Consider the following 126,804-nt stretch of genomic DNA (forward strand, 5'->3'; position numbering starts at 1 on the left):
TTTTCTAAAACCAAAGTTGCGCCCCCCTCCCTTTTCTAAAACCAAAGTTACGCCCCCCTCCCTTTTCTAAAACCAAAGTTACGCCCCCCTCCCTTTTCTAAAACCAAAGTTGCGCCCCTGACAGAAAGACCAAAACATGTGTTATGTGCTGAACCCAATAGTATGCCTGTGGAAAGGAGGGCAAGGGGTAGGTGACCCAACTGTGGGTTGTGACTACTAGGATCTCCCATTGTAGCCAATTATTTTGCGTTACCAATTTGCTAACAGAATTACATGTTTTAATCACTTAGTAATTCAGAAACAAACTTGAAATCAGTAAAAACACTAACTAATTGGTAGTTCTACATTGTTACTTCTGTGAACTTTCATTATCCTCCCTCCTCATGAGGGAGAGACGTTTGAAAATATCTTAAAGATATGTGGGGTTTTTGTTAACGAAATTACAAGGCACAAGGCAATATTTCTTAAACTTACTAAAGGCAAATACGCAGTGGTGTAAACTAAGTAAAATTACTTTAAAGTACTACTTAAGTAATGTTTTGTGTATCTGTACTTTACTATTTATATTTTTTACAACTTTTACTTTTACTTCACTACATTCTTATAGAAAAGAATGTACTTTTTACTGCATACATTTTCCCTGACACCCAAAAGTACTCTACATTTCTACATTTCAAATGCTCAGCGAGGACAACAATATGGTCCAATTCACACACCCATAATGTGTTGTCATCCCTTCTTTTGATCTGGCGGAATCAATAAACACAAATACCCCATTTTTAAATTGGCCCCTGGCTGTCCCCAAAAATAATAAAACATAATAAAAAGACAGAATTGTGCCGTCTGGTAAAATAAGGAATTTGATTCCTAAAATGTTTCTTGACTTTTACTCAAGTATGACAATTTTTCCACCACTATACTTAAGTACATTGAAAACCAGATACTTTTTCTCAAGTAGTATTTTACTGAGTTACATTCTCTTTTACTTGAGTCCTTTTCTATTCAAATCAAATCCAATTTTATTGGCCAAATACACATATTTAGCAGATGTTATTGTGGGTGTAGTGAAATGCTTGTGTTCGTAGCCCCAACAGTGCAGTAGTACCTAACAATTCACAACAATACATACAAATATAAAAGTAAAAAGTGGCATTGACTAAAATACTGTATAGAATACAGTATATACATATGAAATTAGTAAAGTAGTATGTAAACATTATTAAAGTGACTAGTGTTCGGATCACGAATAATTTCATATTCAAACATTTAAATTGAACAACAATTCCATGTGAATCCGATAACTCTGATGTATAAACTTTCCACTGTAGAGTTTATGTCATCTTATCATTGATGAGAATGTCTCAGATGACCACCGAACTGACATCCTATTCATTAAGTACCACTGCGTATGTTCAATTGGTCGGATTACCAGAATATAGTTCATTTCCCCCCACCTTCTGATGTTCCTAGAATCTCTATGTTAACCAAGGGTTTTGCAAATGTAACATCAGTAGGATAGAAAGAGGAAAACTGGGGAAAGAGGTATTTATGACTGTCATAAACCTACGTCATGACAGTGGGAACAACATCCTCTATACACTTCCTGATGATCTTGAGGCATGGATTCCGATTGGTCAGATCAACGTTGAATAGACCTTAGCACGGGTACTTCCTGTTTGACTTTCTGCCTATAGGAAGGGAGGAGCAAGTGTTTTACCAAAGTGTTTTACCTAGAGCGAGTGTCATGACTTCTGCCGAAGTCAATGACTCTCCATGTTCGGGCGGTGCTCGGCGGTCGAAGTCACCAGTCTTCTAGCCATCATTGATCATGTTTCATTTTCCATTGGTTTTGTCTTGTCTTCCTACACACCTGTTTCCAATCCCATTCATTAATTGTTGTGTATTTAACCCTCTGTTTCCCCTCATGTCCTTGTCAGAGATTGTTTATTGTTACGCTCGTGTTTTATGGATTGGTGCGTGACGGGTTCTTGTACCCACGTTTATTTTATGATGTACTTTGGTTTTGGAGTTTATGTGTTACGTTATTAAACTACTCCATTATACCAAGTTTGATACTCCTGCGCCTGACTTCCCTGCCACCTACACACACGACATGACAGCGAGTACTTCAGTCAATGTGTTGATTGAACTTCGGTTGCGTTTTCCTTAAATTTGCTTTGTTAAAATCCCCAGCTACTGTTAGGATTGTTTATTGGAGGTGAAGTCAGGTGCAGGAGAGCAGAGCATAGTGAACAGGCGCACTTTTTATTCCGGTCAAAATGACAGCACAAAGTAACATAAAATATGCCCAAAACACAGAACATAGACAAAAAGTAATGCGAGTAACAATATCCATAACATCAAAATACACGTAACACAAACAATCCTACACAAAGACATGATGGGGAACAGAGGAATAAATACAGTGCCTTGCGAAAGTATTCGGCCCCCTTGAACTTTGCGACCTTTTGTCACATTTCAGGCTTCAAACATAAAGATATAAAACTGTATTTTTTTGTGAAGAATCAACAACAAGTGGGACACAATCATGAAGTGGAACGACATTTATTGGATATTTCAAACTTTTTTAACAAATCAAAAACTGAAAAATTGGGCGTGCAAAATTATTCAGCCCCTTTACTTTCAGTACAGCAAACTCTCTCCAGAAGTTCAGTGAGGATCTCTGAATGATCCAATGTTGACCTAAATGACTAATGATGATAAATACAATCCACCTGTGTGTAATCAAGTCTCCGTATAAATGCACCTGCACTGTGATAGTCTCAGAGGTCCGTTAAAAGCGCAGAGAGCATCATAAAGAACAAGGAACACACCAGGCAGGTCCAAGATAGTGTTGTGAAGAAGTTTAAAGCCGGATTTGGATACAAAAAGATTTCCCAAGCTTTAAACATTCCAAGGAGCACTGTGCAAGCGATAATATTGAAATGGAAGGAGTATCAGACCACTGCAAATCTACCAAGACCTGGCCGTCCCTCTAAACTTTCAGCTCATACAAGGAGAAGACTGATCAGAGATGCAGCCAAGAGGCCCATGATCACTCTGGATGAACTGCAGAGATCTACAGCTGAGGTGGGAGACTCTGTCCATAGGACAACAATCAGTCGTATATTGCACAAATCTGGCCTTTATGGAAGAGTGGCAAGAAGAAAGCCATTTCTTAAAGATATCCATAAAAAGTGTCGTTTAAAGTTTGCCACAAGCCACCTGGGAGACACACCAAACATGTGGAAGAAGGTGCTCTGGTCAGATGAAACCAAAATTGGCAACAATGCAAAACGTTATGTTTGGCGTAAAAGCAACACAGCTGAACACACCATCCCTACTGTCAAACGTGGTGGTGGCAGCATCATGGTTTGGGCCTGCTTTTCTTCAGCAGGGACAGGGAAGATGGTTAAAATTGATGGGAAGATGGATGGAGCCAAATACAGGACCATTCTGGAAGAAAACCTGATGGAGTCTGCAAAAGACCTGAGACTGGGATAGAGATTTGTCTTCCAACAAGACAATGATCCAAAACACAAAGCAAAATCTACAATGGAATGGTTCAAAAACAAACATATCCAGGTGTTAGAATGGCCAAGTCAAAGTCCAGACCTGAATCCAATCGAGAATCTGTGGAAAGAACTGAAAACTGCTGTTCACAAATGCTCTCCATCCAACCTCACTGAGCTCGAGTTGTTTTGCAAGGAGGAATGGGAAAAAATGTCAGTCTCTCGATGTGCAAAACTGATAGAGACATACCCCAAGCGACTTACAGCTGTAATCGCAGCAAAAGGAGGTGCTACAAAGTATTAACTTAAGGGGGCTGAATAATTTTGCACGCCCAATTTTTCAGTTTTTGATTTGTTAAAAAAGTTTGAAATATCCAATAAATGTCGTTCCACTTCATGATTGTGTCCCACTTGTTGTTGATTCTTCACAAAAAATACAGTTTATATCTTTATGTTTGAAGCCTGAAATGTGGCAAAAGGTCGCAAAGTTCAAGGGGGCCAAATACTTTCGCAAGGCACTGTACATATGAATTGATTGGGGAATGAAAACCAGGTGTGCAGGGAACAAGACAAAACAAATGGATTAATGAAAAATGGAGCGGCGAATGCTAGAAAGCCGGTGACGCCGAACGCTGCCCGAACAAGGAGAGGAACCGACTTCGGCGGAAGTCGTGACAGCTACTATTATTTTATTTTATTTTTATTGAACCTTTATTTAACTGGTCAAGTCAGTTAAGAACAAAATCTTATTTGCAATGAAAGCCTGCACCGGCCAAACCCAGACGATGCTGGGCCAATTGTGCGCCGCCCTATGGGACTCCCAATTACGGCCAGTTGTGACTCCCAATCATGGCCAGTTGTTATACAGCTTGGATACAGCCCATACAAAATAATTGCAGCCTCTGGATATGTCGTTTCCAGTTTGCATAATGTCCAGTGTAGTCGTCGTGGTATCGGCTTGAGGGAGAATATACACAGCTGTGACTATAACCGAAGATAATTATCTTGGGAGGTACAGTAATACGGTCGGCATTTGATTGTGAGGTATTCTTGGTCGGATGAACAAAAGGACTTGAGTTACTGTATGTTATCACAATCACACCATGAGTAGTTAATCATGAAGTATTTTTATTCCTGTCTGTGCGATATACTGAGAACCCAGCTGGCTGTATGGACAGGGACAGTATATCCGAGAGAGCCATAATTCTGCAAAACATGTATGTTATATTCCCTGATGTCTCTCTGGAAGGAGATCTTCACCCTGAGCTCGTCTACTCCAGAGACTGAACATTAGATAGTAATATACTTGGAAGCGGTGGATGGTGTGCATGCCTCCTGAGTCGGACTAGAAGTATACTCCGAATACTTCTTCTCCGCCGATGTTGTCTAAAAACCATTTTCTATCTGTTTGACCAGAAATCTAAGCCTTTGCTTATTCACATTTTTGGGGATGGAAAATGGTTGAAAAATATTGACTCTTAGCTATTCATTTGACGCCCAATTTGATATGCTCCTATGAACTTCTCATGTTGGTGCTCATGGATCCTTCTAGATGGAAATGGCGCTCTCTGCAATCAAAGACAATTTCAATTACATAACAGATCGGCTGTCATGTCGGTTTTGGACTGCGGTCTATGAGCGCTGATCAGTTACTGTATGATCAAGATGTTGAATGGGTAGGTACAGGCTAGGAATCACCAATTGTTGGACATCTGTATATTTTACCTCAGAGAGTGCCATAACAACACATGACATCATATATAATACTTCTACGTGCGCCCCTCCCCTTTTTTTCATTAGTATAAAGTTAAGGATAAACACATGGCCTAGGCCGAGGCCAAAAATGTATTTCTCCCTGTGACATGAATACTTGACATGAATCCATCCAGTTGTGTCCTGCCTCTGGCCCCTGGGCCACAGTGAACTGCATCACTGGGTTCTCTTTCAACGACACAGAGACCACAACGCACACCATTAATTCCCAGGATGCTTTGGGGGCCACTCCACATGAGGCAACCCGGCTGATCTTTCTGTAGGCCTTAATTCATTGCTAGCCTACATGTAAAGGTCAGGTGAGTATGCACCATGGTCATCGCCACAGTAATGATCATGGATGGTTTGAGACTGAAAACAAAAAAAATGCCAGTGTGTGGGAAGTAGCCTAAACCATCAGCTGCCTTCCGCCGTACAAAAAATACTGTACCAGCTAGCATGGTTGTCACACTAGGTTCCAAAATTCAGAATCATCAACCACACTCTTAAGCCATAAAATAAACGCCATAAACGCGATAAAATAAACACTGTTGGTACACTAGTACCCTTACAATAGTCAGCAAGCACACCGAAATGCCTTCTATGTAGCTATGTGACAGACTTGAGAATGTCTACCAATCAACAGATAAGGAGTCTTTCCCAGTGAGGCAGTACATCATCATACAGTAAGAGAGAGGGGAGTGATTTTCTCATCAGTAGCTGTCAGAGTTTTATGAAGCAGAACGAGCAGCGGGTGCAGTGATTTGCATAAAATGATGAGAGTAGCACCATGCAGAAATTATATTAATATTAATATAACAACTGTATCTCTGGAAGAAACCAAACGCTGTACTAAAAGGATATAAATGTATTAGCAAAATCTGTCAAGTTTATAGCGGGATTTATTACACAATATGAAAAGTGAATAAGTTTCCCAATCAGAGTGAAATCTTCAAAAATGTAAGATTATTACTCATTAACATATAAATATATTGGAATCTATAATATAATATAACATATATAATAAATAATACTCAATAATATATGAATATACAGGAATATATCATATAATATAACATATTTAATAAATATTACTCATTAATATATTGGAATATATCATATAATTTAACTTATATAATACATATTACTCATTAATATATTGGAATATATCATATAATTTAACTTATATAATACATATTACTCATTAATATTTTGGAATATATCATATAATTTAACTTATATAATAAATGTTACTCATTAATATATTGGAATATATAATTTAACATACAATAAATATTCTCATTAATATATGAATGTGTTGGAATGTAATATAACATATATAATAAATATTACTAATTAATATATTAATGTGTTGGAATATATAATATAACATGTATAATAAATATTACTAATTAATATATGAATATGTTGGAATATAATATAACATATATAATAAATATTACTAATTAATATATTAATGTGTTGGAATATATAATATAACATGTATAATAAATAGTACTAATTAATATATGAATATGTTGGAATATAATATAACAAATATAATAAATATTACTAATTAATATATTAATGTGTTGGAATATATAATATAACATGTATAATAAATAGTACTCATTAATATATTAATGTGTTGGAATATATAATATAACATGTATAATAAGTATTACTAATTAATATATTAATGTGTTGGAATATTTAATATAACATGTACAATAAATAGTACTCATTAATATATGAATATATTGGAATATATAATAAAATAAAATATAATATAACCACATAACATGGACATAACCATTACCACTGTAGGGGGACATAACCATTACCACTGTAGGTGGACATAACCATTACCACTGTAGGGGGACATAAGCATTACCACTGTAGGGGGACATAACCATTACCACTGTAGGGGGACATAACCATTACCACTGTAGGGGGACATAACCATTACCACTGTAGGGGGACATAACCATTACCACTGTAGGGGGACATAACCATTACCACTGTAGGGGGACATAACCATTGCCACTGTAGGGGGACATAACCATTACCACTGTAGGGGGACATAACCATTACCACTGTAGGGGGAAATAACCATTGCCACTGTAGGGGGACATAACCATTACCACTGTAGGGGGACATAACCATTACCACTGTAGGTGGACATAACCATTACCACTGTAGGGGGAAATAACCATTGCCACTGTAGGGGGACATAACCATTACCACTGTAGGGGGACATAACCATTGCCACTGTAGGGGGACATAACCATTGCCACCGTAGGGGGACATAACCATTGCCTCTGTAGGGGGACATAACCATTACCACTGTAGGGGGACATAACCATTGCCACTGTAGGGGGACATAACCATTACCACTGTAGGGGGACATAACCATTACCACTGTAGGTGGACAAAACCATTACCACTGTAGGGGGACATAACCATTGCCACTGTAGGGGGACATAACCATTACCACTGTAGGGGGACATAACCATTGCCTCTGTAGGGGGACACAACCATTACCACTGTAAGGGGGACATAACAAATACCACTGTAGGGGCACATAACCATTACCACTGTAGGGGGACATAACCATTACCACTGTAGGGGGACATAACCATTACATACGCTTATAGATGATTTGTTAAGCATTTGTGTAGTTCTTATGAAGCCTTTATGTATGCTACATAAAGCATTTATAAGTTGGACTTTGATTAAAGTGGGTGCGTATTTTCTCTAAGAAAACAAGGTGAATAATTAATTCAATAACATTTCAACTGCATAATAAACTATGTACAACATCTCCATTCTAATGTATTACTACTGAATGAAGAAACAGTTGAGAGCTGCTGCTCTCTACGCCAAGCAGTGAAACCCATAAGTCTGTCACAGTCAATAAGATTAAGGCGCTATCATCTTCCCAATATCAGGTAGCCTCTCAACACCTCACTGCTACATCTCTGGGAGGATAGGATTCGCAGCGCCTAGCAATTATCTGTAACGTGGGAGCAAAATCAATGTGGCCATGGAAAGCCAGTAAGATAACAAAGCTCAGGGTGCCACTTAGGTTGCAGCAGAGACTGGCTGCTGGGCTGGGTGACCCTATTTTCAAAGCATGACTGTCTCAGTTGTCAAAGGTAGAAATCACATGGTATGTCCTTGTTAAGTCTACATGACAAATATACTGTAAACAGTCATGTGTTTTTCCACACTCAAAGGTGTTTCACTATCCTGTTTGAATATTGCAACAGCTGTGAAGACTTATGAATTGAAAGCAACAAAAAAACATCTGGGGTGGCAGGTAGTCTAGTGGTTAGGGCCAGTAACCAAAAGGTTGCTAGATAGAATCCCGAGCTGACAAGGTCTGTTGTTCTGCCCCTGAACAGGCAGTTAACCCACTGTTCCCCGGTAGGCCGTCATTGAAAATAAGAATTTGTTCTTAACTGTCTTGCCTAGTTAAATAAAGGACATAAAGGTAACATTTAAAAATAGAAATAGCTGTGAAATCTTGATAAATTACAAAGTCTTTGGAAATGCTAACACAAGAAATGTGCTTTTAATAAAATAACCTACAGTATAGACCCAGAGCAATAACACAGAAATAACACATGCACATTATTCCATGTGTAGTACACTTCATACCCTGTAATGCAGTTTTAAATCATTGTACTGTACAGTATTTTCTGTCATATCAGCATGTTGGAGTAGAATATATCAACATAAAATAAACTACAGTGTTAGCAGTTCACTCACCTCTGTTGATATTATTATATCAACAAGCAATATATATTATTGCTCGTTCGATACCAGAAATACTGACATCACAAATGTCTTCTACTGCAGGTACACCACTGTCACTATGGTCTGTCTCCATGTTTTCCCTCTAAGGTAGGCTCCCAACAATGGGACAAATAGAGAAAAAATCTGAAATGTACCATATGCCTCCTCTATCCTGGAACTAAGGTGGAAGGGGAGATGGGGAGTGGGTAGAGGGCTTCTCGTCCAGCCTTCCCTGACTGTCTTCCTTCCTGGAGATTGTGAGTCTGATGTACACTACCAGTCAAAAGTTTTAGAATACCTACTCATTCAAGTTTTTTTTAAAGTTTTTTTTACTATTATCTACATGTCATTAAAACTATGAAATAACACATATGGAATCATGTAGTAAGCAAAAAAGTGTTAAACAAATCCAAATATATTTTATATTTGAGATTCTTCAAATAGCCACCCTTTGCCTTGAGGACAGCTTTGCACATTCTTGGCATTTTCTCAACCAGCTTCACCTGGAATGCTTTTCCAACAGTCTTGAAGATGTTCCCACGTATGCTGAACACATGTTGGCTGATTTTCCTCCACTCTGCAGTTCAACTCATCCCAAACCATCTCAATTTGATTAAGGTCAGGGGATTGGGGAGGCCAGGTCATCTGATGCAGCACTCCATCACTCTCCTTGTTGGTCAAATAGCCCTTAAACAGGTTGGCGGTGTGTTGGGACGGCGTACCAGATGGGACGGCGTACCAGATGGGACGGCGTATCGTAGCAGAATGCTGTGGTAGCCATGCTGGTTAAGTGTGCCTTAAATTCAAATTAAATCACTGACAGTGTCACTAGCAAAGCACCCTCACACCACAACACCTCCTCCTCTATGCTTTGCGGTGGGAAATACGCATGTGGAGATCTCCAGACCAAAGGACACATTTCCACCGGTCTAATGTCCATTGCTTGTGTTTCTTGGCCAAAGCAAGTCTCTTCTTCTTATTGGTGTCCTTTGGTAGTGGTTTCTTTTCACAATTCGACCATAAAGGCCTTATTCACACAGTCTCCTCTGAACAGTTGATGTTGAGATGTGTCTGTTACTTGAACTCTGTGAAACATTTATTTGGGCTGCAATTTCTGAGGCTGGTAACTATAATGAACTTATCCTCTGCAGCAGAGGTAACTCTGGGTCTTCCATTCCTGTGGCGGTCCTCATGAGAGCCAGTTTCATCATAGTGCTTGGTGGTTTTTGCGACTGCACTTGAAAAAATGTTTAACGTTCTTAAAATGTTCCGTATTGACTGGCCTTCATGGCTTAAAGTAATGATGGACTGTCATTTCTCTTTTCGCTTATTTGAGCTGTTCTTGCCATAATATGGACTTGGTCTTTTACTAAATAGGGCTTTCTTCTGTATACCCCCCTACCTTGTCACTACACAACTGATTGACTCAAACACATTAAGAAGGAAAGAAATTCCACAAATTAACTTTTAAGAAGGCACACCTGTAAATTAAAATGCATTCCAGGTTACTACCTCATAAAGCTAGTTAAGAGAATGCCAAGAATGTCAAATCTGTCATCAATGCAAAGGGTGGCTATTTGAAGAATCTCAAATCTCAAATATATTTGGATTTGTTTAACACTTTTTTGGTTACTACATGATTCCATATGTGTTATTTCATAGTTTTGATGTCTTCACTATTATTCTACAATGTAGAGAATAGTAAAACTATAGCAAAACCCTTGAATGAGTAGGTGTTCTAAAATATTGGACCGGTAATGTAAATCTTATCAGCAGCCAGAACGAGGAAATCCATAAAGGTGGGCCAGTTATGTTTCAACGTTCAAGGCCTTGCCCCTGATGCTGGGGTAGCTGTTGTAAGTGGTTAACCAAGAGCTTTATCCGACATCTAAATTTCATTTTGTTCACACCATTACTCCCATTCTCCTCTTCTTTGTAGAGGAGATGGACTATCAAGTGACTGGTAATTAGACCTGATAGCTCCCACACATTACCAGTCATTTAAATATATTAAAATGCCTCCCAGAGGTTTAGCAAATATCTCATACTTGGAAAACCATGGAACAGATACAGAAGATTTAGGCTACAATATAACTATAATTACAAAGTCATAATGCTGATAGCACTTGTATTTCAATAGTGGCATATTGTTCAGCACCGAGTAGGGCACCTGAACACTGTTTCCAGAGTCATCCACAATAGTGTGCAGACTATTGATGGTACTTTGGAAATGTTTAGGATCTAATCCAATGATATTTTTGGCATTGATTTCCCATATACAAATATGTCTGAAACCATCTGAATGACAGTAAAATATGATGCATTTCACGAGAGAATGATATCAACCTGTTATTGAAGGTCAATGTTCCAGAGTCCTCTACTTAGAAATATCGTTCAGTACTTCCGTATAACTGCAGATTACTCAATTTAAGAACATGGGTGAGATGGCATGGAAAATTCATCACTTGTGTCACTGTGACACCATTTTAGCATTTTGGCAGCTGTAAATAAAACTATTGCCCACACCCAGTCATTGCAATCATTCATGGGGAGACGGACACCAATATTGTCAAGAGAAGCAATCAAATAAAATAAAATGTTATTTTGTCACATGCGCCAAATACAACAAATTCTTACTTACAAGCCCTTAACCAACAATGCAGTTTTAAGAAAATATCAAAAAAAGTAAGAGATAAGAATAACAAGTAATTAAAGAGCAGCAGTAAATAACAATGGCGGGGCAATACACAGGGGGTTGTCACACCCTGATTCTGTTCCACCTGTCCTCGTTATTGTCTCCACCCCCTCCAGGTGTCGCTTGTTTTCCCCAGTGTATTTATCCCTGTGTTTCCTGTCTCTCTGTACCAGTGTATTTATCCCTGTGTTTCCTGTCTCTCTGTACCAGTGTATTTATCCCTGTGTTTCCTGTCTCTCTGTACCAGTGTATTTATCCCTGTGTTTCCTGTCTCTCTGTGCCAGTTTGTCTTCTATGTCCAAGCCCACCAGCTGTTTTTACTGTTTTCCTGCTTTGCCTTTTCTCTTTTTTCCTAGTCCTCTGGTTTTGACCCTTGCCTGTCCTGGACTCTGTACCCGCCTGCCTGACCATTCTGCCTGCCCTGACCTTGAGCCTGTCTGTCACTCTGTACCTCCTGGACTCTGATCTGGTTTTGACCTTTTTGCCTGTCCACGACCATTCTCTTGCCTATTCCCTTTGAATCTATTAAACATCTTAAACTCCAACCATCTGCCTCTTGTGTCTGTATTTGGGTCTCGGCTAGTGTCATGATAGGGTACCGGTACAGTGTCAATGTGCAGGGGGCACTGGTGTCGAGGTAATTGAGGTAATTATGTACATGTAGGTAGAGTTTTAAAGTGGCTATGCATAGATAATAACAGAGAGTAGCAGCGGCAAGGGGGGGGGGGGGGGGGTGGCAATGCAAATAGTCTGGGAAGCCATTTGATTAGCTGTTCAGGAGTCTTATGGCTTTGGGGTAGTAGCTGTTTAGAAGCCTCTTGGACCTAGACTTGGTGTTCCTGTACTGCTTGACGAGCGGTAGCAGAGAGAACAATCTATGACTAGGGTGGCTGGAGTCTTTGTCAATTTTTAGGGCCTTCCTCTGACACTGCCTGGTATAGAGGTCCTGGATGGTAGGAACCTTGGCCCCGGTGATGTACTGTGCCGTATGCACTACCCTCTGTAGTGCCTTGCAGTCGGAGACCGAGCAGTTGTCATACCAGGCAGTGATGCAACCCTTTCAGGATGCTCTCGAAGATGCAATCAAATAGCAAAACACATCAATGTGATATGCTAGTCTCCCAAGACTACATTTGCAGCCTATACCAGAACACAGATGACTGTATACTGATGCAAGATGTTTGTAAATATTAGGTAAGCTACATGGAAACCTGAGTGATAAAAGAGGAAACCATTCAATAATAAAACAATAGCAAGAATCCAGTTTACTAATCAGTTTCCAAAGTGCAAAGTAGTTGACTCATACGAAGGAGAATATTACAATTCTCTACAATTACAAGGGAATGTCCTGTGTGGCTAAGTTGGTGGAGCATGGTGCTTGCAAAGGCAGGGTTGTGGGTTGGAATCCCATGGGGGACCAGAATGAATCAAGTTTAAAAAACTTTTTTTTTTACATATACTACTGCAAGTAGCTCTGGAGAAGAGTGTCTGCTAAATGACTGAAATGTAAAAATGGGAGAAGCAATTAAGGTGTATTACATAATAAAACAGCACAAACTGAACTCATGTGGAAAATGTCTGTCCTTTCTTCCACTGGGATTTAGGCTAATTAGGGAAAGGATCTGAAATGATTCAGTTCAGTCTGTGAAGGTTGTTTATTGAGAAACACAGGGAGTCTTGAAAGGTGTGTTGTTTGGGCCTCCCGGGTGGCGCTGTACTGCAGCGCCAGCTGTGCCATCAGAGACTCTGGGTTCGCGCCCAGACTCTGTCGTAACCGGCTGCGCCGTGGGGCGATGTACAATTGGCCTAGCATCGGGAGGGCTTGGTCGGTAAGGATGTCCTTGTCTCATTGCGCACCAGTGACTCCTGTGGCGGGCCGGGCGCAGTGCGCGCTAACCAAGGTTGCACGGTGTTTCCTCCGACACATTGGTGTGGCTGGCTTCCGGGTTGGATGCGCGCTGTGTTAAGAAGCAGTGCGGGTTGTGTATCGGAGGACACATGACTTTCAACCTTTGTCTCTCCCGAGCCCGTACGGGAGTTGTAGCGATGAGACAAGATAGTAGCTACTAAAACAATTGGATACCACGAAATTGGGGAGAAAAAGGGGTAAAACTCAACAACAAAAAAGTGTGTTGTTTATTGAGAAACACAGGGAGTCGTGAAAGGTGGCCTTCCAAAGTAACCTACTTTCATTTATAAAAAAGACGTTGAGCAAAAGATGAGCAAAAGTTTGCAATTATAGCCCAGCGAATCTCACAATTCAAGAGAAATGTTGACACTGAATGTACCAAACAACAGCACTGACAAGTGTCCAATGGGAGAACTGCATTTTGAAGACAGGCAAATGAACACCTTCGGAATTAATCTTGTTTGCTACAGTTTAACAATATTAATATGGAAATACCATCTGAAGGCAATCATTCGTTAAATGAATAATCTATACCTCAAAATGTCACATCCATGTCACATCCATGACACTTACAGTCATACAAAGAACCTCATGATGTGAAATGATGTGTTGGCCTATTATGCTGCGTTAACACAGGCAGCCCAGTTCTGATATTTTTTTCACTAATTGGGCTTTTGACAAATCACATCAGATTTCTTTCAAAAGACCAAGTAAGAATTGGGCTGCCTGTGTAAACGCAGCCTTCCTGATATGAATATACATTCTCTCAAAGACAGGAGTCAGTGCAGGAGAGTTGGGATTAATGAAGTTCAGACCTCCTCTCATCTTTTCAATCTGCACCCCACTTGAAATCCCATGGCAATGGTGTAAAAGGTAACCTAATAAATAATGCAAATAAATTCCTCCCACATTCAGCAGCCCCAGAAGCCTTCCGGGCTCCAGGCTCTAGGCTCCATGCAGCAGGCAGTATGATCCAGGCAGCAGGCTCCATGCAGCAGGCAATATGATCCAGGCAGCAGGCAGTATGATCCAGGCAGCAGGCAGTATGACCCAGACAGCAGGCAGTATGATCCAGGCAGCAGGCTCTAGGAAGCAGGCTCCAGGCAGCAGGCTCCATGCAGCAGGCAGTATGATCCAGGCAGCAGGCAGTATGATCCAGGCAGCAGGCTCTAGGAAGCAGGCTCCAGGCTCTAGGCTCCAGGCAGCAGGCTCCATGCAGCAGGCAGTAGGCTCCAGGCAGCAGGCAGTAGGCTCCATGCAGCAGGCAGTAGGCTCCAGGCAGCAGGCAGTAGGCTCCAGGCAGCAGGCTCCATGCAGTAGGCAGCAGGCTCCATGCAGCAGGCTCCATGCAGGAGGCAGTAGACTCCAGGCAGTAGGCTCCATGCAGCAGGCAGTAGGCTCCAGGCAGCAGGCAGTAGGCTCCATGCAGCAGGCTCCAGTGAGACAACCACCTTCCTGGCAGCATTATGAACCCTCTGCTAGTCACACACAGCACTGTATGTTCCAGTCCCAGCTCCCTGGTAGCCTACAATGCCAGGATCCTCTGGTAAATAGTTTTTTTTTTCTGGAGGAAAAACCTTACCAGTTAGACTGTGGGGATTTCGAATCAAACAATAAGCAAAAGGGTTGGCTATGTTAATGACTAGAAGTGCAACAGCTGCAAAACTCATGGGTCATTGTCTTCAACCATTTTACTTTGAGAAAAAAACAACTGCTATAGCAATTGGTGAAATAGTAGGCCTATTCAGAGTTTGTAAGAAGGGGATAAACCAACAGGGTAATCAATGGATAGCATTATACTAGGCCTTCATCGTGACTCTTAGTTCCATTATATTACACACAAGAGTCATTGGGTGAAGGCGTCTTCTGTAGGTGGGAGTTCTGTTAAGAGTCCCGGTGCTCAGTCTGAACATGTGCTCAGTCTGAACATGTGCTCAGTCTGAACATGTGCTCAGTCTGAACATGTGCTCAGTCTGAACATGCACACGCACCGCTTGCTGTACGGTTTTGGAAGCATAAGGACCTTATCCTTCAATATCATTTTCCAGAAACAAAATGTTAAATTGATGCACACCTTTATAGGGTTAGGGTTCCCACACGACCATATTTCCACGTTACAGCGCTCGTTAATGGAAAACAGATGGAAGACAGAGTGGAATACCTGTGCTAATTAGCTATCTGCGTCTCTGAACACCTGTGCGTCAATGGGAAGGTGAACACTACGAACGCGAAGGTGAACACTACGAACGCGTTGTCACTGAAAAGTACTGTCGACTGAAAGTGTGATAAAACAGTGTACAGTAAGTGTGTATTTTGAATTTGGGAAATTATTTTGATGTGGTAAAAAAAGTAAAGGGTGTTATGTTTCTAGCACAGTACCACAATTGATAATCGATTAACGTTTAGATGGAGAATTTGGCTGTTTTGACTTCCAGAGCCAATTAAACTTTAAACAGACATGTAAAGGTCCTCGGACTATAAGGAGTAACGTTAGGCTTCTATAGTCCAAAATCGGGCTAGCAGAACACCAGCTGCAACACCCATGGTTGGTTCAAATACTAACCTCAGAAGTTTTACCATGAGAGGTTGTGGCGATTCACATTCTCCAAACTCCCGCCATTTTAGTTTTCCCAATATATATTTTTTTATAGCATTACACCATTCCTTTCCATGGCTGCAATATTGTTAACATCAGTAGATGTATACTGAACAAACATATAAACGCAACATGCAACAATATCGAAGATTTTGCTGAGTTACAGTTCATAGAAGGAAATCAGTCCATTGAAATAAATTCATTTGGCCCTAATCTATGGATCAAGGTTGCAGCCATGGGTGGGCCTGGGAGGGCTTAGGCCCACCCACTTGAGAGCCAGGCCCAGCCAATCAGAATGAGTTTTTCCCCACATTACATTACAGAGATAAATACTGCTCAGCCCCCCCACCTCCCCCTCAGATGATCCCGCAGGTGAAGAAGCCAGATGTGGAGGTCCTGAGCTGTCGTGGTCTGTTGGTCTGGTTGGACGTACTGCCAAATTCTTTTTAAAAAATGTTGCCGGCGGCTTATGGTAGAGAAATTAACATTCAATTATCTGGCAACAGCTCTGGTGGACATTCCTGCAGTCAGCATGCCAATTGCACGCTCCCTCAAAACTTCAGACATCTGTGGCATTGTGTTGTGTGACAAAACTGCACATTTTAGAGTGGCCTTTTATTGTTCCCAGCACAAGGTGATCATGCTGTTTAAACAGCTGCTTGATATACCACACCTGTCGGGTGGATGAATTATCTGGGCAAAGGAGAAACGCTCACTAACAGGTATGTAAGCAAATTTGTGCACAAACATTTAGCGATATAAGCTTTTTGTGCGTGTGGGATCTTGTATTGGGACCAACACTTTGCATGTTGCGTTTACATTTTTGTACAGTATAGAATACAATCCCTGTGCAGGCTCAGGGGTCTGGGAAGGGGGAACATCTTCATTCAGTATTCGGCTGTTAACTCTTGTAGACCCAAAAACCTTTCAGCCCCCACCTACAATTCTGTCCAGTTTATCAGACTTCTTGTTAATTTGGGCAGTACAATTAATCAACTGCACAATAAACGCCAATAAATGCATCTTCTTTACAATCAGTGTGTCAGTATCTGTCAACATTTTGAATCGGCTGCAGGTCATACACTGCATCCACTTGCTCCTTCAACTATTTCCCCGCACCTCTCTGTAGGAGACCTGTTGTACAGTTCGGATCCTTGCAACTTCTAACTCCTTTACCCTTGCAGTGACCTCCGGGAATTCGGCAATTCCGGCACTGTAACTGTTTACTTAAGAAGTATCCCATCTTAATAACATGTGTGGGAAGATACTCTTCATCAAACATCAGTAAAACCGACTGGCTTTCGTCCTTCTGTCCATCCACTACACGTACAGGCATCGTGCTCCCCCCCCTGGAATCTTCTTCTCAAGACATGAAGCCTCAATTTCCAGCAATACAAAACACCTTTAATTGAATCGGTTCCCTGCTCCAAAAATCAAAGCTCTCCACTTCAGATGTTGCAAACTTATGGAGCCACAAAGCTTCTCCTTCTGCTCTTCCGAGATGCATGAAATCAGAACAAAACCCTTCCTGGTAACTCTGACTGATTCTACCTTTACTAATGCATCCTGAAATCATCTTTGTGACCTCAACTAGATCTCTCAAGTATACATCATTATTAACAAATCACACTTTTTAAGAAAGTGATGTTCATTTACATCTTTTGCTCTTTTGGCTCTATTTTCCGTTGTCTTCCAGTCGCTCTAGCCCAGCTTGCTCAACAACGCATCATCAGAATCAATCAGCGCTTCTGCTTTCAGCTGTTGCTTCTCCAACCTTTTCTCCATGGCCCCCATCGCCGCATCCTCAATACTCACCATCACTGTTCTCTACAGCACTTTTAGCACTGGGAGTAACTCTTTGTCAAATATCTGGTCAAAGTTATCAACTTGAGTGCAAGCACGTTTCGATTGGTACAGGAGGATGACTACAGGCCTTCCAAGGTGTAATGAATACGATGGGAGACAGAGAGCTGGTTTCAAGCGCAGGGAGCAGCAGGTGTTTATTGTAAAGGACCACAGGAGGAGGCAGGTAGCTGGGTCCAGGGGCAGGCAGAAGGTCATACACAGGGGTTCCAAAGGCAACAGTACAGGCAGGGAAAAGGCTAGTAACGTAGTTCGGGAGATCAGGCAATGGGTAGATAACAGGAAATCCGAAGTACAAGCAAAAAAGGCATCGTTAGTGAGGCAGGCCAAAAAACTATCATACACGGAAGGTGTAAATTACTGGCAACACAGTGCTCTGAAAGACGTGTCACAAAACAAACGACACCTCACAGCGATGGGGTGCAAAGAACTGAAATAAATAGTGCATGATAATGACATCTAGGCGTTTTGAGAGTGTGAGTTGAAAGCAGATGTTATACAAGGAGGGCGACAACATTCGGAATGTTGCTGCGAATTTGCATGTGTGAATATGTTTTCCAAACAAGTTCATTTTTATATGAATATTATTATACAACGGAATGAAGGATTTCGGAATATGCCTTTTACATTATGTGTAGTTAATTATAATTTTGACAGTGGTATGTCCCAGGAAAAGGGCTTACCGACAGATTTATTTTGGTAAATACGAGGGTAGGCTGACATGAGCCTGGTACAGTACACTCCAATCTTAGTCTTTAAGGAATAGACAGTTTGCTTGCTCCAAGGCATTATCTTTCATTTGTATTTGGTATTTTATTAGGATCCCCAATTAGCTGCTGCCAAGGCACCGGCTAGTTTTTCTGGGGTCCAAACAGGAAACAAAACAACTAAAATACATGAACTACATACTATACATAATACTATACATTATACAATACATAATACAATACAAAATACAATACATCACACAATACATCATACTGTGAAAAAGACGTAGGGAGTCAGGAAGCAGGTGCAGTCGGTGAGTTTAATATGAACGAACATAGAGAGAGTACAAGAACAAGAGTAGCATCTGAACATAACACAGAAACCATACTGCCTGATGTGTGATAACAATATAGTGGTAGATAAAGGGGGAGTAATCAGGAAGTAGAGTGATGATGAGGTGCAGAACTGCGTAATGAGGGTTGCCAGGACCGGTGGATGGTAGACCGGCGACGTTGAGCACCGGAGCGGGAGTGGACGTGACGATACAAAATACGATACCCAATTCAATACACTACATAATACACTACATAATACACTACATAATACAATACATAATACACTACATAATACACTACATAATACACTACATAATACAATACATAATACACTACATAATACACTACATAATACAATACATAGTACACTACATAATACAATACATAATACACTACATAATACACTACATAATAAACTACATAATACAATACATAGTACACTACATAATACACTACATAATACAATACATAGTACACTACATAATACACTACATAATACAATACATAATACACTACATAATACACTACCTAATACACTACATAATACACTACATAATACACTACATAATACGATACCTAATACAATACATAATACACTACATAATACAATACATAATACACTACATAACACAATACATAATACGATACCTAATTCAATACAATACATAATACACTACATAATACACTACATAATACAATACATAATACAATACATAATACAATACATAATACACTACATAATACAATACATAATACACTACATAATACAATACATAATACAATACATAATACAATACATAATACAATACATAATACAATACATAATACACTACATAATACGATACCTAATTCAATACAATACATAATACTCTACATAATACACTACATAATACACTACATAATACGATACCTAATTCAATACAATACATAATACAATACATAATACAATACATAATACACTACATAATACACTACATAATACACTACAAAATACAATACATAGTACAATACAAAATACAATACATAGTACAATACACAATACAATACATAGTACAATACAAAATACAATACATAGTACAATACAAAATACAATACATAGTACAATACAAAATACAATACATAGTACAATACAAAATACACTACATAATACAATACATAGTACAATACAAAATACAATACATAGTACAATACAAAATACACTACATAATACACTACATAATACAATACAAAATACAATACATAGTACAATACAAAATACAATACATAGTACAATACAAAATACAATACATAGTACAATACAAAATACAATACATAGTACAATACAAAATTCACTACATAATACAATACATAGTACAATACAAAATACAATACATAGTACAATACAAAATACAATACATAGTACAATACAAAATACAATACATAGTACAATACAAAATAAAATACATAGTACAATACAATACATAATACCCTACATAATACGATAAAAAATGCAACACATAATACAATACAAAATACAATACCTAGTACAATACAAAATACACTACATAATAAACTACATAATACGATAAAAAATGCAACACATAATACAATACAAAATACAATACCTAGTACAATACAAAATACACTACATAATAAACTACATAATACGATAAAAAATGCAACACATAATACAATATAAAATACAATACCTAGTACAATACAAAATACACTACATAATAATACACGACAAAATACAATACATAATACCATACAAAATACAATACATAATACAATAGATAATATATAGAAATGTCTGTGTCTCTTCACAGTCCCCGTTGTGCCGTGTTATTTTAGGTTTCTTAATCTGTTTTTATTTCTGTCTTGTGTTACCTGGGGTGGCAGAGAGTCATACTTTAGTCATACTGAGAATTATTTAGTAAATACTTCCCCAACGCGTCCCTAGACCACGATCTTCAACTGTAGTCTAAATAAGAGCATAACTTCTGCTCTAAGGTCCCCATCTACCAAGGGCACATCAAATAGGCTATTCAGAGTTTGTATTCAAGGTGTGGGTGCAGCATTTAATGTCGTTGTAATGCCACAAGGTGGCTCTGTTCTATAGAGAATGAATGACAGTGACGAACCCTAACGTCACACCAAACAGAATGACCAACCAGGGCCAGAGTTGAGTGCAATGTAAAAAATCCCCTTCAACATGACTTAATAAACAGCGTCCAACCCTGAGGCAAAAAGCGGATGAATAAAGTGGTGCTTGAGTAGCAGAGATGGGTGATAGATATGTCCACGTCAAAACAGTTTGTCCTTACATGTGCTGGATGTTTATGTTGAACCTGTGGCTCCCAAACTGCTTCGGATATAGCAAATACAGGACATTGAAATGCACCATTTACAACTGTCCTTGCTCCCTTGGACAGGGAAGTGCATACTTTCATATCCAGTAGAGTATACATTTGCCCCATACACTGTCCAGCTCCACCCATAGCCTTTAGGTCAGTAGGTTTAAGAAAGTCAATGGATGTAAGCTCCCCAGGGAGTAGTTATCCTGTAGAGGGAATGACCTAATGGGAAGTCTGATTTGAACTTTCGGGGGTCTTACTCAACCTTGTGAGCAAATAAGTGGATCAAACGTGAAGCCAATCTTAACATCCCTTCCTGTGTCTGCTTAGTGGTTTCCAGTATCTGATGAATGTTTATCAGAGCTACACAGTCCTGGTTAACAAGCTATGTTATCAGACATGTCCATTCCATGGGGTTCCCACAGGAAGAGCCTGTTCCCATGCCACATGTCTCAGCAGCATCAGCAGCTTTCCTGAAGGGGGAAAGGGCTATGGCAAAGTTTATTTGCTGGTGAGCTAAGTGGTGAGTTTTAATCCAGACAGAGACAAATGATAACATTTGAAAGTTATTAGTGTGCTGCTTTTGGAAATGTGTCAAAAATAATTAGCATTGAGGAACATTGTACACTATTCATTTTATGACTATGCATGGAGAAAATTAAGATCACTCAGCACATAAACACGTCTCACTAAACATTTCAGGCAGCCTATTTTCTTGGTACTTTCCAGACAGGCAGTCTTTTTTAGGTATTGTTTTGGTACTGTCTAGACCGGCAGTCTTTTATAGGTATTTTTTTGGTCCGGTCCAGAACTGCCCTGATTTCAACCCCCACAGACATCCGGTCTGGAACCGGCCTATATTTGGGCCAAACATAGATGTGTATAATTGGTTCAAATTAGGCCCAGTCCAGGCCTTGATTTGGGTCAAACATAGACGTCTATGTTTGGTTCAGATTTGGCCCAGGCCGACCTTAATGTCAACTTCCACAGACATCCGGTATCGACCGGCCTATATTTGGCCCAAGCATAGACGTTCAGATTTGGTCCGGAGTGACCTTTATTTAGACCTCTATAATTGGTTCAGATTTTGGTCCGGACCTACAGTACCGATTTTTTTATAGAATATCTACAGTACATAGGCATACAGAGGACCATTATCAGCAACCATCACTCCTGTGTTCCAGTGGCACGTTGTGTTAGCTAATCCAAGTTTATCATTTTAAAGGGCTAATTGATCATTAGAAACCCTTTCACAATTATGCTAGCACAGCTGAAAACTCTTGTCCTGATTAAAGAAGCAATAAAACTGGCCTTTAGACTAGTTGAGTATCTGGAGCATCAGCATTTGTGGGTTCGATTACAGGCTCAAAATGGCCAGAAACAAAGGACTTTCTTCTGAAACTCGTCATTCTATTCTTGTTCTGAGAAATGAAGGCTATTCCATGCGAGAAATTGGCAAGAAACTGAAGATCTCGTACAGCGCTGTGTACTACTCCCTTCACAGAACAGCGCAAACTGTAACCAGAATAGAAAGAGGAGTGGGAGGCCCCGGTGCACAACTGAGCAAGAAGACAAGTACATTAGAGTGTCTAGTTTGAAAAACTGATGCCTCGCAAGCCCTCAACTTGCAGCTTCATTGAATAGTACCTGCAAAACACCAGTCTCAACGTCAAGAGGCGACTCCAGGATGCTGGCCTTCTAGGCAGAGCTGCAAAGGAAAAGCCATATCTCAGACTGGCCAATAAAATATAAATATGGGCAAAATAATACAGACACTGGACAGAGGAACTCTGCCTAGAAGGCCAGCATCCCGGAGACGCCTCTTCACTGTTCAGATTTGGATCTGGTCCCGCAAAGACCAAATTAGTACTTGTTTGGAGGCGGAGCTCATTGCAAATGTTTACTCTACATTTACATTTTGGTCATTCAGCAGACGTTCTTATCCAGATTGACTTACAGTCAGTACATTCAACTAAGGTAGATAAACAACACCATATCACAGTCATAGCAAGAAAAATAAATCTCTAACTGTTACTGAGAATGTTATTGTAGTTGAAGGGGTCTTTGGGTTTATTCTATATGATTGATTGCCTAAAACGTCAGTTGTCACTTTTAAAGTTTTTCAAAAACCTAACATATGTGCATGTCATAGATAGGAGCAATAATACATGCTTTATTGCGATCTTCTCTTTTGCTCCTCTTTCATATTAAGAGGCATCTGTGTTTTGACGTCTTGTAACTTTTTCTTCAGCACCTGAAGTGCACGTGGTGTCAATGTCTGGCAAAGACGTCTATAAAGCCTTGTTCACATTGACAGTATGAAGTGCTTCAAACCAGAATTTTTGGCATATCTGAATAGAATCTGTTCTTTTTACAGGAGTCTGAACAGCGAAAAGGCACATGGAATCTTACATTTCAGGTCACATTTCAAACCACCTTGAAGTCAGATACTAACATGATTCCAGGCCATGCAACTTGTGTCTGAATGGTCAAATATTTTCTTTTTTTTAGACGGTTATTTGGAATATCTTGTTGCTTGCCATCTACTCTGTTGAAAGTTTGACAAGAATATGTGGTTGCTAACTAACTAAATGTTTACAAAGAAATGAATGAGTGTGCTAGAAAACTAAACAGCTACGTAGCTAGCCAGTTGACTGTTGTGGCTAGTCAAAAAAAAGTTATTTTGAAAGTTGGATCATCTTATTCTTTGAGGAAAAGTGTTCTTACACTATGATTTTGAACATTCAAAGCAACTGGGAAACGTCCATGACAGGTATTGTTGTCACCTTATAACTTGCTATATAATTCTGAGTGATAGGAAGCATGAGCACCACCACCAATCAGCCTACATCACTGCACACACACCAGTTAGTACTATGACAACTAGTGTAGCCATGTCAGCAAAAGACTGCTGTCTGAGCACGCAATTCCGATTTGATCACTTGAAACTTGCTGTTTGGATAGAAAGTATTCCAAAACGGATTTGAAAGAAAAAAAACTGATTTGATCAATAAGGCCTGCAGTGTGTGAACAAGGCATTAAAGACGTCCTTAAAGACGTCCTTTCAATGTCATTACATTGTTTAGATGTGAAATCACCACTGATTAGGACCATCCTGGGGTGCCTTGATGTATGATGGTGGCGGAACCGGGAGCAGAGCGGCTCTCAAGCGAGGAGGCAGACGCATTCATTTCATATTACTCAGAGGGGCGAAGCTTTGTGACGCGCAAGGGGCCAGAATTGTGAAACTGTCCCGGGAGAGGCTATGTACCCCCCATCCTTGTTCCTGTAAATTCCGAGAAGGAAGAACTAACGAAGAACTAACAGGGTCAATGACTTCAGTCTGTGTGGTTTCTTGGTTGAACTTCGGGTTCCTTATGGCGCGCAACAGGTAGCCAGGAACTGTGAGGACGGAATACATTGCATGATGTTTATTCAAGGTAACAATCTAATCTCTGATCGCTTTAATGAACTCGATATTTACAAGTAGGATCATCTGTGGAACGTTGAGAATAGCCTACTGATATATGATATGTCCGCGCAAGGGTTGCTGAGCAGCGTTTTCTCATGCTCCTCGCCAACATCCAAAACAATGTCCAAACGGAGACTGAGACAGACTAGAAGTTTGGATTCAACTTTGATAAGACACTATGGGACCGAAACGGATGGGACATCGGGTCAAACAGATCAAAAGTCGCTTTACCTAAGTGTAAATCATGGTCGTTACCTCCGAGCCTCAAACGAAAGCCTCTCCAAACTGGATGCGCCACTTACAGCTGGGGCAAAACAATGTCAGTCAGCATCCTCAAGCCTGTCAATATATTTGGATACTTCTGGCCAATTCGACTACGATTCCAAGGCTACTAAAAGAAGCACGGCATGGGATTTACCTTTTCTTGTCAGAAGCCCCGTTACTCCAACCGGAAGCTCGAGCACTTTATTTTCACCTAGAAAGTGGCTTCAAAAGAAGCCATCTCCACCATCCATCCCTCAATCATACGCTGTATGGAAATCCGAGGTAAGTAAGTGTTAAAATTCCACTTTTGTTGTTGTTGATGATGATGCTGGTGGTGATCATGATCATATTACTGTTGTTCAAACTGTCCAATTCCGGTAAATTTACGAAAATTCCCAGTTTTTCCAGAAATACTGGTGGAAATATTCCCAAAATATTGCAGAAATAAGGAACCCTCCAACCGGGATTTATGGAAAACCTGGGTATTTTGGGAAAATTACCAGATTTTTGCAACCCTATGTAGACTTCATGTTGTACAGCCTGGTCTCATAGACTAGACGTAACAGTAAAGGTAAATCGAAAACACTCAAATTAGTTTGATATGTTATGTTTGTTGTGGTTACATAAGCCAGAAAGTTAATTAAAGGCATTAAAGACAAACACGAATAGAGGAAGGTTATTGGGGTGGATGGGTCACCATATAACGTGAAGGTCTGCGAGGTTGAATTTCAGCACGGACAACTTTAGCATTTTAGCTAATTGTCAACTTTTCAACTACTTACAACTTTTTGGCTATTTTGCAACTAATTAGCATGTGAGTTAACCCTTCCCCTAACCATGACCCTTTTAGCTAACCCTTACCCTTACCCTAACCTTAACCCTTTAACCTGACTCTTAACCTTAACCCCTAACCCCTAGCATAGCTAATGTTAGCCACAGCAAATTAGAATTCGTAACATATCATAGGTTTTGCAAATTGTAACATATCATACGAAATGGATCATGGACATCCACAAATTAATACATACCAAACGTAACATATCATATCATACTAAATGGAGTGTCCCAGATTTACATACAGTACTATACGAAATGCTCTGAGACCAGGTTGGGCTGTATTACACAATAATACTTAAATTAAAGAAGCTTGGTTAATTAGTAAAGCTGATGAGGATGATTGAAGGTGGTGGTGAAAGTAGTAGCATTTGTAGTAGTATGGTGGCAAGACCACAGTTTATTAAGAGTGTGACAGTGTCAGTTGTCAACATGCAAAAACATGTATTTAGAGTCATGACTCGTGAATAATAGTTACACCTGTTGACCTCGAATTTCATATCAAACTTTCAAATGCATATTTTTTAGTCTCTGAAATATGGAACAATGTCACACATGAGCAATAGGATATACATTAGGCGTACATACAGCATGATGTCACTGGCAAATTTCGGTCTATCTTCCTCAGAAGGATAGGCAATATCAAAAACCTTCAGCCTATAGAAGCATATAGTAACTATAGCTATAGAAGCATTTAGTAACTATAGCCTATATAAGCATATAGTAACTATAGCCTTCAGAAGCATATAGTAACTATAGCCTATAGAAGCATATAGTAACTATAGCCTTTAGAAGCATATAGTAACTATAGCCTATAGCCTATAGCCTATAGAAGCATATATACGCAAATAGTAGCTATAGCCTATAGAAACATATAGTAACTATAGCCTAAAGAAGCATAGAGTAAATATAGCATTTAGAGGCTGTATCTATAGCCTATAGAAACTTATAGAAATGTGTAGCATCTATAGCTTAGCCTGGGTGCCAGTCTGTTTTAGCCCTCTTGTCAACTCCTTATTGAATTGTCTTGACAATGACAATGGATTAGGCCTAGGGATAAGCAGAAACAGTTCTGGGACCGGGCTAGCTGTAGCTACCCTTTGAATAAATCTGGCGGGAAACTTGTTTTATAAAACAAACAAACAAACAAGTAAAGCTCTTAATCTCCTTTTAGATACAGTATCAGTCAAAAGTTTGGACAAATCAAATCAAATCACATTTTATTGGTCACATACACATGGTTAGCAGATGTTAATGCGAGTGTAGCGAAATGCTTGTGCTTTTAGTTCCGACCATGCAGTAATATCTAACAAGTAATCAAACAATTTCACAGCAACTACCTTTTGCACACAAGTGTAAAGGAATGAATAAGCATATGTACATGTAATTATATGGATGAGCGATGGCCGAACGGCATAGGCAAGATGCAGTAGATGGTATAGAGTACAGTATATACATATGAGATGAGTAATGTAGGGTATGTAATAATTATATAAAGTGGCATTGTTTAAAGTGACTAGTGATACATTTATTGCATCCAATTTATTATTATTAAAGTGGCTAGAGAGTTGAGTCAGTACGTTGGCAGCAGCCACTCAATGTTAGTGATGGCTGTTTAACAGTCTGATGGTCTTGAGATAGAAGCTGTTTTTCAGTCTCTCGGTCCCAGCTTTGATGCACCTGTACTGACCTCGCCTTCTGGAGGATAGCGGGGTGAACAGCGCACCGGTTTGTGAACAGGCAGTAGCTTGGCTGGTTGTTGTCATTGATTATCTTTTTGGCCTTCCTGTGACATCGGGTGGTGTAGGTGTCCTGGAGGGCAGGTAGTTTGCCCCCGGTGATGCGTTGTGCAGACCTCAATACCCTCTGGAGAGCCTTACGATTGTGGGTGGAGCAGTTGCGGTACCAGGCGGTGGGTGATACAGCATGACAGGATGCTCTCGATTGTGCATCTGTAAAAGTTTGTGAGTGTTTTTGGTGACAGGCCAAATTTCTTCAGCCTCCTGAGGTTATCATGCTATCATGAAGGCAAAGGGTGGCTACTTTGAAGAATCTAAAATCTAAAATATATTTTGTTTTGTTTGACACTTTTTTGGTTACTACATTATTCCATTTGTGTTATTTCATAGTTTTGATGAGTTGACTATTATTCTGCAATGTAGAAAATAGTACAAATAAACAAAAACCCTTGTATGAGTAGGTGTGTCCAAATGTTTGACTTGTACTGTATATCAGAGATCAAAATAATCTTTCTTCAGGATTTGGCGGTGTGATTACAGCTCTGTCTGAGTAGTTTTGCAGAAGAGACTAAGAGAGGGACTCTTGTCCCTGTGGACTGTATGTCCTGTTTTTAGATAAACAGAACCATGTGTTTATAGAAAACCTTTCATCTAAGGCAGCAGGGCCATTTCCTCTTCAATGCATTCAAACAATGTGGTCAGTTAGAATGACCAGTCAGAATCAACATAACTTTTTGAGTGGTGGATTACCCAAATACATCAATTTATAGGAACACCTGTGTTAAATGTAAAGGCATATTATTATTGGCAGCTCAAAGTGCCTGAGTCTACTATTATGGAAGGTGTTAGACTATACTAGGGCTCCTCAACTGACAGGTGAATTTATTTGGCCCACCAAGTTTTTTTTTGTTGCTTTAAATTGTTTGACCTGAAAGACTATAAAAACATCAACACGTCAACTCCAAGTGATTTTAATTTAGGGATTCGGTTCCAAAGTATTTCTTTGCATAATAGAGAGCAGCTACTCCAGCTACTCTGGACGGTTCTGACTTAGAATATGTGGACAATTCCTAATTTGGCCACCTTTCCTTCCAGTTCTCTGCTGCCAATGACTGGAATGAATTTGCAAAAATCACTGAAGCTGGAGACTCATACCTCCCTCACTAGCTTTAAGCACCAGCTGTTAGAGCAGCTCACAGATCACTGCACCTGTACGTAGCCCATCTGTAAAATCCCATCCAACTACCTCATCCCCATACTGTATTTATGTATTTATTTATCTTGCTCCTTTGAACCCCTGTATCTCTACTTGCACATTCATCTTCTGCACGTCAATCACTCTAGTGTCTAATTGGTATATTGTAATTACTTCACCACCATGGCCTAATTATTGCCTTACCTCCCTTTTCTTACCTCATTTGTACACACTGTATATAGACTTTCTTCAACTGTATTATTGACTGTATGTTTTGTTTATTCCATGTGTAACTATGTGTTGTTATATGTGTCAAATTGCTTTGCTTTATTCTTGGCCAGGTTGCAGTTGCAAATGAGAACTTGTTCTCAACTTGCCTGCCTGGCTAAATAAAGGTGAAATAAAATTGAATTAAAAAAAATATACGCTGAGTATACAAATCATTAAGGACACCTGCTCCTTCCATGACATAGACTGACCAGGTGAATCCAGATGAAAGCTATTGTCCCTTATTGATGTCACTTGTTAAATCAGTGTAGATGAAGGGGAGGAGACAGGTTAAATAAGGATTTTTAAGCCTTGAAACAATTGAGACATGGATTGTGTATGTGTGTCATTCAGACGGGTGGAAAAGGCAAAAGATTGAAGTGCCTTTAAACGGGGTATGGTATTAGGTGCCAGGCGCACCGGTTTGTGTCAAGAACTGCAACGCTGTTAGGTTCACACTCAACAGTTAAATGTGTGCATCAAGAATGGTCCACCACCCAAAGGACATCCAGCCAATTTGACACAACTGTGGGAAGCATTGCAGTCAACATGGGCCAGCATCACTGTGGGACACTTTCGACACCTTGTAGAGTCCATGCTCCGATGAATTGAGGCTGTTCTGAGGGCCAAAGGTGGGTTGCAACTCAATATTATGAAGGTGTTCCTAATGTTTTATACACTCAGTGTATTTGATCAAATACAAATGTAAGCAAGGTTTGAAATGATTATGTTTTAGTAAAAAATTATATATGTTTGGGCTTCTTGCAGTCAATTTTCAGTCTAAAAATTATTTCTAATTATCGTCTCATGGCTGAATCTAGTTGATAATCCCTGAACTCAGTTAGGTAGGCTGTCTCTGACATTGGACTTGTTCATGGTGACAATGGACTTCAGGTCCGTAAGAATTAATTGGTGTCATGGGAACTGAACTTTCTTTTTTCCCCCTTTTTTTATTTCACCTTTATTTAACCAGGTAGGCTAGTTGAGAACAAGTTCTCATTTGCAACTGCGACCTGGCCAAGATAAAGCAAAGCAGTTCGACAAATACAACAACACAGAGTTACACATGGAATAAACAAACATACAGTCAAATAATACAATAGAAAAAGTCTACATACAGTGAGTACAAATGAGGTAGGATAAGAGAGGTAAGGCAATAAATAGACCATGGTGGTAAAGTAATTGCAATACAGCAATTAAACACTGGAATGGTATATGTGCAAAATATATATATATATATATATATATATATATATATATATATATATATATATATATATATATATATATCCATGAATGTGCGAGTAGAGATACTGGGGTGCAAAGGAGCAAGATAAATAAATAAATACAGTATGGGGATGAGGTAGTTGGATGGGCTATTTACAGATGGGCTATGTACAGGTGCAGTGATCTGTGAGCTGCTCTGACAACTGGTGCTTAAAGCTAATGAGGGAGATATGAGTCTCCTGCTTCAGTGATTTTTGCAGTTCGTTCTAGTCATTGGCAGCAGAGACCTGGAAGGAAAGGCGGCCAAAGGATGAATTGGCTTTGGGGGTGACCAGTGAGATATACCTGCTGGAGCACATGCTACGGGTAGGTGCTGGTATGGTGACCAGTGAGCTGAGATAAGGCAGGGCTTTTACCTAGCAGAGACTTGTAGATGACCTGAAGCCAGTGGGTTTGGCGACAAGTATGAAGCGAGGGCCAGCCAATGAGAGCATACAGGTTGCAGTGGTGGGTAGTATATGGGGATTTGGTGACAAAACGGATGGCACTGTGATAGACTGCATTCAATTTGTTGAGTAGTGTTGGAGGCTATTTTGTAAATGACATCGCTGAAGTCGAGGATCGGTAGGATGGTACAGTTTTACGAGGGTATGTTTGGCAGCATGAGTAAAGGATGCTTTGTTGCAAAATAGGAAGCCGATTGTAGATTTAATTTTGGATTTGAGATGCTTAATATGAGTCTGGAAGGAGAGTTTACAGTCTAACCAGAAACCTAGGTATTTGTAGTTGTCCACATATTCTAAGTCAGAACCGTCCAGAGTAGTGATGCTGGATGGGCGGGCAGGTGCGGGCAGCGATCGGTTGAAGAGCATGCATTTAGTTTTACTTGCATTTAAGAACAGTTGGAGGCCACGGAAGGAGAGTTGTATGCCATTGAAGCTCGTCTGGAGGTTAGTGAACACAGTGTCCAAAGAAGGGCCAGAGGTATACAGAATGGTGTCATCTGCATAGAGATGGATCAGATAATCACCAGCAGCAAGAGCGACATCATAAATGTATACAGAGAAGAGAGTCGGCCCGAGAATTAAACCCTGTGGCACCCCCATAGAGACTGCCAGAGGTCCGGACAACAGGCCCTCCTATTTGACATACTGAACTCTATCAGAGAAGTAGTTGGTGAACCAGGCGAGGCAATCATTTGAGAAACCAAGGCTGTTGAGTCTGCCGATAAGAATGTGGTGATTGACAGAGTCGAAATAAGTTTTTATCGCAGGATTTGCTCAAATTGAGCTGTAATTTGAAAATGTTTATATAAAAAGCATTACAAGAATATTAGCATAATCTGTTAAATTGACAAACACACTTTCTTTAACCTCAAAGTCAGTAAAATTACAAAAAGTTAACTTGAGTTAACTGATTAACTCTGACAGAGCTAATTTGAACATGTTAAAAAGGATAAGGAGACACGGAGCACTAGCTTCTCTGTTCTTTTCACTGGGCTTCTTCCAACGGTCACTGACCAACATATGAAGAAGAGAGGTGCCTTCAGCAAGTACCACCCCCTGAATGGATGGCCCAGAAGTAAGAAATAATTATTTTTAACACACTTGAATTATTACACTGATAAGTTAACTTTTTACAGAATGGCATTACAGAATGTTCAAGTCCGTATTTGAAAACATTGCTACTGCAACATGTTAACACCACCTTTTGACATGTGAGGAGAATAACACTATTTCACCAGTACCTGTTAAATTGCAATTCGACATGAGAATGTGAGATTTCTGTTGTCTTGCATGTGAAACAGCAAATTTGATTTTCACATGTGAACTTGGAATTCCAAATGTGAACAGGAGATTTTCACATGAGAAAGTTTTGAAAAGGTTGTGTTAACATGTGAACTCTAAATGTAATATGTCTGAAATGTGTTTTTGTGTTTTTGTGTTGTTGTTGTTGTTGTAAGGGTTACTGTTGCCATATTTTTTTTTTCTTCAGGACCCGTTTTTAGAATGTAGAGTGTTGTAACATGGTTGTAATAATTCTTAAGTGAATGTTGTACTATTTTTTTAATGGCAACTTTTATAGCCAGGAATGTGTCTTGAAACACAGAGCAGGGTTGGTGTCAGTTACTGCATGATGTTTCCATTTCAGTACGGTTACTGTGTTTGCATATTGCTGCACTTTAAATATTTAATGTAATCGGGGTGTCTCCGTTATCATTATATAAAGTTATATAAGGGGGGGGGGGGGGGGGGGGGGGGGTTGTTCTGGACCATTGGTGTGTTTGTTTCTGTCTGGAGCTTGCTGCCAAGCGCACTGCATCGCCTCTTGAGTCCAATCCCATTACAAGGATATAGACACTCGGCAAACACCTGACTCTATGGATTCACACACACACGTACACGCACACACGCACACACACACACACACACACACACACACACACACACACACACACACACACACCCACACACACACACACACACACACACACACACCTCATATTGTTTCTCATCTCTATAAAAAAAAAAATGCTAGTAAGGAGATGACTAGGAGGTCTAATGTTGCAGTAGAGGTGGGTCTGAAGCCCCCAATCCGTTTTCTCTCCCATTGCTCTCCCTAAATTCTGAAGTTTCAAGCAGATGTAGTCCTCGTTGGCATAATCAGGACAAGCTGCATTCCTGGGGCCAGGGCAGTGTGGGATCATTCACCCCTCCCCATGCCGGTTCACTTCTTCCTAATAAGTAAACTTGTTGAGCAGTATCAAAAGTCCAGCTATGCATACAGCTTTTTTTGTTTTTTATCCATCTCAACATACCTCAGTAGCAACATCTAAAGTATAATTTTGCTACTGTAGTAATTGCAGTGTTACTACACACGTTTAAGAGTAATTGTATGTAGTGTTACAGCATTACATTGTTTCTATGTGTTTCAGTAAGGAGGCCCCTTACAGAAAAAAATATTATCCACATGAACAAAAACTATGTTAAAAAAACATGGTTTTCGGGACACGTGTGAAACACACACATCACGTGACATTTTCTTTATATCTGAAAGTGTGAATTTCACATGTGAACTTGCAATTCACACATGTGAAATTGCATATCTGATTTTCACATGTGAACACTTTTAACATGTGAAACTGCAAATGTTTTTCTCCTCACGTGTGATAGGTGGTGTTAATATGTGAACTCTAAATGTAATGCCTGTGAAAATAGGGTGTCAACATATGAAAACAGCTATTTCACATGTGAAACTGCACATTTGGCATGTGTTTTTTTTTTGGGGGGGGACGACATGCAGCTCACAGATGCATGCAGTAGGTATCCTTTGCTCCATAGTGTCGTGGAGCCAATGCACTCAAACGATATGGTGCTGTAGATAGCCCACCCTCTCTCACCCATTCTTGCACATCTGTGTGTCTGTTTGCATTGTCTCGTTCAATCTGGCAGTACTTAAAACTGGGCCTAGTAACTGTTAGCAGATACAGAGTAAGAGTTATATATATCTTATTGCAGATGAGTCAGAAAACCCAAATCCCTGTGACTACTCTGCCTGGAGTAATGTGTTGTTTCTTCTTCGTGGACTTTCTTACTGCAGCTCAAGCATTTCATTTCCTGTCATTTCTGCAAAGAAACTATTTTAATTGGTTAACTTTGGTTTGGCACAAACTTTGGTAAGCGACAGGATAGCGAGCTCATTCCCCTCACGTCTTGATAGCTTTTGGAAATCCTAAGATCTGTCGTGATTTAACTTTATTAACTTGGAAGTCACAAAGCGAGGAATTGCTGTGATGGTGTAAATTAGCAATATCATCTACACACTTATTTACCTCCAAAAAAAAATATCCAGAGGCAATACCATGTCTATAGTTGTAGCAACGGTCATCAAAAGGATTTAAAAACAATTCTAATAACTGCAACAGTTGGATAAAAGATGAAGATACTCCAAACTTTTATACTTTTTTAAATTCATCAGATATTGACTGAATTATAGCACAAATAATGGAGTTCAGGAATTTTTGTGGTTATTCAGGTATTCAATGTATTGTCATTGTCAGCCTCCATTGGTCAGGGCATGGACACACGTTCCACAGGGATTCTGGCCCATGTTGACTCCAATGCTTCCCACAGTTATCAAGTTGGCTCAGTAAGGGACCATAGCTTTAACCTGGATTCACCTGGTCAGTCTAGTCTATGTCATGGAAAGAGCAGGTGTTCTTAATGTTTTGTATACTCAGTGTATTTTGTGTTAAAATAAAGAAAATTCTATCTGCCTTATTTGCTGCAACCACCAAAAACGTTCTCTGTCTAGACCTACCTGCACTCACCTGCGTTGTCGAGACTGCCTCATTAGTTACTGTTGTTGTCACTTTCTGTTGCATCATTCAACAATCGTGTCAATAGCAGCATACCCCCAGATAAAAAATCAACACATACTTGACATTGTTTGCGAGATCAGACATAATATCACTATAATGCAAGTGTTCATTTTCGAAAGTTGCTTTCATCTAATTTGTAAACACTTCGACTATATTAAATTAACTTTTTACAATTCCACAAACAAATGAACACCCATCAGAATAAAGTGACTAAAAAATAGTCTATTATTTAACCTTGGCTAGTCAGTTAAGAACAAACTCTTAATTACAATGACGGCATACACTGGACGATGTTTGGCTGCCCTGTGGGACTCCCAATCACAGCCGGTTGTGATACAGCCTGGATTTGAACCAGGATGACTGCAGTGACGCCTCAAGCACGGAGATGCAGTGCCTTAGACCACTCGGGCCACTCCTCTTTCTTGGGATGTAAGTGTCGAGATGATACGTCACATCCCAGACGAAGCGTTCTCATAGATGCAACGGACAGACAGTGTATTCCATTGAGACTATTTCAGTCATTACACGGGGTGTGTTTGACAGGTCATTACAAACATTTCCACGGTCATAATGTTAAGGGGGCAAAAAATGACTGGCACAAGCAAGAGTATGAAAGAGTTGCAGGAGTAAAATGATAGCTATCAATACAGTAAGATTTAAGTGACAAATGGATTTTGCTCCACTCAAACACAGGAAATAGATGGCTGAAAAAGTCAGATCCTCAGGTTGGCGTAGCATTCGTGTTCGCTTATAGCGGCACGTCCTGTTTAGAGATGGTCCCCTTTTGACCCTGGATTTAAATAGCCGACGTTGTAAGATTGTGGTGTCGGGACGTGAATGTGAAGAAGGTCCTTTACCTGAGCTTGCCTAGTTTACCATTGAGTTTTGTTCGACAGGCCGGTGAAACACAGGAACTTTGTCTGTGAGTGTGGGTACTTACTGCCTCTACCTACGCTGCAGACAGTCTTCTGTTTCAGCTGTGACGAAGGGAAGGTGAAAATGAGGAAGAAGGTGTTAAAGAGACAGAGGTTGAATTTGATGAAGTTGGCGATAGAAAGGGAGATGGTGGGGGGGGGGGCAAGTACAAACAGAGTGAGCAGTACGCCAGGTTGAGTTCTCGGTGGTGAAAGGGAAGTGATTGACGGCGAGTGAAGTGGAAGGTGTGGTGAAGAGCTCGGAATCCGAGCATGGCGTCAATGGACATGATAAAGAAGAATCTGGTCCAGTAGGTGTGACATTTTTGGAGAAAGTGGATCCTTGCCTTTTTAGCAGATTCATTTGAAGTTTCAGGGTGTGAAAGGATTTGGAGACAGTTGAGTCAGTAAAGGTACCCTCTAGTGGGCATGGGATATTTGTGTGCGTTTCTTCCGCCCAGAGGGAGCGGGAGCTCCGTGTCACGCAACTCGGGACCAAGCTCGGTTTCTTGATTTGCTCTTCGGAACAGGACACAATTGAAAGGAGTGATTACTGGGGTAGCGGTGAGACAGAAGAGTTCATCTTTGCCCGACAAAGTTAGGATTTTTCAGTTATCCAGTATGAGCTTTTGTGCCGATTACATTACATTGTTACAGGTGTCAAGCTTATGGGCATGTGGCAAGAGTGTTTAGGAGGGAGGTTCCTAAGTGTGAGAAGTGTGCAGAAGGGCATGGGACAAAGGAATGTGTAGTATTGGGGAAAGAAGCGGTATGTGTTAATTGTAGGGGTGCCTATGGGGCTGGGGATCAGAAGTGTCCTGTGTGAGAGAGGCAGGTTGAGGTTGCCAGGGTAAGAGTAGAGCAGGGGGTATTGTGTGCTGAGGCAGTGAAGAAAGTAGAGGAAGATGGGTCAAGGGGGAAGGATCCTGAGAGGATCCCAGTGAGTAGTAAATCTGTGCCAGCACAGAAGGATTAGGGTTTATAGCTATGTTTATCAACTTTACAGCAGAGATGAGTCACAGAAAATAGATGTTATGGTGGCTGCAGCAGAGAAGTATTTGGGGGTATTTGGGGGACTTCAGAAGAGTTACAGGGCGTGTTGAGTGGTGGTGTCCTATAATTCGCTGTTGGACTGAGGTAGGGCCAGATAGGGTTGAATAGGGTGGTGGGTTTTAACAAGTGTAGAGTTAGATGGTATAATGGTGGGTTTTAATGAGTTTAGGGTTAGATGGTAGGATGGTGAGTTTTAATGAGTTTAGGGTTAGATGGTAGGGTGGTGGGTTTTAATGAGTGTAGGGTTAGATGGTAGGATGGTGGGTTTTAATGAGTGTAGAGTTAGATCGTGGGTTTTAATGAGTTTAGGGTTAGAATGTAGGGTGGTGGGTTTTAATGAGTGTAGGGTTAGAATGTAGGATGGTGGGTTTTAATGAGTGTAGGGTTAGCATGTAGGGTGGTGGGTTTTAATGAGTGTAGGTTTAGATGGTGGGGTGGTGGGTTTTAATGAGTGTAAGGTTAGATGGTAGGATGGTGGGTTTTAATGAGTGTAGAGTTAGATGGTAGGATGGTGGGTTTTAATGAGTGTAGGGCTAGATGATAGGATGGTGGGTTTTAATGAGTGTAGGGTTAGATGGTAGTTCGTGGTGGTAATGCAACATACGTTGGATGCCAACCGCCATTAAACCTCACTGAAGAAGAAGAAGAAGAAGAGGAAGGTGGTGGTGTTTAAGCGTTTAGTAGTAAGTCTGGCTTCTACTCACCTGTTCCTAAGGCACTCCCCACAGCAGTGCTTTGGGATGATTGGAGTGCCTGAAAAACTTGTTTTTTGTTTGTTTTTGTTGCAGGTAAGCTACATTTACCAGATGAATGGGTCTTCCGTGTGTGGTATGGACTGGAGGAAGCAGAGCTAATTTAATGATGGTCTTAGCCAGGGATAGAGGCTCTTCTGATGGGGGTAGCAGGTAGCCTAGGCTTTTCGGATGGGGTTGGCAGGTAGCCTCTTCTGACGGGGGTAGCAGGTAGCCTAGGCTCTTCAGATGGGGTTAGCAGGTAGTCTCATCTGATGGGGTTGGCAGGTAGCCTCTTCTGATGGGGTTGGCAAGTAGCCTCTTCTAATGGGGGTAGCAGGTAACCTAGGCTCTTCTGATGGGATGGCAGGTAGCCTAGGTTCTTCTGATGGGGTAGCAGGTAGCCTAGGCTCTTCTGAAGGTGGTAGCAGGTAGCCTCGTGCTTAGAGCGTTGGGCCAGTAACCAGCAGGTAGCCTAGGCTCTTATGATTGGGGTAGCAGGTAGCCTCTTCTGATGGGGTTGGCAGGTAGCCTCTTCTGATGGGGGTAGCAGGTAGCCGAGGCTCTTCTGATGGGGTTGGCAGGTAGCCTCTTTTGATGGGGGTAGCAAGTAGCCTAGGCTCTTCTGATGGGGGTGGCAAGTAGCCTAGGCTCTTCTGATGGGGGTGGCAAGTAACCTAGGCTCTTCTGATGGGGGTGGCAAGTAACCTAGGCTCTTCTGATTGGGGTAGCAGGTAGCCTAGGCTCTTCTGATTGGGTTGGCAGGTAGCCTCTTCTGATGGGGGTAGCAGGTAGTCTAGGCTCTTCTGATGGGGTTGGCAGGTAGTCTAGGCTCTGCTGATGGAGTTTGCAGGTAGCCTCATCTGATGGGGTTGGCAGGTAGCCTAGGCTCTTCTGATGGGGTTGGCAGGTAGCCTAGGCTCTTCTGATGGGGGTAGCAGGTAGCCTCTTCTGATGGGGGTAGCAGTTGGCCTAGTGGTTAGAGCGTTTGGGTCAGTAACCAGCAGGCAGCCAAGTGGTTAGAGCGTTTTGCAAGTAACCAGCAGGTAGCCTAAGGGTTAGAGCATTGGGCCAGTAACCAGCAGGTAGCCTAGTGGTTAGAGCGTTGAGCCAGTAACCAGCTGGTAGTCTAGTGGTTAGAGCTTTGGGCCAGTAACCAGCAGGTAGCCTTTTGGTTAGAGCATTGGGCCAGTAACCAGCAGGTAGCCTAGTGGTTAGAGCGTTGGGCCAGTAACCAGCAGGTAGCCTAGTGGTTAGAGCGTTGGGCTAGTAACCAGCATGTAGCCTAGTGGTTTGAGCGTTGGGCCAGTAACCAGCAGGTAGCCTAGTGGTTAGAGCGTTGGACTAGTAACCAGCAGGTAGCCTAGTGGTTAGAGCGTTGGGCGAGTAACCAGCAGGTAGCCTAGTGGTTAGAGCGTTGAGCCACTAACCAGCAGGTAGTCTAGTGGTTAGAGCGTTAGGCCAGTAACCAGCAGGTAGCCTAGTGGTTAGAGCGTTTGGGTCAGTAACCAGCAGGCAGCCAAGTGGTTAGAGCGTTTTGCAAGTAACCAGCAGGTAGCCTAAGGGTTAGAGCATTGGGCCAGTAACCAGCAGGTAGCCTAGTGGTTAGAGCGTTGAGCCAGTAACCAGCTGGTAGTCTAGTGGTTAGAGCGTTGGGCCAGTAACCAGCAGGTAGCCTTTTGGTTAGAGCATTGGGCCAGTAACCAGCAGGTAGCCTAGTGGTTAGAGCATTGGGCCAGTAACCAGCAGGAAGCCTAGTGGTTAGAGCGTTGGGCCAGTAACCAGCATGTAGCCTAGTGGTTTGAGCGTTGGGCCAGTAACCAGCAGGTAGCCTAGTGGTTAGAGCGTTGGACTAGTAACCAGCAGGTAGCCTAGTGGTTAGAGCGTTGGGACAGTAACCAGCAGGTAGTCTAGTGGTTAGAGCGTTAGGCCAGTAACCAGCAGGTAGCCTAGTGGTTAGAGTGTTGGGCCAGTAACCAGCAGGTAGCCTAGTGGTTAGAGTGTTGGGCCAGTAACCAGCAGGTAGCCTAGTGGTTAGAGCATTGGGCCAGTAACCAGCAGGTAGCCTAGTGGTTAGAGTGTTGGGCCAGTAACCAGCAGGTAGCCTAGTGGTTAGAGCGTTGGGCCAGTAACCAGCAGGTAGCCTAGTGGTTAGAGCATTGGGCCAGTATCCAGCAGGTAGCCTAGTGGTTAGAGTGTTGGGCCACTAACCAGCAGGTAGCCTAGTGGTTAGAGTGTTGGGCCAGTAAATGAAAGGTTGCTGGATCAAATCCCCAAGCTGACAAGGTAAAAATATGTTCTGCCCCTGAACAAGGCAGTTAACACACTGTTCCCCAGTAGGCTGTCATTGTAAATATGAATTTGTTTTTTAAACTGACTTGCCTAGTTAAATAATATGTAAATTGACACATTTCCTACAGCTCTTGATGGACACAAACCCTTAGGACCAGTGGAAGACAGCTCATAATAATGACTGGAATAGAGCTAATGGCATCAAACACATGGAAACCATGTACTTGATTCTGCTCCAGCCATGTATTTGATACCATTCCACTGATTCTGCTCCAGCCATCACCATGAGCCTGTCCTCCCCAATTAAGGTTCCACCAACCTCCTGTGCTCAAGACACTAAGGGCAGTTTAAAGCCAGAGCAGTTTACCAATTCAGTGGCAGTACTTCAAGGTGAAGGATAAATGCAGGGATCTCTGAGGCTGTGCACATCAAGTCCTAGCAGCACTTCCTTAACAAGGTATCCACGGCTGTGCTGTTTATTTAGTACTATTGAGAGGGTGACATTACGATAGGCTTTTAATGAAGACCAGGCTTCTGGTTTCTGCACACCGAATCCAAAGCCAGACCACTCAGAAATGTAATCACTATAAATTATATTGAGGCTGATTAATAGCAGGAGGACTCGTTCTATGACAATGGGATACTTAATATGATTTATTATGTCATTGGGGCTGCAGATCTTACATGGCGCTCGTGTTCTGGAAATCAGCTGCCTGTGTTTACATCACCACCAGTGAGTTGATTAGTGGGCGTTATGCATATTTACTTATGCTATAGTAACATGATTTAAATGTTGTGTTACGTCTTGCATACTGTTTATAATGTTGATTTAAAACTATATATACATGATAAACCAATTATGTTAGTCTTCTGGATTAAAGCCTGTTGAAGACTGACTCATCAACGGTAAGAATGATGATGAGATGTTCTTCTTGGCTCATGTTGTTTGTGTGATGGTGATACGAAGCACAGATGTTCATTACAAATGCTCAATGAGGTTTCTGCATCTTCTTCTTATGCGTCGTGCATAAGAACAGCCATTAGCCATGGTATATTGGCCATATACCACACCCCCTCGGGCCTTATTGTTTACGGAATATCTCAGTGCAGATCCGTAACCACAGTCACATGTAATAGGCCCACGGTGCCATTATGAGACTGTGGCCCTGTGTTCCTGCTGTATCTAAGAGACTGTGGCCCTGTGTTCCTGCTGTATCTAAGAGACTGTGGCCCTGTGTTCCTGCTGTATCTAAGAGAATGTGGCCCTGTGTTCCTGCTGCATCTAAGAGAATGTGGCCCTGTGTTCCTGCTGTATCTAAGAGACTGTGGCCCTGTGTTCCTGTTCTATCTAAGAGACTGTGGCCCTGTGTTCCTGCTCTATCTAAGAGACTGTGGTCCGACTGAATAACAACAGTGAAGTCAGTTTGACATTGTTTTCCCCACTGTATGAAACACGGCACCTCTCCCCCACCAAGAGTCAGCTCTCTCTTACTCTCCTATAATAAGATGTACAGTATGTTCTGTAACTTGTGCCGCACTAGCCTGGGGTCCCTGGTTAGGAAAAAGTAACTGCAGCATGTGAGGTTTTCCATGGGGTTGTTAAAGGTGAGGTTTTCCATGGGGTTGTTAAAGGTGAAGTTTTCCATAGGGTTGTTAAAGGTGAAGTTTTCCATGGGGTTGTTAAAGGTGAAGTTTTCCATGGGGTTGTTAAAGGTGAGGTTTTCCATGGGGTTGTTAAAGGTGAAGTTTTCCATGGGGTTGTTAAAGGTGAAGTTTTCCATGGGGTTGTTAAAGGTGAAGTTTTCCATGGGGTTGTTAAAGGTGAAGTTTTCCATAGGGTTGTTAAAGGTGAAGTTTTCCATGGGGTTGATAAAGGTTCAGACCCAGATCCGAGAGTCGTGTTAAAATGTCCACAGATATTCTGCTTCTGTAAGGAGCGTTATCTTTCACTTACAGATAGACTATCTTAATGAGATCACTCTGATGTATCATTTTCCTGTTTAGCAGGAAATGATAATTGTAGTGTATTCAAGGTTTAAAAATACTTTTAAAGTTTTCTAGTTTGCATTTCAAAATGTCAGACTTGATGTATCCTAACTAAAGTTTTTTTTAATCCAAATAATCATTTACATTTCCTGTTGCTGCAGGATTATTTTCCTGATGTGAGAAACTGGTCAAATTTAGATAATACATCTGTAGATGTAACATGCATGCACAATACATTTGGATGTTTAATGCCCTATAGGCATACAGTTATCATGCCCGCTTTGAGGATAATACATTGCCACCATCGCAGCCCACTAACAAGGACTGCGCCCCCCCCTGCGCCCCCCCTCTCCGTGGCGAACATGAGTTTGACATTTAAAAGTTTTAACTCTCGCATGGCTGCTGGCCCAGACCGCATCCCTTGCCGCATCCTCAGAACAAAGATAACTGAACTAAATGACTACCGCCACATAGCACTCACTTCTGTCATCATTAAGTGCTTTGAGAGACTAGTCAAGGATCATATCACATCCACCTTACCACTCTAGACCCACTTCAGTTTGCATACCACCCCAACAGGTCCACAGACAATGCAATCGCCATCACACTGCACACTGCCCTATCCCATCTGGACAAGAGGAATACCTATGTAAGAATTCTGTTCGTTGATTACAGCTCAGCATTCAACACCATAGTACCCTCCAAACTCATCATTAAGCTGGAGGCTCTGGGTCTCAACCCCGCCCTGTGCAATTGGGTCTTGGACTTTCTGACGGGCCGCCCCCAGGTGTTGAAGGTAAGAAGTAACATCTCCACTTCGCTGACCCTCAACACTGGGGCCCCACAAGGGTGCATGCTCAGCCCCCTCCTGTACTCTCTGTTCACCCATGACTGCGTGGCCATGCACGCCTCCAACTCAATCATCAAGTTTGCAGACGCCACAACAGTAGTGGGCTTGATTATCAACAATGGCTATACAGCCTACATGGAGTAAGTGAGGGCACTCGGAGTGTGATGTCAACAAAACAACCTCTCACTCAACGTCAACAAAATAAAGAAGATGATCGTGGGCTTCAGGAAACAGCATAGGGAGCAGCCCCCTATCCACATCGAAGGGACAGTAGTGGAGAAGGTGGAAAGTTTTAAGTTCCTAGGCGTTCCTATCACAGACAAACTGAAATGGTCCAGGTATGGCAGCTGGCTGTACAGAGAGTGTGGTGAAGAATGCGCAACAGCACCTCTTCAACCTCAGGAGGCTGAAGAAATGTGGCTTGTCACCAAAAGCACTCACAAACTTCTACAGATGCACAATCGAGAGCATCCTGTCGGGCTGCCTGGTATGGCAAATGCACCGCCCCCAACCACAAGGCTCTCCGGAGGGTGGTGCAGTCTGCACAACGCATAACTGGGGGCAAACTACCTACCCTCCAAGACACCTACAGCACCCGATGTCACAGGAAGGCCAAAAAGATCATCAAGGACAACAACCACCCGAGCGAGCCACTGCCTGTTCACCCCGCTACCATCCAGAAGGCGAGGTCAGTACAGGTGCATCAAAGCTGGGACCTAGAGACGCTTCTAACTCAAGGCCATTAGACTGCTAAACATCAATCAATAACTCAGAGGCTACTGCCTACATAGAGACTCATATCACTGGCCACTTTAATAAATGGATCGCTAGTCACTTTAAACAATGCCACTTTTATAATGTTAACATATCTTACATTACTCATCTCATATGTATATACTGTACCTTATACCATCTATTGCACCATGCCTATGCCGCTCATCCATATATTTATATATACATATTCTTATTCCTCCCTTTTAGATGTGTGTGTGTGTTGGGGAATTGTTAGATTACCTGTTAGATTTTACTGCACTGTCGGATCTAGAAGCAGAAGCATTTCGCTACACTCGCATTAATATCTGCTAACCATGTGTATGTGACCAATAAAATTAGATGTGATTTGATATAGAGTGTCGTATGCAAGTGATCAATAAGCTGGTTCAATCATTGATGAACCCCATGGAATCGAAAAGGGGGAGATGTCAATGTAATTTTGGATGGCGGTACACACAAAATCAAATCAAATCTCAATGAATTTAAAGTGCCTTTAACATGTTACAATACACTTTACAAGTAAATAAAACTGAATGATTTGACTATTATTCTCATTATTCTATCCACTAATAGGATCACTATTGCATTAGTGTTGTCTTCCAGTCGGCTCTATGTGGTAGCAATTAGCCTAGGGACCGAGGCTGCTATGGCATTACAATCTCCCAAAAAGCACATCATTGTCAATCCTATCCTAGCACAGTGATTTGACACATGATTTATATTTCATTCGTTAGATACCATTGAAGACCTTGTCTAGTTTTCACTTTTATTCTTGTATATTTCATATACAGTACAGAACGTGCCCTGAATAGGATCTACTTGAGGACTGTGATGGCTGGGTTGAAACGTAAAGTAAAAAGGGACATCTGGTTTACATGAAGTAAATCTCAACTCTTACTTCTCACAGCAGAAGTGCTGAACCTGATCCTTGGCAACATTCCCCCAGGCAAATATTTCTTCCCACAGGAGACGGTCAGTGTGTATGGCATGGAACTAGACCTGCCTGTAGAACCTACCACACAAAGTAGCGTATGCTCATATACCTACGCCTCCGCTGTCCAAAAGGGGAGAAAATATACAATCTACGAGTTAGATAGTGAAACTGTGAACCTGAAAATAACATTTCAATAAATAAATCAATGGTTATTTTCATTTCGTGGTCCGTATGGCTATGTTTTCAGACGGTGACCCAGAGGGCCAGTCAGCTCATTGTGTTCTGCCCGAATAGCTGCAAAACTGTAGCAACTCAGTTTGAGACCAGAAAGCCTTTGCAACCCACAGCCTGGATGACTGCCACGGAATATGTCGAGCAAGTATTTCTAATCAGTTCGAAATAATCCATATTTTCTACGTTAAAAATAGAGCAGTATGAAGACGATCAACTTCCTCCTAACATTTTTTCTTGCAGAGGTGATGAAAGTGCCTGTTTTACTTGCCAGGGTGACAAAGGTGTTTTATCTGTCAGTATTTATAGTACTAGTTGACAGTCTCCTGAATTATTTTCTAAGAGAAGACTCTTCACTCCTCCTCACATAATTACTGGCCTTATTACTCCCTCTTTCAGAGAGAGAATAGACTGGAATGGATTTCAACGTAGTTCAGCATAAATGGGCTGACTGAGAGAGCTCGTCACAGAACATTGTTGTTGTTATTTGGTGAGAAAGCCTTTCTAAATATAGATGGCACAGCGGCTGCTTCTTGCGGATGTGAAAACGCAATGGAGGAGAAGGAACATTCATCTGTCACACTCAGGGAGTGGATTCAACGGGGATCATATTGCTTCATATTAGTGTGTTGCTCTCCGTGGCTCATCACAAAGTAATAGCTTGGGCTGGTTGTGTCTCATTAAATCTAATAATCACCTCACTCTTAACAACCCGGCCTTAAGACAAAAAAGATGATCTCTCACTAGAGAAGGAGATTAGATGAGAGACACATGAGGCAGTGAACCTAATATGAATATACATAGAGACCTAGAGAGGAAGTCATGACCTTTCATTGCTTCCAAAGGGACTACCTCTCCTGAGCAGTAGAGCTTTGTGGTAATGTTTACAAAGATTCTTTGATATGACTGCTTTAGGCATCAAAGCCTTACAGTAAGTGAATTCATGTTTCATGTGGCTGTGGATATTCTCTGTCTATCTGCAACCTCCGCTGCATTAGTAATGGAGGCTTTGGGTTTCATTTAGGTTGATTTTAGGATATCACGTTGCTTTGATATTAAATTGCCGCCGGCTACAGTAGGAAACTTGGTGCACCCTTTGAGAAAAATGTGAAATGTAGAGATTTAGTCATGTCATTTTTTTTTAAAACCCAAATTACTGTGGACCCCAAATGAATGTCTGTATATGATACAACTGTGTGTCTGTGTCTGTGTGTTGCTGTTTTCTCTGTTGATGGCTGTTATGGGGGATGCTCTGTCTTTTCCTCCATGTACAGTATGATGGTAAAGCTCAGTTGAATCTCAGGGTATAGCCCAATGCTGATATCTGCTGGCTACTTACTGTCATTCACCATCTTATGTCCTGAACTAACCTGACCCTTTGCAATATGAAATTCTTAAATCATTGTTTTCAATTATTTAATGATTCAATGATTTAATGATTCAATGATTTAATGATTCAATGATTTAATGAGTTGTTTTCATCACTTATAAATAAAGAGATTAAACTAGCCTTTGTATTCAATTAATTAGCCACGTCAAAACATGTATGAAAAGTAATATTCAATGATTGGCTTATTATTGACATGCTTTCATTAATCAATCGTTTGGAAGACATTTTATATTTGAATCTATTGCACAGCATCTCTTGTATTTCCCAGCAGATAGATAGTATTTAAGTCCTCTCATGTCCTTTAGAGGGAGACATGTACCACGTTGCTTTAACACTGCTGATAACCTGCTCAACAAAATCTATACAGTACATGTGTTTTTAATAGTTTAACATTTGTCTCAACACAATTATAATTATATGACGTGTAATAATGACGTGTCATTGGAAGAAGAGCTGTCCAATGAATATTGGTTCCCAGAACAAACATCCTTGGGAAAAAAAATCATTCTTACTTTTAAAATGACAAAATATTTATAATTTAGTACATTTTTCACGTCACTCACACATGTGGTTTCCCAACATTTCACATGTGATATTCTACGATTCAGATGTGCGCTTTTGTAACCAACAGGATTAGGACCCAGGAGAAGCCAATTTCTTGACCATTAAACCAAGAGGGCCGACACTGGGTTTCTCTTCTAATGTAGCATGTACTATCAATGTCTTTCAAACTCTGAATATTGACAGTTCAATTCAAAATATGGCTGACAAACATTTAAAAATGTCATGAAGTTAATCACAGGATTTGCTGTTATTAATCACAATTAATCTCAAATTCAGAATTTGATCAAATTGAGCTGTAATTTATGATTTTTTTAAATGTAAAAAGCATTAGAAGATTGTCGAAGTAACGGCTAGGAGAATCTGGTAAGTTGATAAAGCACACTTTCTTGTACCTCAATGTCAACTTGTTTTGAGATCACATGGTTGTTTTTAGCTGTATATGGGATGTTTTCAGTGTATTTCGAACGCTGTCAGACAACGCAAATAATACAAAAAGTTAATTTGAGTTAATTGATTAACTCTGACAGCTCTTCTGACAGCTCTCTGACAGCTCTCTGACAGGGGAGCTGTCAGAACCACTAGCCTAGTGGTTAGAGTGTTAGGACAGTAACCGTAATCTGTTGTTCTGCCCCGGAACAAGGCAGTTAACCCACTGTTCCTAGGCAATCATTGTATATAAGAATTTGTTCTTAACTAACAAAAGTAAAATGTAGAAAAGTACCTGTTTACATTCAATCCAAAAGAAAACACATCCATATATTATTAAAATCCTTTGTCACAAAAACTAATGGACAGTTAACAATAACATAAGCTAAAAATAGCTAGCTAGGACAAGATGGAAGCCTAGCTATCACCTATTACTATGCTAGCTAGCTGTCAGCAATTAGCATGCGAGCATTAGATACAAATGTCATATACAGTGCCTTGCGAAAGTATTCGGCCCCCTTGAACTTTGCAACCTTTTGCCACATTTCAGGCTTCAAACATAAAGATATAAAACTGTATTTTTTTGTGAAGAATCAACAACAAGTGGGACACAATCATGAAGTGGAACGACATTTATTGGATATTTAAAACTTTTTTAACAAATCAAAAACTGAAAAATTGGGCGTGCAAAATTATTCAGCCCCTTTACTTTCAGTGCAGCAAACTCTCTCCAGAAGTTCAGTGAGGATCTCTGAATGATCCAATGTTGACCTAAATGACTAATGATGATAAATACAATCCACCTGTGTGTAATCAAGTCTCCGTATAAATGCACCTGCACTGTGATAGTCTCAGAGGTCCGTTAAAAGCGCAGAGAGCATCATGAAGAACAAGGAACACACCAGGCAGGTTCGATATACTTTTGTGAAGAAGTTTAAAGCCGGATTTGGATACAAAAATATTTCCCAAGCTTTAAACATCCCAAGGAGCACTGTGCAAACGATAATATTGAAATGGAAAGAGTATCAGACCACTGCAAATCTACCAAGACCTGGCCGTCCCTCTAAACTTTCAGCTCATACAAGGAGAAGACTGATCAGAGATGCAGCCAAGAGGCCCATGATCACTCTGGATGAACTGCAGAGATCTACAGCTGAGGTGGGAGATTCTGTCCATAGGTCAACAATCAGTCGTATATTGCACAAATCTGGCCTTTATGGAAGAGTGGCAAGAAGAAAGTCATTTCTTAAAGATATCCATAAAAAGTGTTGTTTAAAGTTTGCCACAAGCCCCCTGGGAGACACACCAAACATGTGGAAGAAGGTGCTCTGGTCAGATGAAACCAAAATTGAACTTTTTGGCAACAATGCAAAACGTTATGTTTGGCGTAAAAGCAACACAGCTGAACACACCATCCCCACTTTCAAACATGGTGGTGGCAGCATCATGGTTTGGGCCTGCTTTTCTTCAGCAGGGACAGGGAAGATGGTTAAAATTGATGGGAAGATGGATGGAGCCAAATACAGGACCATTCTGGAAGAAAGACCTGAGACTGGGACGGAGATTTGTCTTCCAACAAGACAATGATCCAAAACATAAAATAAAATCTACAATGGAATGGTTCAAAAATAAACATATCCAGGTGTTAGAATGGCCAAGTCAAAGTCCAGACCTGAATCCAATCGAGAATCTGTGGAAAGAACTGAAAACTGCTGTGCACAAATGCTCTCCATCCAACCTCACTGAGCTTGAGCTGTTTTGCAAGGAGGAATGGGAAAATCGCCACATTTTTCAGTTTTTGATTTGTTAAAAAAGTTTGAAATATCCAATAAATGTCGTTCCACTTCATGATTGTGTCCCACTTGTTGTTGATTCTTCACAAAAAAAGTTTTATATCTTTATGTTTGAAGCCTGAAATGTGGCAAAAGGTTGCAAAGTTCAAGGGGGCCGAATACTTTCGCAAGGCACTGTAGCTTGGCTACACTCAAGTAAATTGAAAAATCTCAAAACAATTAAATTATATATCAAAATGACCAGAAAACTCAACACAGTTTAGTTAAACATGTTGTCTCTAGTTTTTGAAAACGTAATCATGCATACAAACCGGAAAACAAGATAAGAAAAATGAGGAGATACGAAGAGAAAGCTTCTCTGTTCTTTTCACTGGGCTTCTTTCAGTATGAAGAAGAGGCCTGCAGAAGTAACCCGCCGAATGCCTCCCTTTTAGTGGTAACATGTACAGTATATCAATGTAACACCATAGAGGACTACAGTAATAATGGAGTGGATGTAACACTCAGAATGCCTCCCTTTTAGTGGTAACATGTACAGTATATCAATTCAACACCATAGAGGACTACAATAATAATGGAGTGGATGGCTCAGAAATAAGTAGGCTAAGTAATCTTTTCACAGAATGGTATTACAGATTTTGCAGTTCCACATGTGTGTAACGGTTTTCTTGATGAGAAGGAGAGTCGGACCAAAATGCAGCGTGTAGATTGCGATCCATGTTTTAATGAACGTAAAACACGAATCAATACAAACACTACAAAAACAATAAACGTAACGAAAACCGAAACAGCCTATACTTGTGTAAAACTAACACAGAACAAGGACATCATGATACTAAGGACAATCACCCACAAACACACAGTGAAACCCAGGCTACCTAAATATGGTTCCCAATCAGAGACAATGACTAACACCTGCCTCTGATTGAGAACCATATCAGGCCAGACATAGAAATAGACAAACAAGACATCCAACATAGAATGCCCACCCAGTTCACGTCCCGACCAACACTAAAACAAGGAAAACACATACGAACGATGGTCAGAACGTGACAGTACCCCCCCTCCAAGGTGCGGACTCCGGACGCACAACTTAAACCTATAGGGGAGGGTGTGGGTGGGCATCTGTCCGCGGTGGCGGCTCTGGCGCTGGACGTGGACCCCACTCCATAATAGTCTTTGTCCACCTCCTTAGCGTCCCTAGATAGGTGACCCTCCTAAGAGACAGCTCGGGACAGAGGGGAAGCTCGGAACAGAAGGACAGCTCGGGACAGAGGTAGCTCGGGACTGATGGGTAGCTCAGCACTGAGAGGAAGCTCAGCACTGAGAGGAAGCTCAGGCAGGTGGTTGGATCCGGCAGATCCTGGCTGGCTGGCGGTTCTGGAAGATCCTGGCTGGCTGGCGGATCCGGAAGAGTCTGGTCGACTGGCGGATCCGGAAGAGTCTGGTCGACTGGCGGATCCGGAAGAGTCTGGTCGACTGGCGGATCTGGAAGAGTCTGGTCGACTGGCGGATCTGGAAGAGTCTGGTCGACTGGCGGATCTGGAAGAGTCCGGTCGACTGGCAGATCTGGAAGAGTCCGGTCGACTGGCAGCTCTGGCTGCTCCATGTTGACTGGCTGCTCCATGATGACTGGCAGCTCTGGCTGCTCCATGCTGACTGGCAGCTCTGGCTGCTCCATGCTGACTGGCTGCTCCATGCTGACTGGCAGCTCTGGCTGCTCCATGCAGACTGGCTGCTCTGGCTGCTCCATGCAGACTGGCTGCTCTGGCTGCTCCATGCTGACTGGCTGCTCTGGCTGCTCCATGCTGACTGGCTGCTCTGGCTGCTCCATGCTGACTGGCTGCTCTGGCTGCTCCATGCTGACTGGCGGCCCTGGCTGCTCCATGCTGACTGGCGGCCCTGGCTGCTCCATGCTAACTGGCAGCTCTGGCGGCTCTTTGCAGACTGGCAGCTCTGGCGGCTCCTTGCAGACTGGCAGCTCTGGCGGCATCCTGCAGACAGGCAGCTCTGGCGGCTCCTTGCAGACTGGCAGCTCCTTGCAGACTGGCAGCTCCTTGCAGACTGGCAGCTCTATGCAGACTGGCAGCTCCTTGCAAACTGGCAGCCCTATGCAGACTGGCAGTTCTGAACAGGCGGGAGACTCCGGCAGCGCTGTAGAGAAGGAAGGCTCTAACAGCGCTAAACAGGCGGGAGACTCCGACAGCTCTGGAGAGGAGAAGGGCTCCGACAGCGCTGGACAGGCGAGGCGCACTGTAGGCCTGATGCGTGGTGCTGGCACTGGTGGTACTGGGCCGAGGACACGCACAGGAAGCCTGGTGCGGGGAGCTGCTACCGGAGGGCTGGGGTGTGGAGGTGGTACTGGAAAGACCGGACCGTGCAGGCGCACTGGAGCTCTTGAGCACCGAGCCTGCCCAACCTTACCTGGTTGAATGCTCACGGTCGCCCTGCCAGTGCGGCGAGGTGGAATAGCCCGCACTGGGCTATGCAGGCGAACCGGAGACACCGAGCGCAAGGCTGGTGCCATGTAAGCCGGCCCAAGGAGATGCACTGGGGACCAGCTGCGTAGAGCCGGCTTCATGGCATTAGGCTCGACGCTCAATCTAGCCCGGCCGACACGCGGAGCTGGAATACCTGGCGTAGCCATACTCCCTGTTAGCCCCCCCCCCCAAGACATTTTTGGGGCTGCCTCTCAGGCTTCCATCCGCTACGTCGTGCTGCCTCCTCATATCTGCGCCTCTCAGCTTTCGCCGCCTCCAGTTCTTCTTTGGGGCGGCGATATTCTCCTGGCTGAGCCCAGGGTCCTCTTCCTTCTAATTCGTCCTCCCATGTCCATACTTCCTCTTTGGGCTGCTCCTGTTGCCTCTTCTCCTGCTGCACCTTTGGGCGCACGTTTAGCCCAGGGTCCTCTCCCGTCCAGGATTTCCTCCCATGTCCAGAAATCCTTATTGTGCATCTCCTCGCGCTGCTCATGCCTGTTGACACGCTGCTTGGTCCTTTTGTGGTGGGTGATTCTGTAACGGTTTTCTTGATGAGAAGGAGAGTCGGACCAAAATGCAGCGTGTAGATTGCGATCCATGTTTTAATGAACAAACGTAAAACACGAATCAATACAAACACTACAAAAACAATAAACGTAACGAAAACCGAAACAGCCTATACTTGTGTAAAACTAACACAGAACAAGGACATCATGATACTAAGGACAATCACCCACAAACACACAGTGAAACCCAGGCTACCTAAATATGGTTCCCAATCAGAGACAATGACTAACACCTGCCTCTGATTGAGAACCATATCAGGCCAGACATAGAAATAGACAAACAAGACATCCAACATAGAATGCCCACCCAGTTCACGTCCCGACCAACACTAAAACAAGGAAAACACATACGAACGATGGTCAGAACGTGACAATGTGGAAACATTGATATTGCAACATTTTAGCACCAGCTTTTCACGTGAGGAGAATAACACTATTTCACCCCCACATGTGAACTACAAATTCCACATATTTCTTACATGTAATACAGCAAATTCCTGGTTTTCACCAAAACATCTTAATGCTAACTTCATCGTTTGTAGGAGCAAATCTACGAGCTGAAATCTACGAGCTGTTTCCCAATACCACCTCTATTAATGTTGCACACCTCTATTAATGTTGCACACCTTTTTTAATATAGGGCATCATTGCATTCAATAGCATGAGAGGAATGTTTGGACGTTTTCCTCTTTAAATGGTGCTAAATCTCCAGCTTCCTGTTTGGATGGTGCTACATCTCCAGCTTCCTGTTTGGATGGTGCTACGTCTCCAGCTTCCTGTTTGGATGGTACTACATCTCCAGCTTCCTGTTTGGATGGTGCTACATCTCCAGCTTCCTGTTTGGATGGTGCTACATCTCCAGCTTCCTGTTTGGATGGTGCTACGTCTCCAGCTTCCTGTTTGGATGGTACTACATCTCCAGCTTCCTGTTTTGGATGGTGCTACATCTCTAGCTTCCTGTTTGGATGGTGCTACATCTCCAGCTTGCTGGCAGCTGGAAGGAATAACAGCAGACTGACTCTTCTGTCTGACCTTTGGTCCAATGCACTTTCTCTGGTGCGCTGGGAGTCAGGGGCATACTTGACCCACAGACGACATCAGCCATACATCAGTACTATAAGATGGCCATCATGCCCATCATCATTTAATAAATGCAGGTCTTCTGATTTTAGACTCCAAGCTGAAGTGGAAATCTGTATGTTTCCTCCAGAGAGAGAGAGAAGTCAGGGTTGATTGATATGATGCTGACTGGGAGAGAGAGGTGTGGGTCTGGAGGACTGCAGTGTGGGTAGTTAGCTCCCAGTGTTTGGACGGAATGCCGACTGCATTCCTAAGAGCTCTAGAGAGAAGAGAGGAGACTAGAGGGCTTGGAGGAGGAGCAGAGGGCTGAAGACTTTCATAAACGATATCCTGCGTAGCTCTCACAGACCACGACTATACAAAATACAAAAAGTCAAGATCAAATCTAGGCTTGATTAAATACTGCTAATTGTTTGAAATATGGGTGTTTCATAAATGTAATCTTATTGTGTCGTACAACATTATGCTAATATCATTCTACTCATATCATTCTACTCATATCATTAAACTCATATCATTAAACTCATATCATTAAACTCATATCATTATACTCATATCATTATACTCATATCATATCATTAAACTCATATCATTATACTCATATCATTATACTCATATCATTATACTCATATCATTAAACTCATATCATTAAACTCATATCATTATACTCAAATCATTATACTCATATCGTTTTACTCTTTTAATTATATTCATATCATTAAACTCATATCATTATACTCATATCATTAAACTCATATCATTAAACTCATATCATTATACTCATATCATTATACTCATATTGTTTTACTCTTTTAATTATATTCATATCATTAAACTCATATCATTATACTCATATCATTATACTCATATCATTAAACTCATATCATTAAACTCATATCATTAAACTCATATCATTATACTCATATCAATATACTCATATCATTAAACTCATATCATTATACTCAAATCATTATACTCATATCGTTTTACTCTTTTAATTATATTCATATCATTAAACTCATATCATTATACTCATATCATTAAACTCATATCATTATAACAACAGCTAAAACCAACACTGGAGATAATAAGGTAATGAGACAGTTTGAGGTTTGATGTAGAAAACCAGATGTAACCAGCTCCTGCTAAAACCATAAAAATTCATACTATGTCATTCATTAATCAATATACGGAAGTGGTCAGTCGACACAGATGATAAGCTACATGACTGTTTTGCTAGCACAGACTGGAATATGTTCCCGGACTCATCCAATGGCATTGAGGAGTATACCACATCAGTCACTGGCTTCATCAATAAGTGCATCGATGGCGTTGTCCCCACAGTGACCGTACCTACATACCCCAACCAGAAGCCATGGATTACAGGCAACATCCGCACTGAGCTAAAGGGTAGAGCTGCCGCTTTCAAGGAGCGGGACTCAAGGAGCGGACGCTTATAAAATAAAATCCCGCTATGTCCTAAAATGTCAATACAGGACTAAGATTGATTCCTACTACACCGGCTCCAATGCTCGTCGGAAGTGTCAGGGCTTGCAAACTATTACCAACTACAAAGGGAAGCCCAGCCGCGAGCTCCCCAGTGACACAAGCCTACCAGACGAGCTAAATGACTTCTATGCGCGCATTGAGGCAAGCAACACTGAAGCATGCATGAGAGCACCAGCTGTTCCGGAAGACTGTGTGATCACGCTCACAGTAGCTGATGTGAGTAAGACCTTTAAACAGGTCAACATCCACAAGGCCGCAAAGCCAGGTGGATTACCAGGACATGTACTCCGAGCTTGCGCTGACCAACTGGCAAGTGTCTTCACTGACATGTTCAACCTCTCCCTGGCCGAGTCTGTAATACCTACATGTTTCAAGCAGACCACTATAGTCCCTGTGCCCAAGAACACCAAGGTAACCTGCCTAAATGACTACCGACCCGTAGCACTCACGTCTGTAGCCATGAAGTGCTTTGAAAGGCTTGTCATGGCTCATCATGGCATCATCATCCCAGAAACCCTAGACCCACTGCAATTTGCATACCGCCCCAACAGATCCACAGATGATGCAATCTCTATTGCACTCAGCACTGCCCTTTACCACCTGGACAAAACGAACACCTACGTGAGAATTCTGTTCATTGACTACAGCTCAGCATTCAAGACCATAGTGTCCTCAAAGCTCATCAATAAGCTAAGGAACCCGGGAATATACACCTCCCTCTACAACTGGATCCTGGATCCGGGCCACTCCAGATGTTAAAAGTAGGCAACAACACATCTGCCATGGTTATCCTCAACACAGGGGCCCATCGGGGGGGTGTGCTGAGTCCCCTCCTGTATTCCCTGTTCACCAATGACTGCATGGCCAAGCACGACTCCAACACCATCATTAAGTTTGCCAACACAACAATGGTAGGCCTGATCACCGACAATGATGAGACAGCCTATAGGGAGGAGGTCAGAGACCTGGCAGTGTGGTGTCAGGACAACAACCTCTCCCTCAACGTGATCAAGACAAAGAAGCTGATCGTGGACTACTCATTTACGGGGCTGTAGTGGAGCAGCTAGAGAGCTTCTAGTTCCTTGGTGTCCACATCACCAACAAACTATCATGGTCCAAATACACCAAGACAGTCGCGAAGAGGTCACGGCAACGCCTATTCCCCCTCAGGAGGCTGGAAAGATTTGGCATGGGTCCTCAAATCCTCAAAACATTATACAGCCGCACCATCGAGAGCATCCTGACTGGTTGCATCACTGCCTGGTATGGCAACGGCTCTGCCTCCGACCGCAAGGCGTTACAGAGAGTAATGTGTACGGCCCAGTACATCACTTCCTGCTATCGTTACCGGGGCGCTAAGTCTAGGTCCAAAATACTTCTTAACAGCTTCTACGCACAAGCCATTCGACCGCTGAACAGCCAACCAAATAGCTAGCCAGTCTATTTGCATTGACCCCTCCCCCCTTTTTTAATGCTGCTGCTATTCACTGTTTATTATCTATGCATAGTCACTTTACCCCTACATACATGTACATATTACCTCAATTACTTTGACTATCCTGTTCTCCTGCACATTAACTCAGTACCGGTACCCCCTGTATATAGTCTTGTTATTGTTATTTTACTGATGCTCGAGTTTATTTAATTGTCTTAGCTCTTATTTTTCTTAACTGCATTGTTGGTTAAGGGCTTGTAAGTTGCATTTCACTGTAAGGTTGTATGCAGCGCAATTTGACAAATAAAATTAGATTTGATTTGAAATGTGTTTAGTCTACTGGAAGGAGGAGCAAACTGTGTTTGTCGGAGCTTTTGGCAAGATCCAGCTGTTAAAATCTTTTTTTGTATTTCATTAGGAGGTAGATCAGTTTTAATATTGCAGATAGACTGTGGTTTCCATGTAATTGTCAGCATAATTTCCAATCCCCCATATATATTTTTTGCAAAAATAAAATATTATCATTTTTTCATATATTTTCCTTTATTATTTTCCCCGAATCCTACCACCCCTCCCCTAATTGGAGTAAACTAATGGACAACAACCCTTAGGCTTCTACTTCCAGCTTATACATATTATATACATTTTACGGAAACAGTATATTTTACAATAGTTATCTTTTGTTTGTTTTTAGTCCCATCCTTCAGCTACCCTCAACCCCTCCCATCTATATCTGAAGACCATCCAGTCCCATCCTTCAGCTACCCTCAACCCCTCCCATCTATATCTGAAGACCATCCAGTACCATCCTTCAGCTACCCTCAACCCCTCCCATCTATATCTGAAGACCATCCAGTCCCAGCCTTCAGCTACACTCAACCCCTCCCATCTATCTCTGAAGACCATCCAGTCCCAGCCTTCAGCTACACTCAACCCCTCCCATCTATCTCTGAAGACCATCCAGTCCCAGCCTTCAGCTACACTCAACCCCTCCCATCTATCTATGAAGACCTTCCAGTCCCAGCCTTCAGCTACCCTCAACCCTTCTCATCTATCTCTGAAGACCATCCAGTGCCAGCCTTCAGCTACCCTCAACCCCTCCCATCTTTCTCTGAAGGCCTCACAGTCTCAGCCTTCAGCTACCCCTCCCATCTATCTCTGAAGACCATCCAGTCCCAGCCTTCAGCTACACTCAACCCCTCCCATCTATCTCTGAAGACCATCCAGTCCCAGCCTTCAGCTACACTCAACCCCTCCCATCTATCTCTGAAGACCATCCAGTCCCAGCCTTCAGCTACACTCAACCCCTCCCATCTATCTCTGAAGACCATCCAGTCCCAGCCTTCAGCTACACTCAACCCCTCCCATCTATCTATGAAGACCTTCCAGCTTCTATTTGCCATATATTTTTCAACTGTGATGTTTCACAAATGTTCTGAAATGTTCTTTTCTCATAGTTTCTACAGATTGTAAATTAAAGATAAACATGTTTGCTAAGAGTATTATTATAATATTAATCGATTAAGTATGACTTTTTAAATCACCCAGCAGTGCAATTTGCAGAGTAAGCTCCAGGTAAATGTTGCAATTCTTCAGCCATTCCTGATCCTGCGACCAAAAACAAGCTACATATGAACAGTACCAAAACAAATGATTTAATGATTCTGTCTCTTCACAGCTAAATCTGCAGAGCTGGGATGTTTGTATCCCCCATATATACAGTTCATTCGGAAAGTATTCAGACTCCTTCCCTTATTATGTTACATTACAGCCTTATTCTGAAATGAATTAAATAACTAAAAATCCTCATCAATCGACACAATAACCCATAATGACATCACAATACCCCATAATGACAAAGCAAAAACAGGTTTTAGACATTTTTGCACATTTATTAAAAAGTAAAAACAGAAATACCTTATTTACATAAGTATTAAGACCCTTCGCTATGAGACTCAAAATTGAGCTCAGGTGCATCCTTTTTCCATGAATCATCCTCGATATGTTTCTACAACTTGATTGGAATCCACCTGTGGTAAATTCAATTGATTGGACATGATTTGGAAAGGCACACACGTGTCTATATAAGATCCCACAGTTGACAATGCATGTCAGAGCAAAAACCGACCCATGAGGTTGAAGGAATTGTCAGTAGAGCTCTGAGACAGGATTGTGTCGAAGGCACAGATCTGAGGAAGGGTACCAAAACATTTCTGCAGCATTGAATGTCCTCAAGAACACAGTGGCCTCCACCATTCTTAAATGGAAGAAGTTTAGAACCACCAAGACTCTTCCTAGAGCTGATCAGGGGAGAAGGGCCTTGTTTGGGAAGGTGACCAAGAATCTGATTGTCCTCTGACAGAGCTCCAGAGTTCCTCTGTGGAGATGGGAGAAACTTCCAGAAGGACAGCCATCTCTGCAGCACTCCACCAATCATGCCTACATGGTAGAGTTGCCAGGCGGAAGCCACCTCAGACTGGGGCGAAGGTTCACCTTCCAACAGGACGTCAACCCTAAGCACACAGCCAAGAAAATGCATGAGTGGCTTCGGGACAAGTCTCTGAATGTCCTTGAGTGGCCCAGCCACTTGAACACAATCGAACATCTCTTCAACAACGTTCTGAGTAAAGGGTCTGAAAATAAATGTAAATGTTATATTTCCATTTTTTTTATTTTTTATGAATTTGCAAAAATTTGAATTCAGTCCTTAAATTTGGTCCTTAAATGAAACTGGTATACTTTTTATTTATCACAATTATATATATCACAATTTTGATCTTTAATGCAGAGCCGACAAACAAGTTCCTTACTTTCTCCCCCTTCCACTTGCCTCTTCCATTTTTGCGGTAATGCTGCAATTAGTTGGTTGTGATGTTGGGTATAGCAGACATTTCCATATATTTTTGTTAGCTGAATGTGTGATATAACTCCACCAGTCCTATTTCTGACAGAATTTTAAAAGATTATACGTTTTTTTTTTTTTTTTTTTTAATCTCCAAAAATATAGTTAAAAAAAATAATGAATTAGTATATTTTAGTTTATCCAGAATATTTGCTGTAGTATTTGTTCTGTCTTTTCTGGTGGATTAAACTGAAATTGCAACCAACTTTCTATGGTTTGTTTTAAAAATAGCAATATTTTGTAGATTATTTAATTTCTGAACAAAGGGGAAAAGACCATTCTTCAACATTAAATAGTACCTGTAAACCACCAGTCTCAACAGTGAAGAGGCGACTCTGGGATGCTGGCCTTCTAGGCAGAGTTCCTCTGTCCAGTGTGTGTGTTATTTTGCCCATCTTAATCTTTTTTTTGAATTGGCCAGTCTGAGATATTAGTTTTTCTTTGTAACTCTGCCTAGAAGACCAGCATCCCGGAGTCGCCACTTCACTGTTGATGTTGGGACTGGTGTTTTGCAGGTACTATTTAACGAAGCTGCAAGTTGAGGACTTGTTTCTCAAACTAGACACTCTAATGTACTTGTCCTCTTGCTCAGTTGTGCACTGGGGCCTCAACTCTCTTTTTATTCTGGTTAGCGCCAGTTTGCACAGTTCTGTGAAGGGAGTAGTACACAGCGTTGTACGAGATCTTCAGTTTCTTGGCAATTTCTCGCATGGAATAGCCTTCATTACTCAGAACAAGAATAGACAGACGAGTTTCAGAAATAAGTTATTTGTTTCTAGCCATTTTAAGCCTGTAATCGAACCCACAAATGCTGATGCCCCAGATACTCAACTAGTCTAAAGAAGGCCAGTTGTATTGCTTCTTTAATCAGGACAACAGTTTGCAGCTGTGCTAACATATTTGAAAATGGGTTTTCTAATTATCAACTAGCCTTTTAAAATGATAAACTTGGATTAGCTAACACAACGTACATTGGAACACAGGATTGATGGTTGCTGATAATGGGCCTCTGTATGCCTGATGTAGATATTACATTAAAAATCAGCCGTCTCGAGCTACAATATACATTTACAACATTGATAATGTCTACACTGTATATCTGATCAATTGTATGTTATTTTATGGGACAAAAATAAATAAATCCTTCAAAAACAAGGAATTTTCTAAGTGACCCAAACTTTTGAACGGTAGTGGATGTGCCAATTATTTGACGGTCCGACCGCATTCTGTCCCCTATTAACACTTTTTAAAAAACTTTTGTTGCCACCGAGAATGACATAAGAAAGTAGTCAAGATGACGATCCAGCTGTTTGGATGGTTTCAAATAATCAGATTAGTTAGGCTTTGCGATGGGATCAGTATGTTAGCAGAAGCACAACCTGCTCTGAATGTTACGCAATGCATGGCTGTTTCTGGTGGGCTAGGCATCTTGGTATTCCCCCACACCACAGGGAATTGGTGGCACCTTAATTGTGGAGGATGGGCTTGTGGTAATGGCTGGAGAGGGATAAGTGTAATGATATTAAATAAATGCCGTTCCATTCTCTAACATTCCAGACATTCTTATGAACTGTCCTCCCTTCAGCAGCCTCCTTTGCTCCACACTATACTGAGAAAACAGAGGATTGCAATGCAAATCTCAAGAGCTTTTTAAAATTGTAACCCCATTTCATCAGATATATTTTAGATCAAACTTTACTGAGCCATTATCATGCAGAGGAAAGCTATCCCATGAGTCTGATTAAAAGTCTCATTAAAAGTCAAATTTTCCACATTTATAGGCTTTACAACTATGTTCCTAGTCAGATTATAGTTTCTTCTAATCATATTGAACCCCTGAGCCAAAAATAGTTATTGGCTTGAAAAATTGTTCATTCTAATTACAGAAAACATTGTATGTTTGCATCATAAAAATGTCACAATTTATAAATATGATAATAAATGTTATAGAAAAACAATGTAAAATACAAACCGAGTCAAACAAGCTGATATTCAATGAAAAACACTTAAGTTTTTGTTCATCCTTGCACAAGTATTGTGTCCTCATGTCTTGAAACTCGATCCTCAGGCTAATCCCAAGAATGTGGTCGAAAGTTGAGGGTTATAACTTAGATTTGTTGTGCAAAAACAGAGTGGTCACGGTTTTTGGCCTCTACCTGCAGTTTGTTTGTTTTGTTCGAACAGGAGTTGTTCCTGTTTAGATGGGCAAAGCTGCTGAAGATGTCAGCATGTCACAGTAATAACAAACATGTCCATTGCTCTTCTCCATAAGGGAGAGTCAATTCACATTCTCAGGCAATAGAGACATTTGTTTACCTTTTGTGGACAGTAGGCTAATGGGACCATGTTGTAACCATGTAGACTGGATCTCATTTGGATTTAATATATTTTCAAGCGTGAGAAGCAGGTTAATACAACTACGACATAGTATATAGCGTAATGCATGTTTAGCAGGGTCATAGCGCTGTCGTTTGCATAGCACGTTATTTAAGTAGGCTACCGATAGAATTACTACATCACAAAGGTCTTTACATTTATCTGCATGTCCTGATGCATTACATCTGGTCTGGACACTTCATACTATATAAACAGTTTTATTACGACACAGAGACATTCCTCCCATCAACGTCCTCAACCAAATGGTCTGCTTTGCAAATTATTCACGCAAATAGATCAATGACAGCACATTGATAGTGGAACGTAAATACAATATTGAATGATGTTGAGGTATGACCTCTAGTCTAGAATATATTTTATCACAGTGAGACAAGTCGGTACATTTTGGATTGGAAAATATGTATTGTGTGAAGGGTGGCATGTTTAATATGCGTTAAAACACAAATGGCGGAATCTTTCTGAGGATTTTGACAGTGTTTGTCATCACGTCATTAATAACTGAGTTGTTGAACTTTCCAATGGAGAGAGAGAGCGCATCAAACTTCCCCGCCCCGTCTATCGTCAGGCTTCCTTGCGTTTCGATTCTTCAAGGACCTAAGCTTCACCAGACAAGGGGAAGCGCAAATGAGAGTTAAACGACAAAAATGGAGTAAAACTGAGGGCAAATATAGCAACATCTTACATGTTATCTATTTGCAGTCATTGAAGTAGCGACATACATTTCAGCAAACTTAATGTAAATTAAAATGTAACTCCACAAACGCTCTGTGTAGCGGGCTGTGTAGGTATTCGGATCATGGGGGACCTCCTACCATTCAACAGGCGCATCTCATACTTTGTAAGTATTGTCCGGTGCTCTTCTGTACCGCGTCAGCTGTGTAGACTTTTTGAACAAACCAACATTTGCGTATGTTTAACCAAGAGGTTGAGAATTTCCTACATTTTGTATTAAAAAAGGGGGGGTTCGATAAAGTGTCAACGATTAAAAAAAGATATTGAGAATTTCCTACATTTTGTATTAAAAATGTTGGTTCGACAAAGTGTCAACGATAACATAATTTTGGAGATATTAGTTGTAATTGGAAATGCCCCATGTCTGCTTCTCTTCAGACTTTTATATGACATATAACTTCAAATTATGTTTAAAAAAAAATAATGCTCCTCACATGTAATGCCGTGCATTGTGTTATAGCCTAGAAATCATCACAATTAAAATGTAATGGGATGCCGTTTCTCCGTGGTTTGTTTTGTTTTTGTTGGTGTCCCAGTCTTTAATGGAATGGCTACATGCACATGTGACCGTTTGGCTGTACAGTGACGTCTCATATACAGTACATTGCTGCCCAGTAATTAACAGTGACAGGTAGGCAACAGGAACGCTGAAGAGCAGGTGGCTTCCCTTTTGTCTTGTCCACGAGGAGTTCCCCACACTTATTAGGTGGATCGCTGAGTCAGTCATGTGGTAGTTTCAGTAAGCAATCGTACATGACCTCTTATCATGTGATATCAGCGGTGTGTTGGGCTAAGAACCAATAAGCATACCCACTGGGCACAGACTTTAATTCAACGTCTATTCCACGTTGGTTAAACTTAATTTCATTGAAATTACGTTGAAACAACGTTGATTCCACCAGTGTGTGCCCAGTGGGGTAGCTTCACAAACTGTATTTGGGCTGGGTGTCAGGGTGTGATAGTCTACAGACAGTGATCTGGGTGAGTTCAAGCCACCAGTGGTCTATGAACTCTATGACCCCATACCTGGCCTATAAGGAACCTACCTGAGGCTATAACTGGGAAAACTGAATTCCACAATGGGAGAGTGAGTCCTCCTCACCATCTATATTGCTGCACAAAGCATGTTCTACATCACTGCTGGGATTAATGCTCAAGTCACCTTGCACTAATGATTCATTGCGGGAACTTGTTAAAGCAACTCTGTTAATTGCTTAAGTTTACAGCTAATTTCTCGTTTTTTTTTTAAAGATGATTTTAGAATGTAATTCACTGACAGAAACGAGACGGAGTTCTGCCAATGGGTCTCATATTAAATCAAGTGTTACTTAGGACCAGGTGTGGTACAAGGACTGTGGGTTATGATGACGTCAGAACCAGCATGAATTCTTAGTAAATATTATGGGGCTGACTGACTGACAACATCCTGACAGAAGAACTTGCTTTTCTACTGAAAGCATGTATGATCAGTTCAGACATTATCAGCCATCTCTTAGAGTGTGTCTGAAGGCGAAGCTAAGTTGAATCTCGAGAATTGTGATACGGTTTGTTTTGGTTTTTAGAAAATATAACATATCTGAGATTGTGTCGCCACCCCCTAAAACAGTGTAACTACACTTTAGTGCAGGGTTCCCCATCTGGGTGATTTTGCCAAAGCACAGCCCCCACACCACTAGAGGGATATCTTCAACCACCCGACTTACTACCCTGAGATAAGGCCGAGTATAGCCCACGAAGATCTCTCCTCCGCGGCACGAACCTGAGGGGGGCGCCAAACCCGGACAGGAAGATCACGTCAGTGACTCAACCCACTCAAGTGACGCACCCCTCCTAGGGATGGCATGGAAGAGCACCAGTAAACCAGTGAATCAGCCCCCGTAATAGGGTTAGAGGCAGAGAATCCCGGTGGAGAGATGGGAACCGGACAGGCATAGACAGCAAGGGTGGTTCGGCGCTTCAGTGCCTTTCCGTTCACCTTCACACCCCTGGGCCAGACTACACTCAATCATAGGACCTACTGAAGAGATGAGTCTTCAATAAAGACTTAAAGGTCGAGGTCTCTCACATGGGTAGGCAGACCATTCCATAAAAATAGAGCTCTATAGGAGAAATCCCTGCCTCCAGCTGTTTGCTTATACATTCTAGGGACAGTAAGGAGACCTACGTCTTGTGACTGTAGTGTACGTGTAGGTATGTACGGCAGGACCAAATCAGAGAGATAGGTAGGAGCAAGCCCATGTAATACTTTGTAGGTTAGCAGTAAAACCTTGAAATCAGCCCTTGCCTTAACAGGAAGCCAGTGTAGGGAGGCTAGCACTGGAGTAATATGATCACATTTTTGGGTTCTAGTCAACATTCTAGAAGCCATGTTTAGCACTAACTGAAGTTTATTTAGTGCTTTATCCGGGAAGCCGGGAAGTAGAGCATTGCAAAAGTCTAATCTAGAAGTGACAAAAGGATGTATTCACTTTTCTGCATCATTTTTGGACAGAACATTTCTGATTTTTGCAATGTTACCTAGATGGAAAAAAGCTGTCCTTGAAACAGTCTTAATATATTCATCAAAAGAGAGATCAGGGTCCAGAGTAACGCCAAGGTCCTTCACAGTTTTATTTGAGATTACTGTACAACCATCAGGTTTAATTGTCAGATCCAACAGAAGATCTCATTTTTTCTTGGGAGCTAGAACAAGCATCTCTGTTTTGTCTGAGTTTAAAAGTAAAACATTTTCCGCCATCCACTTCCTTATGTCTGAAACACAGGCTTCCAGGGAGGGCAATTTTGTGGTTTCACCATGTTTCATCGAAATGTACAGCTGTCTATTGTCCGTGTAGCAGAAAGGTGGCATCCTATGATGGTGCCACGTTGAAAGTCACTGAGCTCTTTGTACTGACAATGTTTGTCTCTGAAGATTGCATGGCTATGTGCTCGATTTTATGCAACTGTCAGCAACGGGTGTGGCTAAAATAGCTGAATCCACTAATTTGAAGGGGTGTCCACATAATTTTGTATTTATAGTGTATATGCAATAGTATACACATGTAAGCAAGGTTTGAAATTATTATTTTTTAGTCAAATATTATATCTGTTTGGGCTTCTTGCGGTCAGTTTTCTATCTACAAAATATTTGTAATTATGTTCCGGCTCCCTGACCATCCGCTCAAGATACAAATCGTCCTGCGACTGAATCTATAATGAACAAAAATATAAACGCCACATGCAACAATTGAAACGATTTTACTGATTTACAGTTCATATAAGGATATCAGTCAATTTAAATAAATTATTTAGGGCCTAATCTATGGATTTCACATGACTGGGTAGGGGTGCAGCCATGGGTGGGCCTCGGAGGGCATTGGGCCACCCACTGGGGAGCCAGGCCCAGCAAATCAGAATGAGTTTTTCCTACAAAATGGTTTTATTACGGACATAAATACTCCTCAGTTTAATCAGCTGTCTGGGTGGCTGGTCTCAGACGATCCCGCAGGTGACGAAGCCGGATGTGTCAGTCCTGGGCTGGCGTGGCTAAATGTGGTCTGCGGTTGTGAGGCCGGTTGGCCGTACTGCCAAATTCTCTAAAGCGATGTTGGAGGCGGCTTATGGTAGAGAAATTAACATTACTTTCTCTGGCAACAACTCTGGTGGACATGCCTGCAGTCAGCATGCCAATTGCACGCTCCCTCAAAACTTGAGACATCTGTTGCATTGTGTTGTGTAACAAAACTGCAAATTTAAGAATGGCCTTGTCCCCAGCACAAAGTGTGCCTGTGTAAGGATCATGCTGTTTAATCAGCTTCTTAATATGCCACACCTGTCAGGTGGATGGATTGTCTTGGCAAAGGAGAAATGCTCACTAACAGGGCTGGAAACAAATTTGTGTGCCAAATTTGAGAGAAATAAGCTTTTTGTGCATATGCAACATTTCTGGGATCTTTTATTTCAGCTCATGAAACATGGGACAAACACATGTTGTGTTTATATTTTTGTTCAGTGTAGTTGATGATCCCTGTTACAGTGCTTTCAGTGAAGTCTGGAGCTGTGCCAAGCTTTAGATTTTTCTGTTTGCAGATGTTACTGACCTGGTTTCGAACCCGAGTTATCAATATGACTTTGGCTGTAGGTACCCTAGCAGTTAACCGAAAGGTCGCTGGGTCGAATCCCTGAGACGACTTGGTGAAAAATCTGTCAATTTGCCCTTGAGCAAGGCACTTAACCCTTATTGCTGCTGTAAATCGCTCTGGATAAGAACGTCTGAAAAATGACTCAAATGTAAAAACTAAACAATTACATGTAACAAGACCCTGTTAGCCCATTGAGCTAAAGCCATATTTCTTATGAATCTTATTGGACCTCAGTGATACATGTAGAAACTGTAGGAGGAAAATCATACTGCAATTTACATGGTCACTTTTAAGTAATGTTTTTTTTATTAATTATCCTTGAAAATATGTGCATCTGACCTTGTGCTTCATGTAGTATGAAGGATAACACTTTGTTGTGGAGTCTCCTTGTAGCTGAATAATATTTGCCTAAAAGCAGGAAGTACTATATGAAGTATGATAAACTGTTTTACACCATTATTCCAAAAACACTATATTAGTAAAAGCTCAATATTAGTAATCATTGAAGGCTGTTTTTGTTCACAATGTCTATAAAAAAAAATCCTATGGTATTGTTTTGAATATGCCAAGAATCTAGTTTCCTTTAGTTATCTTTGGTGCCACAGACGCTGTCATTACTATGCCCTATCTATCATCTCCTCATCAGATTGGAAATAACAAATCGTGGTTGTGTTTCCCCTCGATCTAGATAAATGGTTGCTGTGTGTGCAGGTTGTGAACTCAGCGTGCAGAATCCTGTTTAGTTCAGATTGGGAAGGTGGCAGTTTCTCTTCCACGTTGTTAATTAATTATATTAGTGTTGGACTTGTAGTAGAGGTTTTGGTATTGTTTTCGGTATTTGTTTCTAAAATTATTCAAGCCGCGGTTTGAAGTCTTTGTGGAGAACAGGACTAGTTAAATGTTCCATTCAATGGCTTCCTGAACAGGGAGGAATATTCATCACCCAACATACCTATCTCAAGTGTGCTTAATGGCTGTATTCTGAGCTGAGTGATGGCTAACACTTTCTCTTTTTTTAATTGCATCGGGGACGGACCACTGAAGGACATGCACATTGTGGCAACTCTTTCATATATGATGCTACAGTATTACAGTACATGATGAATTTAAGTACTATTTCATGAAACTGAATGGAAATCCATTATATTTTATGTTATTAACTATCAGAACTGGTAGTAACAGGAATAAGCATCCCTACTCACACTGGTGGCGGTTTATGGCTATGTGTTGCATACCATATGGCTATATACTGTACAGTACTGTATGTTACCTTTGTTAATGTTCTTTCATCCTCTGAGGTGGGGTTTAGTGAGCAGGGCAGCACCTCTCACCTGTAATTGGACAGAAAACACCACTGAATTGCGTAATGTTTTCACATATCATGTTTAAGATGAGAACTCAGGGTTAGTATGACCAACAACATTCCCCTTTAATGACACATTCAATCTTTTCAAAACCAGGTCGCTCCTTTTAGTGTGAAAGAATGCACAGTCAGAGTGACATGTTTATATGATGTCTTTCAAGCTGTTCAGAGAAAAGTGGCCGTTCCATTTCATAGAATGCTCTTTTTTTCCCACTATGATATGATTAGGTACCATCCTACTCACACATACAATCATAACCTTCAGATAAATTGTATTAGACATTAGAGTGGACCACTCTAGTGGAATTCTCTCCTATGCTTACTGATTTTATACGGATCATCATCCCTCTGCTTGCTCTCCTATCTCAGCCACCGTATACTGGTAGCTTTCATCCAAGGTGTTGTTGCCACACACACACACGGTCATAGTAAACATTTCATTACCAAGACTAGGGTTGCTAAGCTACCGCTAATTTACCAAAGTTACCGGAATCTTCAGTAATTTTGTTAATTAACAAAGATTCTATGGCAAGCTGTCATATCTTTGGTCATTTATGCTTGAATAGCTTCTTTTTACATTTTTTTTAAATGTATTCATATACGGTATAGTATTCATTGTTTATAAATGTGTCCATATTGTACATTAGGTTCTAGTAGATAGACCATATGGTTCAAGAGAATATAGCATAATTAATGAAAAGCATCTAATCAACAATGCCATTATTTTCAATGACCTCTGCAACTTGTCCAACTATTGACTTTCTTCATAACTGCCACCAGTTTGACCCCAAGACATTGACAGCCATAGTATTGACATTGTAAAAAAAAAAATATATATATATATATAGGATATTAAATGCTGAAACCCTCATATTAAACACAAACGATATTCACTTAGTTGATGATTTATATTTAGGAGAATGTTTTACAGCTTTGTCATCTTATTTAATTTCTCATCGTATTTAATTATTTCATATATCTTAAATGTGATAAGGCCCAACAGAGGGCCAGAGATAATTACAGACACCTGTCATAATCTGAAGTACAGGAAGTCTTGGTTAAGGTTACAAAGGAAGGGGTTATTACTGGAAACTTTCTAAGTTTACCAGTAAACTAACAAAATGCTGGTATCTTTCAAGGATTTTATGTAATCTAAGTAAGTATACCCTCCCTTAATAACCTTATCCAAGACTGCTGTCACACTAAACAGTTCAACGAGAGATGCTTTATGAGTGGTGGGGTAATGTGAGAGTCTAGTCCACATGTCTGTAGTTGTCAGTGTGAGGACCATGCCCTTCTAGACTGTCTCTGAGTAGGACGGTGGGACCATGCCCTTCTGGACTGTCTCTGAATAGGACGGTGGGACCATGCCCTTCTGGACTGTCTCTGAGTAGGACGGTGGGACCATGCCCTTCTGGACTGTCTCTGAATAGGACGGTGGGACCATGCCCTTCTGGACTGTCTCTGAGTAGGACGGTGGTACCATGCCCTTCTGGACTGTGTCTGAGTAGGACGGTGGTACCATGCCCTTCTGGACTGTCTCTGAGTAGGACGGTGGTACCATGCCCTTCTGGACTGTCTCTGAATAGGACGGTGGGACCATGCCCTTCTGGACTGTCTCTGAGTAGGACGGTGGGACCATGCCCTTCTGGACTGTCTCTGAATAGGACGGTGGGACCATGCCCTTCTAGACTGTGTCTGAGTAGGACGTGGGACCATGCCCTTCTAGACTGTCTCTGAGTAGGACGGTGGGACCATGCCCTTCTGGACTGTGTCGGAGTAGGACGGTGGTACTATGCCCTTCTGGACTGTCTCTGAGTAGGACGGTGGTACCATGCCCTTCTGGACTGTGTCTGAGTAGGACGGTGGGACCATGCCCTTCTGGACTGTCTCTGAGTAGGACGGTGGTACCATGCCCTTCTAGACTGTGTCTGAGTAGGACGGTGGTACTATGCCCTTCTGGACTGTCTCTGAGTAGGACGGTGGGACCATGCCCTTCTAGACTGTGTCTGAGTAGGACGGTGGTACCATGCCCTTCTGGACTGTGTCTGAGTAGGACGGTGGGACCATGCCCTTCTAGACTGTGTCTGAGTAGGACGGTGGTACCATGCCCTTCTGGACTGTGTCTGAGTAGGACGGTGGGACCATGCCCTTCTGGACTGTCTCTGAGTAGGACGGTGGTACCATGCCCTTCTGGACTGTCTCTGAGTAGGACGGTGGTACCATGCCCTTCTGGACTGTCTCTGAGTAGGACGGTGGTACCATGCCCTTCTGGACTGTCTCTGAATAGGACGGTGGTACCATGCCCTTCTGGACTGTCTCTGACTAGGACGGTGGGACCATGCCCTTCTGGACTGTCTCTGAGTAGGACGGTGGGACCATGCCCTTCTGGACTGTCTCTGAATAGGACGGTGGTACCATGCCCTTCTGGACTGTCTCTGAGTAGGACGGTGGGACCATGCCCTTCTGGACTGTCTCTGAGTAGGACGGTGGTACCATGCCCTTCTGGACTGTCTCTGAGTAGGACGGTGGTACCATGCCCTTCTGGACTGTCTCTGAGTAGGACGGTGGGACCATGCCCTTCTAGACTGTCTCTGAATAGGACGGTGGGACCATGCCCTTCTAGACTGTCTCTGAATAGGACGGTGGTACCATGCCCTTCTGGACTGTCTCTGAATAGGACGGTGGTACCATGCCCTTCTGGACTGTCTCTGAGTAGGACGGTGGGACCATGCCCTTCTAGACTGTCTCTGAATAGGACGGTGGGACCATGCCCTTCTGGACTGTGTCTGAGTAGGACGGTGGGACCATGCCCTTCTGGACTGTCTCTGAGTAGGACGGTGGTACCATGCCCTTCTAGACTGTCTCTGAATAGGACGGTGGTACCATGCCCTTCTGGACTGTCTCTGAGTAGGACGGTGGGACCATGCCCTTCTAGACTGTCTCTGAATAGGACAGTGGGACCATGCCCTTCTGGACTGTCTCTGAGTAGGACGGTGGGACCATGCCCTTCTGGACTGTCTCTGAATAGGACGGTGGGACCATGCCCTTCTAGACTGTCTCTGAGTAGGACGGTGGTACCATGCCCTTCTGGACTGTCTCTGAGTAGGACGGTGGGACCATGCCCTTCTGGACTGTCTCTGAGTAGGATGGTGGGACCATGCCCTTCTGGACTGTCTCTGAATAGGACAGTGGGACCATGCCCTTCTAGACTGTCTCTGAGTAGGACGGTGGGACCATGCCCTTCTGGACTGTGTCTGAGTAGGACAGTGGGACCATGCCCTTCTGGACTGTGTCTGAGTAGGACGGTGGGACTATGCCCTTCTGGACTGTGTCTGAGTAGGACGGTGGGACCATGCCCTTCTGGACTGTGTCTGAGTAGGACAGTGGGACCATGCCCTTCTGGACTGTCTCTGAGTAGGACGGTGGGAACATGCCCTTCTAGACTGTGTCTGAGTAGGACAGTGGGACCATGCCCTTCTGGACTGTGTCTGAGTAGGACGGTGGTACTATGCCCTTCTGGACTGTGTCTGAGTAGGACAGTGGGACCATGCCCTTCTGGACTGTCTCTGAGTAGGACGGTGGGACCATGCCCTTCTAGACTGTGTCTGAGTAGGACGGTGGGACCATGCCCTTCTGGACTGTGTCTGAGTAGGACGGTGGTACTATGCCCTTCTGGACTGTGTCTGAGTAGGACAGTGGGACCATGCCCTTCTGGACTGTCTCTGAGTAGGACAGTGGGACCATGCCCTTCTGGACTGTCTCTGAGTAGGACGGTGGTACCATGCCCTTCTAGACTGTCTCTGAATAGGACGGTGGGACCATGCCCTTCTAGACTGTCTCTGAATAGGACGGTGAACCATGGGATGTACTGCAGAGGAGTCTGGTGGGAGGAGCTATAGGAGGAAGGGCTCATTGTAATGGCTGGAATGGAATAAATGGAGCGGAGTCAAACACGTGGTTTCCATATGTTTGATGTGTTTGATACCATTCCATTAATTTCATTCCAGCCATTACATCCTATAACTCCTCCCACAGCCTCGTCTGATGTAGTGAGATCTGATAGGAACATCGGAACAGATTGAGCAGATGAGAGCTGTCGTTAAAGCTGATATGAATAGGATATGGTGTAATATACAAATGAGTCTATCATAACGCACACACATCTAGATGTTCCCTCTGTTTGATGGGTTCTCAGTTTGATGGGTTCTCAGTTTAATGTTTCCTCAGTTTGATGTTCCATCAGTTTGATGTTCCATCAGTTTTATGGGTTCTCAGTTTGATGGATTCTCAGTTTTTTGGGTTTTCAGTTTGATGGGTTCTCCGTTTGATGGGTTATCAGGTTGATGTTCCCTCTGTTTGATGGGTTCTCAGTTTGATGGGTTCTCAGTTTGATGTTCCATCAGTTTGATGTTCCATCAGTTTTATGGGTTCTCAGTTTGATGGGTTCGTAGTTTGATGGATTCTCAGTTTGATGAGTTTTCAGTTTGATGGGTTCTCAGTTTGATGGGTTATCAGGTTGATCTTTCCTCAGTTTGATGTTCCATCAGTTTTATGGGTTTTCAGTTTGATGGGTTCTCAGTTTGAAGGATTCTCAGGTTGATGTTCCCTCAGTTTGATGGGTTCTCAGTTTGATGGGTTCTCGGTTTGATGGGTTTTCAGTTTGATGGATTCTCAGTTTGATGGGTTCTCAGTTTGATGGGTTCTCAGTTTGATGGGTTTTCAGTTTGATGGGTTCTCAGTTTGATGGGTTCTCAGGTTGATGTTCCCTCAGTTTGATGGGTTCTCAGTTTGATGGGTTCTCGGTTTGATGGGTTTTCAGTTTGATGGATTCTCAGTTTGATGGGTTCTCAGTTTGATGGGTTCTCAGTTTGATGGGTTCTCAGTTTGATGGGTTCTCAGTTTGATGGGTTCTCAGGTTGATGTTCCCTCAGTTTGATGGGTTCTCAGTTTGATGTTTCCTCAGTTTGATGTTCCATCAGTTTGATGTTCCATCAGTTTTATGGGTTCTCAGTTTGATGGGTTCTCAGTTTGATGGATTCTCAGTTTGATGAGTTTTCAGTTTGATGGGTTCTCAGTTTGATGGGTTCTCAGTTTGATCTTTCCTCAGTTTGATGTTCCATCAGTTTTATGGGTTTTCAGTTTGATGGGTTCTCAGTTTGAAGGATTCTCAGTTTGATGTGTTTTCAGTTTGATGGGTTCTCAGTTTGATGGGTTCTCAGGTTGATGTTCCCTCAGTTTGATGGGTTCTCAGTTTGATGGGTTCTCGGTTTGATGGGTTTTCAGTTTGATGGATTCTCAGTTTAATGTTTCCTCAATTTGATGTTCCATCAGTTTGATGTTCCATCAGTTTTATGGGTTCTCAGTTTGATGGATTCTCAGTTTGGTGGGTTTTCAGTTTGATGGGTTCTCCGTTTGATGGGTTATCAGTTTGATTTTCCCTCTGTTTGATGGGTTCTCAGTTTGATAGGTTCTCAGTTTGATGTTCCATCAGTTTGATGTTCCATCAGTTTAATGGGTTCTCAGTTTGATGGGTTCTCAGTTTGATGAGTTTTCAGTTTGATGGGTTCTCAGTTTGATGGGTTATCAGGTTGATGTTCCCTCTGTTTGATGGGTTCTCAGTTTGATGGGTTCTCAGTTTGATCTTTCCTCAGTTTGATGTTCCATCAGTTTTATGGGTTTTCAGTTTGATGGGTTCTCAGTTTGAAGGATTCTCAGTTTGATGGGTTTTCAGTTTGATGGGTTTTCAGTTTGATGGGTTCTCAGTTTGATGGGTTCTCAGGTTGATGTTCCCTCAGTTTGATGGGTTCTCAGTTTGATGGGTTTGATGGGTTTTCAGTTTGATGGATTCTCAGTTTGATGGGTTCTCAGTTTGATGGGTTCTCAGTTTGATGGGTTCTCAGTTTGATGGGTTCTCAGTTTGATGGGTTCTCAGGTTGATGTTCCCTCAGTTTGATGGGTTCTCAGTTTGATGTTTCCTCAGTTTGATGTTCCATCAGTTTGATGTTCCATCAGTTTTATGGGTTCTCAGTTTGATGGGTTCTCACTTTGATGGATTCTCAGTTTGATGAGTTTTCAGTTTGATGGGTTCTCAGTTTGATGGGTTCTCAGTTTGATCTTTCCTCAGTTTGATGTTCCATCAGTTTTATGGGTTTTCAGTTTGATGGGTTCTCAGTTTGAAGGATTCTCAGTTTGATGGGTTTTCAGTTTGATGGGTTCTCAGTTTGATGGGTTCTCAGGTTGAAGTTCCCTCAGTTTGATGGGTTCTCAGTTTGATGGGTTCTCGGTTTGATGGGTTTTCAGTTTGATGGATTCTCAGTTTGATGGGTTCTCAGTTTGATGGGTTCTCAGTTTGATGGGTTCTCAGTTTGATGGGTTCTCAGGTTGATGTTCCCTCAGTTTGATGGGTTCTCAGTTTGATGTTTCCTCAGTTTGATGTTCCATCAGTTTGATGTTCCATCAGTTTTATGGGTTCTCAGTTTGATGGGTTCTCACTTTGATGGATTCTCAGTTTGATGAGTTTTCAGTTTGATGGGTTCTCAGTTTGATGGGTTCTCAGTTTGATCTTTCCTCAGTTTGATGTTCCATCAGTTTTATGGGTTTTCAGTTTGATGGGTTCTCAGTTTGAAGGATTCTCAGTTTGATGGGTTTTCAGTTTGATGGGTTCTCAGTTTGATGGGTTCTCAGGTTGATGTTCCCTCAGTTTGATGGGTTCTCAGTTTGATGGGTTCTCGGTTTGATGGGTTTTCAGTTTGATGGGTTCTCAGTTTGAAGGATTCTCAGTTTGATGGGTTCTCAGTTTGATGGGTTCTCAGTTTGATGGGTTCTCAGGTTGATGTTCCCGCAGTTTGATGGGTTCTCAGTTTGATGGGTTCTCGGTTTGATGGGTTTTCAGTTTGATGGATTCTCAGTTTGATGGGTTCTCAGTTTGATGGGTTCTCAGTTTGATGGGTTCTCGGTTTTATGGGTTTTCAGTTTGATGTGTTCTCAGTTTGATGGGTTCTCAGTTTGATGGGTTCTCAGTTTGATGGGTTTTCAGTTTGATGGATTCTCAGTTTGATGGGTTCTCAGTTTGATGTTCCCTCAGTTTGATGAGTTTTCAGTTTGATGTATTCTCAGTTTGATGGGTTCTCAGTTTGATGGATTCTCAGTTTGATGTGTTTTCAGTTTGATGGGTTTGATGGGTTCTATGTTGTCTATTTCTTTGTTTTTGGCCGAGTATGGTTCCCAATCAGAGGCAGCTGTCTATCGTTGTCTCTGATTGGGGATCATACTTAGGCAGCCCTTTTTCCACTTTCTGTTGTGGGATCTTGTTTTTGTTAGTTGCTGGTTTAGCGCTACTATACTTTACGTGTCGTTTATCTTTCTTTTTTTTTTGGTATTCATTTAATAAATTCAAAATGTACACCTACCACGCTGCACCTTGGTCTCATTCAGACGACAGCCGTAACAAATGGTTTCAAATACACCATGTGTTTGATGCCATTCCATTTACTCCTTTCCAGACATTATTTTGAACCATCCTCCCCTCAGCAGCCTCCACTGCTTGCCATGTATACAGTACATAACCCACTTATCTTTTCATCTTAATCAGAGTGGGTTGTAAACAAATACCCTGTACTTGTGTGGACAGATGCTACAGCCTGTTATGTAAATATATGTAAAACTGCAAGGGGGAAAGTAAACCATTACGTGGTTGCTAAGTTACCTACCAGACGTATTAAATCTTGGAAAGGGTTGTATTGACGGCTTTATTTGACTTTTTGACTGTATCCCATCCCCGGACTGACACCTGCTCAAGCCTCAACCATTATTTATTATGTATTATTATTTTTATCATGCAAGTCAGTCAAGAACAAATTCTTATTATACAATGATGGCCTACCCCGGGCCAAACCCTCCCCCTAAACCGCTGCGCCACTCGGAAGCCAATTAACTAGCAGGGCTTTGAGCTTTACCTCTGAGTTTGATTTGTAAAAATAATAGAAGAAGAAGAAGAATAGAATGTATCTTATTTTCCTTCCTCTCGACCACTTTCTCATATCAGAAAAACCGACGACAATCTTCACAATATATCACGTGTATCCATACAATAAGATGTAATGTTGTAGAACCGGATTGTTTGGGCAGACGTATCATCCCATTTACTCTGTGTTCAATCCCACATTGTGGAAACGTGTGATAACGTGCTGTGATGTATTACTGGGTGTTGATGCCTCCCAGCTGTGGATAATTAACACCAAACGTGTGTGTGTGTGTGTGTTTTTGGCCTTTATGGGTTGGCACGCAGAGAAGGGAGATTAAACACATTCTCTGGCTACAGCAGAGATCTTGGCTCCAGTGGACAGAACATGGAGAGAATCGCAACAGAGACAATCTTTTGTTTGTTGATTAGGGAAGGAAGTACTACACAGTATCAGTCCCTTGTGTAGCCGATGGAGGGTTGGACTGGGGAAAATGACTCAAAGATTCAACACCCTACCAGGGGAGGAACCCTCACAATGAGCTGAGGTAAACACTGTAATGTCAGGAGGCCGTCAAGGCTGTGAAACATGATTGATACAGTAGAATGGATAGATCTCCCTTAGATGTCCGTTAGATCTCCTTTAGTTCTGTTAGATCTCCCTTAGATGTCCGTTAGAGCTCCCTTAGATCTCCCTTAGATCTCCCTTAGATCTCCCTTAGATCTCCGTTAGATCTCTGTTAGATCTCCCTTAGATCTCCCTTAGATCTCTGTTAGATCTCCGTTCGATCTCTGTTAGATCTCCCTTAGATGTCCGTTAGATCTCCGTTAGATCTCCCTTAGATCTCTGTTAGATCTCCCTTAGATCTCTGTTAGATCTCCCTTAGATCTCCCTTAGTTCCATTAGAGCTCGCTTAGATGTCCGTTAGAGCTCCCTTAGATCTCCATTAGATCTCCCTTAGATCTCCCTTAAATCGGTTAGATCTCCCTTAGATCTCCATTAGAACTCTGTTAGATCTCCCTTAGATCTCCCTTAGATCTCCCTTAGATCTCTGTTAGATCTCTGTTAGATCTCCGTTAGATCTCTGTTAGATCTCCCTTAGATCTCTGTTAGATCTCCCTTAGATCTCAATTAGATCTCTGTTAGATCTCCGTTAGATCTCTGTTAGATCTCCCTTAGATCTCCGTTAGATCTCCCAAGTACGCCTAGTGTCTATGTTTGTTGGTTTCCTCAACAGAAAAAAAACAAGTTGTTCTATTCTATGCTGTTATATTTCTACTCTCCATCCCCAGAACCTCTGATTGCAGTTGAGGTGTTAGCCAATGCCATAGAGGTGGAGCATGCCTGAGCAGAGCGGTTAGATGTACATGTATGTCCAATGCCATAGAGGTGGAGCATGCCTGAGCAGAGCTGTTAGATGTACATGTATGTCCAATGCCATAGAGGTGGAGCATGCCTGAGCAGAGCTGTTAGATGTACATGTATGTCCAATGCCATAGAGGTGGAGCATGCCTGAGCAGAGCTGTTAGATGTACATGTATGTCCATGGTTCAGTATCAGGTGCGTGATATTAACTCAGTTAAAGTAGTTAGACTTTGTGAAGTAAAGACATTTCTCTCCCAACAGGAGAGAGTAAGCTACTGTACAGTAGTGTAGGCAAAGCCTGATAATGAGCCCGTAAGTCGATTCGGAGCATGGCTCATATGAGATCAAAGGAAGTCTAATCTGCTGGCTGGATTTATTAGAGAGATGCTCCGAGGTCAGGGTTTTCAGCAGCGAGTGAGGACTCCTGGTTTCCTAGTCTGGTAGATCACAACAGGGGTTCATCCTATTAACTAACTCAGCAGAGTCCTTTTCATCATAGATCATTAACTGTTATTTTGTTAGTCTTGAATTTGCATTATAAAAGTAAATCAGTGTGTTTTCTCAAGCCTGAAATGTTAGTAAAATTGTATTGTATGGAATGTTCTCCACGCATGGTGGTGGCTGGATGAGTATTGAACTCTCTCCATGTCACAGTTCTTGGATACTGTCAGACGATAATTAATTTACACTTAACACCATCTCAACATTAGACAGAGAGAGTTGGCCTACAGTATGTCAGCAGCACTTACCTCTCCAACCAGAGCTGGGAGAGGCTGTAATGAGGCTTGAAACACAGGGCTCAATGTCTGACATTCCTGAGCATGGATGGTGCTCTGGCAAGCTCTCTCTCACAGTGGGAGTTTCAGCCCATCCAGCTGTGTTATTCACCAAGTTCTCCAGTCAGAGAGGAAATTACAACAACTAGGCTTTTATTGATGGCCTTTTGAAACCATGGACTGTGACCTCATTATAGACCAGGGGAGATGACGGGAGAGAGACATATTTGGTAATGGCTGAGTAAATGGGTTTCACTTTTAACAGAACAGGCTCTTTATACTGTTAGGCCTGTTAGGCCTACACACTTCTCATTTAGGAGGTCGGGAGATAATGTGTTTTAAATTCTAGTTTTGCTCTTGTGTCTCGCTTGTAAAGGTTTGTTCAGTTTGCGGAAAGTACATGAGTCTGTTTCCTTTTAGAGTGGTTGGCATGACCCAGTTTTTACATTCTCTTCCCTTAGTGGGCAAAATAACCATCTGTCGTCAGGGAGATCCGTCGTCAGGGAGATTCGTCGTCATTGAGATCCGTTGTCAGGGAGATTATTCACATGAACTCTGGTTCATACTTACTTACAGAGTTGAAAGAAATAAGAATTTGGATGTTCCTTAAATAATTTGTGGTACAATAGAAACCAAACTAGATCTGAACACATATTAGGCTAAAACCAACTGGGAATGAATCATGGGAATTGTCAAATGATTGATGTGCTCCAGTTTCTCAACTGTCAGGTCAGGCAGAAATATCTGTTGCTTTACAAATGCATGACCAGTCAGGTACCTCCACAGTAACAGTACTGATAGATGTATCTGATGTGTGTATGTGTGTGTATCCCTTGTTTCCTCTCTGACGTGTGTGTGTCCTGTCTCCTCACCACAGGGTGCCTTCACATGGAACAGCATGTCAGGGCGGAGCGTTCGTCTGAAGCCTGTGCCCCTCCAGAGCCTCTCAGAGCTGGAGAGAGTCCGCCTGCAAGAAGTGGCCTTCAGCAGGCTGCTCCAGGAATACAACCTGGGCTGCCAGATCACCATCCCCAAAGGTACTCTACTATTCAGGCTTGGAGGCCATCTAACATCCACTATCTCCTGATCTCTCCATTCTACGAGCAAAGCTACTTGGAAAACATTCTTGTCACAACAAGTCTGAATGTTACACAACAGATACTGACACCAAAACTGAATGTAATATATAATTTCTAGTTTATTCTGTGTATTTTACATAGAATGTTTGCGTTTGCATGGATAGAAATTTGTAAAACCCTGTTTTAACTGTGTATTTAATGACTGTTTGTATAGAAGATAGTCAATTATTGTTATGTAGCTGTATTCGTTTTTTTTATTTCAACTGTCTTGTCGTGGTGTGAGGTTGTCTATCTTCACCTCATGGTCTGTTTCTGGTCAGCCAGGCTCTGTCTTGGATTACATTCCCTCGTGTGCTCCTGCCTTAACTATTTTAGGCTAACATGGGACAGGCACCCTATAGACATGCACTGCCATCAACAGTCACTCGCAATAACTGCAGCATTAAAACTTTAGAAAGCACTAGCATGAAAAGTAAACAGTCAACTGTAGGAAAAACACATGAAATGTAATCTGAAATAGTAGCAGACATTAGAACCACCCTTTCTACATATGGATTGAGTTAGAAAAGACAAGACACAGTATATCCGGCCATGTTTTTGTGTGGATTGTCACATGTGACTTTAACAGTGCTCTTGAAAACTAGGATTAGGATTCATATTCCACATTTTAAATATTACATGATTTATGCTTGGGTTGTCTGTTTAAGGATATTTTTGAGTGATTGTGATGAGTGATGAAAACATTTGTGTATGGTAATGCAATATTGAGTCATGAAATTACATGTTACAGGTATGGTAGAATGCAGTAGAAAGTGGTAGAATGTGGTAGAATGTGGTAGAATGTGGTAGAATGCAGTAGAATGTGGTAGAATGTGGTAGAATGCAGTAGAATGTGGTAGAATGTGGTAGAATGTAATTAAGTGTTTTTTCTTTTCTTTCTTAGATGGTCAAAAGCGTAAGAAGTCCCTCAGGAGGAAGTTGGATTCACTGGCCAAAGAGATGAGTAAAGACAAAGGTAGTTCCATTAATTAGTCACATGAGTTAGGCTGCACAAAATGGGAAAAACATTTCATTGCGATTTTCTTTTGTTAACCAAATACTGCTTTTGCAATTTGACTTGCGATATAGATCAAAACACTTTGGTGACCTGTTGGAATCATAGAACTACAATGATGGAGAGCACCATCATTCTTGTTTGGAACAATGTGTTGACTGCATTTGACCTAACAGAACAGCATGCAAACGTATATTGGATCTAACAGCAGAGGAAGCGTACTGCTTGAGTGACAGGGGGCAGGGCCTGGTGTGTGTGGGAAGCAGCCGCTAGAGGAGAGAGACAACAAACGAGTAAACTATACAAACGGACATTAGACACTGCTGAGTGGCATTTCAAAATATTGCATGGGATATGGATATTACACATGTCAATGGTGCAGCCCTAGACTCAAAATACCCTCAGAACACAGGAGGTTGGTGGCACCTTAATAGGGGAGGACGGGCTCATGGTAATGGTGGGAGCGGGTTTGCATGTGTTTGATGCCATTCCATTTGCTCCGTTCCAGCCATTATTATGAGCCCTTCTCATCTCAGCAGCCTCCACTGCCTCGGAAAGTATATATAAAAGGTGAGATATTTCACTTCGCCATACCATACAATGACAATATTGGGGGATTCTCAAATTCTCTCCATCACTACAGTATATTTGAGAAAAGTGTCTTGCATGTAGTCAGTGATAATATTGACGTTGATCTTTCAGTGTAGATAAACATGGCTCTTTTTAGTTGGAGGCTGTGAGACAGACACTGAGTCCTCTAGACCTTTGTTCATGTCCAGCTGGGTTCCGTTATCTCACACACTGGCCGGGCCATCCGTTGACTCTTTGATCCGTTTCACTGGAGCTATGTGGAGCTCACTAGAGCAAGCATTCTCAGCTGTTTCAACCCGCCGAGCTCTGAGAGGAAAATATACAGTAGGAGCCTCCTCCTGAAAGAGCCAGGGCTGCTTCAACAACTGCACCACAGGAGGTTGGGTGGCACCTTAATTGGGGAGGACGGGCTCAATCAGTGGAATGGTATCAAATACATCAAACATATGGTTTCCAGGTGTTTGATGCCGTTCCATTTGCTCCGTTCCGGCCATTATTATGAGCCGTCCTCCCCTCAGCAGCCTCCACTGAACAGCACTGCCAACTGCTGCCCAGCCTCCTGCTACAATGTTCACAGGAATGTGAGTTCTCTCTGTCGCCTGGGTGGTCAAGGGAAGAACAAAAACAATCTTGAGAGGTGGCTTGGTCATCCTAGCCTAACCTCAGTCATCTCAGCCTAACCTCAGTCATCCCAGCCTAACCTCAGTCATCTCAGCCTAACTTCAGTCATCCCAGCCTAACCTCAGTCATCCCAGCCTAACCTCGGTCATCCCAGCCTAACCTCAGTCATCTCAGCCTAACCTCAGTCATCTCAGCCTAACCTCAGTCATCTCAGCCTAACCTCAGTCATCCCAGCCTAACCTCGGTCATCCCAGCCTAACCTCGGTCATCCCAGCCTAACCTCAGTCATCCCAGCCTAACCTCGGTCATCCCAGCCTAACCTCAGTCATCTCAGCCTAACCTCAGTCATCTCAGCCTAACCTCAGTCATCTCAGCCTAACCTCAGTCATCTCAGCCTAACCTCAGTCATCCCAGCCTAACCTCGGTCATCCCAGCCTAACCTCGGTCATCCCAGCCTAACCTCGGTCATCCCAGCCTAACCTCGGTCATCCCAGCCTAACCTCAGTCATCCCAGCCTAACCTCGGTCATCCCAGCCTAACCTCAGTCATCTCAGCCTAACCTCAGTCATCTCAGCCTAACCTCAGTCATCTGAGCCTAACCTCAGTCATCTCAGCCTAACCTCAGTCATCCCAGCCTAACCTCAGTCATCTCAGCCTAACCTCAGTCATCCCAGCCTAACTTCAGTCATCCCAGCCTAACCTCAGTCATCCCAGCCTAACCTCAGTCATCCCAGCCTAACCTCAGGCATGGACAACCGTAGCCCATCCCCGCTCTCTTTTCATTTTCTCTCCCTGTGTTTAAAGAGACACATCCCAAAGTATGCGTCCCCTGACTGGGGATAATGTATACATGGTACGGATACTGTTTAGGCTAAACACTGCATTTCCCCAAGGACCTTTAGATATGTTTTTATATAGGGTAAGAGTTTTCAATTAGAGGGCCTATGGGAAATGTAATTATTATTTTTTAAATAAGGAAGCATAGTTTATAGCCATCCAGACTTCACTGCACAGTACGTTACTTCATACTTCGAAGCAAGTCTTGGGATTTACCATTAAATTTAATTGAATGCTGAATTTATGAATATTAACTCTGGGTCCTCCCCTTTCCCCTCCTTATCCGTCCCTCGCATCATAGAGGCAATGCCCCAGGCCTTCGGCATACTTCTGTCGCAGGTGATCTCTAACGATCGCACCCACAAGCAGCGTCAGGAGCCCCAGCGCGAGGAGCACCGTGACCCCAGTGACCTGGTGTCCTCCCTGCTACACCTCACCTCACGGAAGAGCACCAAAGACAAGGAGCTGTCCAGCAGCAACTCGTCTCTCAGCTCCACCTCTGAGACGGCCACTGAGTCACCGTCACCCAGCACACCCGAAGCAGCACCACACACCCGCAGAAGGGTAGGTTTTTACCTATGGGGGCTGTTCTAACAAACCTATGGTATGAGTCTGAATGTATTCTTATATCCAAAACAACTTGTTCATATAATTTTATTTGAACTTTTCTTAACTGACTTGCCAAGTTAAATACAAACTCTTATCTTCAATGACGGCCTAGGAACAGTGGGTTAACTGCCTGTTCAGGGGCAGAAGGACAGATTTGTACCTTGTCAGCTCGGGGATTTGAACATCCGGTTACTAGTCCAAAGCTCTAACCACTAGGCTACCCTGAAGCCCCATATAACTTGATGGGCAGAGGTAGAAATACCATTGGCTGGGCTCCCACCTCACTTCAATGTATGCCATCCACTTACAGTACGTTTGGAAAGTATTCAGACCGCTTCCCTTTTTCCACATTTTGTTATTTTACAGCCTTTTTCTAAAATTGATTAAATAAAACATTTTCTTCATCAATCTACACACAATACCCCATAATGACAAAGCGAAAACAGTATTTTAGGAAACCTATTTACATAATTATTCAGACTCTTTGGTATCAAACTCGAAATTGAGCTCAGGTGCATCCTGCTTCCATTGATCATCCTTGAGATGTTTCTACAACTTGATTGGAGTCCACCTGTGGTAAATTCAACTGATTGGACATGATTTGGAAAGGCACACACCTGTCTATATAAGGTCCCACAGTTGACAGTGCACGTCAGAGCAAAAACCAAGCCATGAGGTCGAAGGAATTGTCCGTAGACCTACAAGACAGGATTGTGTCGAGGCACAGATAAGGGCAAGGGTACCAAAACATTTCTGCAGCATTGAAGGTCCCCAAGAACACAGTGGCCTCCATCATTCTTCTATGGAAGAAATTTGGAACCACCAAGACTCTTCCTTGAGCTGGCCGCCTGGCTAAACTGAGCAATCGGGGATAAGGGAGGTGACCAAGAACCCGATGGTCACTCTGACAGAGCTCCAGAGTTCCTCTGTGGAGATGGGAGAACCTTCCAGAAGGACAACCATCTTTGCAGCACTCCACCAATCAGGCCTTAATGAAAACCTGCTCCAGAGCTCTCAGGACCTCAGACTGGGGTGAAGGTTCACCTTCCAACAGGACAATGACCCTAAGCACACAGCCAAGACAACGCAGGAGTGGCTTCGGGACAAGTCTCTGAATGTCATTGAGTGGCCCAGCCTGAGCCCGGACTTAAACCCCGATCGAACATCCCTGGAGAGACCTGAAAATAGCTGTGTCCCCATCCAACCAGACAGAGCTTGAGAGGATCTGCAGAGAAGAATGGGATTAACTCCCCAAATACAGGTGTTCCAAGCTTGTAGCGTCATCCCCAAGAAGACTCGAGGCTGTAATCGCTGCCAAAGGTGCTTCAACAAAGTACTGAGTAAAAGGTCTGAATAATTATGTAAATGTAATATTTAAGTTTTTTATTTTTATATATTTGCAAAAATTTCCCAAAACCTGTTTTTGCTTTGTCATTATGGGTTATTGTTTATAGATTGAATACATTTTAGAATAAGGCTGTAATGATCAAAATGTGGAAAAAGTGAAGGGGTCTGAACACTTTCCGAGTACACTGTATATAATCCATCATGCCATGCCATGCGCTCGTCGCCATATGCTATCCATCACCTCTCCATATGGCTGTACTGTACCGTACTCACTCAACTATGTGTATCTGGCAGGGAGGAGTGTCTGTGGATTGCATCACTGACCTGGATGACAATCAGTCTCGCCTGCTGGAAGCCCTGCAGCTGTCCCTACCAGCCGAGACACCCAGCAACAGGAAGAAGCAGAGGGACAAGAAGCTTAGCCTCAACCCCATCTATAGACAGGTTCCCAGGGTGGTGGAGATGTGCTGCCTGCATCTGGAGAAATATGGTACACACAAAGGAATTGCCATCATTCTTCAGAAAGTGCTACGCATATTGGGCCCGATTTACAGTTGTAGTGAGCGCAGACAACACAGACTTTCATGTAAATCGTTCGCTGAAGTCAATGGAGGATATGACCTGCAGAGGATTGTTAAATGCAACTGGAGTTTATGTACACATTTTCCCTGTTGGTGTCACATCAAATGTACCCTTTATTTCTCCATGTAATTTAGGTCTACAGACAGTTGGCATCTTCCGTGTAGGGAGCTCAAAGAAGAGAGTACGGCAGGTGAGGTTTCTGTGGAAAATGCTGATGAACACATCGATGAGGTGCTCATCAAAACACACTGTGAAATTCCTAGTGTGTTTCTAGTGTTAAACTGTGGAGGGAGGGATGTTGTCTCCAGTATGTTTCTAGTGTTAAACTGTGGAGGGAGGGATGTTGTCTCCAGTATGTTTCTAGTGTTAAACTGTGGAGGGTGGGATGTTGTCTCCAGTCCAGTATGTTTCTAGTGTTAAACTGTGGAGGGTGGGATGTTGTCTCCAGTATGTTTCTAGTGTTAAACTGTGGAGGGTGGGATGTTGTCTCCAGTCCAGTATGTTTCTAGTGTTAAACTGTGGAGGGTGGGATGTTGTCTCCAGTCCAGTATGTTTCTAGTGTTAAACTGTGGAGGGTGGGATGTTGTCTCCAGTCCAGTATGATTCTAGTGTTAAACTGTGGAGGGAGGGATGTTGTCTCCAGTATGTTTCTAGTGTTAAACTGTGGAGGGTGGGATGTTGTCTCCAGTCCAGTATGTTTCTAGTGTTAAACTGTGGAGGGTGGGATGTTGTCTCCAGTCCAGTATGTTTCTAGTGTTAAACTGTGGAGGGATGGCTGTTGTCTCCAGTATGATTCTAGTGTTAAACTGTGGAGGGTGGGATGTTGTCTCCAGTCCAGTATGTTGCTAGTGTTAAACTGTGGAGGGTGGGATGTTGTCTCCAGTCCAGTATGTTTCTAGTGTTAAACTGTGGAGGGTGGGATGTTGTCTCCAGTCCAGTATGATTCTAGTGTTAAACTGTGGAGTGTGGGATGTTGTCTCCTGTCCAGTATGTTTCTAGTGTTAAACTGTGGAGGGTGGGATGTTGTCTCCAGTCCAGTATGTTGCTAGTGTTAAACTGTGGAGGGTGGGATGTTGTCTCCAGTATGTTTCTAGTGTTAAACTGTGGAGGGAGGGATGTTGTCTCCAGTATGTTTCTAGTGTTAAACTGTGGAGGGAGGGATGTTGTCTCCAGTATGTTTCTAGTGTTAAACTGTGGAGGGTGGGATGTTGTCTCCAGTCCAGTATGTTTCTAGTGTTAAACTGGAGGGAGGGATGTTGTCTCCAGTATGTTTCTAGTGTTAAACTGTGGAGGGAGGGATGTTGTCTCCAGTATGTTTTTAGTGTTAAACTGTGGAGGGAGGGATGTTGTCTCCAGTCCAGTATGTTTCTAGTGTTAAACTGTGGAGGGTGGGATGTTGTCTCCAGTCCAGTATGTTTCTAGTGTTAAACTGTGGAGGGTGGGATGTTGTCTCCAGTCCAGTATGTTTCTAGTGTTAAACTGTGGAGGGTGGGATGTTGTCTCCAGTCCAGTATGTTTCTAGTGTTAAACTGTGGAGGGTGGGATGTTGTCTCCAGTCCAGTATGTTTCTAGTGTTAAACTGTGGAGGGTGGGATGTTGTCTCCAGTATGTTTCTAGTGTTAAACTGTGGAGGGTGGGATGTTGTCTCCAGTCCAGTATGTTTCTAGTGTTAAACTGTGGAGGGTGGGATGTTGTCTCCAGTCCAGTATGTTTCTAGTGTTAAACTGTGGAGGGTGGGATGTTGTCTCCAGTCCAGTATGATTCTAGTGTTAAACTGTGGAGGGAGGGATGTTGTCTCCAGTATGTTTCTAGTGTTAAACTGTGGAGGGTGGGATGTTGTCTCCAGTCCAGTATGTTTCTAGTGTTAAACTGTGGAGGGTGGGATGTTGTCTCCAGTCCAGTATGATTCTAGTGTTAAACTGTGGAGAGTGGGATGTTGTCTCCAGTCCAGTATGTTTCTAGTGTTAAACTGTGGAGGGATGGCTGTTGTCTCCAGTATGATTCTAGTGTTAAACTGTGGAGGGTGGGATGTTGTCTCCAGTCCAGTATGTTGCTAGTGTTAAACTGTGGAGGGTGGGATGTTGTCTCCAGTCCAGTATGTTTCTAGTGTTAAACTGTGGAGGGTGGGATGTTGTCTCCAGTCCAGTATGATTCTAGTGTTAAACTGTGGAGTGTGGGATGTTGTCTCCTGTCCAGTATGTTTCTAGTGTTAAACTGTGGAGGGTGGGATGTTGTCTCCAGTCCAGTATGTTGCTAGTGTTAAACTGTGGAGGGTGGGATGTTGTCTCCAGTATGTTTCTAGTGTTAAACTGTGGAGGGAGGGATGTTGTCTCCAGTATGTTTCTAGTGTTAAACTGTGGAGGGAGGGATGTTGTCTCCAGTATGTTTCTAGTGTTAAACTGTGGAGGGTGGGATGTTGTCTCCAGTCCAGTATGTTTCTAGTGTTAAACTGGAGGGAGGGATGTTGTCTCCAGTATGTTTCTAGTGTTAAACTGTGGAGGGAGGGATGTTGTCTCCAGTATGTTTTTAGTGTTAAACTGTGGAGGGAGGGATGTTGTCTCCAGTCCAGTATGTTTCTAGTGTTAAACTGTGGAGGGTGGGATGTTGTCTCCAGTCCAGTATGTTTCTAGTGTTAAACTGTGGAGGGTGGGATGTTGTCTCCAGTCCAGTATGTTTCTAGTGTTAAACTGTGGAGGGTGGGATGTTGTCTCCAGTCCAGTATGTTTCTAGTGTTAAACTGTGGAGGGTGGGATGTTGTCTCCAGTCCAGTATGTATCTAGTGTTAAACTGTGGAGGGTGGGATGTTGTCTCCAGTCCAATATGATTCTAGTGTTAAACTGTGGAGGGTGGAATGTTGTCTCCAGTATGTTTCTAGTGTTAAACTGTGGAGGGTGGGATGTTGTCTCCAGTCCAGTATGTATCTAGTGTTAAACTGTGGAGGGTGGGATGTTGTCTCCAGTCCAGTATGATTCTAGTGTTAAACTGTGGAGGGTGGGATGTTGTCTCCAGTCCAGTATGTTGCTAGTGTTAAACTGTGGAGGGTGGGATGTTGTCTCCAGTCCAGTATGTTTCTAGTGTTAAACTGTGGAGGGTGGGATGTTGTCTCCAGTCCAGTATGATTCTAGTGTTAAACTGTGGAGTGTGGGATGTTGTCTCCAGTCCAGTATGTTTCTAGTGTTAAACTGTGGAGGGTGGGATGTTGTCTCCAGTCCAGTATGTTGCTAGTGTTAAACTGTGGAGGGTGGGATGTTGTCTCCAGTATGTTTCTAGTGTTAAACTGTGGAGGGAGGGATGTTGTCTCCAGTATGTTTCTAGTGTTAAACTGTGGAGGGAGGGATGTTGTCTCCAGTATGTTTCTAGTGTTAAACTGTGGAGGGTGGGATGTTGTCTCCAGTCCAGTATGTTTCTAGTGTTAAACTGGAGGGAGGGATGTTGTCTCCAGTATGTTTCTAGTGTTAAACTGTGGAGGGAGGGATGTTGTCTCCAGTATGTTTTTAGTGTTAAACTGTGGAGGGAGGGATGTTGTCTCCAGTCCAGTATGTTTCTAGTGTTAAACTGTGGAGGGTGGGATGTTGTCTCCAGTCCAGTATGTTTCTAGTGTTAAACTGTGGAGGGTGGGATGTTGTCTCCAGTCCAGTATGTTTCTAGTGTTAAACTGTGGAGGGTGGGATGTTGTCTCCAGTCCAGTATGTTTCTAGTGTTAAACTGTGGAGGGTGGGATGTTGTCTCCAGTCCAGTATGTATCTAGTGTTAAACTGTGGAGGGTGGGATGTTGTCTCCAGTCCAGTATGATTCTAGTGTTAAACTGTGGAGGGTGGAATGTTGTCTCCAGTATGTTTCTAGTGTTAAACTGTGGAGGGTGGGATGTTGTCTCCAGTATGTTTCTAGTGTTAAACTGTGGAGGGTGGGATGTTGTCTCCAGTCCAGTATGTTTCTAGTGTTAAACTGTGGAGGGTGGGATGTTGTCTACAGTCCAGTATGTTGCTAGTGTTAAACTGTGGAGGGAGGGATGTTGTCTCCAGTATGTTTCTAGTGTTAAACTGTGGAGGGTGGGATGTTGTCTCCAGTATGTTTCTAGTGTTAAACTGTGGAGGGTGGGATGTTGTCTCCAGTCCAGTATGTTTCTAGTGTTAAACTGTGGAGGGTGGGATGTTGTCTCCAGTCCAGTATGTTGCTAGTTTTACACTGTGGAGGGAGGGATGTTGTCTCCAGTATGTTTCTAGTGTTAAACTGTGGAGGGTGGGATGTTGTCTCCAGTCCAGTATGTTTCTAGTGTTAAACTGTGGAGGGTGGGATGTTGTCTCCAGTCCAGTATGATTCTAGTGTTAAACTGTGGGTGAGGGATGTTGTCTCCAGTATGTTTCTAGTGTTAAACTGTGGAGGGAAGGATGTTGTCTCCAGTCCAGTATGTTGCTAGTGTTAAACTGTGGAGGGAAGGATGTTGTCTCCAGTCCAGTATGTTGCTTGTGTTAAACTGTGGAGGGTGGGATGTTGTCTCCAGTATGTTTCTAGTGTTAAACTGTGGAGGGTGGGATGTTGACTCCAGTATGTTTCTAGTGTTAAACTGTGGAGGGAGGGATGTTGTCTCCAGTATGTTTCTAGTGTTAATCTGTGGAGGGTGGGATGTTGTCTCCAGTCCAGTATGTTGCTAGTGTTAAACTGTGGAGGGTGGGATGTTGTCTCCAGTCCAGTATGTTTCTAGAGTTAAACTGGAGGGTGGGATGTTGTCTCCAGTATGATTCTAGTGTTAAACTGTGGAGGGTGGGATGTTGTCTCCAGTCCAGTATGATTCTAGTGTTAAACTGTGGAGGGTGGGATGTTGTCTCCAGTATGTTTCTAGTGTTAAACTGTGGAGGGTGGGATGTTGTCTCCAGTCCAGTATGTTTCTAGTGTTAAACTGTGGAATGTAGGATTCTGTCTCAAGTATGATTCTAGTGTTAAACTGTGGAATGTAGGCTGCTGTCTCAAGTATGATTCTAGTGTTAAACTATGGAATGTAGGCTGCTGTCTCAAGTATGTTTCTAGTGTTAAAATGTGGAGAGATGGCTGTTGTCTCAAGTCTAGTATGTTTCTAGTGTTAAAATGTGGAGGGATGGCTGTTGTCTCAAGTCTAGTATGTTTTTAGTGTTAAAATGTGCAGGGATGGCTGTTGTCTCAAGTATGTTTCTAGTGTTAAAATGTGGAGGGATGGCTGTTGTCTCAAGTATGTTTCTAGTGTTAAAATGTGGTGGGATGGCTGTTGTCTCAAGTATGTTTCTAGTGTTAAAATGTGGAGGGATAGCTGTTGTCTCAAGTATGTTTCTAGTGTTAAAATGTGGAGGGATGGCTGTTGTCTCAAGTATGTTTCTAGTGTTAAAATGTGGAGGGATGGCTGTTGTCTCAAGTATGTTTCTAGTGTTAAAATGTGGAGGGATGGCTGTTGTCTCAAGTATGTTTCTAGTGTTAAAATGTGGAGGGATAGCTGTTGTCTCAAGTATGTTTCTAGTGTTAAAATGTGGAGGGATGGCTGTTGTCTCAAGTATGATTCTAGTGTTAAAATGTGGAGGGATGGCTGTTGTCTCCAGTATGTTTCTAGTGTTAAACTGTGGAGGGTGGGATGTTGTCTCCAGTCCAGTACGTTTCTAGTGTTAAACTGTGGAGGGTGGGATGTTGTCTCCAGTATGTTTCTAGTGTTAAACTGTGGAGGGTGGGATGTTGTCTCCAGTCCAGTATGTTTCTAGTGTTAAACTGTGGAGGGACTGATGTTGTCTCCAGTCCAGTATGTTTCTAGTGTTAAACTGTGGAATGTAGGATTCTGTCTCAAGTATGTTTCTATTGTTAAAATGTGGAGGGTAGGCTGCTGTCTCAAGTATGATTCTAGTGTTAAACTGTGGAATGTAGGCTGCTGTCTCAAGTATGTTTCTAGTTTTAAAATGTGGAGGGATGGCTGTTGTCTCAAGTATGTTTCTAGTGTTAAAATGTGGAGGGATGGCTGTTGTCTCAAGTATGATTCTAGTGTTAAAATGTGGAGGGATGGCTGTTGTCTCAAGTATGTTTCTAGTGTTAAAATGTGGTGGGATGGCTGTTGTCTCAAGTATGTTTCTAGTGTTAAAATGTGGAGGGATAGCTGTTGTCTCAAGTATGTTTCTAGTGTTAAAATGTGGAGGGATGGCTGTTGTCTCAAGTATGTTTCTAGTGTTAAAATGTGGAGGGATGGCTGTTGTCTCAAGTATGTTTCTAGTGTTAAAATGTGGAGGGATGGCTGTTGTCTCAAGTATGTTTCTAGTGTTAAAATGTGGAGGGATAGCTGTTGTCTCAAGTATGATTCTAGTGTTAAAATGTGGAGGGATGGCTGTTGTCTCCAGTATGTTTCTAGTGTTAAACTGTGGAGGGTGGGATGTTGTCTCCAGTCCAGTATGTTGCTAGTGTTAAACTGTGGAGGGACTGATGTTGTCTCCAGTCCAGTACGTTTCTAGTGTTAAACTGTGGAGGGTGGGATGTTGTCTCCAGTATGTTTCTAGTGTTAAACTGTGGAGGGTGGGATGTTGTCTCCAGTATGTTTCTAGTGTTAAACTGTGGAGGGTGGGATGTTGTCTCCAGTCCAGTATGTTTCTAGTGTTAAACTATGGAGGGACTGATGTTGTCTCCAGTCCAGTATGTTTCTAGTGTTAAACTGTGGAATGTAGGATTCTGTCTCAAGTATGTTTCTATTGTTAAAATGTGGAGGGTAGGCTGCTGTCTCAAGTATGATTCTAGTGTTAAACTGTGGAATGTAGGCTGCTGTCTCAAGTATGTTTCTAGTTTTAAAATGTGGAGGGATGGCTGTTGTCTCAAGTATGTTTCTAGTGTTAAAATGTGGAGGGATGGCTGTTGTCTCAAGTATGATTCTAGTGTTAAAATGTGGAGGGATGGCTGTTGTCTCAAGTATGATTCTAGTGTTAAAATGTGGTGGGATGGCTGTTGTCTCAAGTATGATTCTAGTGTTAAAATGTGGAGGGAGGGCTGTTGTCTCCAACAAGTTTCTAGTGTTAAACTGTGGAATGTGGGATGTTGGTATGCTGTTTCCAGCTCAGAGAGCAGTGTGACCTGGGAATGGAGGTCCAGCTGGATGAGGCTAACAGTGTCCATGATGTGGCCGCGCTGCTTAAGGAGTTCCTGAGGGATATGCCTGAACCCCTGCTGACCAGAGAGCTCTACACCGCATTCCTCAACACCATGTGTGAGGAACACAGACACACAGGCTTGGCCACACACACACACACACACACACACACACACACACACACACACACACACACACACACACACACACACACACACACACACACACACACGCACACACACACACACACACACACACACCTTGGCCTGGCCACACTCAGACATACACACACAAACACACACACACACACACACACACACTGGCTTGTCCACACACAGACATACACACACACACACACACACCCTGGCCTGGCCACACACAGACGTACAAACACACGCACACACACACACACACAAAAACACATTACTAAACCCATACTTTACGCTCACATCTAAACTTCATACCACAATATGACACACAATCTCACCACCACACTTCACACAGCCTTCATCTCTAGCATGAACAGCCCACATTTACCCCATACCCCACATTCATGTACACTTCATACACTATATAACTCAATTGCTTCACCACAATCTAACCACAGCACTACTCATAGCCTTAATCAACCCAATGTGTGAAGGGTTTAGTTACGCCTACAGTGCCATGCAAAAGTATTCATCCCCCTTGGCGTTTTTCCTATTTAGTTGCATTACAACCTGGGATTTTTATTTGGATTTCATGTAATGTACATTCACAAAATAGTCCAAATAGGTGAAGTGAAATGAAAAAAATAACTTGTTTAAAAAAATTGTGGTTTGTGCATATGTATTCACCCCCTTTGCTATGAAGCCCCTAAATAAGATCTGGTGCAACCAATTACCTTCAGACGTCACATAATTGGTTAAATAAGGTCCACCTGTGTGCAATCTAAGTGTCACATGATCTCAGTATGTATACACCTGTTCTGAAAGGCCTCAGAGTCTGCAACACCACTAAGCAAGAGGCACCACCAAGCAAGCGGCAATATGAAGACCAAGGAGCTCTCCAAACAGGTCAAGGACAACGTTGTGGAGAAGTACAGATCAAGGTTGTTGTTTTTTTAAATATCTGAAACTTGAACATCCCATGGAGCACCATTAAATCCATTATTAAAAAATTGAAAGAATATGGCACCACAACGAACCTGCCGAGAGAGGGCCGCCCACCAAAACTCACTGACCAGGCAAGGAGGACGTTAATCAGAGAGGCAATAAAGAGACCAAAGATAACCCTGAAGGATCTGCAAAGCTCCACAGCGGAGATTGGAGTATCTGTCCATAGGACCACTTTAAGCCATATACTCCACAGAGTTGGGCTTTACGGAAGAGTGGCCAGAAAAAAGCCATTGCTTAAAGAAGAAAATAAGCAAACACGTTTGGTGTTTGCCAAAATTCATGTGGGAGACTCCCCAAACATATGAAAGAAGGTACTCTGGTCAGATGAGACTAAAATTGAGCTTTTTGGCCATCAAGCAAAACACAGTCTGGGTCAAACCCAACACCTCCATCACCCCGAGAACTTCATCCATGAACTTCATTCACAGTGAAGCATGGTGGTGGCAGCATCATGCTGTGGGGATGTTTTTCAATGGCAGGGACTGGGAAACTGGTCAGAATTGAAGGAATGATGGATGGCGCTAAATATAGGGAATTTCTTTGAGATTTGAGATTGGGATGGAGGTTCACCTTCCAGCAGGACAATGTCCCTAAGCATACTGCTAAAGCAACACTTGCGTGGTTTAAGGGGGAACATTCCAATGAATGGCCTAGTCAAAGCCCAGACCTCAATCCAATTGAGAATCGGTGGTATGACTTAAATATTGCTGTACACCAGCGGAACCCATCCAACTTGAAGGAGCTGGAGCAGTTTTGCCTTTGAGAATGGGCAAAAAATCCCAGTGGTTAGATGTGCCAAGCTTATAGAGACATACCCCAAGAGACTTACAGCTGTAATTGCTGCAAAAGGTGTCTCTACAAAGTATTGACTTTGTTGGGGTGAATAGTTACAGTATGCACGCTCAAGTTTTCAGTTTTTTTGTCTTATTTGTTTCACAATAAAAAAAAAATTGCATCTTCAAAGTGGTAGGCATGTTGTGTAAATCAAATGATAAACACCCCCCAAAAAAATCTATTGTAATTCCAGGCTGTAAGGCAACAAAATAGGAAAAATGCCAAGGGGGTGAATACTTTCGCAAGCCACTGTACACTACAGTAGTTTTGTTATTAAGAAAGCATACACTTCATACACCAAGAGAGTATACCTGATTCCTATACCGTCTGTATTGTAAAACGTGTCTGTACCTGTACCTGTGAGAATGAGAGGGAGTTGTGTTGATGGTTGTCTTCCTCTGCAGTACTGGACCATCCAGACCAGGAGAGCACCATCCAGCTACTGGTGTATCTGCTGCCGCCGTGCAACAGTGACACCCTGCAACGCCTCCTGGAGTTCCTGGCCACGGTGACCGCCCACGCAGAGGACAGTCAGGACAGGGACGGACATGAGGTGTGGAATGGACAGGGCAGGCAAGGACTTGAGGGTAGGACACGGCAGGACAGGAGGACAGAATAGGAAGACTGGAGGACAGGGCAGGAGGACAGGACACGGCAGGACAGGAGGACAGGCCATGAGGGCAGTGCAGGGAAGGACAGGACATGAGGGTAGGACACGGCAGGACAGGAGGACAGGATAGGATGACTGGAGGACAGGACATGAGGGTAGGACACGGCAGGACAGGATAGGATGACTGGAGGACAGGACATGAGGGTAGGACACGGCAGGACAGGAGGACAGGATAGGATGACTGGAGGACAGGGTAGGAGGACAGGACATGAGGGCTGGACATGGCAGGACATGAGGAAAGGGCAGGAGGACAGGGCAGAGCATGACAGGATGAGAGGTTAGTAGTGTAATTAATTTACTCAGGTAGATGATAGATGAATGTTGTAGTTTTTCCCAATGTTGGTTATTTATGATTCTTGACAAGGTCATGAGTCATATTCATCTATCGAAATACTGCAAGCATTTTACATTACAGCGCAGACCACATTGTCATTAGCATGCTAGTAATAGTACTTCCACCACCCCAAATGAGCGCAGAGAGGAGTACATGGGAAGGATATTTTTACATTCTGATGTAACAAATTGACGGACTTTATAGCTTTATTCATGTTGACAAGAGCGGCTTAAGTGAGTATTAATTCCCACACTCCTCTCGGTTTGAATATGTATACACCTCTGTGTGTCAAGAGTCAGCCATGTGCATTAATTGTTTTCTATTGCTACCATAATCATAATTGATTTAAAAAAAAAATCTGTATTAATGACTGCTTACCCATGTTAATTTTACATTAAACTTAAAAGAAAGACCAGAAAGTCATCTGATGTTTTTATTCAGTGTTACCTTAACTAATCCTTCCAGTTAACCTCCATCAACCTAACCTTCAGCATAGTCCTGATTTTTCCTGTAACCACAAAAGATCAGACGAAAATGTCTTGCTAACAATCACGTACTTGGCCTGTGAGGCTGTGAGTTGTGGGGCTGCTGGCCAGACAGCCAGAATGAGATCAATTCAGGCTTCATTATCCTGTTATTACTGGGGATTTCATGACGATGCATAACAAACTGTTCATGTCCTACCGAGCAGAAGGAGCTCATGTTTGCCAGCACTGGCAGGAGAGCTTCTCAGAAAGGTGTGTGTGTGTGTGTGTGTGTGTATGTTTTTGTGCTCATTGTCCCACTGCTGTCTTTAGATCACCGGGAACAAGATGACATCACTCAACTTGGCCACCGTCTTTGGGCCCAACCTTCTACACAAGCAGAAGAGCTCAGACAAGGAGTTTACTGTTCAGAGTGTTGCCCGCGCAGAGGAGAGTACAGCCATCATTGGCGTGGTACACAGCATGATCACCACATATGAGACCCTCTTCATGGTAAGCTATCCACTTATGGAAAACACTGTAACATGGCACCAATAGATGGATATATAAGTGTTTATCACACTAGATAGAGAACAGAGTACAAAATTGGCACAGCTGACAAACAATTGAACTCTCTTAGTCACTGCTCTCCTTTCCTAGAATAATTGTTCTTAGGGGAATTGTGCTTAAAGGGATACTTTGGGAATTTGGCAATGAGGCCTGCTATCTACTTCCCCATGGATTACATTTTTATGAAGGAAATTAGAGGTAGGTTCTGCTAGCAGATACCATAGACTTCCAGTCATTGTGGTAACGCTACTATAGTTAGTCATTGCAGTAGTTCTAGTTAGGAATGTCCTTCGAACTGCACGCAGATACAAAGAAAATGGTAAACACAAGTTCATCTGACTGGGGAAGTAGATAAAAGGACCTCATTGCCAAAATACAGATGTATTCCTTTAATAGAGTGGCTCCATCTAATGAAATGTAAACATGCATTTTATACGTTTTGGAGAAGGCCTAAGCCTTGTAAAACCAAGCTCCACAGAGAAGATCATCAACTCCTGCCTTTGTTTTTCACTCCTGTACGGGTCCTTATAAGGTCCAGGAAAAGGAGGACTATGGATTTGGACATACTGATTACAGTGTCTTTACAGTTTCTTTCCAGACCAAGCTCTATTTCTCTTAAAGGGGCAATCCTCAGTTGAAACAATAACAAAGCACACGCACTGCCTCTGTTATGGTAAAAAGGTGAGGGATGGACATGGAGAAATGCAATCACTCTTAAATTCATAGACAGAGCTATTTTGACGCAAGGACTGACCACTCAATATGTCAACAATATAGTTAAGCATATTTTGAAGCTATGCACAGTTTTTGCTTACAGTGCATTCAGAAAGTTTTTTGTTACGTTACAACCTTATTCTAAAATAGATTCAATTGTTTTTCTTCCATCCTCAATCAACACACAATATCCCATAATGACAAAGCAAAAAAAGGGTTCTAGAATTTTTTTGAAAATGTATTAAAAAATGTCAAACTGAATTCACATTTACATAGGTATTCAGACCCTTTACTCAGTTGAAGCACCTTTTTGCAGTGATTACAGCTTCGAGTCTTCTTGGGTAAGACACTATAAGCGTGGCACAACTGTATTTGGGGAATTTCTCTCATTCTCCTCTGCAGATCCTCTCAAGCTCTGTCCAGTTGGATGGGGAGGTTTGCTGCACTGCTATCATCAGATCTCTCCAGAGATGTTCGATCGGGATCAAGTCCGGGCTCTGGCTGGGCCACTCAAGTACATTCAGAGACTTGTCCTGAAGCCACTCTTGCGTTTTCTTGGATGTGTGCTTTGGGTCGTTGTCGTGTTGGAAGGTGAACCTTCACCCCAGTCCGAGGTCTTGAGCGCTCTTTAGCAGGTTTTTATCAAGGATCTCTCTGTACTTAGCTCCGTTCCTTACTAGTCTCCCAGTCCTTGCCGCTGAAAAACATCCCCACAGCATGATGCCACCAACCCCATTCTTCACCGTAGGGATGGTGCCAGGTTTCCTCCAGACGTGACGCTTGGCATTCAGGCCAAAGAGTTCAATCTTGGTTTTATTAGACCAGAGAATATTGTTTATCGTGGTCTAAGAGTAATTTAGGTGCCTTTTGGCAAACTCCAAGCAGCTGTCATGTGCCTTTTACTGAGGAGTGGCTTCCGTCTGGCCATTCTACCATAAAGGCCTGATTGGTGGAGTTCTGCAGAGATGGTTGTCCTTCTGGAAGGTTCTCCCAATGTCCACAGAGGAACTCTAGAGCTCTGTCAGAGTGACGATCAGGTTCTTGGTCACCTCCCTGACCAAGGCCCTTCTCCCCGATTGCTCAGTTTATCCGGGCGTCCAGCTCTAGGTCTTGGTGGTTCCAAACTTCTTCCATTTATGAATGATGGAGGCCACTGTGTTCTTGGGGACCTTCAATGCTACAGAAATGTTTTGGTACCCTTGCCCAGATGTGTGCCTCGACACAATCCTGTCTCGGAGCTTTACGGACAATTCCTTCGACCTCATGGCTTGGATGTTGCTCTGACATGCACTGTCAACTGTGGGACAGTGCATGTCTCACAGTGTGCCTTTCCAAATCATGTCCAATCAATTGCATTTACCACAGGTTGACTCTAATCAAATTGTAGAAACATCTCAAGGATGATCAATGGAAACAGAATACACCTGAGCTCAATTTCGAGTCTCATTGCGAAGGGTCTCAATACTTATGTAAATAGGGTATTTCAGTTTTTTTATTATTATAAAATGTGCAAAATCTCATAAAAACCTGTATTCGCTTTGGCACTATGGGGTATTGTGTGTGGATTGATAAGGAAAACATTTAATTTAATAAATGTTAGAATTAAGCTGTAACGTAACAAAATGTGGAAAAATCGAAGTGGTCTGAATACTTTCAGAATGAACTGCACACACATTATCAAAGCATGTTGTGTGTGGCTGGAGCATCTGGGGACTCACTCCTATCATGACATGTGCACTGAACAAAAATATAAACACAACATTGTTGGTCCAATTTTTCATGAGCTGAAATAAAAAATCCCAGAAATTTTCCATAAAAAGCTTAGTTCCATAAATTTTTGTCCATAAATGTGTTTACATCCTTGTTAGTGAGCATTTCTCATTTGCCAAGGTAATCCATCCACCTGGCAGGTGTGGCATATCAAGAAGTTGATTATTTTAAACCTCTACGGGATCAGTGTCCCTAAACCGGGACGGTTGTTGCTAATGTGACTAGAATGTCGTTGTATAAAACAGCCAACTTTCCAGGACATAGACGTGTCTTATATGGGCAGAAGATTACATTCTTGTTAATCTAACTGCTGTGTCTAATTAACAGTAGCTATTACAATGAAAAAATACCATGCTATTGTTTGAGGAGAGTGCAAAACAACAAACCTTTTATCACGGCAACTGGTTTGATACATTCAGTAATCTTGCTCTTATTTGTCATCCCGAGGGTCCCAGAGATAAATGTAGCATAGTTGTGTTTGATAAAATACATTTTTATGTTCAAATGTAGCAACTGGGGTCTACAGTTTTACCCACTGATGTCTCTGGCTCCACACCCACCCCACGTTCCTTCACTTCCGGCGCTGACAGAGATGGCCGCCTTGCTTCGCGTTCCTAGGAAACTATGCAGTGTTTTGTTTTTTTATGTGTTATTTCCCCCCCAAGCAGACACATCGCCGGCCCTGAAAGAACTTCATTGGACTCTATGTAAACTGGAAACCACATATCCTGAGGCTGCACTTATTGTAGCCAGGGATTTTAACAAGGCTAATCTGAAAACAAGGCTCCCTAAATTCTATCAGCATATTGATTGTGCTACCAGGGCAAAACCCTAGACCACTGTTATTCTAACTGCCGCAATGCATTTAAGGCCCTCCCCCGACCTCCCTTCGGAAAAGCTGGCCACGACTCCATTTTGTTGCTCCCAGCCTATAGACAGAAACTAAAACAGGAAGCACCCGCGCTCAGGTCTGTTCAACGCTGGTCCGACCAATCTGATTCCACGCTTCAAAATTGCATCGAACACGTGGACTGGGATATGTTCCGCATTGCGGCGAACAACAACATTGACGAATACGCTGATTCGGTGTGCGAGTTTATTAACAAGTGCATCGGTGATGTTGTACCCACAGCGTCTATTACAACATTCCCCAACCAGAAACGGTGGATTGATGGCAGAATTGGTGCAAAACAGAACACGTGAACCACTGCTTTTAATCAGGGCAAGGTGACCGGAAACATGACCGAATACAAACAGTGTAGCTATTCCCTCCGCAAGGCAATCAAACAAGCTAAGCGTCAGAACAGAGACAAAGTGGAGTCGCAATTCAACGGCTCAGACACGAGAGGTATGTGGCAGGGTCTACAATCAATCACGGACTACAAAAGAACAACCAGCCCCGTCGCGGATCACGATGCCTTGCTCCCAGACAGACTAAACAACTTTTTTGCTCGCTTTGAGGACAATACAGTGTCACTGACACGGCCAGCTACCAAATCCTGCGGGCTCTCCTTCACTGCAGCCAACGTGAGTAAAACATTTAAACGTGTCAACCCTCGCAAGGCTGCAGGCCCAGACGGCATCCCCAGCCGCATACTCAGAGCGTGCACAGACTGGCAGGCTGGTGTGTTTACAGACATATTCAATCAATTCTTATCCCAGTCTGCTGTCCCCACATGCTTCAAGAGAGCCACCATTGTTCCTGTTCTCAAGAAAGCTAAATGACAACCGACCTGTAGCACTCACTTCCATCATCATGAAGTGCTTTGAGAGACTAGTCAAGGACCATATCACCTCCACCCTACCTGACACCCTAGACCCACTCCAATTTGCTTACCCCCCCCAATAGGTCCACAGACGACGCAATCGCCACCACACTGCCCTAACCCATCTGGACAAGAGGAATACCTATGTAAGAATGCTGTTCATCGATTACAGCTCAGCATTTAACACCATAGTACCCTCCAAACTCATCATTAAGCTCGAGACCCTGGGTCTCGACCCCACCCTGTGCAACTGGGTCCTGGACTTCCTGACGTGCCGCCCCCAGGTGGTGAGGGTAGGTAACAACATCTCCACCCCGCTGATCCTCAACACTGGGTCCCCACAAGGGTGCGTTCTCAGCCCTCTCCTGTACTACCTGTTCACCCACGACTGCATGGCCATGCACGCCTCCAACTCAATCATCAAATTTGCAGACGACACTACAGTGATAGGCTTGATTACCAACAACGATGAGACAGCCTACAGGGAGGAGGTGAGGGCCCTCGGAGTGTGGTGTCAGGAAAATAACCTCACATTCAATGTCAACAAAACAAAGGAGATGATCGTGGACTTCAGGAAACAGCAGAGGGAGCAGCCCCCTATCTACATTGATGGGACAGTAGTGGAGAGGGTGGAGAGTTTTAAGTTCCTCGGCATACACATCACGGACAAACTGAAATGGTCCACCCACACAGACAGTGTTGTGAAGAAGGCGCAGCAGCGCCTCTTCAACCTCAGGAGGCTGAAACAATTTGGCTTGTCACCAAAAACACACAAACTTTTACAGATGCACAATTGAGAACCTCCTGTCGGGCTGTATCACCGCCCACCACCGTACGGCAGCTGCTCCACCCATAACCGTAAGACTCTCCAGAGGGTAGTGAGGTCTGCACAACGCATCACCGGGTGCAAACTACCTGCCCTCCAGGACACCTACACCACCCGGTGTCACGGAATGTTATATATTGGATGTTAGATATTGTTAGATATTACTGCATGGTCGGAACTAGAAGCACAAGCATTTCGCTACACTTGCATTAACATCTGCTAACTACATACATATTTGTATGTGACAAATACATTTGATTTGATTTGACCCGGCCATCTAGATTTGTGAAAGTGTATAAGCTAATGATCCATCGTGTACTGTATGACATTCCTAGGAGTGTGTAAACGTAATCTTTTTTATTACCAAAACATTTTTATATGTTCTCTATAGTTATGTACTTGAAAATGTATAAATGATCAATTCGGCACATTTAGGCAATCTCCTGGCAGACTTGATACAACATTTTGTGCAGTAATGTAATTCTTCACTGGATCAGTCTGAAACTTTGCACACACACACACACACACACTGTTGCCATCTGGTGGCCAAAATCTAAATTACACCAGGACTCCTATCTGAAAGTATGGCCATTCTCCTACATTTCAATGATGGAAAAATACAAAATAGAAAAATCATGTTTTACCAGATCTAATGTGTTATATTCTCCTACATTAATTTCACATTTCCAGAAACTTCAAAGTGTTTCCTTTCAAATGGTATCAAGAATATGCATATCCTTGCTTCAGGTCCTGAGCTACAGGCAGTTAGATTTGGTTATGTCATTTTAGGTGAAAATTGAAAAAAAGGGTATGATCCTTGAGGTTCATGATCATTACACAGGTGCACCTTGTGCTGGGGGACAATAAAAGGCCACTATAAATGTGCAGATTTGTCACACAACACAATGCCACAGATGTCTCAAGTTTTGAGGGAGCGTACAATTGGCATGCTGCCTGCAGGAATGTCCACCAGAGCTGTTGCCAGAGAATTGAATGTTAATTTATCTTCCATAAGCTGCCTCCAACATTGTTTTAGAGAATTTGGCGGTGGGGTAATGCTATGGGCAGGCATAAACTAGGGACAGCAAACACAAATGCATTTTATCGATGGCAATTTGAATGCAAAGAGATATCGTGACGAGATCCTGAGGCCCATTATCGTGCCATTCATCCGCTGCCATCAGCTCATGTTTCAGCATGATAATGCACGGCCCCATGTCACAAGGATCTGTACACAATTCCTGGACACTGAAAATGTCCCAGTTCTTCCATGGCCTGCATACTCACCATACATGTCACCCATTGAGCATGTTTGGGATGCTCTGGATCAACATGTATGACAGCATATACGACAAGCGTGTTCCAGTTCCTGCCAATATCCAGCAACTTTGCACAGCCATTGAAGAGGAGTGGGACAACATTCCACAGGCCACAATCAACAGCCTGATCAACTCTATGCAAAGGAGAATGTGCTGCGCTGAATGAGGCAAATGGCGGTCACACCAGATACTGACTGGTTTTCTGATCCACGCCCCTACTTTTTTTAAAGGTTTATGTGACCAACAGATGCATGTCTGTATTCCCAGTCATGTGAAATCCATAGATTATGACCTAATTTATTTATTTCAATCGACTGATTTCCTTATATGAACTGTAACTCAGTAAAATCTTGGAAATTGTTGCATGTTTGCGTATATATTTTTGTTCAGTGTATTTTGGTTTCTGATATGGTACGACCGTTGATCTCGTGAGGCATTTGTATGTTATATTCTTCAAGAATCGATGTCATTAATTTGATAAGACCATAAATAGATGGAATAGATACAGCAACCGTGGATTTCCTTTAAACCTTTAGTCTGTGGGATCTTTCAACACAAAATATCTCACAACCACCATCCCTCCCTTACCCTTTCCATTGCATTGCTTCATCTAAGCTATATGCACTACCGTTCAAAAGTTTGGGGTCACTTAGAAATGTCCTTGTTTTTTACAGAAAAACTTTTTTTTTTGTCCATTAAAATAACATCGAATTGATTAGAAATACAGTGTAGACATTGTTAATGTTGTAAATGACTATTGTAGCTGGAAACGGCTGATTTTTTTATGATATCTACATAGGTGTACAGAGGCCCATTATCAGCAACCATCACTCCTGTGTTCCAATGGCACATTGTGTTAGCTAATCCAAGTTTATGAGCAAGAGGACAAGTACATTAGAGTGTCTAGTTTGAGAAACAGACGCCTCACAGACACTCTAATATACTTGTCCTTTTGCTCAGTTGTGCACCGGGGCCACCCACTCTCTTTCAATTCTGTTAGAGCCAGTTTGCACTGTTCTGTGAAGGGAGTAGTACGAGTGTTGTACGAGATCTTCAGTTTCTTGGCATTTTCTCGCATGGAATAGCCTTCATTACTCAGAACAAGAATAGACAGACGAGTTTCAGAAGAAAGTTATTTGTTTCTGGCCATTTTGAGCCTGTAATCGAACCCACAAATGATGCTCCAGATACTCAACTAGTCTAAAGAAGGCCAGTTGTATTGCTTCTTTAATCAGCACAACAGTTTGCAGCTGTGCTAACATAATTGCAAATGGGTTTTCTAATGATCAATTACCCTTTTAAAATTATTAACTTGGATTAGCTTACACAGTATGCCACTGGAACACATGAGTGATGGTTGCTGATAATGGGCCTCTGTACGCCTATGTAGATATTCCTTTAAAAATCTGCCGTTTCCAGCTACAACAGTCATTTACAACATTAACAATGTCTACACTGTATTTCTGATCAATTTGATGCTATTTTAATGGACAAAAAATGAGCTTTTCTGTTAAAAACAAGGACATTTCTAAGTGACCCCAAACTTTTGAACGGTAGTGTATATATATTTGCATGTGTTAACCAATGGTGCAATAGCTTTAAACTTTACTTGAACCACTTGCTTATTATACATCGTCTGTAGGAGACATTCTTGTTTCAGCTCTTGTAATTTAGCGTTTCAGAGTACATATTTACATTATTGTGTCAATATCTGTCTCAACACTTGGCCTACATCTGAGCCGCTTGATTTACAGTGAAGGACTTAGATATCCAGTTTAAGCCAACAGAGAATGAGGTAGATGTAACAACTGTCTGTTCAGCTGAGACGTCTAGTTAAGGATTGTGTGTTTCTGGCCCTTCCAGGTGCCGCCTGACCTGCAGAATGAGGTTCTGATGAGTCTACTAGAGACGGATCCTGACGTAGTGGATTACCTCCTGAGGAGGAAGGATTCTCAGCACTCGTGAGTGTGTGGCCTTTTGTGTGCTTAGATATGGACGATTGGACGTGATGCTGTGCCTCTGCCAAATGGGCATCAGGTGGCTTAGTAGTTAAGAGCGTTGGGCCAGTAACTGAAATGTCGCTGGTTTGAATCCCTGAGCTGACTAGGTGAAAAATATGTCCTTAACCCTACTTGCTCCAGATAAGATAACATCTACTACATGACAAATATTTAAAAAGCTCTGTGAAAATCCTGTACGGTGATGTATGGGGCTCTGAGAAGGTACTCGAGCACCCCCTGGTGGTAGTATTGTGTATTTTCACTTCTTACCTAAACATCATGGTGATGACATATAGTTTCAGTTTTCCTACCTAAACATCATCGTGATGACATATAGTTTCAGTTTTCTTACCTAAACATCATTGTGATGACATTTGGTTTTAATGTTCTTACCTAAACATGAGATATTACTGCACTGTTGGATCTAGGAACACAAGCATTTTGCTACACCCACAATAACATCTGCTAAATATGTTGTATGCGACCAATAAAATTAGATTTGATATAATGTAGTTTCCGTTCTCTTACCCAGACATCATTGTGATAACATATCATTTCAGTTGTCTCCCTTCTCTGTACACCATGGCATACTTTGTAACTAGGGCAATGAGTTGTTCCTGGTCAGATAATACCTACTATGGTAAATCTACTGGTCATCATATGTCTCATTTTACATCATGTCTCTTTCTTCTCCTCTCCCCCATAGTGGTCCAGGCCCTCTGAGGACTGAGGATCCCTTCTCTTTGAGGGAGAGGCGTTGCTCCAGTGACTCCAACAAGGCCTCCAGTGGGGATGTGTCCCCCTATGACAACAACTCACCTGTGCTGCCGGAGCGGCTGCTCTCCCAGCCCCAGGAGGACAGGAACCTCCTCTCTGATAGGCTGTTCAGGGTTCCAGAGCAGTACACACTGGTTGGCCACGTCAAAGGTCGTCCTAGCATCACCTGTCACTCACCATCCACAGGCAAAGGTGAGCTTCCCAATGGTCGAGTTGTTGGTCATTTAATTTCTGAAAATAGCACAATATGCTGTATTGTATATGGCTACTTAGGCTGAGGAATATGTCTTATTTTTCCATTAGACACACCTGATGAACATGTCTGGGGTGCCTGGCATGCCTCTCTAAGGAAAGGGTTTGTGGATCATCACATCACTGGTACATTCATTGTCTTTAAACATAATGTCTCATTCTTTGCTCTTTGAAACTTTGCAACCTAGAATAAACATTGTAGACTAGATGGAGTTAGACGTTGATTATGTGTATAAATGGTTTCCCCTAGGTTCCCATGGCGACGTTTCGGAACACGGCTCATCAGAGGGACTCGACCGTCACCAAGGTAACAACAGCAAACTGCCTGTCAGACGAACTTATACCTCATTAGGTGTGCCTGAGTGCAGACCACACCCCCCGGTGACTCGCTGCAGCAGTAGCCCTCTGACGGAGAGAGGGCAAAGACAGCAGGGTACCGACTCATTATTACATCACCGACCACAGGGAAGACCAGGGGCCGGCAGCTCAGAGGACCTCGCACTAAGAGGAGGAGTGTCACAGCCTGCCAGTCCCTCCCTCAGAGGCAGGCCTGGCGGCAGGGTGGATGGAAGGCCTCCCCCTCCCTACCCTGGACCTCTCAGAGGAACACACAGAGAATGTTCTCACTCTACACCTTCCCTCTCCCTCTCCACGCACCAGTGTGTGACCCCACAGAGCCCCCAACGGCCCCCCCAGGGCAGCTGCAGCCCCAGGAACCGGACTGTGGCCCCTAAGAACCCCTCCACTAGTCCTCTGGAAGGAAAGGTGCCAGTCAGCCCGGAGTGGCAGAGAGAGAGTTGGCAGATATGGAAGCTCTTATCAACAGACAACACAGACACACTACCAGAGACACTGGTGTGATGCGTTGAGTAGACCCACTAACTTCAACTACTGTGTTACCAAGAGGAGAGGAGGGATGGGGGGGGGTTCCTGTATGATTATGTTGATCTGCTACTTACTGAGATGTGCCAATTGTCTGTGAGTAACGGTGTGTTTGTTTGTTAATGTTGTTGTTTCACTCTGCTCATGTGTTACCTACACTTTTTTCAGAAGCTTGACTCCAACATTTTGTCATTAAGACATACCTTAACAGAGACACAAATTAACATCACTGAGATGTGACTATCTGAGTATTTTTTTTGGGGGGCCATGTCATTTACAGTGCCTTGCGAAAGTATTCGGCCCCCTTGAACTTTGCGACCTTTTGCCACATTTCAGGCTTCAAATATAAAGATATAAAACTGTATTTGTTTGTGAAGAATCAACAACAAGTGGGACACAATCATGAAGTGGAACGACATTTATTGGATATTTCAAACTTTTTTAACAAATCAAAAACTGAAAAATTGGGCGTGCAAAATGATTCAGCCCCCTTAAGTTAATACTTTGTAGCGCCACCTTTTGCTGCGATTACAGCTGTAAGTCGCTTGGGGTATGTCTCTATCAGTTTTGCACATCGAGAGACTGACATTTTTTCCCATTCCTCCTTGCAAAACAGCTCGAGCTCAGTGAGGTTGGATGGAGAGCATTTGTGAACAGCAGTTTTCAGTTCTTTCCACAGATTCTCGATTGGATTCAGGTCTGGACTTTGACTTGGCCATTCTAACACCTGGATATGTTTATTTTTGAACCATTCCATTGTAGATTTTGCTTTATGTTTTGGATCATTGTCTTGTTGGAAGACAAATCTCCGTCCCAGTCTCAGGTCTTTTGCAGACTCCATCAGGTTTTCTTCCAGAATGGTCCTGTATTTGGCTCCATCCATTTTCCCATAAATTTCAACCATCTTCCCTGTCCCTGCTGAAGAAAAGCAGGCCCAAACCATGATGCTGCCACCACCATGTTTGACAGTGGGGATGGTGTGTTCAGCTGTGTTGCTTTTACGCCAAACATAACGTTTTGCATTGTTGCCAAAAAGTTCAATTTTGGTTTCATCTGACCAGAGCACCTTCTTCCACATGTTTGGTGTGTCTCCCAGGTGGCTTGTGGTAAACTTTAACCAACACTTTTTATGGATATCTTTAAGAAATGGCTTTCTTCTTGCCACTCTTCCATAAAGGCCAGATTTGTGCAATATACGACTGATTGTTGTCCTATGGACAGAGTCTCCCACCTCAGCTGTAGATCTCTGCAGTTCATCCAGAGTGATCATGGGCCTCTTGGCTGCATCTCTGATCAGTCTTCTCCTTGTATGAGCTGAAAGTTTAGAGGGACAGCCAGGTCTTGGTAGATTTGCAGTGGTCTGATACTCCTTCCATTTCATTATTATCGCTTGCACAGTGCTCCTTGGGATGTTTAAAGCTTGGGAAATATTTTTGTATCCAAATCCGGCTTTAAACTTCTTCACAACAGTATCTCGGACCTGCCTGGTGTGTTCCTTGTTCTTCATGATGCTCTCTGCGCTTTTAACGGACCTCTGAGACTATCACAGTGCAGGTGCATTTATACGGAGACTTGATTACACACAGGTGGATTGTATTTATCATCATTAGTAATTTAGGTCAACATTGGATCATTCAGAGATCCTCACTGAACTTCTGGAGAGAGTTTGCTGCACTGAAAGTAAAGGGGCTGAATAATTTTGCACGCCCAATTTTTCAGTTTTTGATTTGTTAAAAAAGTTTGAAATATCCAATAAATGTCGTTCCACTTCATGATTGTGTCCCACTTGTTGTTGATTCTTCACAAAAAAATACAGTTTTATATATTTATGTTTGAAGCCTGAAATGTGGCAAAAGGTCGCAAAGTTCAAGGGGGCCGAATACTTTCGCAAGGCACTGTATATGTTCTATAATGTTATTTTTATTCAACTCAGAATAATGGTGAATGAATGAATCTGAATGGATCAGTACTAGTGGCTTACGTACAATGTTCATTTTTATATTCTAATATCATCCTATGAGATAAAATGCTGATATTATAACCAAAATCAAATACATTTATCGTATTGAAACAAGAGGTGTCTTTGTGCTATTTCTCTGTTGGTGGAGCTGTTGCCAAACAAATGAAAATCCATGATGTTTTTGTTACTGCCGTTACACTTAAATGTGATGTTTTGGTCACTAGCTTTTACAACTAATGTTCATGGCCTTCTGTAACTGATATTAATATTAATCTAAACACAGCTGTAACTGATTCTAATATTCATCCATTCACTCATCCAAACACAGCTGTAACGGATTCTAATACTCATCCAAACACAGCTGTAACTGATTCTAATATTCATCCATTCACTCATCCAAACACAGCTGTAACGGATTCTAATACTCATCCAAACACAGCTGTAACTGATTCTAATATTCATCCATTCACTCATCCAAACACAGCTGTAACTGATTCTAATATTCATCCAAACACAGCTGTAACTGATTCTAATATTCATCCATTCACTCATCCAAACACAGCTGTAACTGATTCTAATAGTCATCCATTCACAAGTGTAACTGATTCTAATAGTCATCCATTCACAAGTGTAACTGATTCTAATAGTCATCCATTCACTCATCCAAACACAAGTGTAACTGATTCTAATAGTCATCCATTCACTCATCCAAACACAAGTGTAACTGATTCTAATAGTCATCCATTCACTCATCCAAACACAAGTGTAACTGATTCTAATAGTCATCCATTCACTCATCCAAACAAGTGTAACTGAGTCTAATAGTCATCCATTCACAAGTGTAACTGATTCTAATATTCATCCATTCACTCATCCAAACACAGCTGTAACTGATTCTAATAGTCATCCATTCACAACTGTAACTGGTTCTAGTATTCATCCATTCACTCATCCAAACACAAGTGTAACTGATTCTAATAGTCATCCATTCACAACTGTAACTGGTTCTAGTATTCATCCATTCACTCATCCAAACACAAGTGTAACTGCCATCCCCCTGTTTTTATTATGATGGGGAAAATGAAACTTGAATATACAGAACATTATGAATGTAATTCCCCAATATTCAAGATATAACCAAAGTATCTTAGTTTGTTATTGAATGTATCACGTTTTGTTCTGCCCCCACATCTTAAGGGGAAATGAAGGTACTGCAATATATAAGTCATTACTTTCACTTTTTGTTGTTTGAATATTTGCTGGCAAATCTTCCCACTGGGCACACACTGGTTGAATCAAAGTTGTCTCGACGTCATTTCAATGAAATTGAACGTTGCACCAACGTGGAATAGACGTTGAAGTGACGTCTGTGCCTCAGTGGGTTGTTTGTTTGTCCCGGGCAAACATTAGGCCTTATGATCTGTTCAGTAAAAATGACAGTTAATGTCTCTGATATGAGGTTGCTTGCAATGCTAATACGACTTTTTCATTTTCACATTGATTTAACATGACATGCTAATAGTAATGCTTTTGTACCTTGTGCCTCATCAGTATTTTCATTGCAATTAAGCTGCTTTCATTCTGTATATTGCCAGCTTGAACCCTTCAGCCTGATTGTATTACCGTGTGTGCATTTTCCTTTGTCCTCCGTGATGGATGAAATGGGATATTGGTATTTTTATCGTCTTGTTTTCGTCATCTGTAAAGCTATGCATAGAAACTGAAAGTGGCGTGAAACATTGTGGCAATAACCCCTTACTCCCTTTGAAAAAGCCTTTTAACTCCGACTTCAGAATTTTGTCAGTATCCTCCAACTACTCCCCTGCTTGATTTCTTCTTCCTCTTAATTCTTATGTTCCCATTCTGTGTAAAGGGAAGTCAGGAACAATGTAAGTGGTTCATTCGCTAATGAGCTGGAGTGGAAGGTGGCTGGTTTTGACAGCTCCTCAGACTCCATAAAAATTTAATTTGGGCACATTTCAACACCCTAATGAAGTGCAAGAGCCAGAGCTGTCTGGCCTGTGAGAGAACTCTCTCACTAACCAGGAAGTGGAACAGAGGGTCCCAGACATAGCCACAGGGAGTTCACCTATCCTCTCCCGGACTGGACCACAGGCAAACTCGCTTCCTGATTACTGCCTAATCTTTTTATGACCAACTTTAAAAGTCAAATGCAGCTGTTTTTATCTCAATATCTCAATAGTTGGGGTAAAAACCTTACTGTGATAGTTGGGGTAACAACCTTACTGTGATAGTTGGGGTAACAACCTTACTGTGATTGTTTTCAATTAAAATGGTCAAAAAGAAACAAAATTAGCTTGTTAGCAGATAGAAATGTATCGCAATAATTTTGCTAGGACTGTCTGTGAGTGGTTTCAGAGGAGAAAACCAAACATGTGTTGTAATTATCTTCCTTATTGGTCTATTAACAAAACAGGCTGAAATTTCAGGCGGTCTTTTCAAACAGCTATTACACTAAAACGGCATTAGCATAATTGTCACAATGTCACAGTATTTTTCCAACCTCATAGTGTGGAAATATATATAAATGTTTTTGACTGCACTGAGCCTTTAAGTCGGGCAAGTACCATGAAGTCCAAGGAACGGTCCGTAGATATCAGACATGCATTGTGATGAGCCATATATCTGGGGAAGGGTATACAACTATTTCTAGAGTGTTGAAAGTTTCCAAGAGCACAATAATCTCCATCATTGGGAAATTGAAAAAATATGGAACTACCTCGACTCTGCGCAGAGCTGAATGTCCGACCAAACTGAGCAACCGGGAAAGAAGGACTTTGGACCAAGAAGCCCATGACCACTCTGATAGAACTACAGAGTTCCTTGGCTGAGATGTCTACAGCACTTCATCAATCTGGGCTTTATGTGAGAGTGGCCAGATGGAAGCCACTCCCGAGAAAAAGGCACATGACAGCACGCCTGGAGTTTACAAAACGGCATGGCAAAGACTCTGAGAGCATAAGCCAAAAGAATCTGTGGTCTCATGAGACAAAAACGGAATTGTTTGGACTGAATGCAAAGCGCTATGTCTGGAAAAAAAACAGACACAGCTCATCACCCGTCTAACATCATTCCTAATTCAAACAATCAAATGAAATCTTATTTGTCACTTGCGCAGAATACAACATGAAGAATTTACCGTGACTTACGAATCCTTAACCAACAATGCAGTTTTTTATTAAAATGTAAGCAAGATAAATCTGCTAAATTAAATGAAGGAAAAATAATAACACAATAAAATGACAATAAGGAGGCTGTTTACAAAGGGTACCGATACAGAGTCAATGTGCAGGGGTCGAGGTAATGGAGGTAATATGTACTGTAGATGTAGGTAGAGGTAGTGACTATGCATAGATAATAAACAGAGTATTAGCAGAGCATGTACAGTGTGTGTGTGTGTGTGTGTGTGTAGCGTCAATATGTGCATGTGTGTTTGTGTTAGTGTCAGTGTAGTATGTGTGAGTGTGTGGTTAGAGTCTAGTGAGTGTACGTTGAGCCGGGGAAAAAAGTCAGTGAAAAACAATTTGAATAAATACGAATAAAAAAAGAGGGTCAATGTAAATAGTCAAGGTAGCCATTTATTTAACTGTTCAGCAGTCTTATGGCTGGGGGTAGAAGCTGGGGGTAGAAGCTGTTCAGGAGCCTTTTGGTCCCAGACTTCGTGCTACCGCTTGCTATGCGGTAGCAGAGTGAACAGTCTTTGATCATTTTTTGGGCCTTCCTGGTATAGAGGTCCTGGATGACAGGAAGCTCGGCCCCAGTGATATACTGGGCCGTACACACCAGTGGAGGCTCCTCAGAGGAAGAAGGGGAGGACCATCCTCCACAGTGAATTTCATAAAAATGTAAATTATAAAACGTTAAAGTTATCATTTTTAGATAAAACTATACTACATATAATCACATCACATCACAAAATAATTGATTAAATCCCATTATTTTGCAAAGAAGGTCAACAGTAGCCTCAACAACACTCTGTAGGGTAGCACCATGGTGTAGCCGGAGGACAGCTAGCTTCCTTCCTTCTCTGGGTACACTGACCTCAATACAAAACGTCAGAGGTTCATGGTTCGCACCGCCTTCCATAGACTTAAACAGAAATTATAACAAAATGTGTCTCTTGACCTGTGTGCACCTACAGTACCAGTCAAAAGTTTGGACACAACTACTCATTCAAGGGTTTTTCTTTATTTGTACTATTTTCTACATTGTAGAATAATAGTAAAGACATCAAAACTATGAAATAACACATGGAATCATGTAGTAACAAAAAAAGTGTCAAACAAATCAAAATGTATTTTATATTGAGATTATTCAAATAGCCACCCTTTCTTTGCCTTGATGACAGCTTTGCACACTTTTGGTATTCTCTCAACCAGCTTCACCTGGAATGCTTTTCTAGCAGTCTTGAAGGAGTTTCCACATATGCTCAGCTCTGTTTGGTTACTACATGATTCCGTATGTGTTATTTCATAGTTTTGATGTCTTCACTATTATTGTATAATGTAGAAAATAGTAAAAATAAAGAAAAACCCTTGAATGAGTAGATGTGTCCAAACTCCAAACCGCAACTTGCGGTCAGATGCCGAACAGTTGCCATACCAGGCGGTGATGCCAGAGTTTGGTACTTTTTGAGGATCTGAGGACCCATGCCAAATCTTTTCAGCCTCCTGAGGGGAAATAAGCATTGTCATAAGCATTGTCATTCTGGACTGTCTTGGTGTGTTTGGACCATGATAGGTCCTTGGTGATGTGGACATTTAACCTCTCGACCCGATCCCTTGCAGCCCTGTCGATGTGAATGGGGGCGTGCTTGACCCTCCTTTTACTGTAGTCCATGATCAGCTTCTTTGTCTTGCTCACATCGAGGGAGCAGTTGTTTTTCCTGGCACCACACTGCCAGGTCTCTGACCTCCTCCCTATAGGTTGTCTCATCGTCAGTGATCAGGCCTACCACCGTTGTGTCGCTGTAAAACTTGATGGTGTTGGAGTTGTACGTGGCAACGCAGTCGTGGGTGAACAGGGAGTACAAGAGGGGACTAAGCATGCACCCCTGTGGGGCCCCTATGTTGAGGGTCAGTGTGGTGGATGTGTTGTTGCCTACTCTCACCACCTGGGGGCGGTCCGTCAGGAAGTCCAGGATCCAGTTGCAGAGGGAGGTGTTCAGTTCAGGGTCTTTAGCTTAGTGATGAGCTTGGAGGGCACTATGGTATTGAGTATTGCACTGTAGTGAATAAGCAGCATTTTCACATAGGTGTTCCTTTTGTCAAGGTGGGTAAGGGCAGTGTTGAGTGCAATAGAGATTGCGTCATCTGTGGATCTGTTGGGGCGGTATGGCATGGGTCTGGGGTTTCTGGGACGATGTTGTTGATGTGAGCCATGACCAGCCTTTCAAATAACTTCCTGGCTACAGATTTGAGTGCTACAGGGTTTAGTCATTAAGGCAGGTTACCTTGGAGTTCTTGGGCACAGGGACTATGGTGGTCTGCTTGAAACATGTAGGTATTACAGACTGGGTCAGGGAGAGTTTGAAAATGTCAGTGAAGTCACATGCCAGCTGGTCAGTGCTTGCTCTGAGTTCTACAGGCTGAAGTAAAGCCTGTAGAACTTTTTCATAAACAACAACCAACCCAGGCAAACAGGAAGTCACTAGTTTGTGCTAAGGCCAAACTCTATTTAGATCATACAAAGCATGTAAAAAAAAAGGTTTTTACTGAGCAAAAATATTATGAGTTTGGTAACAGTCCGAGCCATTTCCAGCTACTTTTGTAATACAACGTTAGGTAAACCCTCTTGAAGCTAGGGGGCAGAATTTTCACTTTTGGATAAATAGCGTGCCCAATTTCAACTTCCTGCTACTCATGCCAAGAATATAAGATATGCATATTATTCATATATTTGGATAGAAAACACTCTGAAGTTTCTAAAACTGTTTGAATCATGTCTGTGAGTATAACGGAACTTATGTAGCAGACAAAGCCCAGAGGACTAACTGTTCAGATTTTTTTTCCCTCTCTGTTCCCTGTATTGTCTTTGTCATGGGATATTTCATAGGAACCGATTTTCAGTTCCTACCGCTTCCACTGGATGTCGCCAGTCTTTGGAATTTGGTTGAGGTTATTCCTTTGTGCAATAAAGAAGTAGGCCAACTCGGAACTGGGGACACTTTTGTGAGTTGCACAAGACGTGAAAAGCAGCGCTAGTTTGTTTTCTTTCCTGTATTGAATACAGATTGCCCCGTCTACAATTTGATCGATTATTAACATTTAAAAATACCTAACGTTGTATTACAAAAGTAGTTTGAAATATTTTGGCAAAGTTTATAGGCAACTTTTGAAATATTTTGTAGTGACGTTGAGTGTTTGTAAGCTGTTTTTTTCTGGATCAAACGCGCTTTATAAATGGACATGTTGGATATATAATATTAATATATAATTAATTGAACAAAAGGACCAATCGTGATGTTTATGGGACATATTGGAGTGCCAACAAAAGAAGCTCGTCAAAGGTAATGCATGTTTTATATTTTATTTCAGCGTTTTGTGTAGCGCCTGCAGGGTTGTAATATGCTAGCTCCTTTGTTCACTGCTGGTGCAGATGGTGCAGGCTATCAGATAATAGCTTCTTATGCTTTCGCCGAAAAGCAGTTTTAAAATCTGACATGTTGGCTGGATTCACAACGAGTGTAGCTTTAATTGAGTGTCTTACATGTGTGATTTAATGACAGTTTGAATTTTATAGCATTTTATTTGAATCTGGCGCTCTGCATTTCCCCTGGCAATTGGCCAGTTGAGACATTTGCCTATCACTAAGAGGTTTTAAGAAATAACAGAATGAAAGATGTATTAAGTCTATAAGTATGGCAGATGGCTTCACTTCTTATGATCTATTGCTTATCAATAATGTTTTGTGATTTCTAAAAAATCTCTTTATACTTCACAATGTACAAGATCGAAAAACAAAATGACAAAATATCTGAATAAGATCATCTTGCCCACTATATCAGATGAGCATAACAAATAAACTAAATGCTCTCTTTACTCCTGAAGAGGTTTGGGAAACAATTAAGGCAATGCCTTCTGGCAAGGCACCCGGCCTAGACTGCTTTCCGGGAGAGTTCTACAAGTTTTGACCTGATATATGCCCTATCTTCATGCCTGCTCTAAATGATATGTTCGAAAGAGACATCATTCCAGAGTCCTGAAAAACTGCATCCATTAGCATGATACTATAAAAGGACAAAAACGCATTAAACTCCTCTTCGTTTAGACCTATCAGTTTGCTAGGAGTTCATGTTAAAATAGTCTTTAAGACACTTGCTTTCAGGATGGAGGTCTTACTTCCAGACTGGCTTTGTCAAATCCAGATTTGGAAAGGACAATGTGAGGACGCCATCTTTCCCGATGCAGAAAACGCCTACGATAGAGTTGAGTGGAAATTATTCTTTGCTGTATTAGAAAAGGTTAATCTGGATGACCATTTTATTAATTTAGTACAATTACTTTATTCTGACTATCAGCGGCAGATAAAACAAATGGTAAATTATCAGAAAGATTTCCTAACAGTAGGGGCTGTCGTCAAGGCTGTCCTTTATCTCTTGCTCTGTTCTCGTTCGTCATAGAACCACTGGCTGAGGCAATAAGTTATAGTAATAACATCAGGGACGTCTCTATTGGTGACGAAGAGCATAGAATTCCATTATTTACTGATGATGTGCTTTATTCCAGACCAGAGACCTCTGTCACTGCAGTAATGAACATCATATCTGAATATGGTAACCTGTCAGGGTACAAAATTAACGTGGATAAATCCATGGCTTTAGATTTTGAATATCCCCGCTACAATCAACTTAGAAACTATATCTCCAGTCTAATTGCCTGAAACTTAAAATACTTGAGCATCTATGTTACTCCAAATCTTAAAGACCTGTTCACTTCAAATTACAGTGCCTTGCGAAAATTATTCAGCCCCTTTACTTTCAGTGCAGCAAACTCTCTCCAGAAGTTCAGTGAGGATCTCTGAATGATCCAATGTTCACCTAAATGACTAATGATGATAAATACAATCCACCTGTGTAATCAAGTCTCCGTATAAATGCACCTGCACTGTGATAGTCTCAGAGGTCCGTCAAAAGCGCAGAGAGCATCATGAAGAACAAGGAACACACCAGGCAGGTCCGAGATACTGTTGTGAAGAAGTTTAAAGCCGGATTTGGATACAAAAATATTTCCCAAGCTTTAAACATCCCAAGGAGCACTGTGCAAGTGATAATATTGAAATGGAAGGAGTATCAGACCACTGCAAATCTACCAAGATCTGGCCGTCCCTCTAAACTTTCAGCTCATACAAGGAGAAGACTGATCAGAGATGCAGCCAAGAGGCCCATGATCACTCTGGATGAACTGCAGAGATCTACAGCTGAGGTGGGAGACTCTGTCCATAGGACAACAATAAGTCGTATATTGCACAAATCTGGCCTTTATGGAAGAGTGGCAAGAAGAAAGCCATTTCTTAAAGATATCCATAAAAAGTGTAGTTTAAAGTTTGCCACAAGCCACCTGGGAGACACACCAAACATGTGGAAGAAAGTGCTCTGGTCAGATGAAACCAAAATTGAACTTTTTGGCAACAATGTAAAACGTTATGTTTGGCGTAAAAGCAACACAGCTCATCACCCTGAACACACCATCCCCACTGTCAAACATGGTGGTGGCAGCATCATGGTTTGGGCCTGCTTTTCTTCAGCAGGGACAGGGAAGATGGTTAAAATTGATGGGAAGATGGATGGAGCCAAATACAGGACCATTCTGGAAGAAAACCTGATGGAGTCTGCAAAAGACCTGAGACTGGGACGGAGATTTGTCTTCCAACAAGACAATGATCCAAAACATAAAGCAAAATCTACAATGGAATGGTTCAAAAATAAACATATCCAGGTGTTAGAATGGCCAAGTCAAAGTCCAGACCTGAATCCAATCGAGAATCTGTGGAAAGAACTGAAAACTGCTGTTCACAAATGCTCTCCATCCAACCTCACTGAGCTCGATCTGTTTTGCAAGGAGGAATGGGAAAAAATGTCAGTCTCTCGATGTGCAAAACTGATAGAGACATACCCCATGCGACTTACAGCTGTAATCGCAGCAAAAGGTGGCGCTACAAAGTATTAACTTAAGGGGGCTGAATAATTTTGCACGCCCAATTTTTCAGTTTTTGATTTGTTAAAAAAGTTTGAAATATCCAATAAATGTCATTCCACTTCATGATTGTGTCCCACTTGTTGTTGATTCTTCACAAAAAAATACAGTTTTATATCTTTATGTTTGAAGCCTGAAATGTGGCAAAAGGTCGCAAAGTTCAAGGGGGCCGAATACTTTTGCAAGGCGCTGTACATGCCTTTGGGCACAAAGATTAAACAGGGCTTGGTTAACTGGTCTACCGTGCCAAACTCTTTTTTTGGCAGGATTTATGTCGTCAGGATGAATATCCTTTCTCAGCTAAATTATCGATTCCAAAATATCCCCTGACATCTATCTCAGTCCTTTTTTTTTACGAAAATGAAGGCCAATATCTCTAAATATATATGGAACAATAAGAAACCTAGAACCAAATTTGCCAAACAAATTTTAAGCCTAAGGATTTAAATCTGCAAATATATTACTGGTCTGCTCAGATCAAGCACATGTTTAGTTGGTGCCTAAACAGAGATGCCACTTACTTTGGGTTGGGATGGAATCAATAGCATGTCAACCTAGAGCCATAGCTTCCTTATCATTTATTAATAGCTTTGAAAAGATCCTGGCCTTATCGGGTACTTGCAGATTCCAGACCTTAACCTGTCTACGATACTGGTTCCCAATTGGGAATCAACCCTCCCACGTTCAGCTGAAACGGTGGCGCATGGAACGCAAAAATATTCTTAAAAATATTTAACCTCCACACATTAACCAGTTCAATAGCTCAAATGAAAGATAAACACCTTGTTCATCTAGCCAGCAAGTCAGATTTCTAAAATGTTTTACGGCGAAAACATAGCATATATATATGTAAAACCACCACCACCGTCTTGCGTCTTTGTATTAGCTACTGCTAATAACATCAGCTGAAATGCACCCAAAACGTCCTCTGGTCCGGAAAAGTTGCGCATCAAAACTTCAAAATTACATATTATATGTCGACTAAACAGGTCAAACTAAGTGCAGAAGCAAGCTTTATGATGTTTTAGACACGCAAAACAAACTTCAATTCAATCGGCCATCGTCTGCCCTTCTCTTGAGTGCTGGAACAAAGGAATGGCTGGGACCAATTCGCGCCCATACGCACAGCCTATTCTCTCGTGGCACGCACTAATTTCACTCCCATAGGGTCAATTCTCGCGGGATTTGAACGATTCAAAGCTCTACTGAAAGAGGACATCTAGCGGGAGGGATAGAAAGTGTCCCCAGAATCATAACTGGTTGGGAAGGGTGGGGGTCATGACGTCAAAGTTGCTCCAACTTTCATGGCCACAAAAACTAGTTTGGAAGAATGCCTGCCCTGTGAGTTCTGCTATACTTACAGACATAATTCCAACGGTTTTAGAATCTTTAGAGTGTTTTCTATCCAATAATATTTTTTATTTGCATATATTAGCAATTTTTGACAGATTTATTTTTCAGTTTACTAGGGGTACCCAATCTCTCCAAAGGGGGCGTATGTCTGCCATATCCTTAACAGGTTTTAAATCCCTCTGCTTGTCAACCGATTGGCCTTAATCCGATTGCCTTAATGTTTCAGATGTAAACAGGATACTGGCACCTTGTTTTTTTTCTTTTTTGATTTCATGCATGTTTTTTGGTACTGTAGCAGAATCCAGTCTTATTGGAATTATATTCATTTACACACCCAGAAGGATCTTGGGTAGACAATTTGCTTTTTCACCAATTTTATGTTTGCTCTACTTTGATTGTAACAATGTGTTTGACCCTAACTCTGAACGTGTGTTCAATACCCTTGTTTACTTAGCAAAAACATTAAATTGTAATTATGGTCTACACCTAAAGTACCATCTGCGAGAATGTGGCTTTCTCAAGCTTCTGCTATTCTACTCTACCTTTGACCTTTTACTCAAGAAGTCTGACACATATTGTAAAATTTGGTCTCCATTGTGGTCCTATGTAGAAAATCTCCCATAAATGCCCCATGTTATAGCTGTGATGTTTGTATAATATTCTGCTGTATCCATATTAATTTTATTGTACTTGGTCTGTGTGATGCACTTTCTTTGGTTGTTTATTTAACCCCTGTTAAAATTATAATTAAAGATAATGACAAAAATTAAGGTCTTACTCACATCGGCTACAGAGAGCGTGATCACACAGTCATCCGGAACAGCCGGTGTTCTCATGCATGGTTCAGTGTTGCTTGCCTAGTAGCGAGCATAGAAGATATTTAGCTCGTCTGGTAGACTCGCGTCACTGTGCAGCTTGCAGATTGGTATCGCTTTGTAATCCGTGATAGTTTGCAAGCCCTGTCACATGCGACGAGCATCAGAGCCGGTGTAGTAGTATTCGAGCCGGTGTAGTAGTATTCTAAGCAATATTATGACCGCCATCGATAAGAGACAATACTGTGCAGCTGTATTCATCGACCTGGCCAAGGCTTTCAACTCTGTCAATCACCACATTCTAATCAGCACACTACACAGCCTTGGTTTCTCAAATGACTGCCTCGCCTGGTTCACCAACTACTTCTCTGATAAAGTTCAGTGTGTCAAATCAGAGGGTAAGTTGTCCGGACCTCTGGCAGTCTCTATGGGGGTGCCACAGGGTTCAATTCTCGGACTGACTCTCTTCTCTGTATACATCAATGATGTCGCTCTTGCAGCTGGTGATTCTCTGATCCACCTCTATGCAGATGACACCATTCTGTATATTTCTGGCCCTTCTTTGGACACTGTTTTAACTAACCTCCAGACAAGCTTCAATGCCATACAACTCTCCTTCCGTGGCCTCCAACTGCTCTTAATTTAAATGCAAGTAAAACTAAATGCATGCTCTTCAGCCGATCGCTGCTCATACCTGCCCGCCCGTCCAGCATCACTACTCTGGACGGTTCTGACTTAGAATATGTGGACAATTACAAATACCTAGGTGTCTGGTTACACTGTAGACTCACATTAAGCATCTCCAATCTAAAACTAAATCTATAATCGGCTTCATATTTTGCAACAAAGCATCCTTCACTCATGCTGCCAAACATACCCTCGTGAAACTGACTATCCTACCGGTCCTTGACTTCGGTGATGTCATTTACAAAATAGCCTCCAACACTCTACTCAGCAAATTGGATGCAGTCTATCACAGTGCCATCCATTTTGTCACCAAAGCCCCATATACTACCCACCACAGCCACCTGTATGCTCTCGTTGGCTGGTCCTCGCTTCACATTCTTCGCCAGATCATCTATAAGTCTTTGCTAGGTAAAGCCCCGCCTTATTTCAGCTCACTGGTCGTCATAGCAGCACCCACCCATAGCATGCGCTCCAGCAAGTATATTTCACTGGTCACCCCCAAAGCCAGTTCCTCCTTTGGCCGCCCGTCCTTCCAGTTCTCTGCTGCCAATGACTGAAACGAACTGCAAAAATCGCTGGAGACTCATATCTCCCTCACTAACTTTAAGCACCAGCTGTCAGAGCAGCTCACAGATCACTTCACCTGTACATAGCCTCAACTACCTAATCCCCATACTGTTATTTATTTATTTTGCCCCTTTGCACCTCAGTATCTCTACTTGCACCTTCATCTTCTGCACATCTATCACCCCAGTGTTTAATTGCTATATTGTAATTATTTTGCCACTATGGCCTATTCAATGCCTTACCTCCCTTATCCTACCTCATTTGCACACACTGTATACAGTATAGACTTTTTATCTATTGTATTATTGACTATGTTTGTTTACTCCATGTGTAACTCTGTGATGTTGTTTGTGTCGCACTGCTGTGCTTTATCTTGCCCCGGTCGCAGTTGTAAATGAGAACTTGTTCTCAACTAGCCTACCTGGTTAAATAAAGGTGTTCTCAACTAGCCTACCTGGTTAAATAAAGGTGTTCTCAACTAGCCTACCTGGTTAAATAAAGGTGTTCTCAACTAGCCTACCTGGTTAAATAAAGGTGTTCTCAACTAGCCTACCTGGTTAAATAAAGGTGAAATTTAAAAAAAATACAAATACAATTAATGAAGCTGGTGACAGATGTGGTATACTGCCTGCCATGAAGCATGGTGGTGAAAGCATCATGCTATGGGGATGCTATTCAGCGGCAGGGACTAGGAGACTGGTAAGGATATAGGGAACAATGGAATGAGCCAAATAGAGGAACCATCTTCAGAGTGAATAGGTGGGGGCCCCAGTCTAAGCTCATTGACCCCAAGCATGCAGCCAAAGCAATGCTGGAATGACTTCAGAACAAGAATGTGAAAAATCCTTCAGTGGGCCAGCCAAAGCCCAGACTTGTATCCTATTGAAAATCTTTGGAAAAACTTGAAGATAGCTGTTCACTGCCACTCCCCATCTAACTTAACATAGCTTGAGAAAATCTGCCAGCAAGAAAGAAAATAGATCCCCAAATCCAGATGTGCATATCTGATACAGACATACCCAAGACTGTAACAAAGCTGTAATCACTGCCAAAGGTGCTTCTACAAAGTGTGGACTCAGGGGTGTGAATACTTACAGTATGTAAATGAGACATTTCAGTGTTTTATTTTCAATAAATGTGCTAACATTTAAAAAAATATATATATATTTTCACTTTGTCATTTTGGGGTATTGATAATTTTAAATACTTTATCCGTTTTGAATTCAGGCTGTAACACAAAATATGGAATAAGTCAAGGGGTGTGGATACTTTCTGAAGTCACTGTATGTTATCTTGCTGACTATCCATAAAAATGGTTATATCCATTTTGACGTTTAAAAAAATAAATATTTACAGAATGTGTCTTAGCTCAGTCTCTCAACATAGACGGTGTGGTGATCAAACTCAGCAAGTCACTCGAAAAACAAAGTGCTGCTAAACGTCATGTCCAGTCACCACTCTACTATTCGTTGGAACAAATAGGACATCTAGCTTTCGGTTGTCATAATAATGCAGTCTATTCCTTGTTATGCAAAGCCAGGGGATTTTCTCAACACTAAGAAATGTTTGTTAAACTTTGTGGGCCACATCTGCCTCGCCAGCTGTGTTAAGGCTGTGGTGCTGTTCTATTCTGACCACAATAGAGCTTGTCACACACTCTCCTACCAAGCCAGAGAGACAGAACAGGATGTCTGGATTCACCACTACCACCACCACCTCCAACATCACTACCTCCTCCACCCCCGTCACCACCACTTCCTCCGCAATCACTACTTCTACTACTTCTACCTCCACCACCACCACCACCTCCACAACTTCCTCCACAATAACTACTTCCACCACTTCCACCAACACTTCTTCCACCACCTCCACCACCTCCTCCACTACTTATACCACAACCATGACTTCCTCCACAACCACCACTTCCACTAACTTCCACCACCACCACTTCTACCACCACCACCACTTCAACCTCCACCACCACCACCACCACCACCACCAACTCCACTCTTTCCTCCAACACCTCCTCTTCCTCCACCACCTCCTCTACCACCACATTCTCCACCACTTCCCCCACCACCTCCTCTACCACTTCCACCACCTCCACCACCATTCCCTCCAACACCTCCTCTTCCTCCACCACCTCCTCCACCACCACTTCCTCCACCACAATGTTTACCTCCTCCACCTCCACCACCACTTCCTCCTCCACCTCCCTCTCATCCACCACAATTTCCTCCTCCACCACCTTCTCCTCCTCCACATCCTTCACCTCCACCACCACCTCCACCACCTCCACCACCACCTCAACCACCTCCACCTCCTTCACCACTACCACCACCACCTCCTCCACCTCCACCACCAATTCCTCAACCATCACCACTTCATGCACTGCATCCACCACCTCCACCACCACCACCTCCTCCTCCACCACATACACCTACACCTCCTCCATCATCAACACTTCCTCTAAAACCACCACTTTCTCTACCCCCACCACTTTCTCCACCACCGCCACCTCCTCCACCTCAACCACCTCATCCAACACCTCCACCACCACTTGCTCTACAACCACCACCACTTCCTCCACAACCACTTCCTCCACCACCTCCACCACCACCACTTCATTCACCACCTCCTCCACCACCTCCTCCTCCACCTCCACCACCTCCACCACCACTTCCTCCACCACCACCACCACTTCCTCCACCAACACTGCCTCCTCCACCACCACTTCCTCCACCACCATCTCCTTCGTCACCACTTTCTCCACCAACTTCTCCACCACCACCTACTCCACCACCTTCTTAACCACAACCTTCCCCACCACCTCCACCACCACCACTTCCTTCACCACCTCCTCCACCACTTCCTACTCCACCTCCACCACCACTTCCAGCACCACTTCCTCCACCACCACCTCCACCACTTCCTCTACCTCCACCACTTCCTCCACCTCCACCACTTCCTCTAACACCACTACTTCCTCCACCATCACCTCCTCCACCACCACTTCCTCTAACACCACCACTTCCTCTAACACCACTACTTCCTCCACCATCCCCTCCTCCACCACCACTTCCTCTAACACCACCACTTCCTCTAACACCACTACTTCCTCCACCATCCCATCCTCCACCACCACCTCCACCACCACTTCTTCTACCACCACCTCCTCCTCCACCAACCCTTCCTCTACCACCACTTCCTCCACCTCCACCACCACTCCCTCCACCACCTCTTCCTCCACCTCAACCACCTCCACCACCGATTCCTCTAACACCACCACTTCCTCCACCACCACTTCCTCCACCACCACCACCACCACCACCACTTCCTCCACCACCACCGCCACCTCCACCACCACTTCCTCCACCACCCGTCCTCCACCACCATCTCCTCCGTCACCACTTTCTCCACTACCTTATCCACCACCACCTCCTCCACCACCTTCTCAACCACTACCTTCCCCACCACTTCCTCCACCACCACTTCCCCCTAAACCATTTCCAACACCACATCCATCCCCTCCACCAACCTCTCCCACCTCCACCACCACCACTTCCCCCACCACCACTTCCTTCCCCACCACATCCTCTACCACCACCACTTCTTCTACCACCACCACTTCCTCCAGCACCAATTCTCCCTCACCACATCCTCCTCCACCTCCACCACCACCTCCTCCACAACCTCCACCACTTCCTCCACCTCCACCACTTCCTCCACCACCACCACCACCTCTCCACCTCCACCACCACTTCCTCTAACACCACTACTTCCTCCACCATCCCCTCGTCCACCACATCCTCCACCACCTCCACCTCCACCACCACTTCCTCTAACACCACCACTCCCTCTAACACCACCACCTCCTCCTCCACTTTTACCTCCACTTCCACCTCCACTACCTACACCACCACCACTTCTTCTATCACCACTTCCTACACTTCCACCACCACTCCCTCCACCACCTCCTCCACATCCACCACCACCACCACCTCCTCCACCTCCACCACTTTCTCCACCACTTTCTCCACCACGTCCACCACCACCACTTCTCCCTCCACCACCTCTTCCAACACTACCTCCTCCTCCACCTCCAACACCTACTCCACCTCCACCACTTTCTCCACCACCTCCACCACCACTTCTCCCTCCACCACCTCCTCCACCTCCACCACTTATCCCTCCACCATATCCTCCACCTCCACCACTTTCTCCACCACCTCCACCACCACTTCTCCCTCCACCACCTCTTCCACCACTACCTCCTCCTCCACCTCCTCCACCACCTCCACCACCTCCACCACCACTTCTCCCTCCACCACTTCCTCCACCACCACTTTCTCCACCACCACTTCTCCCTCCATCACCTCTTCCACCACCACCTCCAGAGTTGGGGTGGGGAGGAGGGGACGGGAAAGGGGTCTGATTTGTCTACCTGTCTGGGTCTACTGGTAGCAGCAGCAGCAGCTGTAGGGAGTACAGAGGGAGGTTCTAGCTGAGACAGTGGGTGGACATCCAGGATCCACAGAACACCAGGAACCACAGAACATCCATTAGAACTCCTTCAAGAGCATGAGGTTATGTCTGCACTCCACACGCAAACTCTGTAGACCTGTCACATGTTTTATTAAAGATACGATCAACTGCTGAGCTGTTTCAATGCATATTATTGAATATGAGTGACAACTTCCTATGGAGACTTTGAACAACCCTGAAATTATGTTCAAACTTTACTACTGCAATATTATTATTATTATTACTAAAACACTAATTACCAATGAAATACCCATTATTTTAAAAAATATATAAAAAATAATGTAACCTTTATTTAACTAGGCAAGTCAGTTAAGACACAAATTCTTATTTACAATGATGGCCTACACATTATTGGTTAGGGTTATGAACTTTATGTTGGAGATCATTTCCTTTCAGATTTAAAGGATTAACACTGATTGCATTAAGCCTCTAAACCCAGACTAAATCATCATCTTCTTAAAGGGATGTTTTTCTTCTTCTTGACTTCAGATTATTACCATGGCTTTTAAAGGTAAAAAAAAAAAAAGATTGGCTAAAGTTATTGTGTGCACTTTGTTGTCACACTTCTGATTCTGAGCAAGACCCTTTTTATTTGAAACGCTTAAGAAAACATTTGATCTATAATAGGAAACTGGTTTACTGAGATAAGAGAATATATTTAAATAGCAGGGGACAACTGCTGGATTCATATTTAGATAAGAAAATGGCTTTCAACTGACACAAACCCTGATGAGTTATATGTGTCCCCATACAAATAAATACAACTTGCTACATTAGCATTGGTCAAGGACTGTTTAATCTTCTACATTACTACTTTTAGCTCGGTTTAGTCACTGATCCTGTATGCAATGTTTCAGTCGGAAAATATAATTACAGCCTTCCTTCTTAATGCGAGTCATTTAATGGGAAACATTCTTGCTCCCACTATGACTGACAGACCACTGGAAGGATCTGCTTTGTTTTTTTCTCAATTGGCAGCTCAGTTTTAACCTCGTATTCAGTCTTCTAGAACTCTGTTCAGCTTTCCCTACATGTGAAACCAAGGGAATGTGTGTTATTCAAATGACATGTTAATGTTCAAAAAATGAAGTATAAAGAGTCTACTTTTTTTAGTTGAGCTAACGAGCGTTATTTAATTCTCACTATATACTTGTAGTGTCGTAAGAAATTAAAATAAATGTGTGTGTGTGTGTGCCTTGAAAAACATTTCAAATATTGGTATCCCCAAGGAGAGAGATCATGTTTCTATTTATTGGCTTAGATCATCTGCATGGCAGGATACTTTAGCACAATTGGGATACAGATGCTATGGACATGTTGGAACTAGAAACACATTTTGGGTCAACCTCAATATGTTCCTGTTCTGGCACTCGATTCTAAACAATTGTTGTTTTATAAAAATGTGTTATCACTCTACTTCATCATATTCACAAAAGGGCGTTCCTAATACACAAACTGTGTTGCCATCCAACTTTCAAACAATCAGAGAATTGTTCAACTGAACTGCAACCAGGAGCAGCTCCCCTCTCCTCATAGCTATAGATATTATGTATCCAGATGTGGTCTTGCAGAGACTGGTCGTCCAGAGCAGTCATCTGCTTGTTAACAAATGATTTGAAAAATACCTGATCTTGTAAACAGATGTTGTTTTTTTTATTATGTGGCTTCTCAGAAGTGACTGTAAAATAGATAGAATCTGAAATATTGCTCCACAGCTCTTGTTTCTTCTCCGTACTACTCTTGCTTTGTAATGCTACTGGAGTCATCAACAAAATATGAATGTAGTGTTGGGAAATATTGTCAAGTGTGTGCATGTTGGTTTCTGCAACTGATATTACAGACCATGGATCTGTGTTGTTTCAGGTGAGACTGCAATAGAATAAGCATTATCGACTTTATTCACCCAGATGAGAACAAATTCTTATTTGCAATGACAGCTTGGCCAATCATCACAAATGTTGAGTGTATGTCATTTTCTTGTCCCTCTTAGGATAGTTTGGGGGGATTTCAAG

The 126,804-nt window shown here is 42.4% G+C and overlaps 1 protein-coding gene across 2 annotated transcripts; it reads left to right on the forward strand.

The window, feature by feature from the left end:
* The first annotated feature begins 24,339 nt into the window (after positions 1-24,339).
* Positions 24,340-107,724, forward strand: LOC110504830 (rho GTPase-activating protein 6). 2 transcript variants are annotated; one of them, XM_036975242.2, is made up of 13 exons: positions 24,340-25,525; positions 78,392-78,551; positions 79,537-79,608; positions 81,998-82,260; positions 83,947-84,142; positions 84,369-84,424; positions 91,282-91,432; positions 93,711-93,859; positions 95,108-95,287; positions 103,603-103,700; positions 104,446-104,708; positions 104,820-104,894; positions 105,019-107,724. In XM_036975242.2, exons 1-13 carry the CDS (start codon positions 25,040-25,042, stop codon positions 105,627-105,629), a joined length of 2,760 nt encoding a protein of 919 aa, XP_036831137.1. In that variant the 5' UTR covers positions 24,340-25,039; the 3' UTR covers positions 105,630-107,724. The 2 variants fall into 2 exon arrangements, with proteins under 2 accessions (XP_036831137.1, XP_036831138.1); XM_036975243.2 differs by lacking the exon at positions 24,340-25,525 and adding an exon at positions 61,739-62,031.
* The last annotated feature ends 19,080 nt before the right edge of the window (positions 107,725-126,804 follow it).

Source organism: Oncorhynchus mykiss, chromosome 3, assembly GCF_057628025.1.
Source record: "Oncorhynchus mykiss isolate SJ-2025 chromosome 3, ASM5762802v1, whole genome shotgun sequence".
Lineage (NCBI taxonomy): Eukaryota > Metazoa > Chordata > Actinopteri > Salmoniformes > Salmonidae > Oncorhynchus > Oncorhynchus mykiss.

Excerpts from the sequence above, each read along its gene's own strand:
- LOC110504830 (XM_036975242.2), top strand. The coding sequence starts at position 25,040 with ATGTCCGCGCAAGGGTTGCTGAGCAGCGTTTTCTCATGCTCCTCGCCA. Across the intron at positions 84,143-84,368 it reads CCTGCATCTGGAGAAATATG|GTCTACAGACAGTTGGCATC; the intron begins GTACACACAAAG and ends CATGTAATTTAG. Across the intron at positions 93,860-95,107 it reads AGGACAGGGACGGACATGAG|ATCACCGGGAACAAGATGAC; the intron begins GTGTGGAATGGA and ends TGCTGTCTTTAG.